At 43.4% G+C, this 144179-nt stretch overlaps 2 protein-coding genes across 5 annotated transcripts in view; both read right to left on the reverse strand.

The window, feature by feature from the left end:
* Window positions 1-4583: 4583 nt before the first annotated feature.
* On the reverse strand, window positions 4584-85689 carry LOC121545580 (guanine nucleotide-binding protein G(I)/G(S)/G(T) subunit beta-1). Of its 3 annotated transcripts, none has more exons than XM_041856228.2 (11): window positions 85304-85689; window positions 40157-40263; window positions 37439-37477; window positions 36855-36961; window positions 27017-27080; window positions 24324-24486; window positions 19002-19068; window positions 18591-18792; window positions 17799-18015; window positions 16689-16804; window positions 4584-6507 (listed from the first exon to the last, which is right to left on the reverse strand). In XM_041856228.2, the coding sequence occupies exons 2-10, from the start codon at window positions 40211-40213 to the stop codon at window positions 16698-16700; spliced, it is 1023 nt and encodes a 340-aa protein (XP_041712162.1). In that variant the 5' UTR covers window positions 40214-40263; window positions 85304-85689; the 3' UTR covers window positions 4584-6507; window positions 16689-16697. The 3 variants fall into 3 exon arrangements, with proteins under 3 accessions (XP_041712162.1, XP_041712163.1, XP_041712164.1); XM_041856229.1 differs by lacking the exon at window positions 85304-85689 and adding an exon at window positions 42185-42281; XM_041856230.1 differs by lacking the exon at window positions 85304-85689 and adding an exon at window positions 41164-41300.
* A 12777-nt stretch (window positions 85690-98466) lies between these two features.
* cfap74 (cilia and flagella associated protein 74) overlaps window positions 98467-144179 on the reverse strand; it is a 50887-nt gene continuing 5174 nt past the window's right edge. The window contains exons 11-39 of one of the 2 annotated variants that reach the window (XM_041856233.2): window positions 144062-144179; window positions 143771-143953; window positions 139218-139382; window positions 138972-139090; window positions 135054-135120; window positions 134872-134961; window positions 134418-134609; window positions 127528-127663; window positions 127102-127256; window positions 125949-126071; window positions 125499-125620; window positions 119718-119846; window positions 113099-113186; window positions 111128-111301; window positions 110561-110694; window positions 109992-110268; window positions 109597-109758; window positions 109042-109202; window positions 107784-107918; window positions 107461-107570; window positions 107113-107168; window positions 103129-103248; window positions 102838-102993; window positions 102491-102632; window positions 102099-102253; window positions 101843-101975; window positions 100454-100581; window positions 99546-99680; window positions 98467-98652 (exon numbers count right to left, since the gene is read on the reverse strand). The exon at window positions 144062-144179 is cut by the window's right edge and continues 105 nt beyond it. In XM_041856233.2, the coding sequence (XP_041712167.2) occupies window positions 98533-98652; window positions 99546-99680; window positions 100454-100581; window positions 101843-101975; window positions 102099-102253; window positions 102491-102632; window positions 102838-102993; window positions 103129-103248; window positions 107113-107168; window positions 107461-107570; window positions 107784-107918; window positions 109042-109202; window positions 109597-109758; window positions 109992-110268; window positions 110561-110694; window positions 111128-111301; window positions 113099-113186; window positions 119718-119846; window positions 125499-125620; window positions 125949-126071; window positions 127102-127256; window positions 127528-127663; window positions 134418-134609; window positions 134872-134961; window positions 135054-135120; window positions 138972-139090; window positions 139218-139382; window positions 143771-143953; window positions 144062-144179 (3985 nt within the window). In that variant the 3' untranslated portion in view covers window positions 98467-98532. Of the gene's footprint in view, window positions 98653-99545; window positions 99681-100453; window positions 100585-101842; window positions 101976-102098; window positions 102254-102490; window positions 102633-102837; window positions 102994-103128; window positions 103249-107112; window positions 107169-107460; window positions 107571-107783; window positions 107919-109041; window positions 109203-109596; window positions 109759-109991; window positions 110269-110560; window positions 110695-111127; window positions 111302-113098; window positions 113187-119717; window positions 119847-125498; window positions 125621-125948; window positions 126072-127101; window positions 127257-127527; window positions 127664-134417; window positions 134610-134871; window positions 134962-135053; window positions 135121-138971; window positions 139091-139217; window positions 139383-143770; window positions 143954-144061 lie in introns of both variants that reach the window. The other variant, XM_041856232.2, reaches the window with a different exon arrangement.

Genomic DNA, 144179 nt, shown 5'->3' on the forward strand with positions numbered 1-144179 from the left:
ACCTTGTCCGAGAGAGATTTATATGCTTATCAAAACGTCACGCCAGGGTAAATATACATGAAACACAGCCCTTATTTTAAGTGTTTCTAATATCCCCTATGGGAAAAATAAATGGTGGAAAAACAATTGGAACCATTTCCCTGTTTTGACCGCTAGGTTATGGGTATTATGACTCGTACTGTGGTACCCTGTCATCATTTGTATATACACTGACTAGACTGACAGGGGGCGCTGTTTTGAATCCACCGTACCATCTTGCACGATGAGGACTGCTTTTTTGGGGGAGTGCCAATATGGGCAACTGGTGGCATCTCATTGGCCAATACATAACATCAGCAATCCAGGGTTTATATACATCGGTTAATCCTTACCACATACATGAATAGAGGGGTTGGTTGTTTAGCAACAAAACAGATGTGTGCGCAACTATGGGGCAAAACAGACAGGGTTGGCATAGAGTACTTGTCTCTCAAATACATTGCTCAAAAAAATAAATGGAACACTAAAATAACACATCCTAGATCTGAATGAATGAAATAATCTTTTTAAATACTTTTTTCTTTACATAGTTGAATGTGCTGACAACAAAATCACACAAAAATGATCAATGGAAATCAAATTGATCAACCCATGGAGGTCTGGATTTGGAGTCACCCTCAAAATTAAAGTGGAAAACCACACTACAGGCTGATCCAACTTTGATGTAATGTCCTTAAAACATGTCAAAAATGAGGCTCGGTAGTGTGTGTGGCCTCCATGTGCCTGTATGACCTCCCTACAACGCCTGGGCATGCTCCTGATGAGGTGGCGGATGGTCTCCTGAGGGATCTCCTCCCAGACCTGGACTAAAGCATCCGCCAACTCCTGGACAGTCTGTGGTGCAACGTGGCGTTGGTGGATGGAGCGAGACATGATGTCCCAGATGTGCTCAATTGGATTCAGGTCTGGGGAACGGGCGGGCCAGTCCATAGCATCAATGCCTTCCTCTTGCAGGAACTGCTGACACACTCCAGCCACATGAGGTCTAGCATTGTCTTGCATTAGGAGGAACCAGAGCATATGAGCGGAGTGGAGCGGGAGCGAGCGTGGAGCGTGAGCGGACGGATTTTGAACAGAGCGCAGAGCGGCATTTTTAAAAGGACGGAGCGTCGCCCTATGTCCCGCTCCAATTTCGCTCGCTCACACCACGAGTCTGAAGCATGCTCAAGCCTGACCCAGAATCCATCTGTTTAATTTAATTTGTGTCGTCCATGAATTTGTATTTTATAGAGCGAGAGGAGCAGCAGCAGCAACAAGAGAAAAGGGTTGAGGAATTCAAAAGTTTATTCACTGCACGCAAAGGCCCAACCATAACAAGGGAGAGAAAAAGAGAGCTGGATGTAGCATTTTTTGAAATGATTTTCATGGACTATGAACCGTTGAGTAAAGGAGAACGCGAAGGGATGCAACACTTCGCCAGCGCAGCTCAACCGGGCTACACCCCCCCCAAGAAACTATGATAAATCAGTACTTTACTTTGTCAAATTTACATCTGAGATGCCCCATTCACATGCTTCAGCTGGCGATCAAAAACGTTGTTAACGAGCACGACAACATGAATAGGCTGTTAGTGAAAGTCGGGCACCTGGTGAAAAGTGTACGCAAGGGCACAGAGGAAACCGACCAATTAGGTGTCCGCCCCACAAATGCCTGCGCCATTCGATGGAGCAGCCAGCTGCGGATGATTCAGTCATTCATCCGGTTGTTCCAAAAAGACCCGTTATGGCAAAACAAACTCAAGTCTAATGTTGCTAACATCACCCTGAATCAAGTACGGTAGCTGACGCACCTTGTCAGTGTGTTGACACCACTAGCAGACCTCACAGACAAAATGCAGAAGGAGCTGGGGAAACTGGGGATGATCCTCCCTGCTGTCACAGAAATCAAATCCCTGCTCACCGATTACACTCACGCTGCACTTCCAATGGGCATCGCTGCTTTTGCAGAAACATTGGCAAACAACGTGTCAATTCGCTATGGAATATACTATACTGATTAACATCTCATTTTAGCGTCAGTTTTAGATCCCCGTTTCAAGACAGAATGGATAATCCGAGATGAGTCTGTATGCAAAAAATCGGGGAGATAAAGTAAGGCTGTGGTTTAAGCTAAAAGTGAAATACATGCAGATTTTGTTCCTTTTTTGGAGTGAGTGGGGGGCGATTTGAGTGGAGCGCGATGCAAACTGCGTTGAGCGCTGAGCGATAATGAGTGGACTGGCCTGATGTGGCTTTGAGCGGGGGAGCGGAGGGGTGAACAGCTCCGTGAGCGAGGAGCTGAGATTCTCACCGCTCCACTCCGCTCATATGCTCTGGGAGGAACCCAGGGCCAACCGCACCAGCATATGGTCTCACAAGGGGTCTGAGGATCTCATCTCGGTACCTAATGGCAGTCAGGCTACCTCTGGCGAGCACATGGAGGGCTGTGCGGCCCCCCAAAGAAATGCCACCCCACACCATGACTGACCCACCTCCAAACCGGTCATGCTGGAGGATGTTGCAGGCAGCAGAACGTTCTCCACGGCGTCTTCAGACTCTGTCACGTCTGTCACATGTGCTCAGTGTGAACCTGCTTTCATCTGTGAGGAGCACAGGGCGCCAGTGGCGAATTTGCCAATCTTGGTGTTCTCTGGCAAATGCCAAACGTCCTGCACGGTGTTGGGCTGTAAGCACAACCCCCACCTGTGGACGTCGGGCCCTCATACCACCCTCATGGAGTCTGTTTCTGACCGTTTGAGCAGACACATGCACATTTGTGGCCTGCTGGAGGTCATTTTGCAGGGCTCTGGCAGTGCTCCTCCTGCTCCTCCTTGCACAAAGGCGGAGGTAGCAGTCCTGCTGCTGGGTTGTTGCCCTCCCTACGGCCTCCTCCACGTCTCCTGATGTACTGGCCTGTCTCCTGGTAGCGCCTCCATGCTCTGGACACTACGCTGACAGACACAGCAAACCTTCTTGCCACAGCTCGCATTGATGTGCCATCCTGGATGAGCTGCACTACCTGAGCCACTTGTGTGGGTTGTAGACTCCGTCTCATGCTACCACTAGAGTGAAAGCACCGCCAGCATTCAAAAGTGACCAAAACATCAGCCAGGAAGCATAGGAACTGAGAAGTGGTCTGTGGTCACCACCTGCAAAACCAGTCCTTTATTGTGGGTGTCTTGCTAATTGCCTATAATTTCCACCTGTAGTCTATTCCATTTGCACAACAGCATGTGAAATGTATTGTCAATCAGTGTTGCTTCCTAAGTGGACAGTTTGATTTCACAGAAGTGTGATTGACTTGGAGTTACATTGTGTTGTTTAAGTGTTCCCTTTATTTTTTTGAGCAGTGTACATTGATACAGTTGTTGGTTAGCTAGCTAGTGAATTTTAGCTATATTGACATGAAATCAGTCAAAACACCTCAAAACAAAGCATGGTATCAACTACAAGATGAAACTAGCTGAAACAAGCCACTTAAGATTGCCCACATGACAGTTTCTTGTCATTGTTGCTAGCTATCTGGCCATCCAGAATCACAACACACGGACTTCTGCCACATATAAACGTGCACTTTGTTTTCGTGATGTTGTCAGCTAACCCATCTATATGGAGGACTGCTTCTTCTGGGGAGTGCCAATATGGCTGGCTGGTGGCTTCAAAGCCTCTCATTGGCCCATACATAGCATCAGCAAGCCAGGGTTTATATACACCATTGGTTAATCCCTACCACATCCAGTGCCTTCTGAAAGTAATCACATCCCTTGACTTTTTCCACGTTGTTACAGCCTGAATTTAAATTGGATTAATTTGAGATTGTGATCTACACACAATTCCCAATAATGTCAAAGTGGTGTTATGTTTTTAGAAATGCTTACAAATTAATAAAAAACAAAAAGCAGACATTTATTCAATATTCAACCCTTTTGTTATGGCAAGCCTAAATAAGTTATAGGAATAAAACTATGCTTAACAAGTCACATACATTGCATGGACTCACTGTGTGCACTGTGTTTAACATGATTTTTAAATGACTACCCCATCACTATACGCCACACAGTCAAGCAGTGAATTTCAAGCACAGATTTAACCACAAAGACCAGAGGTTTTCCATGGTTCCCAAAGAGCACCTATTGGTAGATGGGTGAAAAGAAAGTTGACATTGAATATCCCTTTGAGCATGGTGTAGTTATGAATTACTCTTTGGAAGGTGTATCAATGCAGCCAGCCAATAGAAAGATACAGGCGCCCTTCCTAACTCAGTTGCCATGTTCGAATATTTGAAATGCATGCCATCTTCATTACACCATCTCCTGTGTTGAGATGGTAGTTAGCGGTATGTGGTTCAACAAAATCTTCCTTAGTTTAATGCACTTACTATAAATAATTCTGCATATGTGTTTGCTATAGTAAATCGCTATAATACCAATGTATTGTAAATGTAGAAATTACAAGACTGATTTAAGTGTATAATAAATATTTCAGTGACTTCAATGTAATTACAATAACTAACATTTTTACTTGCATAATCACACATTTGAGGAATTAAACTCTGAACACAACAGATAATCTCAAACTGCTTTTTATTACATCTTAAATAACAGTACATTTTAATATAGTTTCTATCTTGCATCCAGCTTTCGGTTGTACACTGACTGACTTTAAAATTAAATACAAAAGGTGAGAAGGGAACAGTGGGGTGCAGAGATCTACAGTTATTTCATGGCAAGAAAAGTAATTTAACGTAATATTTTTTTATTATTGATTTTTTTTTGCCAACTCCAGGCCTAACGCACAATTACAGCACATTTTTGTACAGAATGTTGCAGAGAAAAAACAGAATGGGGAAAAAAATGCCACTACTGCCAAAGAAAAAGCATCTGTTTACAAGGAGAGGGGAACAACAGTAAATTCTGCCATTCAGATGCTGCAAGTTTATTTTCTATTTTCTTATTAAAGGACAGAAAAAACCTGTTTGTTACAAAATGTTTATTTTCTTTGTCACTGGAATTTGTTTGCTACAGAAGGAATGAAAATGTATTTGTTTCATTTGTGTTTGTGTGTGCATATGTTTTAAATGTTTACATTACTTTTATCAAGGAATCCTTCCCAAGAATGGATATCGTAAGACCAGGTAACCGTTTATGTTGTGGCGTTTGCTTCTCTCAAATGCATAGGTTTGACATTTTCATTGAATTATGTATGCACAGAGTAGCCAAAAACAAGATAAATACCATTGTAATGATTTATTTAACAGGTTATTTTCTTAAAGAAAAACATCAAAAGGACTTAGTTCTATAGGCACCTCTTTTTAAGCAATTCTACAGCATGCGATTCTAAGAGTTAACCCACCCATGGCAGACAGCCAAAATATTTATTTATTTACTTAAAAAGCTTCAATATCATTATTTTCAAACATTGATTTATACAACATGTCATTCACAGAGTAGTCGCTGCATTTCCAAGCACAGAATGGGCACCTCTGTTGAAACAAACTCCGGAATGAAACCGGGGTAATAAGTGGAGGCCTCCCTACCCAATGAAATCACATCTCCGGTCGCAACCATGGTCATCAAAAGGGAAACAAAACAGAAATAAAACGAAGAAAGTGTACCGATGGGTTTATCTTCATTTAATTATTCTACATTGTCGGCCAACAAAAAGGTGAAGAGAATGGTTAAAATGTTTTGTTTGTTTTCGTTTTGAAAATGAGCATTCATTATCATAAACAGCATGTGCTTGGTTAGTTAACTTTTCTTTAAACATTATTCTATATATGCAAAGTTTAATTTTGTGCAAACAAAGATTTGTGACTAGACAGAAAAAAATAAAGAAAGAGTAAAGTATCTTGGGACTAAATATACAGAATGGCCAGAACCTCCTGTCGTGGCTCATGGACTGGACTCTCTGTTGAAGCTCAATTCTCTTGCCTTTTTTTCTGATGTGATAAAGCTGGATTAAAATGACCATCATTCGTCATTTTTATTTCCAACCAACAAAACTTGATTCTAAACTATATCATGACTAAGTGATAAAACACAGCTTTCGATCCTCATTTTACCAACGGGTCACTGATCTTGTTCTCTGAACCAAAAATAAAGGGAAAAAATGAAAATAAACATGGCCAAAAAGCTATCAAGAGTTAAATCACTGTTGTGTAAATTACCTTTACTCAAACCTGTGTATTGAAGATGGATTACACATTTGCATGGGGGTGAATGTATTTTCTTTCAACACAATATCAGAAAATGGTCCCAGGAGGAATGCACAATTTTCTCTCCCATTCCATACCACTGAAATTCCTCATCTTTTTAGCTCAGTGATAAACAATTGTGCTCTTCTTTTAAATGAGAAGGAGAGAGAATTTTTGCCCTTGGTCGTTTTTTGGGGTGTTGGAGTCAGTATCGTGGTGTTTTGAGAAGATTGGATATGCAATAAAATTGAACATTTTGGATTGGTCTTCCACTCAACTTTGGAGTCCGGATGCCATCTGAAAAAAGGCGGGACACAAAGAGAAACAGAATTTGCATTATTGTTATTTGCAACAAAAGTAACTCCTAAAAGTGCGTAGTCATTGTAGACAATTAACCTCCAAACAAAACTGAGTGGTCAAATGGTGAGCTAAAATTTGTGGTTGGTCGATCTCCCATGTTCACCCACAGAATGCAGCAGAAACATTAAAACTAAAGAACATAATATCCAGTGCTATTACACAACATCTACACTCCACTCCACTCCACTCTGAAATACATTTGGAAAGGGTGATGAGGTCAATCTTCATCCTAGCTGAGGAACGATCAACTCTGTTTCTTATATCGAGGCAGAGTTGAGTTTTGATAACTGGTCGTGGGATTTGCTAGCAATAACATCGAGTCACCATCAGTCGATTCTTGTAAAAATGTCAATTCTGGAAATACTTACAGTGCCTTCAGAAAGTATTCATACCCCTTGACTTAGTCCACATTTTGTTGTGTTACAACCTAAATTCAAAATGGATTTATAGATTTTTTCTCTCACCCATCTAGTCGTGGTCAAAAGTTTTGAGAATGACACAAATACTAATTTTCAAAGTCTGCTGCCTATTTGCCATGAAAATTAACTTAATCCCAAAAAAACATTTCCACTGCATTTGAGCCCTGCCACAAAAGGACCAACTGCCATCATGTCAGTGATTCTCTCGTTAACACAGGTGAGTGTGTTGACGAGGACAAGGCTGGAGATCACTCTGTCATGCTGATTGAGTTAGAATAACAGACTGGAAGCTTTAAAAGGAGGGTGGTACTTGAAATCATTGCTCTTCCTCTGTTAACCATGGTTACCTGCAAGGAAACACGTGCCGTCATCATTGCTTTGCACAAAAGGGGTTTCACAGGCAAAGATATTGCTGCTAGTAAGATTGCACCTAAATCAACCATTTATCGGATCAAGGAGAGAGGTTCAATTGTTGTGAAGGCGGCGTCAGGGCGCCCAAGAAAGTCCAGCAAGCGCCAGGACCATCTCCTAAAGTTGATTCAGCTGCGGGATCAGGGCACCACCAGTGCAGAGCTTGCTCAGGAATGGCAGTAGGCAGGTGTGAGTGCATCTGCACACACAGTGAGGCAAAGACTTTTGGAGGATGGCCTGGTGTCAAGAAGGGCAGCAAAGCAGCCACTTCTCTCCAGGAAAAACATCAGGGACAGACTGATATTCTGCAAAAGGTACAGGGATTGGACTGCTGAGGCCTGGGGTAAAGTCATTTTTTCTGATGAATCCCCTTTCCGATTGTTTGGGGCATCCGGAAAACACCTTGTCCGGAGAAGACAAGGTGAGCGCTACCATCAGTCCTGTGTCATGCAAACAGTAAAGCATCCTGAGACCATTCATGTGTGGGGTTGCTTCTCAGCCAAGGGAGTGGGCTCACTCACAATTTTGCCTAAGAACACAGCCATGAATAAAGAACGGTACCAACACATCTTCAGAGAGCAACTTCTCCCAACCATCCAAGAACAGTTTGGTGACGACCAATGCCTTTTCCAGCATGATGGAGCACCTTGCCATAAGGCAAAAGTGATAACTAAGTGGCTCGGGGAACAAAACATCGAAATCTTGGGTCCATGGCCAAAAAACTCCCCAGACCTTAATCCCATTGAGAACTTGTGGTCGATCCTCAAAGGCGGGTGGACAAACAAAAACCCACAAATTCTGCCAAACTCCAAGCATTGATTATGCAAGAATTGGCTGCCATCAGTCAGGATGTGGCCCATAAGTTAATTGACAGCATGCCAGGGCAGATTGCAGAGGTCTTGAAAAAGAAGGGTCAACACTGCAAATATTGACTCTTTGCATAAACTTAATGTAATTATCAATAAGCCGTTGAAACTTTTGGAATGCTTGTTTTTATACTTCAGTATACCATCTGACAAAAATCTCATTACACTGAAGCAGCGAACTTTGTGAAGACCAATACTTGTGTCATTCTCAAAACTTTTGACCACGACTGTAGACACAATACACTATAATGACAGTGAAAATAAGTTTAGATATTTTAGCAAATGTATTGAAAATGTAATAAAGAAATCTCAAGTATTGATATCCCTTTGCTATGACACTCCAAATTGAGCTCAGGTGCATCCAATTTCCTTTTATCATCCTTGAGACATCACTACAACTTGATTGGAGTCCACCTGTGGCCAATTCAATTGTTTGGACATGATTTAGAAAGAAACACACCCGTCTTTATAAGGTCCCACAGTTGACAGTTTGTCAGAGCAGAAACCATACCATGAAGTCCAAGGAACTGTCCGTAGATCTCCGAGATAGAATTGTGATGAGGCATATACAGTGCCTTTGGAAATTATTAAGACCCCTTAACCTTTTCCACATATTTGGGGAGTTTCTCCCATTCTTCTATGCAGATCCTCTCAAGCTCTGTCAGGTTGGATGGGGAGCGTCGCTGCACAGCTATTTTCAGGTCTCTCTAGAGATGTTAGATCAGGTTTAAGTCTGGGCTCTGGCTGGGCCACTCAAGGACATTCGTAGACTTGTCCCGAAGCCACTCCTGCGTTGTCTTGGCTGTGTGCTTAGGGTCGTTGTCCTGTTGGAAGGTGAACCTTCACCCCAGTCTGAGGTCCTGAGAGCTCTGGAGCAGGTTATCATCGAGGATCTCTGTACTTTGCTCCGTTAATCGTAGCCTTGATCCTGACTAGTCTCCCAGTCCCTGCAGCTGAAAAACATCCCCACAGCATGATTCTTCCACCACCATGCTTCACTGTAGGGATGGTGCCAGGTTTCCTCCAGACATGACGCTTGGCATTCAGGCCAAAGAGTTCAATCTTGGTTTCATCAGACCAGAGAATCTTGTTTCTCATGGTCTGAGAGTCTTTAGGTGCCTTTTGGTAAACTCCAAGCGGGCTGTCAAGTGCCTTTTACTGAGGAGTGGCTTCCGTCTGGCCACTCTACTATAAAGGCCTAATTGGTGGAGGGCTGCAGAGATGGTTGTCCTTTTGGAAGGTTCTCCCATCTCCACAGAGGAACTCTGGAGCTCTGTCAGAGTGACCATCGGGTTCTTGGTCATCTCCCTGACCAAGGCCCTTCTTCCCCGATTGCTCAGTTTTGCTGGGCGGCCAGCTCTAGGAAGAGTCTTGGTGGTTCTAAACTTCTTCCATTTAAGAATGATGGAGGCCACTTTGTTCTTGGGGACCTTCAATGCTGCAGAAATGTTTTGCTACCCTTCCCCAGATCTGTGCCTTGGCACAATCCTGTCTCGGAGATCTACGGACAATTCCTTCGACCTCATGGCTTGGTTTTTGCTCTGACATGCACTGTCAACTGTGGGACCTTATATAGACAGGTGTGTGCCTTTCCAAATCATGTCCAATCAATTGAATTTACCACATGTGGACTCCAATCAAGTTGTAGAAACATCTCAAGGGTGTTCAATTGAAACAGGATGCACCTGAGCTCAATTTCGAGTCTCATAGCAAAGGGTCGGAATACTTACATAAATAAGGTATTTCTGTTTTAAATGTTTTATAAATTTGCAAACATTTCTAAAAATCTGTTTTCGCTTTGTCATTATTGGGTATTGTGTGTAGATTGCTGAGGATTTTTATTTATTTTATCCATTTTAGAATAAGGCTGTAACATAACAAAATGCGGAAAAAGTCAACGGGTCTGAATACTTTCTGAATGCACTGTATCTGGGGAAGGGTATAAAACAATTTCTAGAGTGTTTAAAGTTTCCAAGAGCACATTTGTGTCTATCATTTGGAACTGGAAAAAATATGGAACTACCCAGACTCTGGCTACAGCTGGCCATCTGACCAAACTGAGCAACCGAGCAAGAACGACCTTGGTCAGCGAGGTAACCAAGAACCCAATGACCACACTGACAGAACAACATAGTTCCTTGGCTGAGATGGGAGAACCTGCCAGAAGGACAACAGTCTCTACAGCACTTCACCAATCCGGGCTTTATGGGAGAGTGGCCAGACGGAAGCCACTCCAGAGAAAAAGGCACATGACAGCACTCTGAGTTTGCAAAAAGGCATGTGAAAGACTCAGAGCATAAGGCAAAAGATTATGTGGGCTGATGAGACAAATATGTAACTCTTTGGCCTGAATGCAAAGCACTATGTCTAGAGAAAACCAGGCACAGCGCATCACCCATCTAACACCATCCCTACCGTGAAGCATGGTGGTGGCAGCATCATGCTGTGGGGATGCTTTTCAGCAGCAGGGCCTGGGAGACTGGTAAGGATAGAGGGAACAATGAATGGAGCCAGATACAGGCAAGTCCTTGATGAGAACCTGTAAAGGACCTTAGACCGGGGCAAAGATTTACGTTCCAATAGGACAATGACCCCAAGCATACAGCTAAAGCAACGCTGGAATGGCTTCAGAACAAGAATGTGAAAGTCCTTGACTTGAATTCCATTGAAGACTTGAAGATTGCTTCCTTGCAGATTTGATCAAACTCTGTTAAGTTAGATGGGGAGCGGCGGTGAACAGCAAAGCTGATACACAGACATACCCAAGATGACTCAAAGCTGTAATTGCCGCCAAAGTTGCTTTTACAAGGTATTGACTCTGGGGTGTGAATACTTATGTAAATGAGATGTTTCTGTATTTCATTTTCAATACATTAGCAAACATTTCTAAAAACATGTTTTCACTTTGTTATTATGGGGCATTGTGTGTAGATTTGTGAGAGAAAAAAAATCTATCCATTTTGAATTCAGGTAGTAACAACAAAATGTGGACTAAGTCAAGGGGTATGAATACTTTCTGAAAGTACTGTACCTGTTTGTCCTGTTCAACTGCGGTCGCTGAAATTCATACTTTTAATTAAAACTTTTAGCGAATACAACCAATTTTTTCTTCATTTGTGTTGCTCAACTCAGCGAATGTGCGAGCCGAATTGAATCGGTCAGTACTATCCGGGATCCTTGTGACGTCCCTACCTTAAACCTTGACCATTTTAAATGTAAAACTTCAATGGAGTAGGGACATCCCAAGGATCCCGGATGGCACGGACCCAATTAAATCTCAGCATATGTAGTACGAGCAACCCAAATGAGGAAAAAGTTGGTGAATGTATTCGCTAAAAGCTTTTATTAAAAGTATGAAGGACCACAGTTGTACAGGACAAACAGGTACAGTAAACGTTTTCAGAGTTGACATTTTTACAAGAATTGACTGATGGTGACTAGGGCTGTGGCGGTCACAAAATTTTGTCAGCCGGTGATTGTCAATGAAATAACTGTCGGTCTCATGGTAATTGACCGTCAATGAACAAACATTTAGCATCTCCTGGCTTCCACACATAGCCTACAAGCCACTGATGCAGACCTTGGGAACATCTACATTTTAAAAAGTCTAATAAATCCATGTAATATAGCCCACACCTTCACAATAAATCCATTATTTATTTTAGACAGGTCTAAAGAAGCATGATATGAACAAAATGTAGTCTATTTCAGAAGAAAATAATAGCATACTCTGTTGTCCTTAGGTCCTGATGTGGCTATGCCAAATGGCTGTGGGCTACACTAGTTCATTTAGCAGACAAGATTTGCTTAGAATTCCGTGGCATATTTTTTATATTATTTTATTGTATGAAGAATACAATTGAACAAAGCTGAATAAAATATAAATACCTTCTCCAAACGATTTGAGGGTAGTGCGCACATGTGGCTATTCTGTGTTGAGCAGTTAAAGAAATAGGTACTCCTATATGCTTAATTTAGAGTTATTAATATAACTTTAGTTGTTCTGCAAACGTCGGGCTATATGTTTTGATTTTTAATAAATTGTAAGGCTGCATGATGAGACTAATGATGATTTGAAAAAAGTTGCTTGAAAGGCATGAGCTCTGCTTTGTTTTTTTGTGCAGGCTGTACACACTCCAATAGTCTCTCATTCACAATTTGACAAGCACTTGATAATGCCGTAATGCACCCTAAAAAAATCCATGCCTTTTGCAGCCCAGAGTTGTGCCCTTCTCCTTGAGTGCTGCGCAATCTGAAGCGCATGGCTCTAAATCACATGATTGGGTCTTTCTCTCAGGCTACAAGTGAAGACAGACACATCGGGGATGCAACTACGTGCGTCCATCTCCAATTCCAAGGTGCATATTGAAGATATTGGAAGAACTGTCCACATTTACTTTTCGTCAGCCAACAAGATGAGTAGGCCTAATGAACAGCAAAAGCACTAGCCTATGTCTACTATCCCCCATAGTACAAAAGTCGACCTATTCTATTCTGTGCAATAAATAAATATTCCAAACATAGTCTGGGACAGTTGTGGGGTGCAATAGATCCCAAATTAATACAACCACTAGCATCAAAAAAACATTTTCAGAACGTTTAGCTTAAAATATTTATAAACTATTAGGCTATTTCTTCACATTATAAGCGCAGCAATGCACACATGGCAGTAGGCTATAAGCACAAATGTTCCATTAGCGGGAAAACACCATTATCAAAAGTGACCGCAAATACGATTTTGCATATAATGCTTTTATTATAAAGGTGCATTTTTATGGTGAAAATTACCTTCCCCAAACTTTAAACTCACGCGCTGTTTATGTATGCCAGTTAGGCTCGAAACTCCTTGTAAAGTGGATTCATGTGCTTAATTTTAAGAAGTTATTTGGCGACTTTATTTGTGATACAAACCTTATCAAAACATATAGGCCTATGGGCTACGCTACATGAGGTGTGCAACTATGATTAGAAAAAGTCGTAAAAAAAAAAGAGGCAGTTTCTTATGCTGGGCATCATTCACAAGTGATAATATATCTTTCACAGGTGATAGGCTAATATTGTTACCCATCAGACTATTCTTGATTTAATCTTTACATATACTAAATAACATGTGTGAAATTTGTTTTGATTTAGAATGGACCATTATCATGCACCTGTCTTGAAATAGGGGCAGCGGGAAAAAATACATGTAATCTATGCACTTAAATAGCGAATGGAGGACGCTTTTCCTGTGGTTCATTTTCATGCCAGCCAGGTAGGCTATACTCCTGTTGTAAAGATAAACAATGTGCTTATTAGAAAAGTTGAGAAATAAATATAGTAGGCCTAGTCTATAAAAAGATGGGATCCCCCTCTTTTTAGTTGAGGCCATCACTCGGTTTTCTTGCGCAAGTGCATAGCCTATAGAAATGTTGCGCAACATGAGCTCATGGGCTCTCATGAAGTGTTGAATTAGATTTTCGATATCATTTGCATTGATGTAAGAGTGATTACAGGGACAATAGTGCTGAGTACCAGGCAGATTGCAAGTTTGGTAGGCTACTAATGACCAGCAGCAGCATCAGAGTTTGGAGAAGCCTAATTACCATGACTAAACGGTAACATGGAATTTGACTGCCTTCATGACTCGTGACCGCCGGTGTGGCGGTAATACAGTCACCGCAACAGCCCTAATATTGACTCAATGTGTTGCTAGCAAATCCCGCGATCAGTTATCAAAACTCAACTCCGCCTTGATATAAGAGAACGGAGTTGACCGTTCCTCAGCTATCTTCATCCAAGCTCGGGCGGCAGGTAGCCTAGCGGTTAAGAGTGTTGGGCCAGTAACCAAAAGTTTGCTGGTTCGAATACCCGAGCTGACTAGGTGAAAAATCTGTCGATGTGCCCTTGAGCAAGGCACTTAACCCTAATTGCTCCTGTAAGTCACTCTGGATAAGAGCGTCTGCTAAATGACTCAAATGTAAAATGTAAGTTAAACTGGTACATGTTTCCCTCATGAGAAACCCATTTTATCCATCAACTGACACAGACTGCATTCTCATGGCAGCGCAACCCAAATGGGAAAAATGCAGTCCCACTTTATGAAGTTGCACAGATACCATGCAACTACATGGCATCTTTACTTTTTGGTGTTACATGTCAATACACAGTAACTCATTTGAAACCATAGGCTACTTATCCAGTTTCCATTCAGTATAATTATAGTTTCATATAGTGTATCTGCATATTATTCAGCTGAGTAATAATCTCATTCTGGTCACTGACATAGCTGTAGAGGAACTAGATGGCATTTCATAGAGGAACTATATGGCATAATGCCCGGGGCGGCAGGTAGCTTAGTGGTTAAGAGCGTTGTGCCAGTAACCGAAAGGTCGCTGGTTCTAATCCCCGAGCAGACTAGGTGAAAAATCTGTCGATGTGCCCTTGAGCAAGGCACTTAACCTTAATTGCTCCTGTAAATCGCTCTGGATAAGAGCGTCTGCTAAATTACTAATTATTTTATTATTATTATTATTATTATAATATAATCAGGATAAATAAATGTCACCCACGACATAGAGCAAGTACAAATACATTCCTATTAAATTCAACCATGCATTCAATGTCTTACTTTACGGTGTCTATGTTACTGTAAATCATATTGACATGTTTATATGCACTTAAGTTAAAGTCCCCCTCCAGATATTTTGGAACTTTTCCAAAAACGATATCCAGAGTAGAACCACTGTAATATACACATATGACATTTAAAGGGATACTTCAGGATTTTGGCAATGAAGCCCTTTATTTACTTCACCAGAGTCAGATGAACTAGTGGATACAGTTTTTGTCTTTGCGTGCAGATTGAAGGAAGTTGCTAACTAGGACTAGCTCAATTGCTAACTAGCGTTAGTGCAATGACTGGAAGTCTATCGGTATCTGCTAGCACATACCCACTGACTTCCAGTCATTGCGCTAACGCTAGTTAACATTGGCTAGCAAAACGACCTCTAACTTCCTTCATACTGGACACAGAGACATACACTACATGACAAAGTATGTGGACACCTGCTCGAGGAGTTGGTCCCCCCTTTGATACAATAACAGCCTCCACTCTTCTGGGAAGGCTTTCCACTAGATGTTGAAACATTGCTGCGGGGACTTGCTTCCATTTCAGCCACAAGAGCATTAGTGAGGTCGGCGATTAGTCCTGGCTCGCAGTCGGTGTTCCAATTCATCCCAAAGGTGTTCAATGGGGTTGAGGTCAGGGCTCTGTGCAGGCCAGTCAAGTTCTTCCACACCGATCTCGACAAACCATCTCTCTTTGGACCTCGCTTTGTGCACGGGGGCATTGTCATGCTGAAACAGGAAAGGGCCTTTCCAAAACTGTTGCCACAAAGTTGGAAGCACAGAATCGTCTAGAATGTCGTTGTATGCTGTAGCGTTAAGATTTTCCTTCACTGGAATTAAGGGGCCTAGCCCGAACCACAAAAAACAGCCCCAGACCATTATTCCTCCTCCACCAAACTTTACAGTTGGCACTATGCAGTCGGACAGGTAGCGTTCTCCTGGCATCCGCCAAACCCAGATTCGTCCGTCGGACTGCCAGATGGTGAAGCGTGATTCATCACTCCAGAGAACGCGTTTCCACTGCTCCAGAGTCCAATGGCGGCGAGCTTTACACCACTCCAGCCGACGCTTGGCATTGCACATGGTGATATTAGCCTTGTGTGCGGCTGCTCGGCCATGGAAACCCATTTCATGAAGTTCCCGAACAACAGCTCTTGAGCTGACTTTGCTTCCAGAGGCAGTTTGTAACTCGGTAGTGAGTGTTACAACCGAGGACAGACTATTTTTACGCACTACAGCAATCGGCAGTCCCGTTCTGTGAGCTTGTGTGGCCTACCACTTTGCTGCTGAGCCTTTGTTACACCTTGACGTTTCCACTTCACAATAACAGCACTTATAGTTGACCGGGAAAGCTCTAGCAGGGCAGTTTGACGAGCTGACTTGTTGGCAAGGTGGCATCCTACGACGGTGCCATTTTGAAAGTCACTGAGCTCTTCAGTACAGGCCATTCTACTGCCAATGTTTGTCTATGGAGATTGCATGGCTGGGTGCTCGATTTTCTTCACCTGTCAACAACGGGTGTGGCTGAAATAGCTGAATCCACCAATTTGAAGGGGTATCCACATACTTTTGTATATATAGTGTATATGCCAAAATACCGAAGTATCCCTTTAAGCATCAATAAATAAATGTGGAGCAAAATAGCGATATTTCTTATAAAGTGCCATGGCATGTCCGGCATACTTATAATAATAATAATAATAATATGCCATTTAGCAGACGCTTTTATCCAAAGCGACTTACAGTCATGCGTGCATACATGTTGTTTTCTTTGTGTACTTGTGGTGGGAGGGCGGCTGGGCTGTGCATTTACCTTCAGACTCTAGTTCCAGATCTTGAGGAAGCTGTCCCAGGACCCTGTTGCCACGGCCATGCCGTCGTCAGTCACACCCAAGCAGCTGACACGGTTGTCATGTCCAGCCAGGACACCTAGCGACAGAGCAGGGTCAGCGGTTAGAAGTCAGACCATGACATCATTTCACAACACGCTTAGTCAACGCCACACACTCTATTCACTCAGTTTGACCCTTAATAAATGATTCCATTAAAGACCTGGCTGTGTACTAGTTCTATTTTATTGTACACTGGAAAACTCAGTTACTAGAAAATGTTGCTAGTACAAGTGTGTGTTTGTGTGTGGCAGACCCAGCCCATACCTTGCTTCTCTGATCCAGACCACGTATGTAATCAATAGCACTGAACTATTCATGCCTCTGTGGGAGCAGATCAACTGCTGGAGCAGGCTAAACAGCAGGGGCTGCATCCACAAACCCTGCGGCTGTACAAACTAGTCTTCACTTGTACAATCGCTGTCATGGATTTAACAGTGAAAACTCCCTCTAGCCAATGCTTACACCAGTCCTATGCTTTTGAATCAACGACAGGAAGTCTAAGTGCACAATTCTGGAAATGGGTGGATAATTGGGAATCCTCCTGTTCAATCTGCTCTATAGCCTCTATCCAGTAATGCTGCATGTCTGAAGTATCCCTGCTGTGCTTGAGGAACTAGCCTGGCTACAAAAATGACCCATGAGTGGCCGCAGACGGTACCACCGATGTGCTCAACTCAAGTAACCCTGCTGTCATCTGATACCTACTGGACCCCAGTCATTTCTGTACCACGGAGACCACTAGGCGCTCTAAATCAATGTCCCTTGGGGACTCCTCACACATCACTACTACCGTAGAATCACACCTAGTAGATGATCTAGTCCATTTCAACCCCCTCCCCCCCTCCATTGTACCCCCGACTTTTGTCATCACAGTCGCCTCAAAGTTTGACGACGTTGCCCATAGATTTTAGGGTCAGTTTAGCGTCCCCCCCCCCTAACCATTAAGGTTAGGATTTGGGAGTACTGTGCCCTGATCCTAGACATGTGGTTTGGGCATTTTTTTTAACCCCTCACACCCGCCTGCCGGTCACCTGCACGGTCGGCCTTGAGGCTGTCCCACACGTTGCAGTTGAAGTCGTCGTAGCCGGCGAGCAGCAGGCGGCCGCTCTTGGAGAACGCCACTGAGGTGATGCCACAGATGATGTTGTCATGGGAGTAGACCATCAGCTCCTGGTCGGCGCGCAGGTCAAACAGCCTGCAGGTGGCGTCGTCCGAGCCTGTGGCAAAGGCGTTGCCATTGGGGAAGAACTGGGAGGGAGGTAAAGAGGAGAGAGGGAGAGAGAAAGAGAGAGGGGGAGATAAAGTGTGAGGTTTGGTCTGATAATACCTTCCTCATCGGTCTACGTGTGGTGTGTGTAATGAGCTAGTTCATAATGGCTGCCATGGCATTATCAAGGTGGGTGCTATACATTGGTAGTGACTTCACCCTTTCATAATGCCAGGTCGCAGTTGTAAATGAGAACTTGTTCTCAACTGGCTTACCTGGTTAAATAAAGGTGAAATAAATAAAATACATAAAAAAATGTAAAGGGCTTGGTATTGACGAAGTGACCATGCATACTAAATATGCAATGGACAATAGATATGGATGTATCGGGTCCAGATTCACGCTTCTACACGTATCACATAAACCACCCTTAAGCATGCTAGTGTGTATACAATGTCCATACTAAAGTCTCTGTATGTCTGAATGCAAAAGAAAGCCCGCTGCCGAAACGCTAGTGACAAAAGATACTGACATCGCCGGTTAGTGTGTGGCTCCGTTTAGAATCGAAGTGTAGCTACACAGGTTGACCGGCAGTCGGATCGTGTGATTGGCTTACACAGATGGCATTAATGTCCGACTCGTGCCCGGTGAAGGTCTGTCGGCACATTCCTTCTCTGATGTCCCAGAGCTTGGCGGAGGCATCGCATGCCCCGGACACAAACAGCCGCGTGTCGGGCGCAAGCGACAGGCTCATGACGTCGCCGGTGTGGCCGGCGAACGTGGTCGTCTGCTGGCCCGTCTCAATGTCCCAGAGAGCACTGGGGGAAGGAGAGGGGCAGGGAGAGAGAAGAGGACAAAAAAACGTTTGAGTGGAGTTTGGAGTGACTTTTCTGTCATACTCTTGGGTTGCATTCAGATTCCCGCCTTTGCGTTTAACCTCAATTTTATCAAACAACAGTGTAGAACTGGCATATCCACTCAGTGAACATGGGATGGGGAGGCAGGCAGGCACAGTTCCCCCACTCACCATGTGGTATCTCCAGAGCTGGTGACGATCTGGCTGTCATCAACGAAGCGACAGCAGGACAGGTAACCTGGAGGCCACAGCAGAATAAACAGTCAGTCAGTCATCCAGACAGTCAGCACTTAGAAGCAGTCACAAAACACAGGGGAAATGGTCTAAAGACAAAAGGAGGAACTACATTACAGGCCTTGACCCAGTATGTACATTATAGGCCTTACCACCGAAAGGGTACAATACAAATGAAGACTGTCTAGGAAATGAATGTGTGCAAGTACAACAGAACCCACTCAATAACACAAACATGCCTTTTCACAGTGAGCTGACAGACACGGTCCTGTCATGTCCTGACACTGAAATCAGTGGTATTGAAAGCATCCAATACTTCCAAGGTACTGGTTAAAAATTGTAAATCTAGTGCATAAACAATACCCCTTTTGCAAACTGATTGTTGACCATGGTCATTCCTGTGTTACAGGTGAGCTTGCCGTGTGTGTTTGTATGTACAGTGCCTTTAAAAAAATACTCACACCCCTTGACTTTTTCCACATTATGTTGTGTTACAGACTAAATTCAAAATGGATTACATTTAGATTTTTTGTCCCTGGCCTACCCCATAATGTCAAAGTGGAATTCATTTTTTCAGCATTTTTACAAAATAATTAAAAATGAAAACGCTGAAATGTTTTGACTCAATACGTTTCAACCCCTTTGTTCTGGCAAGCCTAAATACAGTGCATTCGGAACGTATTCAGACCCCTTCCCCTTTTCCACATTTTGTTACGTTACAGCCTTATTCTAAAATGGATTAAATAAATGTTTTTCCTGATCAATCTACACACAATACCCCATAATGACAAAGCAAAAACATGTTTAGACAATTCTATTTACATAAGTATTCAGACCCTTTGCTATGAGACTTGAAATTGAGCGCAGGTGCATCCTATTTCCATTGATCATCCTTGAGATGTTTCTACAACTTGATTGGAGTCCACCTGTGGTAAATTAAATTGATTGGACATGATTTGGAAGGGGCACACGTCTACAGTGGGGGAAAAAAGTATTTAGTCAGCCACCAATTGTGCAAGTTCTCCCACTTAAAAAGATGAGAGAGGCCTGTAATTTTCATCATAGGTACACGTCAACTATGACAGACAAATTGAGAAGAAAAAATCCAGAAAATCACATTGTAGGATTTTTAATGAATTTATTTGCAAATTGTGGTGGAAAATAAGTATTTGGTCACCTACAAACAAGCAAGATTTCTGGCTCTCACAGACCTGTAACTTCTTCTTTAAGAGGCTCCTCTGTCCTCCACTTGTTACCTGTATTAATGGCACCTGTTTGAACTTGTTATCAGTATAAAAGACACCTGTCCACAACCTCAAACAGTCACACTCCAAACTCCACTATGGCCAAGACCAAAGAGCTGTCAAAGGACACCAGAAACAAAATTGTAGACCTACACCAGGCTGGGAAGACTGAATCTGCAATAGGTAAGCAGCTTGGTTTGAAGAAATCAACTGTGGGAGCAATTATTAGGAAATGGAAGACATACAAGACCACTGATAATCTCCCTCGATCTGGGGGCTCCACGCAAGATCTCACCCCGTGGGGTCAAAATGATCACAAGAACGGTGAGCAAAAATCCCAGAACCACACCTAGTGAATGACCTGCAGAGAGCTGGGACCAAAGTAACAAAGCCTACCATCAGTAACACACTACGCCGCCAGGGACTCAAATCCTGCAGTGCCAGACGTGTCCCCCTGCTTAAGCCAGTACATGTCCAGGCCCGTCTGAAGTTTGCTAGAGTGCATTTTGATGATCCAGAAGAGGATTGGGAGAATGTCATATGGTCAGATGAAACCAAAATATAACTTTTTGGTAAAAAATCAACTCGTCGTGTTTGGAGGACAAAGAATGCTGAGTTGCATCCAAAGAACACCATACCTACTGTGAAGCATGGGGGTGGAAACATCATGCTTTGGGGCTGTTTTTCTGCAAAGGAACCAGGACGACTGATCCGTGTAAAGGAAAGAATGAATGGGGCCATGTATCGTGAGATTTTGAGTGAAAACCTCCTTCCATCAGCAAGGGCATTGAAGATAATAATAATAAAATAATATGCCATTTAGCAGACGCTTTTATCCAAAGCGACTTACAGTCATGCGTGCATACATTTTTTTTTTTTGTGTATGGGTGGTCCCGGGGATCGAACCCACTACCTTGGCGTTACAAGCGCCGTGCTCTACCAGCTGAGCTACAGAGGACCACAAGATGAAACGTGGCTGGGTCTTTCAGCATGACAATGATCCCAAACACACCGCCCGGGCAACGAAGGAGTGGCTTCGTAAGAAGCATTTCAAGGTCCTGGAGTGGCCTAGCCAGTCTCCAGATCTCAACCCCATAGAAAATCTTTGGAGGGAGTTGAAAGTCCGTGTTGCCCAGCGACAGCCCCAAAACATCACTGCTCTAGAGGAGATCTGCATGGAGGAATGGGCCAAAATACCAGCAACAGTGTGTGAAAACCTTGTGAAGACTTACAGAAAACATTTGACCTGTGTCATTGCCAACAAAGGGTATATAACAAAGTATTGAGAAACTTTTGTTATTGACCAAATACTTATTTTCCACCATAATTTGCAAATAAATTCATAAAAAATCCTACAATGTGATTTTCTGGAATTTTTTTTCTCATTTTGTCTGTCATAGTTGACGTGTACCTATGATGAAAATTACAGGCCTCTCTCATCTTTTTAAGTGGGAGAACTTACACAATTGGTGGCTGACTAAATACTTTTCCCCACTGTATATAAAAAGTCCCACAGTTGACAGTGCATGTCAGAGCAAAAACCAAGCCATGAGGTCAAAGGAATTGTCCTTAGAGCTCCGAGACAGGATTGTGTCAAGGCACAGATCTGGGGAAGGGTACCAAAACATTTCTGCAGCATTGAAGGTCCTCAAGAACACAGTGACCTCCATCATTCTTAAATGGAAGAAGTTTGGAACCACCAAGACTATTCCTAGAGCTGGCCGCCCGGACAAACGGAGCAATCGGGGGAGAAGGGCATTGGACAGGGAGGTGACCAAGAACCCAATGGTCACTCTGACAGAACTCCATAGTTCCTCTGTGGAGATGGGAGAACCTTCCAGAAGGACAACCATCTCTGCAGCAATCCACCAATCAGGGCTTTATGGTAGTGGCAAGACGGAAGCCACTCCTCAGTAAAAGGCACGACAGCCCGCTTGGAGTCTGTCGAAAGGCACCTAAAGGACTCAGACCACGAGAAACAAGATTCTCTGGTCTGATGAAACCAAGATTGAACTCTTTGGCCTGAATGCAAAGCGTCACGTCTGGAGGAAATCTGGCACCATCCCTACTGTGAAGCACGGCGGTGGCAGCATCATGCTGTGGGGATGTTTTTCAGCGGCAGGGAGACTAGGCAGGATCGAGGGAAAGATGAACGGGGCAAAGTACAGAGATTTCCTTGATGATAACCTGCTCCAGAGCGCTCAGGACCTCAGACTGGGGTGAAGGTTCACCTTCCAACAGGACAACTACCCTAAGCACACAGCTAACACAACACAGGAGTGGCTTCGGGACAAGTCTACGAATGTCCTTGAGTGGCCCAGCCAGAGCCCGGACTTGAACTCGATCGATCATCTCTGGACAGACCTGAAAATAGCTGTGCAGCGATTCTCCCCATCCAACCTGACAGAGCTTGAGAGGATCTGAAGAGAAGAATGGGAGAAACTCCCCAAATACAGGTGTGCTAAGCTCGTAGCATCATACCCAAGAAAACTTGAGGCTGTAATCACTGCCAAAGGTGCTTCAACAAAGTACTGAGTAAAGGGACTGAATACTTATATAAATATGATATTTCAGTTTTTGCTAAAATTTCTAAAAACCTGTTTTTACTTTGTCATTATGGGGTATTGTGTGTAGAATGATGAGGGGAGAAAAAACCGATTTAATCCATTTTAGCATAAGGTTGTAAAGTAACAAAATGTGGAATAAGTGAAGTGGTCTGAATACTCACCGAATGCACTAGGTTCAGGAGTAGAAATGTGCTTAACAAGTCACATAATAAGTTGCATGGACTCACTATGTGTGCACTAATTGTGTTTAACATGATTTTTGAATGACTACCTTTTCTCAGTCGAGCAATGAATTTCAAAACTCAGATTCAACCACAAAGACCAGGGAGGTTTTCCAATGCCTCGCAAAGAAGGACATCTATTGGTAGATAGGTAAAAAAATGAAAACGACATTGAATTTCCCTTTGAGCATGGTGTATCAATACACCCAGTCACTACAAAAATACAGACATACTTCCTAACTCAGCTGCCAGCGAGGAAGAAAACCGCTCAGGGATTTCAACAAGAGGCCAATGGTGACTTTAAAACAGTTACAGAGTTTAATGGCTGTGATAGGAGAAAACTGAGGACGGATGAACAACATTGTAGTTACTCCACAATAATAACCTAATTGACAGTGAAAATAAGGACATCCTGTTTGCAACAAGGCAGTAAAGTAATACTGCAAAAACTGTGGCAAAGCAATTCACTTTTTGTCCTGAATACAAAGTGTTATGTTTGGGGCAAACCCAACACAACACATTAATGAGTACCACTCTCCATATTTTCAAGCATAGTGGTGGCGGCTGCATCCTGTTATGGGTATGCTTTGAATCGTTAAGGACTGGGTAGTTTTTCAGGATAAAAAAGAAACCGAAAGGAGCTAAGCACAGACATAATCTTAGAGGAAAACCTAGTTCAGTCTGCTTTCCACCAGACACTGGTAGATTAATTCAACTTTCAGTAGGACAATAACCTAAAACACAAGGCCAAATCTACACCGGAGTTGCTTACTAAGAAGACAGTGAATGTTCCTGAGTGGCCGAGTTACAATTTTGACTTAAATCTACTTGGAAATCTATAGCAAGACCTGAAAATGGTTGTCTAGCAATGATCAACAACCAATTTGAGAGAGCTCGAAGAATTGTATAAAGAATAAATGGGCAAATGCTGCACAATCCAGGTGTGGAAAGCTCTTAATCGCTACCAAAGGTGCTTCTACAAAGTGTGAATACTTGTGTAAATTAGATATATTTATTTCATTTTCACTAAATTAGCAGAACATTTCTAAAAACATGTTTTCACTTTGTCATTATAGGGTATTGCGTGTAGATGGGTGAGGGGGGAAAAAACAATTTGATCCATTTTGAATACAGGCTGTATCAACAATGTGGAATAAATCAAGGGGTATGAATACTTTCTGAAGGCATTGTATATATACTGTGGTAGCGCTGTGGTGACTACCGTACCTGTGTGTCCAGCCAGCTCACGGCTGACACGCACGTTCCCCTCGCGTGTCTTGAGGTTGTAGATGGAGCAGATGTTGTCCAGGCCTCCACAGGCCACGTAGTTCCCAGATGGTGCATAAGCGCACGTCATAACCCAGGAGGAGCGCAGTGGGATGGCGTGGACCTGAGGGAAACCAGGTGGACGAGGGAGCATGGAGTTAGAGAGGGAGCATGGCTCCGGGTCTGATTGATTCCCGCATGGACAACATTTACTGGGTAGCCAAGCTTATATCATGCACTATATGACCAAAAGTATGTGGACACCTGCTCGAACATCTCATTCCAAAATCATTGGCATTAATATGGAGTTGGTCCCCCCTTTGCTGCTATAATAGCCGTCACTTTTTTATTCTTTATTTCATTTCACCTTTATTTAACCAGGTAAGCCAGTTGAGAACAAGTTCTCATTTACAACTGCGACCTGGCCAAGATAAAGCAAGGCAGTGCGATAAAAACAACAGAGTTACATATGGAATAAACAAAAAGTACAGTCAATAACACAATAGAAAATCTATATACAGTGTGTGCAAATGTAGTAAGTTATGGAGGTAAGGCAATAAATAGGCCATAATGCAAAATAATTACAATTTAGTATTAACACTGGAGTGATAGATGTGCAGAAGATGATGTGCAAATAGAGATACTGGGGTGCAAATGAGCAAAATAAATAATGTAAATAACAATATGGGGATGAGGTAGTTGGGTGGGCTAATTACAGATGGGCTGTGTTCGGTGCAGTGATCGGTAAGCTGCTCTAACAACTGATGCTTAAAGTTAGTGAAGGAGATAAGTGTCTCCAGCTTCAGAGATTTTTGCAGTTCGTTCCAGTCATTTGCAGCAGAGAACTGGAAGGAATGGCGGCCAAAGGAGGTGTTGGCTTTGGGGATGACCAGTGAAATATACCTGCTGGAACGCATACTACAGGTGGGTGTTGCTATGGTGACCAATGAGCTAAGATAAGGCAGGGATTTGCCTTTGACAAAACGGATGGCACTGTGATAGACTACATCCAATTTGCTGAGTAGTGTTGGAAGCTATTTTGTAAATGACATCCCCGAAGTCAAGGATCGGTAGGATAGTCAGTTTTACGAGGGCATGTTTAGCAGCATGAGTGAAGGAGGCTTTGTTGCGAAATAGGAAGCCGATTCTAGATTTAACTTTGGATTGGAGATGCTTAATGCGAGTCTGGAAGGAGAGTTTACCGTCTAACCAGACACCTAGGTATTTGTAGTTGTCCACATATTCTAAGTCAGACCCGCCGAGAGTAGTGATTCTAGTCGGGCGTGCGGGTGCAAGCAGCGTTCGATTGAAGAGCATGCATTTAGTTTTACTAGCGTTTAAGAGCAGTTGGAGGCCACGGAAGGAGTGTTGTATGGCATTGAAGCTCGTTTGGAGGTTTGTTAACACAGTATCCAATGAAGGGCCAAATGTATACAAAATGGTGTCGTCTGCATAGAGGTGGATCTGAGAGTCACCAGCAGCAAGAGCGACATCATTGATATACACAGAGAATAGAGTCGGCCCGAGAATTGAACCTTGTGGCACCCCCATAGAGACTGCCAGAGGTCTAGACAACAGGCCCTCCGATTTGACACATTGAACTCTATCTGAGAAGTAGTTGGTGAACCAGGCGAGGCAGTCGTTGGTGAACCAGGCGAGGCAGTCATTTGAGAAACCAAGGCTATTTAGTCTGCCAATAAGAATGCGGTGATTGACAGAGTCAAAAGCCTTGGCCAGGTCGATGAAGACGGCTGCACAGTACTGTCTTTTATCGATCGCGGTAATTATATCGTTTAGGACCTTGAGCGTGGCTGAGGTGCACCCATGACCAGCTCGGAAACCAGATTGCATAGCGGAGAAGGTACGGTGGGATTCGAAATGGTCAGTGATCTGTTTGTTAACTTGGCTTTCAAATACTTTCAAATGGCAGGGCAGGATGGTTATAGGTCTGTAACAGCTTGGATCTAGAGTGTCACCCCCTTTGAAGAGGGGGATGACCGCGGCAGCTTTCCAATCTCTGGGGATCTCAGACGATACGAAAGAGAGGTTGAACAGACTAGTAATAGGGGTTGCGACAATTTCGGCGGCTAATTTTAGAAAGGGTCCAGATTGTCTAGCCAAGCTGATTTGTAGGGGTCCAGATTTGGGGAAGGCCCTTTCCTGTTTCAGCACGACAATGCCCCCATGCACAAAGCGAGGTCCATACAGAAATGGTTTGTCGAGATCGGTGTAGAAGAACCTGACTGGCCTGCACAGAGCCCTGACCTTAACCCCATCGAACACCTTTGGGATGAACTGGGAAGGCGTTCCACTAGATGTTGGAACATTGCTGCAGGGACTGATGTTGGGCAATTAGACCTGGCTCGCAGTTGCCGTACCAATTATAAAAAAAAAAAAATTATACACCTGTCAGCCATGGGTGTAGCTGAAATAGCCGAATTCACTAATTTGAAGGGGTGTCCACATACTTTTGTATATATAGTGTATGTCACATATACTGGATATCCTATGTCACAGTCATGAAACAACAAATGGTGGAGAATATTTGTAGTCTATTCTTTTGTCTTTAGGTTAAAAAGAAACTGTGTACAAAAATTATTTCAAATGTGAAAGCTTCCTTTTGATTATTTGATAAAAGATGTGGCCAGGCTTACCTTGTTTGTGGTGTAGCTATCCCAAATAATGAGTTTACCATCCTGGGAGGCACTGACTAAAAGCCTATGGGGCAAAAGGAGAGCAATGATTAAACCAGTGACAAAGGAAATCTTAAGAGCACTCATATTATAGGGCACCTGAATGACAGATATCCACACTCCACAAATCCAAACAAAACATGTTAAGTTTGGAACTGTTAATAATAACAGTCATGTCAAGCAGAACACACGCACACACACACATACACACAAATGACTGGTTCCCCTATGAACATATGGTGGAACAATGTTTTGCATTTTAGGGGCGGTGTGGTTTCTAGGGGCCTTTATGGCCGGGGAGCATCTTGCCGCTATCTGGGCGAATCAAATCAGCCCCCGATGCACAGAGGTGGCTGGTTGGGGCACATTGGCTCCCTCTGGACCTGCTCAGCTTTTGCAAATCCTACCTACCCAAGACACACGCTAATTAACACATGCTAAAACACACACACGCCAATACACACACACAACCGTTCAAAAGTTGGGGGTCACTTAGAAATGTCCTTGTTTTCGAAAGAAAAGAAAAAAATGTGTCCATTAAAATAACATCAAATTGATTAGAAATACAGTGTAGACATTGTTAATGTTGTAAATGGCTATTGTAGCTGGAAACGGCTGATTTTTAATGGAATATCTACCTAGGTGTACAGAGGCCCATTATCAGCAACCATCAGTCCTGTGTTCCAATGGCACGTTGTGTTTGCTAATCCAAGTTTTTCATTTTAAAAGGCTAATTGATCATTAGAAAACCCTTTTGCAATTATGTTAGCACAGCTGAAAACTGTTGTGCTGATTAAAGAAGCAATAAAACTGGCCTTCTTGAGACTAGTTGAGTATCTGGAGCATCAGCAATTGTGGGTTCGATTACAGAATCAAAATGGCCAGAAACAATTAACTTTCTTCTGAAACGCGTCAGTCTATTCTTTTTCTGAGAAATGAAGGCTATTCCATGCAAGAAATTGCCAAGAAACTGAAGCTCTCGTACAACGCTGTGTACTACTACCTTCACAGAACCGTGCAAACTGGCTCTAACCAGAATAGAAAGAGGAGTGTGAGGCCCCGGTGCACAACTGAGCAAGAGGACAAATACATTAGAGTGTCTAGTTTGAGAAACAGACGCCCCACAGGTCCTCAACTGGCAGCTTCATTAAATAGTACCCGCAAAACACCAGTCTCAACGTCAACAGTGAAGAGGTGACTCCGGGATGCTGACCTTCTAGGCAGAGTTGCAAAGAAAAAGCCATATCTCAGACTGGCCAATAAAAATAAAATATTAAGATGGCCAAAAGAACACAGACACTGGACAGAAGAAGATTGGAGAAAAAAAAGTGTTATGGACAGACAAATCGAAGTTTGAGGTGTTCGGATCACAAAGAAGAACATTTGTGACGCAGACCAAATGAAAATTTGGTGGAGGCAATGTGATGGTCTGGGGGTGCTTTGGTGGTGGTAAAGTGGGAGATTTGTACAGGGTAAAAGGGATCTTAAGAGATCTTGAAGAAGGAAGGCTATCACGCCATTTTGCAACACCATGCCATACACTGTGGACGGCGCTTGATTGGAGCCAATTTCCTCCTACAACAGGACAATGACCCAAAGCACAGCTCCAAACTATGCAATAACTATTTAGGGAAGAAGCAGTCAGCTGGTAGTCTGTCTATAATGGAGTGGCCAGCACGGTCACCGGATCTCAACCCTATTGAGCTGTTGTGGGAGCAGCTTGACCGTATGGTATGTAAGAAGTGCCCATCAAGCCAACCCAACTTGTGGGAGGTGCTTCAGGAAGCATGGGGTGAAATCTATTCAGATTACCTCATCAAATTGACAACTAGAATGCCAAAGGTCTGCAAGGCTGTAATTGCTGCAAATGGAGGATTCTTTAACGAAAGCAAAGTTTGAAGGACACAATTATTATTTATATTAAACATAATTATTTCTAACCTTATCAATGACTACATTTCCTATGCATTTTGCTATATTTCCTAGTCAAACTCATTTCATGTATGTTTTCATGAAAAACAAGGACATTTCTAAGTGACCCCAAACTTTTGAATGGTAGTGCATACACACACACACACACACACACCACTGTACTCTACAACATCCCCATCATCCCTATCATAATAGCAATTCATGGTAACTTTGTAAACAATTCATTTAGACCCAGCGTTTATTTGAAACCAGCATTTATTTACTGAAATCTGAGCTGTTGCCTGGCTATTAAATAAATGGACAGGCAGCTATTTGAGACTCTGCATTTAATTGAAGTTATACGGTGTATAAATGTATTAACATCTATATTGTGGGTGTGGTGGGTGTCAAACTGCAAGATGCTTAAAAAACGGGAAAGCTGCTAGCTTTAGTTCTGACAGTGATTAGACTCACACACTTCCTGTCTCTGTGGTTTGAAATCATGTGCTGTTGGTTGAGGCTGATGAATGATGAAACACAGAGGGATTTCTCTGAGGCAAACACCTTAGGTAACAGTAACACAGCTTTGTGAGCCTCAGGTACACTTGCCTTACAACTCCTGCACACTAAACTGTTGACTGCTTGAAATGGAGTGTCAAAGTAGCACGTTTGGAGAAAAAAAAACTATGGAAATGTCTAAAATAATTAAACCAGGCTCGTGTGGATTTATTTTCGCTTTTGGGAGGGTTGGGAAAAATACACTTTAGTAGAACGTTGACTTTGAACCAAGGTGAGTATGTCACTGTCCACTCTGTTTCACCAGAGAGTGAGTAAGATGCTTAACAGAGGTTGCAGCGCATTATCTGACTTTTCAAACACGCCTGCAATAAAGCAGGAGTGGAATTAATTAACTATCCCTCTTCTGCTAGCTTAGCTCCACTCCATTCACTTGTATTTACTGATTACACATTGGCATTTGGATTATTTCTGCTTTTCCATTAGGCTACCGCACCTCAACGTGAATGGAGGCTTTCCAAGTGACTGTTGAGGCCTTGTTGTGAATGAAAAACAACCGGAGATGGAATCAGAGATGTACCTTGTTGACGGCGTTCGACAAACACTAAATATTGTCTGCTGCGTTGCACAACCCGAAAGGCAGCAGTTAAAACTCACGCTGTCCAAGATAATACTGGTAGTAAGTAACTGGAAATGATGTGGCAGAGATGGATTGGATTGTGGATCTAGTTGAGGGTCATCATTGAGTGGGGTGGGTGAGAGACTGGGACACTCTCTTTAGAAGGCGTTCCTCTTGACTAAGTCTATGGTCTACAAACCTGGGCTCGTATTCATAAACCGTACAGAGTAGGAGTGCTGATTTTGGATCGGTTTAGCCTTTTTAGACATTTACATTTACATTTTAGTCATTTAGCAGACGCTTTTATCCAGAGCGACTTACAGTTATTGAGTGCATACATATTTATTTTTTCATACTGGTCCTCCGTGGGAAATGAACCCACAACCCTGGCGTTGTAAACGCCATGCTCTACCGACTGAGCTACAAGGGACTACCAATGAAAATGATTACATACAGTGGCTTGCGAAAGTATTCACCCCCTTGGCATTTTTCCTATTTTGTTTCATTTACATTTTACATTTACATTTTAGTCATTTAGCAGACGCTCTTATCCAGAGCGACTTACAGGAGCAATTAGGGTTAAGTGCCTTGCTCAAGGGCACAGACAGATTTTTCACCTAGTCGGCTTGGGGATTAGAACCAGCGACCTTTCGGTTACTGGCACAATGCTCTTAACCACTAAGCTACCTGCCGCCTTACAACCTGGAATTAAAATGGATTTTTTGGGTGTTTGTATCATTTGATTTACACAACAGGCCTACCACTTTGAAGATGCAAAACATTTATTGTGAAACCAACAAGAAATAAGACCAAAAAAATGAAAACTTGAGCGTGCATAACTATTCACCCCCCCAAAGTCAATACTTTGTAGAGCCACCTTATGCAGCAATTACAGCTGCGAGTCTCTTGGGGTATGTCTCTATAAGCTTGGCACATCTAGCCACTGGGATTTTTGCCCATTCTTCAAGGCAAAAATGCTCTAGCTCCTTCAAGTTGGATAGGCTCCGCTGGTGTACAGCAATCGTTAAGTCATACCACAGATCCTCAATTGGATTGAGGTCTGGGCTTTGACTAAGCCATTCCAATACATTTAAATGTTTCCCCTTAAACCACTCGTGTTGCTTTAGCAGTATGCTTAGGGTCATTGTCCTGCTGGAAGGTGAACCTCCGTCCCAGTTTCAAATCTCTGGAAGACAAACAGGTTTCCCTCAAGAATTTCCCTGTATTTAGCGCCATCCATCATTCCTTCAATTCTGACCAGTTTCCCAGTCCCTGCCGATGGAAAAACATCCCACAGCATGATGCTGCCACCACCATGCTTCACTGTGGGGGATGGTGTTCTCAGGGTGATGAGAGGTGTTGGGTTTGCGCCAGACATAGCATTTTCCTTGATGGCCAGAAAGCTCAATTTTAGTCTCATCTGACCAGAGTACCTTCTTCCATATGTTTGGGGAGTCTCCCACATGCCTTTAGGCGAACACCAAACGTGTTTGCTTATTTTTTTCTTTAAGCAATGGCTTTTTTCTGGCCACTCTTCCGTAAAGCCCAGCTCTGTGGAGTGTACAGCTTAAAGTGGTCCTGTGGACAGACACTCCAATCTCCGCTGTGGAGCTTTGCAGCTTCTTCAGGGTTATCTTTGGTCTCTTTGTTGCCTCTCTAATTAATGCCCTCCTTGCCTGGTCCGTGAGTTTTGGTGGGCGGCCCTCTCTTGGCAGGTTTGTTGTGGTACCATATTCTTTCAATTTTTTCATAATGGATTTAATGGTGCTCCGTGGGATGTTCAAATTTGGGATATTTTCTTATAACCCAACCCTGATCTGAACTTCTCCACAACTTTGTCCCTGACCTGTTTGGAGAGCTCCTTGGTCTTCATGGTGCCGCTTGCTTGGTGGTGCCCCTTGCTTAGTGGTGTTGCAGACTCTGGGGCCTTTCAGAACAGGTGTATATATACTGAGATTATGTGACACTTAGATTGCACACAGGTGGACTTTATTTAACTAATTATGTGACTTCTGAAGGTAATTGGTTGCACCAGATCTTATTTAGGGGCTTTATAGCAAAGGGGGTGAATACATATGCACGCAGAACCTTTCTGTTATTTATTTTTCTAGAATTTCTTTTAACAAGTTATTTCTTTAATTTCACTTCACCAATTTGTACTATTTTGTGTATGTCCATTACATGAAATCCAAATAAAAATCAAGTTAAATTACTGGTTGTAATGCAACAAAATAGGAAAAACGCCAAGGGGGATGAATGCTTTTGCAAGGCACTGTACAAAGAAAACGATTACATAGACAAGGGGGACCTGATCAGCACTCCCACTGACAAACACATTGGGCACGAATAAGACAGGAAATGTACGCCTTTCCTATGCACTTCTCAGTAGTTGGTATTCAGACTTACCTTTTGCAGGTGCGTAACAGGCTTTGCAGGTGTGGTTACCTTGCGCATGCTGAATAAATGTAATTAAACCTCTGAAAACCCTCCCACTTGCTGGCCAACAACATTTCACTTGGAGTTTGCATTCAATAGGGTTTTCAGTACATGTATCTTAAAGGAAAACTCCACCCAAAAACTATATTTTGGTATTTGTTTCATTAGTCCATTGTTGACATTGTCCAAAATGTTTTTGCTTGTCAGCACTCAAGTTTTCAAGATACTACAGTTGAAGTCGGAAGTTTACATACACTTAGGTTGGAGTCATTAAAACTCGTTTTTCAACCACTCCACACATTTCTTGTTAACAAACTATAGTTTTGGCAAGTCAGTTAGGGCATCTACTTTGTGCATGACACAAGTGATTTTTCCAACAATTGTTTACAGACAGATTATTTCACTTATAATTCACTGTATCACAATTCCAGTGGGTCAGAAGTTTACTTACACTAAGTTGACTGTGCCTTTAAACAGCTTGGAAAATTCCAGAAAATGTCATGGCTTTAGAAGCTTCTGATAGGCTAATTGACATAATTTCAGTCAATTGGAGGTGTACCCGTGGATGTAATTCAAGGACAACCTTCAAACTCCGTGCCTCTTTGCTTGACATCATGGGAAAATGAAAAGAAATCAGCCAAAAATTGTAGACCTCCACAAGTCTGGTTCATCCTTGGGAGCAATTTCCAAACGCCTGAAGGTACCACGTTCATCTGGACAAACAATAGTACGCAAGTATAAACACCATGGGACCACGCAGCCATCATACAGCTCAGGAAGGAGACGCGTTCTGTCTCCTAGAGATGAATGTACTTTGGTGCAATCCCAGAACAACAGCAAAAGGACCTTGTGAAGATGCTGGAGGAAACCGGTAGAAAAGTATCTATATCCACAGTAAAACGAGTCCTATATTGACAACCTGAAAGGCCGCTCAGCAAGGAAGAAGCCACTACTCCAAAACCGCCATAAAAAAGCCAGACTACGGTTTGCGTCTGCACATGGGGACAAAGATCGTACTTTTTAGAGAAATGTCCTCTGGTCTGATTAAACAAAAATAGAACTGTTTGGCCATAATGACTATCGTTATGTTTGGAGGAAAAAGGGGGAGCTTGCAAGCTGAAGAACACCATCCCAACCGTGAAGGACGGGGTTGGCAGCATCATGCTGTGGGGGTGCTTTGCTGCAGGAGGGACTGGTGCACTTCACAAAAGAGATGGCATCATGAGGAAGGAAAATTATGTGGATATATTGAAGCAACATCTCAAGACATCAGTCAGGAAGTTAAAGCTTGGTCGCAAATGGGTCTTCCAAATGGACAATGACCCCAAGCATACTTCCAAAGTTGTGGCAAATTGGCTTAAGGACAACAAAGTCAAGGTATTGGAGTGGCCATCACAAAGCCCTGACCTCAATCCTATAGAAAATGTGTGGGCAGAACTGAAAAAGCGTGTGTGAGCAAGGAGGCCTACAAACCTGACTCAGTTACACCAGCTCTGTCAGGAGGAATGGGCCAAAATTCACCCAACTTATTGTGGGAAGCTTGTGGAAGGCTACCGAAACATTTGACCCAAGTTAAACAATTTAAAGGCAATGCTACCAAATACTAATTGAGTGTATGTAAACTTCTGACACACTGGGAATGTGATGAAATAAATAAAAGCTGAAATAAATCAATCACTCTACTATTATTCTGACATTTCACATTCTTAAAATAAAGTGGTGATCCTAACTGACCTAAAACAGGGACATTTTACTAGGATTAAATGTCAAGAATTGTGAAAAACTGAGTTGAAATGTATTTGGCTAAGGTGTATGTAAACTTCCGACTTCAACTGTATATCGTGATATTTAACTTCCAAAATACAGAAATCATCCATGTATGATGCAAAATGCATAATACGGGGATGATTTCTGTATTTTGAAAGTTACATATTACTTCTTACTAGTAATACATTTATTGTTTTAGAAACATTACAAAGCATGCTCATCCATGTTTTTTTTGTGTTTTGTTGGTATCATTTTAGAGGGGGAAAATATTTTGCCTGGCAAATTATTATTATGATTTTTTTATCTACCTGCCACTGTGGCTGGTGGACCAAAAAGTACATTTTATGCCCTGCCTAATATGATCCACTATTGTTAGCGACCCTCAGGAACAACTACACGGACGTCACAGAGGAAAGAAAGGTAAACGGAATGGAGACTACAAATTGAAGGAAACTAACACTAAAGTGACAGTTATAAATGTATGTGGGTATTACTGACGGTGGCTCCCGATAGGCCTATTAGTCATGTTGATATGATTTTCAGTTTGCTTCCATATGACTGGTTTCACATTCATCTACAGGGACCATAAGGTAAAATCATCTAAAACAATTGCTATGTGTACTTACAATGCTCTTCTAACAGACTACTTACTTAGCTAGCTCTTATCAATTTATAAATTACAGTGCATGGAGATTCTATCGGAAAAACGAAAGTAGATGTTTTAAATTTGGAACCGCAGGTTCACGCAACCTTATTCATGGTTTTCTCACGCGTAAAGGTGGTAGAACTATTAGGGCATTAAGTCATGGTCAGATTACGGCGTATCTGTAGACACCTCCACCCACAACGAATAGCAGGTGAATAAGCATGCTATTCTCATGCTTAAGTTCAAGGTCAGAATACGCTTAGAGAGAAAAGTGCATAAAAAGGGAATTACACTCCATTCACGCTTAACTCAGGTCCGAATTCCCCCCTTTATGAACTGGGTCAATTAAAGGAGAGCCACCGGGCAGGGGCTATAAATAGCAGAGGGAGGGGGACACACAGACCCTGTGCAGAAATAACACCCAACGCCGGGTCAATACTTCTCTTCATTATGCCGTCTCTTTGGAAAGCTGCACTTCGCTACAGGTAGACGAATTAGATTCTTTAACCCCCCAAAGCAAAGACAATAAACATTAGGGCTGGCACAATTACGTATAACCGACGGTCTGAAAATAAACTAAGTCATAACCGTAAATAAATTATATATATTTTTGTTGTTGTGTGGAACGAACAGCCGACTGAATATGGGACGGCTGGGCATTTGTGCGATTGAGTCAGTTTCGGCCATAAGAAGGACTCTTAACGTGAAGAAACTTTGCTTTGTTGCTCCTTGCTGAAACAAGCAAACAAGTCTTCGGTTGCCTAGGCAATGCCCCTCACAATGCAGCAGCAGCACACAAAACTAGAATGAATAGAACTGGCTTGGAACCTCTAACCCAGGCAATTTGACTGGTAAACTCATGGGTACACTAGCAATGGCTGCATGGTATTGTGATGCAATAAGTTTCATGGTAAAGTAGAATGTTCATTTCAATGATGTTAACTGATGTGGATCATGCAGTGGAATGTATTTTATGTAATGTCAGTTGAGTTGAATCAACAAATCACAGCACATATTTTACTTCTTGCTTTGCTCCTATGGGTACACTCGCAATGGCCGCCAGTCCAACCATTATGCCACCATTGACTTGAATGAGGATGCCCATTCTATTCATTCTATTTCTATGGCAGCACATGCAGTCAGGAGCGGAGGAGAGGAGAAAATGTGCGTACATTTGTATTCGTTTGCTATTCAAACTGTTATTACGGTGAATTACCGTCCTCCTAATACACATGAAATGGAGGGGGTGACGGTGGGGGACTAATTATTCAAATAATTATTCTGTTGCATCATTGTGAACTCACTGGTTAAGAACGGTCTATTCTTTTAATTGGGGTGGAGCGATAAAAATGAATCGGCGCAACAAAGCGAGATGACAAAGCAGTTTGGTTTGGTGAGTGTGGGGTGTGGCGTCTCTGTGGAGTGAAGCGGCACACCTGCGGTAGTGTAATTAGTTGGCTGGTTACCGAGTTGAGAGCTGCTGGACTGGGGGCTCCTGGGATGCCCCCCTATGCTCAGGAACACGGGAGTCACCAGCACTGACTGACACTCAGGGAAGAGCAGCCAGCAACACCACTAACAAAGGACGACTCCATTTTGAATGTTTTCCCTACCCGCATATCCCACCCCTTACACACACAAACAACGATACCGGCACACACACAGTACATACACATGCGACACAAACACATAAGCGTGCCTGTACAGTACGCACACAAAAACACTTGAGTTAACTATTTTCCACAAACACACACCATAACAAAGGTTCTACTCGGGAGATGTTTGTTTTTTGGTGAGGGAGCCATCTTGGAATCTCTTTATACAGGAAAACTGCACAAGACAACTGGGGGGAGGGGGATATTTAATTATTTAGTTAATGACAGAAAGTGGCTAAATAAGATTACCTTGAGTCAGTGCCCCAGTGCATGGCATAGATTTTAGCCAGATGCCCCCTCAGTGTTCGTCTAGTGCGCATCTGAATTCGGCCAATGGGGTCGATGTTTGCTGTGATCTGAAAGGAAGGGGGGGGAACGATCAATGACCATGACACAATAGGCTGTGTATCTGCATTAGAAATGGGGATGCCCTTTACTTGGTTCTCTTCTGTGAAACCATTGTCTTTCCTTATCAGCTCCCATGATGTTGCATTTATAGAAGTACAGAGAGTGGGTGCTGCTGCTTCCAGGATTTGTTGGCTGGGTGACACAGAGCCTAGCGAGAGCAGCCTCCATTCTAGTGAGCCATCTCTGCTGCTAGTTAAGCACAGCCTTTGAGCTGTGGACTCATTGAACCCCAGTGCATCTCTCTCACCTATTACAGTTTAACCATTACTAAGCTTTGACAACACGTTTAACATGACCTGTCAACTGTATCCTGAATAACGAGGGAGACTTTAATAGTGGTTCCCCATCCCTCCCATCCTCGTGTCTGAACTGCACTCTATGGGATCTGTTTGTGTTTCAACTGAGAGTGGTGTAAGGGGTCTTACCTGAGACAGGGTAGCATCCGCACACGCTTTCCTGGCATCCTGGAGGTAACAAACAAAAAAAAAAGGTTAATTTCATTTTCACATAAGCTTTTGATAACGTGACAATATCTCAGAATTCCACCTCAATTAATTGAAGCGTTGAGCCAATAGTTTCAGCCATCACAGTGATAATTACCATTCCCACTGACCTGATAAAGACTACCACTTACTTACACTACATTACCATTATTCCTCCTCCACCAAACTTTACAGTTGGCACTATGCATTGGGGCAGGTAGCGTTCTCCTGGCATCTGCCAAACCCAGATTTGTCCGTCAGACTGCCAGATGGTGAAGCGTGATTCATCACGCCAGAGAACGTGTTTCCCCTGCTCCAGAGTCCAATGGCGGCGAGCTTTACACCACTCCAGCCGACGCTTGGCATTGCGCATGGTGATTTCAGGCTTGTGTGCGGCTGCTCGGCCATGGAAACTCATTTTATGAAGCTCCCGACAAACAGTTATTGTGCTGACGTTGCTTCCAAAGGCAGTTTGGAACTCGGTAGTGAGTGTTGCAACCGAGGACAGATGATTTTTAGGTGCTACGCGCTTCAGCACTCGGCAGTCCCGTTCTGTGAGCTTGTGTGGCCTACCACTTTGCGGTTGAGCCGTTGTTGCTCCTAGACTTTAACTTCACAATAACAAAACTTACAGTTGACCGGGGCAGCTCTAGCAGGGCAGAAATGTCATTGCCCTTATGCTTAAAACAAATGCAATATAGACAACAACAATTAAATTAAATACCCATATAAATAGCTATTCATGTTTATTTTCCCCCATTAAAAACACTCTTACATATCTGTCTAGGTTGGAACTGTTGCTGTTAAAATACAAGAACTCATTTTTCATTCTGAACTGAAATAAACTGATTGATCACGTCACACAGATGTAAACCAGAAAACACACACACACATACAGTCCTAATGAGAGGTGTGTGGCTGGTTGAAGATTCAACAAGCATGTCTATTCTGGGCTCAGTTTTTGACAGTGCAACCCTGAGTCTGTTTCTGTACTTGTTTTTTAAGTACGCCAGAGTTGAGAACCCTGACTGTGGTGCCAAACTGGATCAGAACATCTACTGCTTTCTCAGCCAGGCAGGAGACCGCTTCCTGCTGTAGATGAGCAAACCAGAACTGTGTGAGTGAATGGGTTTGCCTCAAAAAGCATCTTGCTTCAAATCAGTTTATTCCAGTTCAGAATAAAAATGATTACTTGTATTTTAACAGCAACAGTTCCAACCTAGACTTCACCAATCATTTCTACAGTAAAATGTACAATAGGCCTGATCATTTTACATCTTCATATTTAGTTACTTAGGGTTGCACTCAGTAGCTAGCTAGTTTGCTTTGGCTAACGTTAGCTATCTAGCTATTATAGCTGTGTACAAGCAAATTGTTTGAAAGATAAACTCACATCTACTATGAGAGATAGTACTCCCTTATTTCTGCTCATCATCACCTGTTATAAAATGACAACAATGCCTTGCTAGCTGATTTACTTTTCCACTGTCGAAGCACTGTTTCCTGAAGCATTCTGCCCTGTTCTGAAAGAACTCCCTGGCTTTACCGTCATGCTGTGGATGTTTGGTCACAAAACACATTGTGGGCGCTCCTCTTTATTTCTCTAAGTTTGTATGAAACCAAGAGAGAGAAACTCGTCACTGTATTTGCATTTCATGACGATTGAGCTCAGTCAGAAGTAGTGGCTAGCTCAACTCCATTTGATGACAGCGGTGAGTGATGACGAGTAGGAATGACAAGTAATTGGCTGACAGCGCATCATCTGCTGCTGAACGACAGCGCTTCAGCGTGTGGGTCGCGGAGTGATCTTCAAGAAAACTGCAGAAAAAATATCTGGTAAACCGCAAAGCACACGGGCATCTGCCAAACTGGCACCGCTGCTGAACAGAGAGAGCAGTTGCACTTGGCCAAATCAATTCCAGTAATTCATGAAATAATTATACATTTACTATAACACATCGTGACCCACCATTAACAGGTCCGTGACCCATACTTTAAGGCTGATCTAGACCACAAGCCAAGGGGTCCAAATGTGTAATTATTGGTGTTTCAATGTTTTATCACAACAAATACTATTGTACCTGCACCAAAACTCCAGTATTCTTCCTTCATAGGTTTTTCTCCATCTTCATTTTAAATAGGAAGCCAATTTGTTTTCAGCACTTTTATTTCCATGAATGATCAAAACTCATCTTCTCATGGCTCTCTTGTCCCTTTGCAGCAGACATAGTGAGCAATATGTTTTGACCATGGAATCACAAAATCACAGTATTGAATCGCAATACATATAGAATCGTAAGAGTCGCAATATATATATATATATATATATATATATATATAAAATCATAATTCCCAGCTCTAATCACAACTGACAACGTTTTTATCACAAATGAAACATTTCTAGTATCTTGCAGAGAGATTTCACAGCAGATAGCGAGTTACGAGAGAATTGACTGTGACTAAAATAGGTGCAGGAGTACGTTATAGTTTGAAGCATTTTAAAGTGCTAAAATGTAAAACGCAATGTTCAACTGAGAACAATGTTTTTATTAAGACTTTCGGTACAGCTTCGTGAATTGTAGTTCCCTCTAGTGGCGCCATGTAAAATCCCAATGCATTTATGAGAAGAAAGCAGGGAGAGGACGATTGTGGAGGACTTACTCTGATCTGGTTCTTGAGCTGCTCGGCCTCCTGGCGTAGCTGGTCCAGTTCGCTCATTTTCTTCTGCTAATGGTGTGCCTCGCTCCGCCGCCGGGACTCGTGCTGATCTGAGGGATGAGAAAGAGGAGGGACAAGCTCAACACCCTGGTCACACACAGTTTCTCAAATTAGCAATTAGCGGTACTCACCAGACCAGGGTTCAAACTGTATTTGAAATCTGATGAAGTCCTAAAAAGTACAAACCCAGCCCAATTGCCAATCTGGCACGACAGGCAAACTCAAGCAAACGCTCGCTGAACCCAGGTCTGGTACACACAGGCATCTCAATAAACAGCTGTTACAGGGGCCCTAACAAGGCCATCAGCTCAAAGTGATGGTCTAAATCCCTGAGACAGGCTCAATATGCTTGAGACAAATTATTGAAACAGCAAGGACAAGCTCAGGGCAACTAGGGTTGAATGTTTCAGAGACCGAGACCATGTTATGGTAAGCTGCTATTTCAAAATGGTAGCCTTTAGATTTTCAAGCTAATACCTTTGTGCCGTGAAAGATAGGAGAAACTGAAGCGGTGTTGTATCACATTTATGTAACATCCAAAAAAGTAACTGCTGAGAAGAAATTATTCACCATTTTGGCTTTTGGACTCAGCATACACTCGCTTCAGTAAAATACACAGCAAAGCAAATTCCCTCTCAGAATCACACAACATCCCTCCGAAAGATCCATAAGGCACACACAAGTCACAGAATCCCAACCCTTTCTAGAGAAACCAAGATGTGTCCTTGCCAGCCTGAAACGGTTACCTAGCAACATGATTCTGCAGCTAGTTTGTGCAACAGATCTTTTTTATTTTGCAGAATCTATCTCCCCCCCATCTCTCTATACACTGGCCAACCCAAGGCAAACATCTGGCACTTGGCGGCCGGTAGCCATTCCTGGACAACTGAGGCTAAATTAAAATCCATTGGCGGAAATCCATTCAGTCTGCGAAACCCTTGAGAACATACCCCTCCTTGGCTTGCCGAACGGAGAGAGGGCTGGAGCGTGAAACGAGAGGAGCCGGGTTGGTTCTGTGAGTTACTTCTAGCCCAGAGGTGCTCAGGTGAGAAGGGCAGGCACTAGTGCTGTTCTCAGATGCTCTGGCCCTGGTCAGTGGGCTCAGAACTCTCCTCCCAATGTCATCCCTGTAATCCTGGGACACAGTTGATTCAGCTCCTCCATCCAAATCCGGTTAAGACAAAACCTGCTGATGATCCTAAAAGCAGTGGCTATCCCGCTGACCCCAATCCTTTGGTCAACGGGCTTATTCCTGACACATTCTCTGGAGAAAGAACAGGAAATACAAACAAACACAAAAGTATAGGCTACTTAGTGTAGTGATAAATGCTACAGTACAAGTTGAAAGTTCTGCATATTGACTATCTGGGTTGAAGATCATTATTGGCTGATGGAGACTGCTAAGCGCTACCACTGAGCAACAATGCTCATCTTACATTTCTACCAACCGGTTCACAAAAATAAAGAGCCCATTGTCATCATCAACCAGTTGCCATTGGTTTTTACAAGACAAATGGCTTTATTTTGTGTTAGTACATTAACAGGCTTCCAGCTTTACGATTCATAGGATTGACTAAGATATGTGTAAAGGAATTCAGCCAATGAGGAAATTGCTGACCATCTTCAATTTACGTAGGTAATACAAATAAAGCAGAGCATTTCTTAGAACTTTGGTGCCAACCATTACATCCACCTTTGTCATTACCAACACACAGTTAAAGAAACACTAATATCCACATTTCTGAATTGTATGTAGACCAGGGGTACTCAAATACTATTTGAGAAGGTCCAGTCACAAACTTCCTAGGTGGCCAAGGTCCAGATAGATATTTTAATTCATCTGCGTAATAACAAACCCTCACCATGCAACACCAAACTGTATTGACCCCATTCTAGGTCCACATCTGGCTGATGTAGACGATCACAGTTTTGCAAAAAATAAATAAACCATCCTGTCTGGATTTTCCTTACCTCCCTATCGCCCTCTGTCTTTTCTGTATGGGTCGTCCTTAGAGCTTGGAGACCTTCTGAATGACAAGACCTTATCCTTCAAACACCTGACCCATCTCAGCAGCTACATGCCACCTGATTGGCCCGTGGGGCTAACTAGGTCTGATTCTAAGCAATGCGACTTACCCCCCATAATCTTGTTGATAAAAATGTGTCACGGTAATATCTCTAATTCTCCTAGTCTTTTCCCTGACGAGAGCCCTGGTGTCAGAGCCAGTTAGCAGGACCTGCGCGTGGCCTTTTCACAGAACCAAAGCTGTACAGACACGGGCCTCCATCCTCTCCATAAAAACCTGTCGCTATTTTAACTAAATACACTTACAAGAAAAAGGTGGAAGTGAGTAGTAGGGTCTACTGTGAGTATTCGAAACTACAGGACGCCTTGAATAGGCTTAGGGATGTCTAGGCTGTATTAATTGGACCATATTGGATGCTGGTGGTCGAAATAGGTTTGTAAATCCCGTTACAATAGTCTGTTACATGCAAACAAAGGGGCACTAATATTCAAATTGAGATGGAATAAGTACCAACCAAATTGGTCAAACAGATGGAAATTAATCCAACTATGGTGGCAGAAATATGAGTGGGGGGGGCTCTGTAAATGTTAGCAGAAGTGGGATTTGGGGAGCGGCTGGGTGAGTATACCTTGGTGATGTAAGTGTGATATTTCTTTGTGGGGGAGCTCTATGATGGTGGCCGAAGTGTGATTCAGAGTAGGGTTGGGCGGTATCCAGATTTTCATACAGTCATACCGTTTCTGTACCATACAGTATCACCAAATTATTTTTATTTTTACGCACAAAACAATTTAGGCAACAGGGATATTGATCCGTTAGGAGATTGAATGTCTCTGCTGTAACCAATAATCTTGACATCTAGCCACTTAAGCTAGCAAACGAAATGCATAGCTGGAGCCCTGAGCTATACACACTTTATTTGACATCTCAGATTTCTTATAGTTATACTTAACTTATAGTTAGTTATAAGCAGTGGCATAGCACGGACCACCTCAGCCCCCACGAGGCGGGTGTGCCCCCAACCCCAAAATAATACATTATTATATTCGGTATTAAAAATCATACCATAGGTATTTCAAAATACCCTGGTATATGGTATAATTGGTATATCGCCCAAGCGTAATTCAGAGGGCCATTTTCTGTTCTGGTGGTGGGAGTGTGTTGAAACCGCTGGCAGCCCCACTGATAGTGCGTCTCTACACTGCTGCCTTCTCTCTCAGCCGGCTATTTTTAGAGAGGTGGAGGACGAGGGAAGCAGACTTCACATTTTCCAGCCAGTCCTATCGGTTCCATCATCTCAAGCACAACGCAGTGACAAGGGGAGAGGGAAGTGAAATTAGACTCGGCACCAGAGCTTTAAAGGCATTTCTTCTTCCTATAAAGCAAAATCAGCATTTAGTACTGTATCAAGCCCTGACTTCACATTGTACAGCCATTTGACATAGGGAAGCCTAAAAACCTCAGAAACCGCTGAGGAATGTCTTCATTTTCAGAAGCATCAAGTGGCAATTAATTACTTCCCATAGTATAAATAACAGCTATAGATTTGATCAGAGTAAAAGTGGATAAGATCGACATTACTAGGCCACCTTTTCAATAACATTATTGGTTCAGAGACAAAGCAGTCAAATGAATTGCTTCTTTCAGAACCCAATTCCTCCTACCCCCGATGTACGTAAACGTTATTCATATCAACAATACCATTAAAACAGACCTGATTTATTCAAAAAAGGCAACTAACGAATCAGAATTTGTACACATGAACAGTTGGAAGGTAACAGGGCAGCAGGTACCATTGGGCCAGTAAACAAAAGGTCGCTGGTTCGAATCCCCCGAGCTGACTAGGTAAAAAATCTGTCGATGTGCCCTTGAGCAAGGCACATAACCCTTAATGCTCCTGTAAGTCACTCTGGATAAGAGTGTCTGCTAAAATTACGTAAATGTAAAAACAGGTAGGCGGGACTCAACATGAATTCACGTGGGAGGTTGGTGGGCTATTGTGGTGTATACCGTAGAGGGAAGCTCCTCCCACGGCATGAGGTAGAGGACAGAGGCAGGCTGGGCGGGTAGGCAGGGAGATGTTCTAGTGCACAGGAGGATACAGGAAAGGGAGGCAAAGGACAGAGACAGATTAGCCTAATTAGAGTGAACAAGCAGAGGACGATTGGGAGGAGAACTGCTAATTAACCCCTTGGTGAAGGGGAACAGGGTGTGGTAACCTTTACGGCATTAAGAGCCCAGTGGAGCAGACGCACACACCCAGTCACCTTGCTGCTGCTGGGAGCCTCTTAAGTTAGCAGCCTGAGAGATCGGTGCTACTACACACTAGCCACACACTGTGGCTATTCACATAACCCAAAACCAACCATGAAATACTCAGTTTGCCTTGTGGTCATTGACTCCAAAGTTTATCTTGGCATCTATCATTTATTACAGACTACAGACCGAGAGTCAACCAAGTGCTCATAAAAAAGTTGAGCGGACTTGGCCAATGATTTCTATGGGCTGATGATCATTTCAGTGAATTTCAATTTCAGGTTTTGAAAGCTTTGTGTCCACCTGATATGGATCAATTCAAGAAGGGGCTGTCGAAATATAACTTTTTTGTTGAGTTAATCGCATGGTTCTCTAATTAATTACGATGAATTGCAATTTTATAAATTGGGTTGTAGTTAATGTATTTTTATAGTAGGGGAATGAAAAACAAAAACTGTATTCTAAGAAAATAACCAAATTAGCCAGGTCTGATATAAAATGTCTGATGTCAAATATCATAGCTACAACTATTAGATCTAGCCTAGGCTACTTCTTATGCATGTTTTTCAACATAAACTAATCACAAGCTGCTACTGTACTAGAATTGGTTCTGTTCTGATTAAAATCATTGTAGGAAATGTTTGCTGAATCTAGACATTCTGCCATAGCACTGTAAAACATTCTTGTTTGGTTAGCTAGCTAACATTAGCATACCTGGCTAGCTAATTCTGTGCAAATTGTATTACTGTTATCTAAAGAAAAGCCTGAGAAAGTGTTTGATTGAACTTTCTATAGGTTTCCCTTCAAAGTTGTTGCTAATAACTGTGCGCATAGTGGATGGTTTCAACACCAATAGAGACAGACCGCTCTACAGCTGCTGCAGCTGGTGAGACCACAGAGCGTGCCTGGTGTGTTGCGCTCATAAGGGTCCGTGCGGACGCACAGACATTTGGGTGAAAAATATGTAGGTTAAAAAACACGTTAACCTCGACAGCCCTAATTCCAGAGTAACCTGTTGTAATCCAGATCAGAAAACCAAGGTTTGTTCTCTAAATACAGGAAACATCTCTGAAAACAACATGAACGGTGGCCTGCGCATGTTTCGCCACCGGTACGCCTGAAACCATAGACACTTCGCATGAGACCAACCAACCATTGATTTTATTGACTTGCATATTTCAGCCATGATGACAATATAATGATGACTTCCCTGACTCTGCGGTTAAAGAGAATTTCAAAAATCCCATGACTGAAATTTAAGTCAATCTCAGATCAATTATCACGGGCCAAGTTAACCTCCCCTTTCATGTAAGAAAGTCATGACCATCATGCTTTTAGGGAAAGATTATAAGTTTGACCAATTCCAGTCCCCTTGCCGAGGTCCTCCCCAGGATAATTTTTATGTAGAAGGACTGAGAAGCTCAGGTCTGGTGACTTAAAAAAAAAAAGGAGATTCTACTAAAAAATGAATTTAAATAAAATTATGCTGATACCATCTAAAATATAATTTCCGGAAATGAGCCAAATAACATGTTGGCAATTCTTTAAATTATTTTTTAACATATTGGACCATGCAGTGCTCTAGACTTTTCCACTGGTGGCACAAACTTTTTCAGTTGATGGCACCAGCACGATTTGGTCGCACACATTTTGCGCCTCTGCATGGCGATAAGATAATGACCTGACCCGTGTCCCATTATTTACCTGCATTCCATACAGAACTAGGCTAATTATGATTAGCCATCTTTTAAATTAGCATGCCCAAGCAGGGCTTGACATTCAGGTAAATTTGCCAGTGGCACACCGGGCCCGAATGAAAAGAATACTGGCCAGGGAAAGCGGATGAGTAGTGCATCATTTAAATGTTATCTTTAATTTGCGGGCTGAGCAAGTAGCCTTTAGACTATAATAGCGCTGGGAGATATGGACAAAATATCTTATCACAGTATTTAAAAACAAATTGATGGTATGATGGTATTTTATGTTTTGAAATTACAAAAGTTCTAAATGTGCTTTATGAGTAGTGCGTGACCCTAGGGTGGCAACACATACATTCTAAGTGATTTCAATGGGTCTTTCTGATTGTTTTATACTGTTCAATTAAACCAAAAATACTTTTCAGCATTTATCAATTTCTGCATTTCCTGCACTCATTTAGAGATTTCCACACTGCCACGTAGGGCAGCACGATATGAGAAAACAATCTAGGCCTTATTGTTAACCAAATGTTGCAATTGCGATTTGACTTGCAATTTAGAGCAAAACACTCTGGTGAACTGTTGGAATCATGGAAATAGAATGATTATTCTAATTCTATCGTTAGAATATAATTGTGGGCACTTTGAAAACAGTGTTGTTTGACATGACAACTAATAAAAATGTTATTGTCACTGGGTAGGAACCAAAGTGTGGATAAGTCTTTCCTAGGGGACCCTATAATCTTTGGCTACATTGAATGTTCTCTCAGCTGCTTCATGTAGCTAACATATTCATGCATCGCATATTCCTCTATGATTTAGAAGATACTGTTGCACAAACATGCTGATTTAGGTCTACACCATCACTGGTATTATCAGGCTGTATAGCTAATTACGTTTGCTTTGAATCAGTACATTTATTAGCTAGCTAGCCAGCTAACTAGTGATTAGCGGCTAACAAGATTTAGGCCCAACTTGCTAAGAAAAGACAAACTAGCTCCCGAGTGGCGCAGTGGTCTAAGGCACTGCATCACAGTGCTAGCTGTGCCACTAGAGATCCTGGTTCGAATCCAGGCTCTGTCGTAGCCGGCCGCGACCGGGAGACCCATGGGGCGGCGCACAATTTGCCCAGCGTCGTCCAGGGTAGGGAGGGTTTGGCCGGCAGGGATGTCCTTGTCCCATCGCGCACTAGCGACCCCTGTGGCGGGCCGGGCGCAGTGCATGCTGACTCGGTCGCCAGGTGTACGGTGTTTCCTCCGACACATTGGTTAAGCGGGCACTGTGTCAAGAAGCAGTGCGGCTCGGTTGGGTTGTGTTTTGGAGGACGCATGACTCTCGACCTTCGCCTCTCCCGTGTCCGTACGGGGGTTGCAGCAATGGGACAAAGACTAACTACCAATTGGATACCACGAAAATGGGGAGTAAAAAGAACAACAAAAAAACTTTAAAGTACTTTTTTAGGAAAGAGTGGACTGCGCGCAGCAGCTCAAGATTATTTGATTGACATTTCTGGTTGCCTAGTGATGGACTTTAGTTTCAAGGGGCCACATTCCATTATGTCTGAAAAGAGAAATCGATACAGGCTACCTGTAGCCTACTGTAATTTCATATGAGGCAAAAACTAAGAGTAGGCTACCCCATGCTCGCAAGACTGGCCCAAAGACATCAGTGCCATGAATAGCTAGGATATTCTACAAGCAACAGACCAAAGACTGAACACACACTTGCATCATTAGCAAAGAGACTGAGCAGGCAGGCCGGTGTGAGGGAGAGAGGGGCAGAAGGCAGCTCATATGTTTTGGTAATCTGCATCTCGCAATGTCTTGTCTTGCATGCCTTGCAAATTCACCAAGTAGCCTAAAGTTCACCTCTTACTTTCTGGTTTTATTTGAACTACACAACATCCCCAGGCCTTTATAGCCTATCGGCTATAACACAGAAAATAATATGTTTTGTGATAACTGAACTGTGATTTTAATTAAGGTTTTTCGGTTAGTGGTTTTCTTAATGTTAAGGATCATAACTTTATTTAAATGTTCACCCACCTACTTCCTAATATTGAGTTGCACCCCCTTTTGCCCTCAGAACAGCCTCAATTCATCGGGGCATGGACTCTACAAGGTGTCGAAAGCGTTCCACAGGGATGCTGGCCCATGTTGACTCCAACGCTTCCCACAGCTGTCAAGTTGGCTGGATGTCCTTTGGGTGGTGGACCATTCTTGATACACAAGGGAAATGGTTGAGCGTGAAAAATCCAGCAGCGTTGCAGTTCTTGACACAAACCGGTGCGCCTGGCACCTACTACCATATCCCGTTTAAAGGCACTTAAATAATTTGTGTTGCCCATTCACCCTCTGAATGGCACACATACACAATCCATGTCTCAATTGTCTCAAGGCTTAAAAATCATTCTTTAACCCGTCGCCTCCCCTTCATCTACACTGATCGAAGTGGATTAACAAGTGACATCAATAAGGGATCATAGCTTTCATCTGGATTCACCTGGTCAGTCTGTCATGTAATGTTTCGTACACTCAGTGTATAGCACAACTTCGGATTTCACCTCAATCTCAAAAATCTAATCAAATTTTATTTGCCACATGCGCCGAATACAACAGGTGTAGACATTACAGTGAAATGCTTACTTACAAGCCCATAACCAACAATGCAGTTTAAGAAAATAATAATATGAAAATAGCAAATAATTAAAGAGCAGCAGTAAGATAAAATAACAGTAGGGAAGTTATATACAGAGGGGTACTGGTACAGAGTCAATGTGCGGGGGCACCGGTGAGTCGAGGTAATATGTACATGTGGGTAGAGTTAAAGTGACTATGTATAAATAATAAACAGAGTAGCAGCAGCATAAAAGAGAGGGGTGGGGGAGCAATGCAAATAGTCCGGGTAGCCATGATTAGCTGTTCAGGAGTCTTATGGCTTGGGGGTAGAAGCTGTTAAGAAGCCTTTTGGACCTAGACTTGGCGCTCCGGTACGGCTCGTGACGTTTTTTTTTTTCTTTCCCCTGTAGTCCACAATCATCTCTGTCTTGAGCACGTTGAGGGAGAGGTTGTTATCCTGGCACCACACGGCCAGGTCTCTGACCTCCTCCCTATAGGCTGTCTCATCATTGTTGGTGATCAGGCCTACCACTGTTGTGTCGTCGGCAAACTTAATGATGGTGTTGGAGTCGAGCGTCTGCTAAATGACTAAAATGTCAAATGTAAATGTGCCTGAATGTAATATGAGAACATTTTTGTGAATCGGCAAATCGTAACATTTAAATTGTTTTTCTGACCGAAGCATGGTACATTTGAATTGGTTTGGGGTCCACAGACTGATGCAGTCATATCTTAAACATATGAATCGGGGACCAATGCGTATCGGTGAATGGTTATATCCCTATTATGCCTGGTCTTTATTATCAGATGCACTATTAGCAATAAGCATTAACACCTGTAGCCCAACTGATGCAGCATAGTGTCTATAAATACACAGGCTGAAGCATAGGGTTTGTCCATCTGTATTTACACATCCTGATTGTTAGTATTTTATTAGAAATATAAATATTTATTAATTCAGAAATGTTATTTCAAAAAATGTTTTACTACAAAGTATGTTATTGCCCTTTTAAGATGCCATTGCCCCTTTAAGCGCTCTGTTGCGCTGCTGCACCTAAACCATGCTTGAATCTCTGGTTGTAACTGCATTTGTAAAACGATGCCATGCACAATTGTAGGAGTAAAGAAATAAACGTGGTAGCAATGGAAAACTGGGACACCCTCTTAACAAAGGCCAAAACTGCTTTCAAAAGTGTTTTCCCATGTTTGCATAAGAATTGTTGTGCATTGACTGCTTGTCAGAATACATGCTTCTGTCCTGATGCTTGTCAGAATACATGCTTCTGTCCTGATGGCTCTCGCAACTTGAATGCGCCTCGAGAGGAATATTTATCTCGCATAGAACACACAAGCTGACTAGGTAAACTATTCTACTATGGGGTTGTCTGATTTTGTTTTAATAACATTACATGGCAAAAATAGTAGCACTGGAAAGTTGCATCCTGAGTGATGAAGTACAGGCTTTGAATGACTTTGCCGGCAGCTACAGTAGGCTACACACCACTGTTTGAGTTGCGCGGTGGGGCGCATTATATTTAATTAATTATTATTCTAAACATCGGAGTGTCAGCAACAATCATGCATGTCAGTTCAGTACACACAGCGTAACAGAGAAAATAAAATATTTGAGAATACATTTGGGAATATATTTTGTGGAACAAACATTCTGTATTAGGTAGCCATCTCCAAACTGCCTCTCCCCACACTGTGCCATATATTAACCAGTTGAAGCAGGGGTGGGGGGGTGGGGGGGGGGTTGGTCTTAACAATTAAAGATCCCCTCCCTCCCAGCTGCCCAAACTCTCCCCTGCATGATACGGCTTTACCCCTCCCTGTCTGGCTGATCTTACCGCGTTCACACTGTTGCATCACTATTCCCTGGGCGCCATTTACCTCGTGCCCAGATTTGCTCCTTTTAAAATGTTTTTTTTTATTTTACCTTTATTTAACTAGGCAAGTCAGTTAAGAACAAATTCTTATTTACAATGACGGCCTACACCGGCCAAACCCGGACGATGCTGGGCCAATTGTGCGCCGCCCTATGGGACTCCCAATCATGGCCGGTTGTGACACAGCCTGGAATCGAACCAGGGGGTCTGTAGTGACGCCTCAAGCACTGAGATGCAGTGCCTTAGACCGCTGCGCCACTCGGGAGCCCAAAGTTGCTAGAGAAAAAAAGCGAGAGAAGTGGACAGATATTCCTTCCATGGTGTTTCACAGCCAGATAGTCAGTGATTCTACATGTCAGTGCTTCAGCCACTGATTCGTTGCATGTCAGTGCACTGCCTCTACCCCAGGAAGTGCAGGGTTGAGCCTCTAAACGCGCGTTTCCCCTCAAAGGGTGTTTCCTTTGCTGCTCTTGGCTCTCTCTGACAAAACATCCAGCGGAAGTGGCGACAGCGCATCCTCCCAAAACAGTCTCTCCCTCTCAATCGCCCTCATCCTTTGAGTAATACACCACACAGATGACTAGACTACTATCTGACCCGTCTGCAAGCAAAAGCAAAACTCCACACACTGTTTGACCATGGCTGGCTTGTGCGGGATGCGCTGTCCCTGTTCTCTGTTATATGTGACACTCCCTGGCCACCGAGACCACTGTTTGCCTGAAAAGCAGGAAGTGCTGTGGGTGGTGAGCTCAGCTAAAATAGTTCTTAATCTACACTGAACCAAAATAAACGCAACATGTAAAGTGTTGGTCTCATGTTTCATGTGCTGAAATAAAAGATCCCAGAAATATTCCCAAATTTGTTTACATCCCTGTTACTGAGCTTTTCTCCTTTCCCAAGATAATCCATCCACCTGACAGGTGTGGCATATCAAGAAGCTGATTAAACAGCATGATCATTACACAGGTGCACCTTGTGCTGGGGACAATAAAAGGGCACTCTAAAATGTGCAGTTTTGTCACACAACAATGTCACAGATGCCTCAAGTTTTGAGGGAGAGAATGTAATGTTAATTTGCCAGAGAATGTAATGTTAATTTCTCTACCATAAGCCGCCGCCGTCATTTTAGATAATTTGGCAGTGCGTCTAACCGGCCTCACAACCGCAGACCACGTGTATGGCGTTGTGTGGGTGAGCTGTTTGCTGATGTCAACGTTGTTAACAGAGTGCCCTATGGTGGCGGTGGGGTTAGGGTATGGGCAGGCATAAGCTACGGACAACGAACACACATTTTATCAATGGCAATTTGAATGCACAGAGATACCGTGACGAGATCCTGAGGCCCATTGTCGTGCCATTGATCCGCCGCCATCCCCTCATGTTTCAGCATGATAATGCACGGCCCCATGTCGCAAGGATATGTACACAATTCCTGGAAGCTGAAAATGTCCCAGTTCTTCCATGGCCTGCATACTCACCAGACAATGTCACCCACTGAGCACGTTTGGGATGCTCTGGATCGACATGTACAACATTGTGTTCCAGTTCCCACCCATATCCAGCAACTTTGCACAGCCATTGAAGAGGAGTGGGACAACATTCCACAGGCCACAATCAACAGCCTGATCAACTCTATGCGAAGGAGATGTGTCGCGCTGCATGAGGCAAATGGTGGTCACACCAGATACTGACTGGTTTTCTGATCCACGCCCCTACCTTTTCTTTAAGGTATCTGTGACCAACAGATGCATATCTGTATTCCCAGTCATGTGAAATCCATAGATTATCCAGAGCGACTTACAGGAGCAATTAGGGTTAAGTGCACATCCACAGATTTTTCACCTGTATGCACGCATGACTGTAAGTCGCTTTGGATAAAAGCGTCTGCTAAATGGCATATTATTATAATCACCCACGTGGGTATATGCTCCTAAAAACCAATGAGGAGATGGGAGAGGCGGGACTTGCAGCTCGTTGAGCTTCACACATAGAACCAAGTTCTATTTTAGCGCCTGGCCACGCAGACGCTCTTTGACGCACGTGAGCAGTGTGGGTGCAATGATTGCATAACATGTGTACATTTATTTTTGCAGCGCATGTGATGCGAGTGGTGTGGTCAGCATGTAACGAAAATACACACGCGTCCATTTAATTCTACAAAGTTATGCAAAATTCCCTATAGACCGATAAGCATGACCGGTCAAATGCATTTTCGGTGGCTAACGTCCCTAAAGTATACCCAAACTTCGATACTTGTTCGATACTAGAACATGAAAATGTAATTGTTACTTTCGGTAATTCTGTCACCGTGCCTGCTCCACTTCATTGCTAGCTCTAGCCTGCCATAAGGAAACACTCAACTCAATAAGAGTCTGGGCTGCATCACCACTTTTGCTGCACAGAAGTGAACACACTTGAATAATGCAACACGGCATGTAGAAATGTTGAAACTGCTAATTACTGTTCCCAAAACAATGTCCAGTACACGCTAGAACACTACAATGCAAGAACATACCGGTAGCTTCCAGTTTTGTAGGTTAACTTTCCTTGGTAGCCTACAGCTGAAGCCAACATCAATTCACTACCCTAGTACCATGTTTGTGATAATATGCGAAGCATAACGCAAAATATTGCTGACTACAAAGCTGATTGTCACCAAAAACTTGAGGGAACGGACTTTATGTGTGAATGAGACAGCGCACACATTTATATGCAAATGTTGTTTATCAGTACAATAAAATAATTCCCAAGTACAAGGTAAACAGATTGTTTTTCCATCTGTAGCCTCATGAAATCAGCCAAAACAAGCTCAATAACTAAATGCATTCACACACTCCTATTGAATATGCATTCACCTGTATCAGTGGTGTAGTGGTGCCAGGAGAAGTGGGTATACTCAAATTTTACAAAGAAATCCCTACCCACCCGCGTAGGAAAGACACCCTGTGTGAAAAATTCTATGAGAAACAGTGACATACACTCTGAATGACCTAAAATGATAAATCACATATTGGTCTTTCACAGTCAGGCCAACCCAAGCTGTACTGTGCAAGTAGACCAATAGTAGGCTTACTAATGAAACAGATAAATGAGTGTCAGACTTTTGCTCTCAAAGTCTCACTTTTTTAATAGAAAATCAACAAAATGGGATGTTCATAACAATGCTTAAACCACATCAGGAGAGTCTGGGAAAATTCTAAGAAATTTAGATTTGAGTGTAGTTACCCCTTAATTCAAATGCACAGGCACCAAGCACTGTTGTTTGGTTAGTGGTGGTTCTGTAGCACATTAGATGGAGTTCGCAAAACAAAATGGCCACTGGATTGATGCAAATAATCATGATATCATTCTGCCAGGTAGGCATAGGCTACTTTGTAGCTAGTTAACATTTACAATTAATCTTCTCCTTTCCCCCTTCTGATAACCAGGTGGCGAATCGTTATCTGTGGGACGATCGATCCCAAATTCATACAACCGGTAGGCCTAGGCTACATCCCAAAAAACGTTAAAAAGCAATGAGGCTCATGCAATAGATCAGAACGTTTAGCATAAAATGTTGATAAACTATTTCTTCACATTATATGCGCAGCAATACGCACAAGGCAGTAGACTATGTGCGAATGTTCATCCATAATGCAATTAGTGGAAAAGCACCCTTGTGAGGAGTTTCATGCGACCAAGATGAAAACATCAGGTACACATTTTTCAATTGCTAATATGACTAAGATTGTGCCTTTGGCTACTGGACAATGAAAGAAAGTTGATTTGAAAACCAATAGAACATGAGAGAGAAAGGCTACTGGTTTCAATGGCATATGGAAGTCTTTATAAAATAACTGCCTGCACGTTTGGTTGGATTTTGGCTAGGCTACTCTGAATGAAGATATCCCAAGACATGCCTCATAATGTAGTAAAACATTCAAAGTTTCAAACAATTAAGTATATGTTCTAAAAATGCATACTGCCTCCAGCTCATTGCAAAGTGGTGTGTGACGAGCTGAAGCCTGCCTAGTTGCCTATGCACTTGAATGGCAATTGGGAAGCGCACTTCAATTACCAGTTGAAAAATAAAAATAGTAGCTCTTTTTAAATCATGGCCATTGTTGTTGTTGTTTTTTTTACACACGATTGCCTTTAGAGTTGTCGCACAATGATAGGGCTTATTAAAGCACATTTCACTACAGCAGCAACAAACAGCTGTTCGAGCTGTATCAGCAGCTCTCGTGCTACAGCGACTGGTATTTCAATCAATGAATTGGCTAAAATGCATTATTTTGCAATATATTTATATATATATATATATATATATATATATATATATATATATATTTTTTTAAATCGGCTTTTCATTTATTAATTTTTGCCAAAAGTCTGCTATTACCGGCTAACGGAAACCCTGGTGTGTGTGTGTATACGGTGATGGCCTGGGGTTGAGCTACACCACTGGGTGCAAAGTGGACGGGTGGCTGGACAGTGTGCGTGCGTGTGGCCAGTATCTTAACAGGGACCTAAGTGCTGCGAAGAAGTCATGCATGTGAAGGGAGCATAAACACAAGGTCACAAAGAGGGCCGGGACAAGGGGGCTGATGGTGGGGAAAGGCAGGAATCGCTCCCAGTCATTTCTTAAAAGCCCGGCCACACTCACTCGAGCACAGCACACACTAACTCCGGTTCTCAGGCCCTCTCTTTGCCAAATGAAGTCCGGCAGTAGCATTGCGGGATTGAGAGAGGAGGATGGGAGAGAGAGTCCTTAGCCTCACTGTGTGGTTATGGTAACACACAAATTAAAATCAGACAGGCAGACACTGCATGGGAGGGGCCACTGTCCGCTATTCACCATGATCCCAGATGGTGCCGTACACAACCCGGAATATGGTACACGCACTACCGCCTTGACCTAAACTACATATAGGCATTGGCATGCTTTCAACCCGGAATATGGTACACGCACTACCGCCTTGACCTAAACTACATATAGGCATTGGCATGCTTTCAACCCGGAATATGGTACACGCACTACCGCCTTGACCTAAACTACATATAGGCATTGGCATGCTTTCAACCCGGAATATGGTACACGCACTACCGCCTTGACCTAAACTACATATAGGCATTGGCATGCTTTCAACCCGGAATATGGTACACGCACTACCGCCTTGACCTAAACTACATATAGGCATTGGCATGCTTTCAACCCGGAATATGGTACACGCACTACCGCCTTGACCTAAACTACATATAGGCATTGGCATGCTTTCAACCCGGAATATGGTACACGCACTACCGCCTTGACCTAAACTACATATAGGCATTGGCATGCTTTCAACCCGGAATATGGTACACGCACTACCGCCTTGACCTAAACTACATATAGGCATTGGCATGCTTTCACGTGAGGCAGCCCATTTCACAATTTTGCACTGTGGGACTGGACTTGGGTATAGAGACCAATTGACTACAACAGGCCTATGTCAGAGAAAGGGGTGAACTCCAAATCCTATAGGGAAGAAATCACTATACTGAAATGAGTAACCACTATCCTATTCCCCCACCAGCCCCTATCGAAACTAGAGCAAGGCAGACTTGGATCCAAAATCCTGGGGCTAAAATACATAACACGCTTTTGATCAAGGACCTCGCGATACGTTATCATCACGATACTTAGGTGTCAATAAGATATGTATTGCGATTCTCATGATTCTATATGTATTGCGATTCTAATCGATACTGAGATTTTTTTGCCATTTGATGTTCCAAACATATTGCTCACTATATGTCTGCTGCAGAGAGACAAGAGAGAGCATGAGAAAATGGGTTTTGATCTGTGATGGAAATAAGTGCTGAAAACATCTTGGCTCACTATTTAAAAAGATGGAGAACAAGCTATAGGATGAAAAATACTGGTGTTTTTCCGCAGGTACAGCCGACTAAAGCTAACTAGGGATGTAACGATTCACAGCTATGCATCGGTCCCCGATTCAAATGTTTAAGATATGACTGCATCGGTTGCGGACCCCAAACCGATCCAAATGTAGCATGAAATCGGTCAGAGAAATCAATTCAAACGTTACGAATCAGCGATTCACAACTTTTTTGTTGCTCATTTTACTTTCTTTCTACCTTCCGAAAATACCTATTTTGTGACAACTGATGCGTCCTCTCCTTCAGCGTCAAACTACACATGTAACTGTTGACAGTCTTCGATCTTCAAGTCATTCTGCATGCGAAACAACCCCAGGGAATATCAATAGCACAGTCAACTTGCACACTGTGCCCATCTTCGGCGCTGGCCAATGCAAGGTAGGCTGCCTGTTCCTGATCTTGCACAGCTATATATTCATTGGCTGTGTCATAGATAGTTTGTATATTATGAATATTGATACATTACTAGCTCAAACACAATCTGCAAAAATGACAAGTTAATTAGTGGGTGATGATTTCAGAACCAAAGAGGGGGGACAAATAACAGCCTACATTGCCCCTCCCCCCAATCTGATAGCGGTAGTCAAATCCAAAATGTTATTTGTCACATGCTTTGTAAACAGGCGTAGACTAACAGTGAAATGCTTACTTACGGGCCATTCCCAACAATGCAGAGAAAGAAAAAAAAGAAATAGAAAAATAATAACAAAGAATAAATACAAGAGTAACGATAACTAGTGGGGTGGTAGATAGGGCTGCACGATTCATCAAATTCAGATCGAAATTACGATATTGACATGTGCAATATCCATATCGCAAGAGGCCGCGATTTTCTCCTTTCTTGGACACTCTAGTCTACGGTACCTCCTCCAATGAGATGCTCTAGACTCCATTCATTCGCTCTATACATGCACAGAGGATGCTGACCAATCACAAGCGGGCTCTCTCACTCTCTGCATGGCATGCTGGGCAACAGGAAAACCGATGTCAACCAAATGCAAGGGTTGTGCAAAATGTCCCTCAGAGTTGTGGTGACAACACAACACATTTATTCAATAACTTGAAGAACCATCCTCTACTTTAAGACGATTGCATGGTGAAAAAAGACAGCAGCAAAGACCCTCCGCCATAGCCGTCAGCCACCTACGTTAAAGGAAAGATCCACCCAAAATCATTAATTCCTTTAAATTGACAGTGTAAAATAACACTAATATGTGAGAACAATATTTTTTGTGCACACATTTTTAAATTTGGAGTTATAATAAGGTTGGTAGCAACTCGGAAAATCGTTGTGGAAATCTGTTGCAGCTCAAGTCGACTACGAAATCCACAATGCAATGCTCTCTCTATAGGCTGGCTAACTAGCAAACGTAGCTACACACAAGTCTAACATTCACAACGGCAGATATACTTTTGAGGAGATGGGAAACATTGCCCATGCTACGTCAATGGGCCGCACAGTGTATTCTGGGTGCTCTCCTTCAAGGAGTGAATGGGAGTCTATTGGGCGCTAGTTCAAAAACCCAATATATGCACAACTTTTGTCAACAAGAAGTACAACAGAAATCTTTTCAGAGATGTGAGATAATTAACTTGATATCTGTACTATCGTATAGCTTTGGAATCGTGATTGGAATATACACTACGGTCAAAAGTTTTAGAACACCTACTCATTCAAGGGTTTTTCTTTATTTTTACTATTTTCTACATTGTAGAATAATAGTAAAGACATCAAAACTATGAAATAGCACATATGGAATCATGTAGTAACCCAAAAAGTGTTAAACAAATCAAAATATATTTTATATTTGAGATTCTTCAAATAGCCACCCTTTGCCTTGATGACAGCTTTGCACACTCTTGGCATTCTCTCAACCAGCTTCAACTGGAATGCTTTTCCAACAGTCTTGAAGGAGTTCCCACATATGCTGAGCACTTGTTGGCTGCTTTTCCTTCACTCTGCAGTCCGAGGTCGGGGGATTGTGGAGGCCAGGTCATCTGATGCAGCAATCCATCACTCTCCTTCTTGGTAAAATCGCCCTTACACAGCCTGGAGATGTGTTGGGTCATTGTCCTGTTGAAAAACAAATGATAGTCCCACTAAGCCCAAACCAGAGGGGATGGCGTATTGCTGCAGAATGCTGTGGTAGCCATGCTGGTTAAGTGTGCCTTGAATTCTAAATAAATCACAGACAGTGTCACCAGCAAAGCACCCCCACACATTAACACCTCCTCCTCCATGCTTTACGGTGGGAAATACACATGCGGAGATCATCCGTTCACCCACACCGCTTCTCACAAAGACACGGCGGTTGTAACCAAAAATCTCACATTTGGACTCCAGACCAAAGGACACATTTCCACCGGTCTAATGTCAATTGCTCGTCTTTCTTGGGCCAAGCAAGTCTCTTCTTATTATTGGTGTTCTTTAGTAGTGGTTTCTTTGCAGCAATTCGACCATGAAGGCCTGATTCACACAGTCACCTCTGAACAGTTAAGATGCAGAACTTATAGTTAGCATGCCAATAGAACAAACTCAACCACTGAATAAAGTTGGCTTGCCCTAGCTGGCTAGCTAGCACTACCTGGTTACTGGCTGTAGTCATGCTATCTAGTAGTAGCTATTGGAAGTAAGTTAGTCCCTCAACCTGCTCCAAGATTATATCTATATCTGCCGTTTCCATTAAACATGTCACAATGACATTGCGACGTTGCTTTTGTCTAATAAACCTTGGTCAATGGAAACCTGACTATTGAAAACCAGTTGCTAATGACATTACTCTGAATCCTTTAAAGGGGAGCTGTGGTATGATATCAAGACGAGTAGTGACAAGAGGAATTATTTACCCAGTCAGATATAGTGTAGTGACAAGAGGAATTATTTACCCAGTCAGATATAGTGTAGTGACAAGAGGAATTATTTACCCAGTCAGATATAGTGTAGTGACAAGAGGAATTATTTACCCAGTCAGATATAGTGTAGTGACAAGAGGAATTATTTACCCAGTTAGAGGCAAGAGACAGAACTAGTCTGTTTGGTAACATCGCTAATAGACCAGACACTAACTAGAGGCAAGAGACAGAACTAGTCTGTTTGGTAACATCGCTAACAGACCAGACACTAACTAAAGTCTATTAATCTAAAGTGGAAGTTGGGAGAGTTATGTTTGAGTGTTTCAGTGAAACGTGAGGGAGGCCCCGCTCTCTCGCTTTCCCAGATGCTTAGTTAATTTCCGATCTCCTTTGCATTATTGTAGCCTTTTCTGTAGCCTGTCAACTATGTGTCTGTCTATCCCGGTTCTCTCCTCTCCACACAGGCCATACAAACGCTTCACACGGCGTGGCTGCTGCCACTCTTATCTGGTGGTCCCTGCGCGCACGACCCACGTGGAGTTCCAGGTCTCCGGTAGCCTCTGGAACTGCCGTTCTGCGGCCAACAAGGCAGAGTTCATCTCAGCCTATGCCACCCTCCAGTCCCTCGACTTCTTGGCGCTGACGGAAACATGGATTACCACAGAAAACACTGCTACTCCTACTGCTCTTTCCTCGTCTGATCATGTGTTCTCGCATACCCCGAGAGCATCTGGTCAGCGCGGCGGTGGCACAGGAATCCTCATCTCTCCCAAGTGGACATTCTCTCTTTTCCCCCTGACCCATCTGTCTATCTCCTCATTTGAATTACATGCTGTCACAGTCACTAGCCCATTCAAGCTTAACATTCTTGTCATTTATCGCCCTCCAGGTTCCCTTGGAGAGTTCATCAATGAGCTTGACAAGTTCCTTTCCTAAGGATGGCTCACCCCTCACAGTTCTGGGTGACTTTAACCTCCCTACGTCTGCCTTTGACTCATTTCTCTCTGCCTCCTTTCCACTCCTTTCCTCTTTTGACCTCACCCTCACACCGCCCCCCCCCCTACTCACAAGGCAGGCAATACGCTTGACCTCATCTTTACTAGATGCTGTTCTTCTACTAATCTCACTGCAACTCCCCTCTAAGTCTCCGACCACTACTTCGTATCCTTTTCTCTCTCGCTCTCCTCCAACACTACTCACTCTGCCCCTACTCAGATGGTAATGTGCCGTCGCAACCTTCGCTCTCTCTCTCCCGCTACTCTCTCCTCTTCCATCCTATCATCTCTTCCCTCTGCTAAATCCTTCTACCTCCGATCTCCTGATTCTGCCTCCTCAACCCTCCTCTCCTCCCTCTCTGAATCTTTTGACTCTCTATGTCCCCTATCCTCCCCTCCTGCTCCGTGGCTTGACGATTCATTGCGAGCGCACAGAACAGGGCTCCGGGCAGCCGAGAGGAAATGGAGGAAAACTAGACTCCCTGCGGACCTGTCATCTTTCCACTCCCTCCTCTCTACATTCTCTTCCTCTGTTTCTGCTGCTAAAGCCACTTTCTACCACTCTAAATTTCAAGCCTCTGCCTCTAACCCTAGGAAGCTCTTTGCCACCTTCTCCTCCCTGCTGAATCCTCCTCCTCCCCCTCCCTCCTCCCTCTGTGGATGACTTCGTCAACCATTTTGAAAAGAAGGTTGACGACATCCGATCCTCATTTATTAAGTCAGATGACACCGCTGGTCCTGCTCACACTTCCCTACCCTATGCTTTGACTTCTTTCTCCTCTCTCTCCAGATGAAATCTTGCGACTTGTGATGGCCTCTCTTCTCCAGACCATTTTCCGTAGACCTTCTGCCTTAACTCACCTCGCTCATCAACTCATCCTTGTCCGCTGGCTATGTCCCTTCCATCTTCAAGAAAGCGAGAGTTGCACCCCTCCTCAAAAAACCTACACTCGATTCCGGCCGATGTCAACAACTACAGACCAGTATCCCTTCTTTCTTTTCTCTCCAAAACTCTTGAGCGTGCCGTCTATAGCCAACTCTCCTGCTATCTCTCTCAGAATGACCTTCTTGATCCAAACCAGTCAGGTTTCAAGACTGGTCATTCAACTGAGACTGCTCTTCTCTGTGTCACGGAGGCTCTCCACACTGCTAAAGCTAACTCTCTCTCCTCTGCTCTTATCCTTCTAGACCTATCCGCTGCCTTTGATACTGTGAACCATCAGATCCTCCTCTCCACCCTCTCCGAGTTGGGCATCTCCGACGCGGCTCACTCTTGGATTGCGTCCTACCTGACAGGTCGCTCCTACCAGGTGGCGTGGCGAGAATCTGTCTCTGCACCACGTGCTCTCACCACTGGTGTCCCCCAGGGCTCAGTTCTAGGCCCTCTCCTATTCTCTCTATACATCAAGTCACTTGGCTCGGTCATATCCTCACATGGTCTCTCCTATCATTGCTACGCAGACGACACACAATTAATTGTCTCCTTTCCTCCTTCTGATAACAAGGTGGCGAATCGCATCTCTGCATGTCTGGCAGACATATCAGTGTGGATGTCGGATCACCACCTCAAGCTGAACCTCGGCAAGACGGAGCTGCTCTTCCTCCCGGAGAAGGACTGCCCGCTCCATGATCTCGCCATCACGGTTGACAACTCCGTTGTGTCCTCCTCCCAGAGTGCAAAGAACCTTGGCGTGACCCTGGACAACACCCTGTCGTTCTCCACTAACATCAAAGCGGTGACCCGATCCTGTAGGTTCATGCTCTACAACATTCGCAGAGTACGATCGTACCTTACACAGGAAGCGGCACAGGTCCTAATCCAGGCACTTGTCATCTCCCGTCCGGATTACTGCAACTCGCTGTTGGCTGGGCTCCCTGCCTGTGCCATTAAACCCCTACAACTCATCCAGAACGCTGCAGCCCGTCTGGTGTTCAACCTTCCCAAGTTCTCTCACGTCACCCGCTCCTCCGCACACACCACTGGCTTCCAGTTGAAGCTTGCATCTGCTACAAGACCATGGTGCTTGCCTACGGAGCTGTGAGGGGAACGGCACCTCCTTACCTTCAGGCTCTGATCAGTCCCTACACCCAAACGAGGACATTGCGTTCTTCCACCTCTGGCCTGCTGGTCCCCATACCTCTGCGGAAGCACAGTTCCCGCTCAGCCCAGTCAAAACTGTTCGCTGCTCTGGCACCCCAATGGTGGAACAAGCTCTCTCACGACGCCAGGAGAGCGGAGACACTTGAAACCCTACCTCTTTAAGGAATACCTGGGATAGTATAAAAGTAATCCTTCTATCCCCCCCCCACAAAATATATAACACAATTATAATAATAATAAAAAATAAAAATAATTGTAAAGTGGTTATCCCACTGGCTATTATAAGGTGAATGCACCAATTTGTAAGTCGCTCTGGATAAGAGCGTCTGCTAAATGATGTAAATGTAAACAGTTGATGTTGAGATGTGTGTGACTTGAACTACGTGAAGCATTTATTTGGGCTGCAATTTCTGAGGCTCGTAACTCTAATGAACATATCCTCTGCAGCAGAGGTAACTCTGGGTCTTCCATTCCTGTGGCAGTCCTCATGAGAGACAGTTTCATTATAGCGCTTGATGGTTTTTGCGACTGCACTTGAAGAAAATTTCAAAGTTCTTGAAATGTTCCGGATTGACTGACCTTCATGTCTTAAAGTAATGATGGACTGCTGTTTCGCTTTGCTTTTTTGAGCTGTTCTTGCCATAATACGGACTTGGTCTTTTACCAAATAGGGCTATCTTCTGTATACCACCCCTACCTTGTCACAACACAAGTGATTGGCTCAAACACATTAACGAAAGAAATTCCACAAATTAACTTTTAACAAGGCACACCTGTTAATTGAAATGCATTCCAGGTGACTACCTCATGAAGCTGGTTGAGAGAATGCCAAGCGTGTGCAAAGCTGTCATCAAGGCAAAGGATGGCTATTTGAAGAATCTGAAATATAAAATATTTTGATTTGTTTAACACTTTATTGGTTACTACATGATTCCATGTGTTATTTCATAGTTTGATGTCTTCACTATTATTCTACAATGTAGAAAATAGTAAAAATAAAGAAAAACCCTTGAATGAGTAGGTGTGTCCAAACTTTTGACTAGTAGGGTATGTATGTATGCATGCGCGCATATACAGTGGGGAGAACAAGTATTTGATACACTGCCGATTTTGCAGGTTTTCCTACTTACAAAGCATGTAGAGGTCTGTAATTTTTATCATAGGTACACTTCAACTGTGAGAGACAGAATCTAAAACAAAAATCCAGAAAATCACATTGTATGATTTTTAAGTAATTCATTTGCATTTTATTGCATGACATAAGTATTTGATCACCTACCAACCAGTAAGAATTCCGGCTCTCACAGACCTGTTAGTTTTTCTTTAAGAAGCCCTCCTGTTCTCCACTCATTACCTGTATTAACTGCACCTGTTTGAACTCGTTACCTGTATAAAAGACACCTGTCCACACACTCAATCAAACAGACTCCAACCTCTACACAATGGCCAAGACCAGAGAGCTGTGTAAGTACATCAGGGATAACATTGTAGACCTGCACAAGGCTGGGATGGGCTACAGGACAATAGGCAAGCAGCTTGGTGAGAAGGCAACAACTGTTGGCGCAATTATTAGAAAATGGAAGAAGTTCAAGATGACGGTCAATCACCCTCGGGGTCTGGGGCTCCATGCAAGATCTCACCTCGTGGGGCATCAATGATCATGAGGAAGGTGAGGGATCAGCCCAGAACTACACGGCAGGACCTGGTCAATGACCTGAAGAGAGCTGGGACCACAGTCTCAAAGAAAACCATTAGTAACACACTACGCCGTCATGGATTAAAATCCTGCAGCGCACGCAAGGTCCCCCTGCTCAAGCCAGCGCATGTCCAGGCCCATCTGAAGTTTGCCAATGACCATCTGGATGATCCAGAGGAGGAATGGGAGAAGGTCATGTGGTCTGATGAGACAAAAATAGAGCTTTTTGGTCTAAACTCCACTCGCCGTGTTTGGAGGAAGAAGAAGGATGAGTACAACCCCAAGAACACCATACCAACCGTGAAGCATGGAGGTGGAAACATCATTCTTTGGGGATGCTTTTCTGTAAAGGGGACAGGACGACTGCACCGTATTGAGGGGAGGATGGATGGGGCCATGTATCGCGAGATCTTGGCCAACAACCTCCTTCCCTCAGTAAGAGCATTGAAGATGGGTCGTGGCTGGGTCTTCCAGCATGACAACGACCCGAAACACACAGCCAGGGCAACTAAGGAGTGGCTCCGTAAGAAGCATCTCAAGGTCCTGGAGTGGCCTAGCCAGTCTCCAGACCTGAACCCAATAGAAAATCTTGGAGGGAGCTGAAAGTCCGTATTGCCCAGCGACAGCCCCGAAACCTGAAGGATCTGGAGAAGGTCTGTATGGAGGAGTGGGCCAAAATCCCTGCTGCAGTGTGTGCAAACTTGGTCAAGACCTACAGGAAACGTATGATCTCTGTAATTGCAAACAAAGGTTTCTGTACCAAATATTAAGTTCTACTTTTCTGATGTATCAAATACTTATGTCATGCAATAAAATGCAAATTAATTACTTAAAAATAATACAATGTGATTTTCCGTCTCTCACAGTTGAAGTGTACCTATGATAAAAATTACAGACCTCTATATGCTTTGTAAGTAGGAAAACCTGCAAAATCGGCAGTGTATCAAATACTTGTTCTCCCCACTGTATGTATGTATGTATACACACGTGTGTGTATGTATGTATGTATGTATGTATGTATGTATGTATGTATGTATGTATGTATGTATGTATGTATGTATGTATATATATATATATATATATACATACATAAATACACACACACATATATATATATATACACACACACACACGTATATACTCATACATTATGTATACATACAGTGGGGAAGAAACGTATTTAGTCAGCCACCAATTGTGCAAGTTCTCCCACTTAAAAAGATGAGAGAGGCCTGTAACTTTCATCATAGGTACACGTCAACTATGTCAGACAAATTGAGGAAAAAAAATCCAGAAAATCACATTGTAGGATGTTTTATGAATTTATTTGCAAATTATGGTGGAAAATAAGTATTTGGTCACCTACAAACAAGCAAGATTTCTGGCTCTCACAGACCTGTAACTTCTTCTTTAAGAGGCTCCTCTGTCCTCCACTCGTTACCTGTATTAATGGCACCTGTTTGAACTTGTTATCAGTATAAAAGACACCTGTCCACAACCTCAAACAGTCACACTCCAAACTCCACTATGGCCAAGACCAAAGAGTTGTCAAAGGACACCAGAAACAAAATTGTAGACCTGCACCAGGCTGGGAAGACTAAATCTGCAATAGGTAAGCAGCTTGGTTTGAAGAAATCAACTGTGGGAGCAATTATTAGGAAATGGAAGACATACAAGACCACTGATAATCTCCCTCGATCTGGGGCTCCACGCAAGATCTCACCCCGTGGGGTCAAAATGATCACAAGAACGGTGAGCAAAAATCCCAGAACCACACGGGGGGACCTAGTGAATGACCTGCAGAGAGCTGGGACCAAAGTAACAAAGCCTACCATCAGTAACACACTACGCCACCAGGGACTCAAATCCTGCAGTGCCAGACATGTCCCCCTGCTTAAGCCAGTACATGTCCAGGCCCGTCTGAAGTTTGCTAGAGTGCATTTGGATGATCCAGAAGAGGATTGGGAGAATGTCATATGGTCAGATGAAACCAAAATAGAACTTTTTGGTAAAAACTCAACTCGGTCGTGTTTGGAGGACAAAGAATGCTGAGTTGCATCCAAAGAACACCATACCTACTGTGAAGCATGGGGGTGGAAACATCATGCTTTGGGGCTGTTTTTCTGCAAAGGGACCAGGACGACTGATCCGTGTAAAGGAAAGAATGAATGGGGCCATGTATCGTGAGATTGAGTGAAAACCTCCTTCCATCAGCAAGGGCATTGAAGATGAAATGTGGCTGGGTCTTTCAGCATGACAATGATCCCAAACACACCGCCCGGGCAACGAAGGAGTGGCTTCGTAAGAAGCATTTCAAGGTCCTGGAGTGGCCTAGCCAGTCTCCAGATCTCAACCCCATAGAAAATCTTTGGAGGGAGTTGAAAGTCTGTGTTGCCCAGCGACAGCCCCAAAACATCACTGCTCTAGAGGAGATCTGCATGGAGGAATGGGCCAAAATACCAGCAACAGTGTGCAAAAACCTTGTGAAGACTTACAGAAAACGTTTGACCTGTGTCATTGCCAACAAAGGGTATATAACAAAGTATTGAGAAACTTTTGTTATTGACCAAATACTTATTTTCCACCATAATTTGCAAATAAATTCATAAAAAATCCTACAATGTGATTTTCTGGATTTTTTTCTCATTTTGTCTGTCATAGTTGACGTGTACCTATGATGAAAATTACAGGCCTCTCATCTTTTTAAGTGGGTGAACTTGCACAATTGGTGGCTGACTAAATACTTTTTTTCCCCCACTGTATATATGCTACCGTTCAAAAGTTTGGGGTCACTTAGAAATGTCCTTGTTATCGAAAGAAAAGTAATTTTGTTGTCCATTAAAATAACATCAAATTGATCAGAAATACAGTGTAGACATTGTTAATGTTGTAAATGGCTATTGTAGCTGGAAACGGCTGATTTTTTATGGAATATCTACATAGGCCCATTATCAGCAACCATCAGTCCTGTGTTCCAATGGCATGTTGTGTTTGCTAATCCAAGTTTATCTTTTTAAAAGGCGACTCCGGGACGCTGACCTTCTAGGCAGGGTTGCAAAGAAAAAGCCATATCTCAGACTGGCCAATAAAAATAAAAGATTAAGATGGGCAGTCTGAGATATGGCTTTTTCTTTGCAACTCTGCCTAGAAGGTCAGCATCCCGGAGTCGCCTCTTCACTGTTGACGTTGAGACTGGTGTTTTGTGGGTACTATTTAATGACCCTGCCAGTTGAGGACCTGTGAGGCGCCTGTTTCTCAAACTAGACACTCGAATGTATTTGTCCTCTTGCTCAGTTGTGCACCGGGGCCTCCCAATCCTCTTTTTATTCTGGTTAGAGCCAGTTTGCGCTGTTCTGTGAAGGGAGTAGTACACAGCGTTGTACGAGATCTTCAGTTTCTTGGCAATTTCTCGCATGGAATTGCCTTCATTTCTCAGAACAAGAACAGACTGATGAGTTTCAGAAGAAAGTTCTTTGTTTCTGGCCATTTTGATCCTGTAATCGAACCCACAATTGCTGATGCTCCAGATACTCAACTAGTCTCAAGAAGGCCAGTTTTATTGCTTCTTTAATCAGCACAACAGTTTTCAGCGGTGCCAACATAATTGCAAAAGGGTTTTCTAATGATCAATTAGCCTTTTAAAATGATATTCCATAAAAAATTAGCAGTTTCCAGCTACAATAGCCATTTACAACATTAACAATGTCTACACTGTATTTCTGATCAATTTGTTTTTTTTTAAATGGACCAAAAAAATTGCTTCTAAGTGACCCCAAACTTTTGAACGGTAGTGAATGAATGAACAAACGTACGTACACATACACACACACACACACATTCATACAGCTGTGGAAAAAATTAAGAGACCACTGCACATTTTTCTTAAATCAGCATCTCTACACAGCCATTCCATTCCAGTGTCTGTTGAATTCCAACACAGGCACACCTCATTCTACTGAATTAGGTACTGATTAGGTGATCACATGAACCAAATCTTATTTAACGAGGAAAAGTATAAAAACCACTGCTGTGGTCATCACTATCCTCTTGCAATAGGACCAGAGGGATGGCAAAAACAGTGCTAATAGTACCTCAAAAGTAATATTAATCAAAAATAACTATTGACCATGCCAAAAGAGTTGAAAAGGAAAGTTGAGTGAGGAAAAGAAGGGGTCAATTCTGGCTTTACTGGCAGAGGGATACAGTGAGCGTCAGGTTGCTTCAATCCTTAAAATTTCAAAGATGGCGGTTCATATGAACAAGGTCAAGCAGCAGACATTGGGGACAACAAAGCTACAGACCGGCAGAGGGCAAAAACGACTCTACTGACCGGGATGACCGCCAATTCATTTGAATGTCACTCAACAACCGTAGGATGACATCAAGTGACCTACAAAAAGAATGTCAAAACGGCAGCTGGGGTGAAGTGCACGGCGAGGACGGTTCGAAACAGGCTCCTAGGATCAGGCCTGAACTCGTGCAAAGCTAGAAAAAAGCCCTTCATCAATGAGAAGCAAAGAAGAGCCAGGCTGAAGTTTGCAAAAGACCATAAGGATTGGACCGTAGAGGACTGGAGTAAGGTCATCTTCTCTGATGAGTCCAATTTTCAGCTTTGCACCTGGTCGCCTAATGGTTAGGCGGAGACCTGGAGAGGCCTACAAGCCACAGTGTCTCGCACCCACTGTGAAATTTGGTGGAGGATCGGTGATGATCTGGGGGGTGCTTCAGCAAGGCTGGAATTGGGCAGATTTGTCTTTGTGAAGGACGCATGAATCAAGCCACGTACAAGGTTGTCCTGGAAGAAAACTTGCTTCCTTTTGCTCTGACATTGTTCCCCAACTCTGAGGATTGGTTTTTCCAGCAGGACAATGCGCCATGCCACAGCCAGGTCAATAAAGGTGTGGATGGAGGACCACCAGATCAAGACCCTGTCATGGCCAGACCAATCTCCAGACCTGAACCCCATTGAAAACTTCTGGAATGTGATCAAGAGGAAGATGGATGGTCACAAGCCATCAAACAAAGCGGAGCTGCTTGAATTTTTGCGCCAGGAGTGGCATAAAGGCACCCAACATCAATGTGAAAGACTGGTGGAGAGCATGCCAAGACGCATGAAAGCTGTGATTGAAAATCAGGGTTATTCCACCAAATATTGATTTCTGAACTCTTCCTAAGTTAAAACATTACTATTGTGTTGTTTAAAAATGAACATGAACTTATTTTCTTTGCATTATTCGAGGTCTGACAACACTGCATCTTTTTTGTTATTTTGACCAGTTGTCATTTTCTGCAAATAAATGCTCTAAATGACAATATTTTTTTATTTGGGAGAAATGTTGTCAGTAGATTAAAGAATAAAACAAATGTTATTTTTACCCAAACACATACCTATAAATAGTAAAACCAGAGAAACTGATAATTTTGCATTGGTCTCTTAATTTTTTCCGCAGCTGTATATATGTATATTTTTTTACAAACCAATACTTGGGACTCAAAATATCGATATATATCGTCCAAAATAATATTGCTTTATCTAAATATATACATTTTTGGGATAGGCTTCCTCTTATTCCTCTTACAGTCTAAATCCAAGATGGCGTAGCAGTGCGGTCGTGGTTTTATTCTGTGTCCTAGTGTAAATATCCAGTTTCTTGTTTTTTTTGGTCTATTTTGTATATATTTCTCAATTTTACTTTTCATTCTTTAACTAAATATACTTTCCTGCAACACGCCTCACCCAACGTGGAAAGGATTCTATTATTTCTTTATAACTTTCATCAAGAACCTTAAGCTGAAACTAGTCTAGCTGCAACTGAATGGCTACTTGCTATTAGTCACCGTTAGCGTCTTCACCATTGTCCGTGGCCGACACTATCCACCAGCCAGCTCTAGCCTGGACAATTCGTCGGCCAGTCTGCACAGCGTGCTATCGACCCAGAGCATATCGGACTTTCTGCCGGAATCACTGGACCCTAGCGCCGGATCACCGCAACCAGCTAGCTGCAACCTGTTGTTGGCTAATTACCATTGCCCCATAACAAGCACCAGTTAGCCTTGAGCTAGCCGCAGGCCCATCTCCCGGCTATCTACCTCTCTGTCAACCGGACGGGACCTCCTAGTGTTGACACTGAGCCCCGCCGATCCAACACGACTGGTTTGCCGACTAAATCGTCTGATGTGGTTTCAACAGGCTTCCCGTTGCGACGACTACGAAGATCCATCTGCTAGCCCCGGCCCGCTAGCACATGCAAACTACAACTGTGCTTCCTAATAGCTGTGCTGAAGCACCAATTTGAACTGCTCTCGGACTCACATATTGCTGTTCACTGGACCTTATGATCACTCAGCTGCACAGCTGATGCCTGCTGGACTGTTCCTTTACACGGTACCCTGTCCTGTTTATTCTGTTTAGCCTCAGCCCAAACTTTATCGCCATTACCAGTTGTTGTCTTAGCTCTCTCTAATAACACCTGTGATTGCTTTATGCCTCTCTCCCATGTCAATATGCCTTGCCTATTGCTGTTTGGGTTAGTTCTTATTATACAATTTCACTGTAGAACCCCAAGTCCCTCTCAAACTGCCTCAAATAGTTCCTTTGTTTCACCCCCCATACACGCCGAGACCGGCTCCATCGGTGCCTCCAGTGATGCTATCTCTTTCATTGTTACCCAACGCTTAGGTTTACCTCAACTGTACTCATATCCTTCCATATCCTTTTCTGTACATAATGCCCTGAATCTTTTCTACAACGCCCGGAAATCTGTCCCCTTTATTCTCTGTACCCAACGCACTAGAAGACCAGTTCTTAAAGCCTTTAGTCGTATCCTTATTCTACTCCTCCTCTGTTCCTCTGGTGATGTAGAGGCTAACCCAGGCCCTGCAGCCCCCAGTATCACTCCTACTCCCCAGGAGCTATCATTTGTTGACTTCTGTAACCGTAAAAGCCTTGGTTTTCTGCACGTAAATATCAGAAGCCTCCTTCCTAAGTTTGAGTTATTCACTGCGTTAGCACACTCCGCCAACCCTGATGTTCTAGCAGTGTCTGAATCCTGGCTTAGGAAGGCCACCAAAAATTCTGAAATTTCCATCCCCAACTATAACATTTTCCGTCTAGATAGAACTGCCAAAGGGGGTGGAGTTGCAATCTACTGTAGAGATAGCCTGCAGAGCTCTATCATACCATCCAGGTCTGTGCCCAAACAGTTTGAGCTTCTATTTCTAAAAATCCACCTTTCCAGAAATAAGTCTCTCACTGTTGCCGCTTGCTACAGACCCCCTTCAGCCCCCAGCTGTGCCCTGGACACCATATGTGAATTGATTGCCCCCCATCTATCCTCAGAGTTCGTACTGCTTGGTGACCTACATTGGGATATGCTTAACAAGCACGGCCATCCTACAATCTAAACTAGATGCCCTCAATCTCACACAAATTATCAACGAACCTACCAGGTACAACCCTAAATCCGTAAACATGGGTACCTTCATAGATATCATCCTGACTAACTTACCCTCTAAATACACCTCCGCTGTCTTCAACCAGGATCTCAGCGATCACTGCCTTATTGCCTGCGTCCGTAACGGGTCCGCGGTCAAACGACCACCCTTCATCACTGTCAAACGCTCCCTAAAACACTTCAGCGAGCAGGCCTTCCTAATTGACCTGGCCCAGGTATCCTGGATGGATATAGATCTCATTCCGTCAGTAGAGGATGCCTGGTTGTTCTTTAAAAGTAATTTCCTCTCAATCTTAAATAAACATGCCCCATTCAAAAAATACAGAACTAAGAACAGATATAGCCCCTGGTTCTCCTCAGACTTGACCAGCACAAAAACATCCTGTGGCGTACTGCATTAGCATCAAATAGCCCCCCGCGATATGCAACTTTTCAGGGAAGTTAGGAACCAATATACACAAGCAGTTAGGAAAGCAAAGGCTAACTTTTTCAAACAGAAATTTGCATCCTGTAGCACTAAGTCCAAAAAGTTTTGGGACACTAAAGTCCATGGAGAATAAGAGCACCTCCTCCCAGCTGCCCACTGCACTGAGGCTAGGAAACACTATCACCACCGATAAATCTACAATAATCGAGAATTTCAACAAGCATTTTGCTACGGCTGGCCATGCTTTCCACCTGGCTACCACTACCCAGGCCACCAGCTCTGCACCCTCCGCTGCATCTTGCCCATGCCCCCCCGCTTCTCCTTCACACAAATCCAGACAGCTGATGTTCTGAAAGAGCTGCAAAATCTGGACCCCTACAAATCATCTGGGCTAGACAACAGGTCCTTTTACTGTTAACCTATAAAGCGTTACATGGGCTTGCTCCTACCTATCTTTCCGAGTTGGTCCTGCCGTACATACCAATACGTACGCTACGGTCACAAGACGCAGGCCTCCTAATTGTCCCTAGAATTTCTAAGCAAACAGCGGGAGGCAGGGCTTTCTCCTATAGATCTCCATTTTTATGGAACAGTTTGCCTACCCATGTGAGAGACGCAGACTCGGTCTCAACCTTTAAGTCTTTACTGAAGACTTATCTCTTCAGTAGGTCATATGATTGAGTGTAGTCTGGCCCAGGAGTGTGAAGGTGAACGGAAAGGCTCTGGAGCAACGACCAGCCCTTGCTGTCTCTGCCAGGCCGGTTCCCCTCTCTCCACTGGGGTTCTCTGCCTCTAACCCTGTTACAGGGGCTGAGTCACTGGCTTGCTGGTGCTCTTTCATGCCGTCCCTAGGAGGGGTGCGTCACTTGAGTGGGTTGAGTTACTGACGTGATCTTCCTGTCTGGGTTGGCGCCCCCCCTTGGTTTGTGCTGTGGTGGAGACCTCTGTGGGCTATACTCGGCCTTGTCTCAGGATTGTAAGTTGGTGGTTGAGGATATCCCTCTGGTGGTGCGGGGGCTGTGCTTTGGTAGAGTGGGTGGGGTTATATCCTTCCTGTTTGGCCCTGTCCGGGGTTTCTTCGGATGGGGCCACAGTGTCTCCGGACCGCTCCTGTCTCAGCCTCCAGTATTTATGCTGCAGTAGTTTATGTGTCGGGGGGCTGGGGTTAGTTGGTTATACCTGGAGTACTTCTCCTGTCTTATCCAGTGTCCTGTGTGAATTTAAGTATGCTCTCTCTAATTCTCTCGTTCTCTCTTTCTCTCTGAGAACCTGAGCCCTAGGACCATACGTCAGGACTACCGGGCATGCTGACACCTTGCTGTCCCCAGTCCGCCTGGCCTTGCTGCTATTCCAGTTTCAACTGTTCTGCCTGCGGTTACGAAACCCCTACCTGTCCCAGACCTGCTGTTTTCAACTCTTAATGATCGGCTATGAAAAGCCAACTGAGAGACCTGAGCCCTAGGACCATACGTCGGGACTACCGGCCGTGGTGACTCCTTGCTGTCCCCAGTCCGCCTGGCCTTGCTGCTATTCCAGTTTCAACTGTTCTGCCTGCGGTTATGGAACCCCTACCTGTCCCAGACCTGCTGTTTTCAACTCTTAATGATCGGCTATGAAAAGCCAACTGAGATTTATTCCTGATTATTATTTGACCATGCTTGTCACTTATGAACATTTTTGAACATCTTGGCATGGTTCTGTTATAATCTCCACCCGGCACAGCCAGAAGAGGACTGGCCACCCCTCATAGCCTGGTTCCTCTCTAGGTTTCTTCCTAGGTTTTGGCCTTTCTAGGGAGTTTTTCCTAGCCACCGTGCTTCTACACCTGCATTACTAGCTGTTTGGGGTTTTAGGCTGGGTTTCTGTACAGCACTTCGAGATATTAGCTGATGTAAGAAGGGCTATATAAAATAAAATTGATTGATTGATTGATTGGACCCTTTCTTTCTAAAACTAGCCGCCGAAATTGTCGCAACCCCTATTACTAGCCTGTTCAACCTCTCTTTCGTAACGTCTGAGATCCCCAGAGATTGGAAAGCTGCCGCGGTCATCCCCCTCTTCAAAGGGGGTGACACTCTAGATCCAAACTGTTACTGACCCATATCCATCCTGCCCTGCCTTTCGAAAGTTTTTGAAAGCCAAGTTAACAAACAGATCACCGACCATTTCGAATCCCACCGTACCTTCTCCGCTATGCAATCCGGTTTCCGAGCTGGTCATGGGTGCACTTCAGCCACGCTCAAGGTCCTAAACGATATTATAACCGCGATCGATAATAGACAGTACTGTGCAGCCGTCTTCATCGACCTGGCCAAGGCTTTCGACTCTGTCAACCACCACATTCTTATTGACAGACTAAATAGCCTTGGTTTCTCAAATGACTGCCTCGCCTGGTTCACCAACTACTTCTCAGATTGAACTCTGTGTGTCAAATCGGAGGGCCTGTTGTCTGGACCTATGGCAGTCTATGGGGGTGCCACAGGGTTAAATTATTGGGCCGACTCTTTTCTCTGTGTATATCAATGATGTCACTCTTGCTGCTGGTGACTCTCAGATCCACCTCTACGCAGACGACACCATTCTGTATACATCTGGCCCTTCATTGGACACTGTGTTAACAAACCTCCAAACGAGCTTCAATGCCATACAACACTCCTTCAGTAGCCTCCAACTGCTCTTAAACACTAGTAAAACTAAATGCATGCTCTTCAACCGAACGCTGCTTGCACCCACCCACCCGACTAGAATCACTACTCTACGCGGGTCTGACCTAGAGTATGTGGACAACTACAAATACCTAGGTGTCTGGTTAGACTGTAAACTCTCCTTCCAGACTCACATTAAGAATATCCAATCCAAAGTTAAATCTAGAATCGGTTTCCTATTTCACAACAAAGCCTCCTTCACTCATGCTGCCAAACATGCCCTCGTAAAACTGACTATCCTACCGATCCTTGACTTCGTCAATGTCATTTACAAAATAGCATCCAACACTCTACTCAGCAAATTGGATGTAGTCTATCACAGTGCCATCCGTTTTGTCTCCAAAGCCCCATATACTACCCACCACTGTGACCTGTACGCTCTTGTTGGCTGGTCCTCACTACATATTCGTCGCCAAACACACTGGCTCCAGGCCATCTATAAATCACTGCTAGGCAAATCCCCGCCTTATCTTAGCTCATTTGTCACCATAGCAACACCCACCCGTAGTATGCGCTCCAGCAGGTATATCTCACTGGTCATCCCCAAAGCCAACACCTCCTTTGGCCGCCATTCCTTCCAGTTCTCTGCTGCCAATGACTGGAACAAATTGCAAAAATCTCTTAAGCTGGAGACTCTTATCTCCCTCACTAACTTTAAGCATCAGTTGTCAGAGCACCTTACCGATCACTGCACCTGTACACAGCCCATCTGAAATTAGCCCACCCAACTACCTCATCCCTATATTGTTATTTATTTTGCTCATTTGCACCCCAGTATCTCTATTTGCACATCATCTCTTGCACAGCTATCATTCCAGTGTTAATACTAATTGTAATTATTTTGCACTATAGCCTATTTATTGCCTTACCTCCATAACTTGCTACATTTGCACACACTGTATATATATTTTCTGTGGTATTTTTGACTTTATGTTTTGTTTGACCCCATATGTAACTCTGTGTTGTTGTTTTTATCGCACTGCTTTGCTTTATCTTGGCCAGGTCGCAGTTGTAAATGAGAACTTGTTCTCAACTGGCTTACCTGGTTAAATAAAGGTGAAATAAAAATAAATAAAATAAAATATTTGGGAGTTGCCTGTATAAATCTATATATTCAGAGTTGCCTCTGCAATATATACTAGGCCTAGACTACAGTATCAGCACTTCTACCAATGCTGGTAGCCTCACTAACGGTGAATCAGATTTCTTTGTGACTGCTTGCCCCAAATATAACTTTACTCATTCACTTAATAATTAATTGACTGAGAGTCTTGATGCTGTTCCGTCAGAGCTGACTAGACAGATACAATTGAGAACATAACATTAAAGATGGTCACAATGCTTGAACTTGTGTACACGTTGACACAAGGGACCAACACAAGTATCCTTTCAATGTATTATTATTATTACTAGTGACGTGAATGACATTGAAGTCATTAAGTCAGGACCTCAGGGCTGATTGATTGTTGGGGATAGAGGAGGGGATAGGTTGGCCATCATAAAAGGTCCCACTCTGAGGACACTAGCATCAGGACACCATATATTCTGTCTACACAAAAGCATTTCCACCTCAGCAGCTACATGCATATGGCAACTAATGCCCTTGTAAATTCCTTGACAACTGGGTCGACGACCCCCACTACGGTTAGAAATTTGGCTTCGGTAAACAAGCATTCTCTGCTGTCGAACCGTGGGGCTGACTTCAGAACGGATCTGGGGAGGTTAACGCACTGGTGCAATTCAATTAAAGGATTAATTAAACAGAGCACTACACTTAAATCTATGTCCAAGCAAGTCCAACATACGACAGCACACATACTGCATATTTAGGCACACGTTTGTTATATGATGCACATGCATAGAAAAGCTGTCCATCCTCAGTCAGTTACTAGAAGGTTGGCGTTATTTCTATTAGGCCTAACTTTGAAAATACTGATGGCTTTTGAAATTGCCTAAATGCACAAAAGCAATGGCATACAATTATGTTTTTAGTTATCAATGCAACCTCTGCTTTCTGTGGGGAATGCCTGAAGATAGACACCACATTGATGGGAGTGGCAGTAAAGTTTAATTGATTGATTCGTGAAACATACCATGATGCCACAAGTTCAATGAAAACACCCAACTAGCTCCCACAAGCGTGGCATAACCGGAGAGGAGTATATTTCCTTTTTTTACAAATTTCTCTCAGGTGGCCATACTTGTATACAACCACAATACGGAGATGAATACACTGATAACTATGACCATGTCACCATCAGGCCTTCCCGTCATTGTAAAGTGGAGTTTTGGGAGCTTTACCACCCAAAACTGAGTCATTAAAGTAAAGATGAATTCATTTTGAATGTTATATGGTTTTTGTGCATCTCTGAGCAATGTTCTATCAATTCTCAGGGTTATTTCATGTTTTATTGTGTATTTGAGCTATTGCCATTCAAGCAGGCAGAAATCCACTACATGACCAAAAGTATGTGGACACCTGCCCCCAAAATCATGGGCATTAATATGGAGTTGGTCCCCCCTTTACTGCTATAACAGCCTCCACTCTTCTGGGAAGGCTTTCCACTAGATGTCGGAACATTGCTGCGGGGACTTGCTTCCATTCAGCCACAAGAGCATTAGTGAGGTCGGGCACTGATGTTGAGCGATTAGGCCTGGCTTGCAGTCGGTGTTAGAATTGTTCGATGGGGTCAGGGCTCTGTGAAGGCCAGTCAGGTTCTTCCACACCGATCTCAACAAACCATTTCTGTATTGACCTCGCTTTGACCAAACTGTTGCCACAAAGTTGGAAGCACAGAATCGACTAGAATGTCATTGTATGCTGTAGTGTTAAGATTTCCCTTCACTGGAACTAAGGGGCCTAGCACGAACCATGAAAAATGATTTCTCCTCCACCAAACTTTACAGTTGGCACTATGCATTGGGGCAGGTAGCGTTCCCCTGGCATTCCGCCAAACCCAGATTCGTCCATCGGACTGCCAGATGGTAAAGCGTGATTCATCACTCCAGAGAACGCGTTTCCACTGCTCCAGAGTCCAATGGAAATTCATTTCATGAAGCTCCCGACAAGCAGTTATTGTGCTGACGTTGCTTCCAGAGGCAGTTTGGAACTCGGTAGTGAGTGTTGCAACCGAGGACAGATGATTTTTAGGTGCTACGCGCTTCAGCACTCGGCGGCCCCGTTCTGTGAGCTTGTGTGGCCTACCACTTCGCGGCTGAGCCGTTGTTGCTCCTAGATATTTCACCTTCACAATAACAGCACTTACAGTTGACCGGGGCAGCTCTAGCAGGGCAGAAATTTGACAAACATACTTGTTGGAAAGGTGGCATCCTATGACGATGCCACGTTGAAAGTCACTGAGCTCTTCAGTAAGGCCATTCTACTGCCAATGTTTGTCTATGGAGATTGCGTGGCTGTGTGCTCAATTTTATACACCCGTCAGCATACTTTTGTATGTATAGTGTACATCTGGTATGACGAGTTTCATACCGGTTGTATTTCTGCCTGCTTGAACTACAAATAGTTAAAATACACAAGAAAACATTAAATAACTCTGGGAATCAATATAACGTCGCTCAGAGAAGCACAAAAACTACATAATATTCTAAATAAATTAATCTTTCCTTTAAAAGAAACAGAGCTGTGGGAGTGTCCGTAACCCTTCACCTGCCCTCTAGGACCTAAATTCTCAGGCATCCCTCCGCTCAGCAGCCTGGTAGGCCCACCCTTGGCCTCCCCCGCCTTGCAGCAGCATCCCGGAGCATGAGTTGAGTCAAACAGGTTCCACAGGATAGCGCCCGTGCTGGCAGATTTACTCCAAATGCCACGGCGTGAAGACAGTCATTAAGAGAGGATTAGGGGAAAACAGTCAAAGCTCATGGTAACAGCCAGACCTGTCTGACATAGACAGACAACACAACTCAACCCCCTTTTACATCCAAATATACATCAACAAAGGTATAGTTTGTGCTTGTGACATTTGCCCAAATAGCTTTCCCATATAAGAAAAAATAAGGGAACAAAAAAAAAAACGGGTCAAGCTTGCCCAAAGCCAAAAGCATGACTTTGTTTAAAAAGCAAAATACACTCCTTTGATTGCATTAATATATTTACCCCTACCCCGCTCTCTCGCCCTGATTCCAAAAAGAGAGGAACATGTGTGTGAAGAGTCACATGACAGCCAGTCAGTCCTTTTTACTCCAGCGACTTACTGTGTCTCTTTGTCTGTCATATAAAAACTCACTCCCTGCCTGCCTTCCTGTCAGAGACTCTGAATTCTGGTTTGGTCACATTTCCCTCCGGGCAGTCAAATCTATCAGGCAGAATGTAAATAGAAAGCAAGGGGCCTTTATTCTAAGAAGCAGAGCCCTGAGGTTCCCCATGCAAAGTGCTGTTTTAGGTTGACAGGACTCCATAGCATAGCAGTGGAACGACTGACGACATAGGAGTAGAGGGGTCACTAACAGTCCTGTCGCCACTCACTTTGACTATTCAAAACATAGTGGCCCACAGCCGTGCAGTCATCCCTGATAAGCCGCGGCCATACAGCATGGACCTTCATTCAAACTAGCTGGTGAGCGGGACAGTTAACACAACAGCCTGGTGTATGGCTAAACGAAACTACGTGGCTTAGATTTACCTGGGGTTATCCCACACATTGGGAGCACTAGCAATTCAAATGGAATAGGAAACGTATTGACAAAGGACATGTTTGTCTTCAGGCAAAACACAGGACAGAAATGCAGATTACGTAGCCGACAGTTAACATGATATAACACAAGGTAGTAGTCACACTAGTCAATCTAGTAAATCTGTCAGCTTTCAGTCACTGGACATTCCATAAATCAGCTGTAAGAACAACCACAGACACCTAGGATGCCCAGTATAACCAGGGTGTGCTTCTTTCAGGGCACACCCCACAGAACTGGCCTTGTCATACAGCAGAGAGAAAGAAAAAAAGAGGAGAAAGAGAGCGAAAACGAGCGAGCGATTGGTTGAAGAGTGAAGAACCTCCCGACAGTTTTTTCTTTCTTTCTCTAGTCAGGAACAGAAAGAAAAAATAACTCCGCGCAGGTGTTTCTTTCACGCCTGCTACGTTAGGTTGGCCGTGTTGTGACCCTTCTGAGAATAGCAGGAGGGAGGAGAGGGATTGAGGGAGTGAGTGCAAAAGAGTGGGTGGTACTTGAGAGAGATACTCGACTGCATAGAATCTCAGAATCATTAGCACCGGTGGAAACTGATCAGATTTGTCTACAGGACAGACGGCTAACCTTTGAACCCTAAAGTAAAGACGGGCAGTCAACCTGCACTGCAGGTGGGGTTGAGGAGGGGGTAGGGCCACAAGCAAGGAAAAGGATTTGTCTGGGAAATCTATTGGGATGACATGGTTCCGGCTGTATGGCCGATGAAGCAAGTGAGACCAATATTAGCAGTCAAACAGCTGCTGCCTGTCCTGGGTGATCTTGTACGACTGTGCTAAAATGATGGAGTGAGGAACATGGAGGACAGAAAGACACAGCAGGAGAGAATAGTCTAGTTTGACAGGAAACGTCTGCTCATGAGCGGCGTTCCGCCTACCGAGGGATGTTAATGTCTGTTAAGGGTTTCTCAACCCCAAGTACTGGGATGCTAAGTTAAAGGTCCAATACAGACATTTTTATCTTCAAATCAAAATATTTCTGGGTAACAATTAAGTACTTTGTGATTGTTTTCAATTCAAATGGTCAAAAAGAAACAAAAATAGCTTCTTAGCAAAGAGCAATTTCTCAAGCAAGATTTTTGCTAGGACTGTCTGGGAGTGGTCTGAGTGGGGTGGGGAAAACAGAAAACTGGCTGTTATTGACAGAGGTTTGGAACGCTCTTTCTTATTGGTCTATTAACTAATTTATGTCACCAGGCAGGCCAAAACTCCATCCCACTACAACAGGCTGAAATTGAAGGCCGTCTTTTCAAACACAGCTTACACTAAAAGGGCATTATCATTTTCACAATATTATTCCAACCTCAGTGTGGAAATATATATAAAACACAGGAGGGAAAAAAAACTGCACTGCACTGGGCCCTTAAATATTGCCCCAGTAAGAACATATTCTTAAAGGTAGACTCAGCTAAATGACATTGCCACGAGCAGCACAGCAGATATTGAGACGAGCGAGATGCAAGACTTTACTCTCACATAGTCACAGAGTATCTGAACATGTGCACGGGTTCGCTTCACACTGTTACAGCATGGGAACCACGGGACCAAAACAGTGGAGAAGTTGAGCATCACGCGTCAATGCTCTTAGTTGTTGCGGAAATTGACCCACTATGCTGTTTACTTTCTGCATATACAGCAAATTATACCAATATTTGTATGTTTTTTCTTTTAATTTGATCAGTGTCATTGTTATTAAACGTAAAGAACACAAATGCTATGACAACTCGCAATATAGCTATATATCCTAATTCAACACCTCTATGGTAAAATGAAGGGTGTAGGTAAGTAAGAAACCAACAATTCACTGACAGATGATCCCATCTAGTCTGGCTGTGGCAGCCACAGTCATAACAACAGGGCAGGCATGTTATTGTAATAGTAAGAAATTCCATATGGCTAAAAGCAGGATCATAGGAAAATCAGCACTATCACTGACCAAACCCCATAATCCTAAAAGCTGAAATCCAAAAACTCTAAGATGTTAATCCCATTCATACCCTGCGCTCACAGAGAAATCCAGTGGGATGAAAATCTGTATAAAACAAAACAAATATCCCCCCTGGTTCACAAAGGAAAGATAATTCAGCTCATCCCCTGATAGTGATGCTCATCCCAGTGTAATCTCTCAGGTGCACAAGTTAGGCCAGGGGGCCAAATGCCGCTCAGACACATTCTGATTTTGCTTCTGGGACTTGATTGTCAAGGCGAACAGTGTGTATGACAGTCATCTGAAGTGTCAACTCTGCTAGTCTGAGAGACACTGACTGAAGTCTCCATGTAAGGCACTATATGTATAAATGTGCTCCCTGTTCACCCTCCTGGACACTGTGAGAAATGTGTTACAGAGTGGCCCAGTTCCTGCCAGACGTCAACACAAGGCAGCAGATCGTGTAAGGTTACAGCAGGGTCGCAGTCGCATAAAATGAAGTGCACATTGACATGAGTGAAAGTATTTTTTGGCAACAACTTACTTGAGACTGACACTGAATAGGGGGTCGTAGTGTGTAAATGTGTGCAAAGCACCTTCTCATGTTCTACTGCCGGTGTGTGGGGTTGTGAGTGGTGTGGTGTTCTGACCTGTAAGCAAGTAATGGAATGAGAGCTATGACATGAGAGAGCCTGGAGGCCTGAATACTGTAGTCACTGATTAGACTCAATCACACTTGCATGATGAGAGAAACCCCAGTGGAGCTCAGATTCCTGTGAGTAAGACTGAGAAATTAGGTGACGACTATTCCAGGACTGCAGGAAAGTCACTCACTCTCATGGCACAGCCATAAAAGTGAATACATACTTCAATCTGCTCGATGGCCAGTACTGTGTAGAGGTGTAGACAGGTTGGGAGGATTCACAAATATATGTTCAAGTGCATCAAAACAAATGAAAACCGTATCCACGTTCAGCAAATAATATCCTACAACTTTGAGAGACAGGCACTCCTAACTGCTAAAAATAGGTTTAGTTATGGAGTGGGCCAATGCCTCTATTGAAAGTAATAGGATATTTTACAAATCAGTGTCCACAAATCCTTACAATGCCCTTTTCATCCATGATGAGTGCCAACACTACTTGTTTTGCTCCAAGTCACATGAAGTTCTTTAAGTCAAAAAATACATGAAGGGTAGCCTATAATCAAAATGTGACAAGTACACAGAAACAGCAAGTATTATCGTTTCATTTGGATTACATTTTTATCAAATGCAAGATAAAATATTGTTCCTGAACAACAAGTTGGCTAATCAGTACAAAAACCTATTAATCTTTATATCTTAAATTGTTACCTTGATACATACCCTCGAATGTGAGCTGCCATATACTCGTACTACGTTAATACTGTACATCAAAATGAAACATACAGTTGTATTGGAATAATACGGATTTAAAAACAATGTTCAAACTTGAAATAAATCTCATTCATATGAAGAACTACCAAATCGCCAGTGCTTTTGTGTACTAAGCAAAATAACATTTTAATACATATTTGTACATGTAGACAGAAGATTCCTGAATTTAGCTGCTCACTTGCTAATATCCACCAATGTTGTCCCACACCCGTCCACCAATGTTGTCTCATATCTCACTCTATAAACACCGGTTTCAATTTTATATAATTTTAATCATTTATACATAATTCAGAAACTCGTATATTTAATATTTACTAACAAGTCTATTTATTAACTAAAATGATCGATATCTATTATGGTACCCCTGAATCCAGTCGATGCTGGGCTGCTGTCTTTCAGTCCGAAAAAAGGCTTTGAACGCCATCTTGTACATTGCAGCTGCTTGGGCCCTGAATACAGGAACCCATTCATTCAAGGAGGGACGCGGACTAGCAAGATAAATTCATCTTTGTGAACCAGCAATTACAAATAGCCCTTTTGAAAGACGGAACATGTTTAACGTGACAAAGATATTACGGAACATCAAATAACTATATGGGAAAACCGAACCTACAGACTCCATATATTGTCTCCTGTTGTAACAAATCTGCTAGTTATTTCAACCCGCGTTCGACAATGGCAACATTGTTGCTACTCGTACTCAACATTCTGTGACAGAATGTCTGGTTCGATAGAACTGAAAGCACCGTTCGCGCGTTTAAATTGTTTGCCGCTTGTAATGTTGACATACAAATTCCCCTCCCGTCACTTTCTTTTCAGTTCTAGCTAGAAACTAACAGGATTAGCTGCTTCCTCGTTACCCATTTCCTCAAATCTACTCCATGAAAGACCATTCACACTGGAGCGGCCAGAGAGGTATGGCTATTAGGTGTAACCACTTGTACAGTAAAACCTATGGCCAGGTTGAACAGATTGTAGAAATCCAATTAACGTTAATTTACTTTCTCTGTATATCATTACATTCAGAGGTTCAAATTAAGGCCAATCAAATGCTGCCGGCCCGTACACTAATAAAGTAGCAAGCTGGCTAAACATACTACTTACTAGTTAGCAATATAGGTGGCTGGTTTATGCAATAGCTCTTCATACATTATACATTTACGTCATTTAGCAGACGCTCTTATCTAGAGCGACTTACACTTAGTGAGTGCACACATTTTTCATACTATAGACACGGGATTGTTGCTGCTTTTAGTTGTATATTAAGGCCATAATCCAGTACCACCATAGTTGTCATGCCAGATATGATTTAGCTAGCTAACTGTAACGCGAGCTAATTTAGTGGTTGGCTGACATAATGGCTTTTCAGCGAATGACAACCTAAACAGATTGCTAGCAAACTAGGCGATAATGTTAGGCTGGACACATTCGAAACCGAATGTCCTAACAGCAGCTAGCTCCATCTTGGTTGGCAACTGTTGGCAGGCTCACACGCCCAATCGGAAACATGTCCAAGCGTCTTGCTAACTGCAAACGTAGGCTGTAGAATGGCTTTCTATACCATCTCCGTCTGTGGTATGGACTACGAAATAGTGGGGGGTGGTGCACTGGTAGCTAATTAGCTAGCTGTTGGCTCCAGTGATGTTGAAGTAGTCTCCCTCTATTACCACCTAACGTTACTTGTTACAGTTGTATTATAAACAAATCCTCTATGGATTATATTACCACTTAATCCTTGGTAAAATACAAAATTAGATGCATTAAGACGTTATGCATCACCATCTATGACATTTGGTAGAATTTAGTTAACTAAATTAGTATTTTAGATGGTTGGCTGTAGCTAATTTGATAACTACCTAGCTAGTCATCTAGGAATGTCAACCAACGTCGAACACATTCATCTTTATTTACAAAATCCAATTAGACTGAATCTGTTAGATGCGTGACATACAGTGTAACTCAAATTCAGACGTTGACAGTTTTAACTAGCTTTAGCTTGTGATCTTACGAATACAAGCTAACTTCCACTAGCTTTGAGGTTTACATTTAGCTGCCAGCTAGCCCACTCACTGGTATTGCAAAACCTAAGCCACGGCAAATCGCACAAACCGCACCAGATAAAACAAAAACTTTGCATAAAAGTTATATACTGTGACTACCTACGACCACAACTCAAATGAGTACAACATCTAATAATTTAAAGTGAATGTATTGTGTATTACCAACTAGCTACCTACCCCCACCTAGTTAGCTTCAACCAGCGAGTCACTCAACCCAATTTAACCCCTTCCGCCTGTCTTCCTAGCTAGCCATCTCAGACAATGTTAGTTACAGAAGTACAGTAGTAAGCTACGTCTTTAGATAAATACGTTGCCATTAATGCGTCCCAATTCATAACTAACTTACCTGTTTTCAGTCGAGGGTATCCGTTGTTTATATCGCATTGACCATAAACAGCGAAGATCTACTCCTCTCCACCTAGCTAGCACACAGACTAGAGCTAGCAAGCTATCGAGGAGTGGCACTCCCCGAACAGAGAATTTCGATCCGCCAAGAGGATACACACCGGCACAAAGATGAGGAAATGTTCACCCTACTAAACCAACGCGTTGTGGAAAAACAATGCGTTTGAGAGTCTAGGGATGCTCTTCTAATTCACAACAGTCTCGTTCCAATCTTCTAACTATCCTTCTTGCCTTTCCCACCGTCGTTCCCCAATCACCAGTATCTCAAACGCTTTCCCCGGCCATCAAACAGCAGAGATGGGCGCGGTAACCCTGCTCTCAGCTCTGGGAAACCCCACGTTACGGCTGCGTCATAACGCACGGCAAAGGGTCGTTGTCGATTAAAAAAAATTAAAAAATTGGTGGATTTGCTACAGAATTCATGTAGCCTAATACTAGAAAACTAGCCCGCTTCAAAATATTGTATTTTCATATTTTTGTTTGTACTCCCTTGAAAATCCATTCCTGAACCTTATAGCATTTTTGTGATAAAACAAACATACAAGATAGGCTTCTACTAGACAACCACCAGTATACTCTAGTGTAAAGTAATAGGGTACTGCTAGGCAATTTGGATAATTTAGGGAACTAGTCAATAAATGCTCTGGCTGGACAACAAATTGTGTTGTAATGATTTGGTTGTATTCTGATTTCAGCTATATAGTTGTTGTGCATACAGAGCTCTCCCTTGCCCTCCATTTGGCAAATCTGACCATAACTCTATTCTCCTGATTCCTACTTACACGCAAAAACGAAAACAGGAAGTACCAGTGACACGCTCAATACAGAAGTGGTCCGATGAAGCGGATGCTAAGATACAGGACTGTTTCGCTAGCACAGACTGGAATATGTTCCGTGATTCATCTGATGACATTGAGGAATTTACCACATCAGTCACCAGCTTCATTACCAAGTGCATCGACAACATCATCCCCACAGTGACCGTACGTACATATCCCAACCAGAAGCCATGGATTACAGGCAACATCCGCACTGAGCTAAAGCTGGCGCTTTCAAGGAGCGGGACATCAATCCAGACGCTTATAAGAAATCCTGCTACGCCCCCCGACAAACCATCAAACAGGCAAAGCGTCAATACAGGACCAAGAACGAATCCTACTACACCAACTCAGGCACTCCTCTGATGTGGCACGGCTTGAAAACTATCATGGATTACAAAGGGAAACACAGGCGCGAGCTGTCCAGTGATGCAAGCCTACCAGACGAGCTAAATACCTTCTATGCTCGCTTCGAGGCAAGCAACACTGAACCATGCACGAGAGCACCAGCTGTTCCAGACGACTATGTGATCTCGCTCTCCATAGCCGATGTGAGTATGACCTTTAAACAGGTTAACATTCACAAGGCCGCAGGGTCAGACGGATTACCAGGACGCGTACTCAGAGCATGCGCTGACCAGCTGGCAAGTGTCTTCACTGACATTTTCAACCTCTCCCTGACCCAGTCTGTAATAATTACATGTTTCAAGCAGACCACCATAGTCCCTGTGTCCAAGAATGCCAAGGTAACCTGTCTAAATGACTATCGCCCGTAGCACTCACATCTGTAGCCATGAAATGCTTGGAAAGGCTGGTCATGGCTCACATCAACACCATCATTCCAGCACCCTGGACCCACTCCAATTCGCATAACACCCCAACTGATTCACAGATGACATAATCTCTATTTCTCCCCACACTGCAATTTTCCACCTGGACAAAAGGAACACCTACGTGAGAATGCTGTTCATTGACTACAGCTCAGCGTTCAACACCGCCACGTTGAGTGAGAAAGTTATAGAGGCATAAATATCATACCCCTCAAAAAATGCTAACCTTGCCTGTAATGGTGAGAGGTTGTGGTCCTCTGTAGCTCAGCTGGTAGAGCACGGTGCTTGTAACGCCAAGGTAGTGGGTTCAATCCTCGGGACCACCCATACACAAAAATGTATGCACGCATGACTGTAAGTCGCTTTGGATAAAAGCGTCTGCTAAATGGCATATTATTATTATTATTATTATTATTATTATTATTATTATTATTATTAGGTTAGCATGTCTTGGGGGTATGATATTTGTGCCTCTAACTTTCTCACTCGTCATTCACAATTCATTCAGGATTATCCGTAATCATGGCAGCATCCACATTAATGTAGAAGTGTTTAGAAACATTCTTATTTACAATAAAAGTGAATCCAAAATGACAATACATTATTTACCATTCATTTCTAGTGGACACAAAATAATCTGAAACACAACCAAAACAAACAGCTGGATGTAGTCATTGCGTGCTACTTTAATACACATATACGTGAATTTGTCCCAATACTTTTGGTCCCCTAATGGGGAGACTATGTACAAGAAGTGCTGTAATTTCTTAACGGTTCACCCTATATGGATGAGAATACCCTAAAATTAAAGCTGACAGTCTGCACTTTAACCACATAGTCATTGTATCATCCAAAGTGCTGGAGTACTGGGCCAAAACAACAAAAAATGTGTCACTGTCCCAATACTTTTGGAGCTCATTGTATTACCTCAACTACCTCGTACCCCTGCACATTGACTCGGTACCGGTACTGCTTGTATATAGCCTCGTTATTGTTATTTTATTGTGTTACTATTTCCTTTAGTTTTGTTCTCATTTGCTAATAGTTATTTATTTTCTTACTTTTTAACTCTGCATTGTTGGTAAAGGGCTCGTAAGTAAGCATTTCACGGTAGAGTCTACACCTGGCGCATGTGACAAATACAATTTTATTTGTGTTGGGTCAGACTCGGATAGCTGTTATTTGATAGGGCATAGATTAGTGGAGGCTCACCACCTCCACATTTGTTATCCAAAGTAGGTCTACAGGTGATGGTCATCATAACCTAGGCAAATTCATATGTTCACGGTTCACGATAAACACACAAAAGTCGTCTAAAATTACCTTGTCAACTTTAATAGAGAAAACAGAAGTACCAGTGAAAACAAAAATTGTCAGGGGACCTAGCTATCCCAGCTCTGTCTGTAGGGGAAAATATCAGTCTACACAGAGACAGCAGATCATTATCACCAGCAGGCAGCAGCTAGTGTTTGTGTGATAGCGCTCAGAGGAAGGGCTGATGCTCAGTGGGTTAAGATGTTACTTAGAGACCTGGAACACAATATCCCCTCGTCCATTACCCAGGGGAGAGAGAGCCTCTGCCCTCCCACAGTGTGACCCTCTGGCGGGGAGACAGGAGCATCAACAAATCCATCTCCAGGAGCTCAAGTTCATTAAGATCAACAATACTTCTGTATAACCAGGTGTCGTCTACTACCCTACCCAGTCTCTGGGGTTGGTCTGCTGTGCATTGCAGACAGGAGAATTTAATTAGCAAATGCTTCATTCTAGTAAATCATAAAATAACATTTAGCTAGTAGCTCGAGACAGAGCAATGCTAATCATGTAAAGCTATACTAATTATGTTGAGAATATAAAATGCATCCTACCCATGCATCAGAATTCTCTAGAGTCCTGTTACAGGTGAGGATTGTGTGTGTGCGCATGTGTGTGTGTGTTACATTGGCAGGCACAGACAGTCCTTCTACCAGGTCAAATCAAACGTTATTTGTCACATGCGCCGAATACATCAGGTGTAGACTTTACTGTGAAATGCTTACTTATGAGCCCTTTCCCAACAATGCAGAGCTGAAAAGTAATAAAAATTAGCACAAAATAAAAAAGTAAATAGTAACACAATAAAATAACAATAATGTGCAGGGGTACGAGGTAGGGGTACGAGGTAGTTGAGGTAATTGAGGTAATATGGACATGTAGGTAGGGGGAAAAGTGAATAGGCAATAAGAATAGATAATATACAGAGTAGCAGCAGTGTATGTGAAAGTGTGTCTATGTGTGAGTGAATATGCATGTGTGTTTTGTGTGTGTACGTGTGTGTTGCAGTGTGACTGTAGTATGTGTGAGTGTGTGGGTAGAGCCCAGTGAGTGTGCATAAAGCCTGTGCAAGAAAGTCAGTAAAATAAAAAATTGTGGGGGCCAATGCAAATAGTCAGGGTAGCTATTTGATTAACTGTTCAGCAGTCTTATGGCTTGGGGGTAGAAGCTGTTCAGGAGCCTTTTGGTCCCAGACTTGGCGCTCCGGTGCCGCTTGCCGTGCGATAGGAGGGGACTAAGCACGCATCCCTGAGGGGCCCCCGTGCTGAGGGTCAGCGTGGCGGATGTGTTGTTGCCTACCCTCGCCAGCTGGGGGCTGCCCATCAGGAAGTCCAGGATCCAGTTACAGAGGGAGGTGTTCAGTCCCAGGGTTCTTAGCTTAGTGATGAGCTTGGAGGGCACTATAGGCTGAACGTTTAGCGCTGTAGTCAATGAACAGCATTCTCATATAAGTGTTCCTTATGTCCAGGTGGGGCAGTGTGGATTGTGTCATCTGTGGATCTGTTGGGGCGATATGCGAATTGGAGGGGGTCCTGGGTGTCTGGGATGATGGTGTTAATGTGAGCCATGACCATTATTTCAAAGAATTTCATGGCTACAGATGTGAGTGCTACGGGATAGTCATTTAGACAGGTTACCTTGGCGTTCTTGGGCACAGGGACTATGGTGGTCTGCTTGAAACATGTAGGTATTACAGACTGGGTCAGGGAGAGATTGAAAATGTCAGTGAAGACACTTGCCAGCTGGTCAGCGCATGCTCTGAGTATGCATCCTGGTAATCCGTCTGAATATTAACCTGTTTAAAGGTCTTACTCACATCGGCTACGTAGAGTGTGATTACAAAGCCGTCCGGAACAGCTAGTACTCTCATGCATGGTTCTGTGTTGATAGCCTCGAAGCGAGAATAGAAAGCATTTAGCTCGTCTGGTAGGCTCGCGTCACTGGGCAGCTCGAGGCTGGGTTTCTGTTTGTAATCCGTGATAATTTGCAAGCCCTGCCACATCCGACGAGGGTCAGAGCCGGTGTAGTAGGATTCAATCTTAGTCCTCTATTGACGCTTTGCCTGTTTGATGGTTCGTCGGAGGGCATAGCGGGATTTCTTATAAGCGTCCGGATTAGTGTCCTGCTCCTTGAAAGTGGCAGCTCTAGCCTTTAGCTCAGTGCGGATGTTGCCTGTAATCCATGGCTTCTGGTTGGGATATGTACGCATGATTACTGTGGGGATGATGTTTTCGATGCACTTATTAATTAAGACGGTGACTGATGTGGTAAACTCCTCAATGCCATCAGATGAATCCTGGAACATATTCCAGTCTGTGCTAGCGAAACCGTCGTGTAGCTTAGCATCACCTTCATCAGACCACTTCCGTACTGTGCATCACTGGTACTTCTTGTTTGAGTGTTTGCTTGTAAGCAGGAATCAGGAGGATAGAGTTAAGGTCAGATTTGCCAAATGGAGGGTGAGTAGGAGCTTTGTGTGTGGAGTAAAGGTAATCAAGAGTTTTTTCGCCTAGTTTCACAGGTGACATACTGCTAGAAATTAGGTAAGACAGATTTAAGTTTTCCTGCATTAAACTCCCCAGCCACTAGGAGCGCCGACTCTGGGTAAATATTTTCTTGTTTGCTTATGGCCCTATACAGATTGTTGAGTGTGGTCTTAGCGCCAGCATCGGTTTGTGGTGGTAAATAGACAGCTACGAGTAATATAGATGAAAACTCTCTTGGTAAATAATATGGTCTACAGCTCATGAGGTATTCTAACTCTTAATATGAGAGATCGCACACCAGCTGTTGTTCTGTTGTCTAGAAGCTCTTTTCGGTGATAGGAAACAACGGCGGAAACATTATGTACAAAAAAGTTACAATCCGCACAAAAAAACACACAAAATTCCCTATCTATCTATCACCTGACTTTACACATCTTTGCAATTTCCTCACTTTTGAGGCCTGAAAGCACAATGACAATACACAGCTCTGTGCTCCCAGAGATGACATCTGCACACTGATCTCTCTACTATCATAGGGGCCACTAGTGGTATTTACGGACATTTTCAATCTCTCCCTATACCAGTCTGTTGTCCCCATTTGCTTCAAAATGTCCACCATTGTTCCTGTACCCAAGAAAGCGAAGGTAACTGAACTAAATGAGTATCGACCCGTAGCATGCTCTTCTGTCATCATTAAGTGGTTTGAGAGGCTAGTTAAGGATCATATCACCTCCACCTTACCCAACACCCTAGATCCACTACAATTTGCATACCGCCCCAACAGATCCACGGACCACGCAATCGCCATTGCATTGCACACTGTCCTATCCCACCTGGAGAAGAGAAATACCTATGTTAGAATGCTGTTCATCGAATACAGCTCAACCTTCAACACCATAGTGCCCTCCAAGCTCATCACTAAGCTCAGGGCCCTGGGTCGGAACCCATCCCTGTGCAACTGGGTCCTAGACTTCCTGACCCCAAGTGATGGAGGTAGGCAACAACACCTCCACCACGCTGATCCTCAACACGGGGGCCCCACAGGGGTGTGTGCTCAGCCCCCTCCTGTACTCCCTGTTTACCCATGACTGCATGGCCACGCACGTCTCCAACTCAATCAAGTTTTCTGACGACAACAGTGGTAGGCCTGATTACCAACAACGACAAGACAGCCTACAGAGAGGAAGTGAGAGCCCTGGCGGAGTGGTGCCAGAAAAATTACCTCTCCCTTAACGTCAACAAAACTAAGCTGATCATGGCCTATAGGAGACAGCAGAGAGAGCACGCCCCCATCTACAGACAGGACCGCAATGGAGAAGGTCAAAAGCTTCAAGTTCGTCAGCGTGCACATCACTGAGGACCTGAAATGGTCCCATCACACCGAAAGCGTGGTGAACAAGGCACAACAGTGCCAGGAGGCTGAAGAAATTTGGCTTGGCCCCTAAGACCCTCATGAACTTCTACAGATGCACCATCGAGAGCATCCTGTCGAGCTGTATTACCGTATGGTATGGCAATTGCACCGCCCGCAACCGCAGCGCTCTCCAGAGTGAGGTGCGGTCAGCTCAACGTATCATCGGGGGCACACTGCCTGCCCTCCAGGACATCTACAGCACCCGGTGTCACAGGAAGGCCAATAAGATCATGAAGGACCTTAGCCACCCGAGCCACGGCCTGTTCTCTCCGCTACCATCTACAAGGCAGAGACAGTACAAGTGCATCAAAGCTGGGACCGAGAGACTGAATAACAGCTTCTATCTCCAGGCCATCAGACTGTTAAACAATCACGACTAGCCAGCCTCCACCCAGTACCCTGCCCTAAAGCTCAGACACTGTCAATAGCTGGCTACCTCCCGGTACTCTACCCTGCACCTTAGAGACTGCTGCCACATGTACATAGAGTCACTGGACAAGGGTCACTTTTATAATGTTTACATACTGTTTTACCCCACTTTATAATTTATGTATGTATATACTGTATTCTAGTCATGGCCTATACTATATAACTAATGCTATACACACCTTTTCTATTCACATACTGTCCATATACACCATTCACATACATATATATTTATGTACTGTGTATTTAAAGACTGTATTCTCAACATAGCTCATGCTAATATTTCTACTACTGTACATTGCATTTTAGTTACACTGTTTATACACACTGCATATGTATTTATATACAGGATTTTTGACATAGCTCACTGTAATATACTGCTGTACATATCATTCTTAGTATATCTTGTGTAAATTCATCTGGTGTATATACATGTAGATTGCATTTGGAATACTGTTACAGTGCTATTTGGGTTGTTAATTGGATTCGTTCCAACATTTCTTGATTGTTGTTGATTATTTATTGGTTATTTTTTGGGGGGTACTTGTTTGACATTAAATTGCATTGTTAGGAGCAAATAACATAAGCATTTCGCTGCACCAACCCTGTTCCTGGAGAGCTACCTTCCTGTAGGTTTTTCACTCCAACCCTACTCCACCTCATACTAGTAATTAGTTGGTTGATAAGCTGAACTAGGTTAGTTACAACTGGGGTTGGAGTGAAAACCTACAGGAGCGTAGCTCTCCAGGAACAGGGTTGGAGAGCCCTGTGCTATAAAATCTGCTAGTAAACTGTGTACTCGACCTAGAAACTTAGATTTGAACAGGATGCATACCCCAGTCAGCCTGGACCATTTCTATGTCATTATTGCAGTTATGAGGGTTATTGGGTCAGTGACGTGTTTATTCTATTACAATAGTATGTGTATATCTTTGGATTGACAAAAAACTGTGTGTGTGTGTATGTATTGCAGACATTTGAGTGGATACTTCTGTAAAATATACACCTTGTGGAGTGTGTAGAGCAGAGGTAGGCAACCCTGTTCTTGGAGTCCTGTACTGCAGGATTTTGTTCCAACTAGTCATCCACCACACCCGACCAACTGAGCTAAATGATCAGTTCAGTGATTGCCTAAATTCTACACACCTGGTCTTCCAGGTCGGTTTAATCAAAAACATGAAGTGCCTGCGGCACTCCAGGACCAAGGTTGCCTACCCATGGTGTAGAGACTGTTATCTATAAAGCCAACACCTCGGAGTTAAGTTGGTGGCTGGTTCCAGAGGGACCCATCTGCACAGCCCAACCCCATTTCAGCTAGACCTGAGAGCTGGTGAGATTTAGTTGCCCTGGATACACTGTGTCTGCATTCATGTGTTGTGAAGCTAATGCCATGTGCCCCAGGGAACCTTTTCCAAGATTGTCTGACTTGCATCTGCCTTTGACAATAGGCTGTAAGAGAAAGCCTCAGTGTACTATCTATCCATTAGGAAACATGTTTATAGAAAGATGTATCAAAGATTGTTTTCTAATCACAAGAAAGTAATGTATCATGCCGATATCTTTATTTTTTAGCTGCACATAGACTCTTTACAACCAGAAACGTCAGTTTAGAAATTCCCTTTATTAAGTCACTAATCTCATCTGTGTCATGTTTATAATAGGCATACTGTAAAATGTTAGTGGACTCTACACTTGGAAATTGTTTCCACCCAGTGGCGCAAGACAGTAACTGCTTCTATTCATTGTCAGTCTTGGTATCCTGGCCCTTCACATCTTCAATGTACGTTTCAGAAAAATGCATGGCAATTCCCTTTCCCTTACACTTACACACACACACCACCATACAAATACACTAACGCTCACAACTCCACTGATTAGAGAAAACAAGTAGTAGCAGTATCATATGGTATTAGTGGAGATCAGACAACAAATCAGATTAGAAAAGGGCAAAATGGCAACAAAAATATGATCTCATACGTTTAATAAAACGGGTGACATTACATTAAACTAAGCTCATAATGACCTTTCTTTTTATAGCCACGTTGGGATGCACTAATCTGATCTAGTGTAATCTGCTTCAATCTCTGATAAATGCTTACCACATGTATCTATCTGAACGGATGGTTCCTATTGGCCCATCCATAGCATCTGCTGTTCCTATAAAAGAGCCTTGCCACATGTTTATACTCTTTCTAGTATGTGTTGTAGCTGCGCTGTCCAGTATGTAATGACAGACATGCATGTTCAATTGTGAATTCATGAATAGGAATATATCCTGCTCATTACGTTGTCAAAGCCTTGTTATAAGTAACTTGGCAAATTCTTATATTACAAGTGACAAATTCTTATTACAGAGATACACTGAGTATACAAAACATTAAGAACACATGCTCTTTCCATGACATAGACTGACCAGGTGAAAGCTATGTTCCCATATTGATGTCACTTGTTAAATCCACTTCAATCAGTGTAGATGAAGTGGAGGAGACAGGTTAAATAATTTCTATGCCTTGAGACAATTGAGACATGGATTGTGTATGTGTGCCATTCAGAGGGTGAATGGGCAAGAAAAAATATTTAAGTGCCTTTGAACGGGGTATGGTAGCAACGTTGCTGGGTTTTTCACGCTCAACAGTTTCCCGTGTGTATCAAGAATGGTCCACCACCCAAAGAACATTCAGCCAACTTGACACAACTGTGGGAAGCATTGGAGTCAACATCGGACAGCATTCCTGTGGAACGCTTTCGACACCTTGTAGAGTCCATGCCCTGACGAATTGAGGCTGTTCTGAGGGCAAAAGGGGGTGCAACTCAATATTAGGTGTTCCTAATGTTTGGTATACTCAGCGTATACACTATTCTAATTGAGTACATATACTGGATCTTGCAACAGTGGTAGAACTGATCAGAGAGTAGGCTACATATATTGACTACACTACAGTATGAGGCAGGCAGGGAGGGATGTGTACTTGCAGTGGTCTGGACTTATTCTCCAAATAAGTTATACCCCATTCACTCTTTGACAACCTAGCTTACTGCATACATTTTTACTACATCGAATGCTCTATGTACTGTTGCTATATAGTTAACACTAACACATACTGTAGGTCAGGGTTCTTCAATTCCGGTCCTGGAGAGCCGAAACACCTCTGTTTATCATCCTCTCCTTCTAATCAGGGGCTAATTCAGACCTGGGACACCAGGTGAGTGCAATTAACTACCAGGTAGAAATAAAAAACAGAAGTGTTTCGGCCCTCCAGGACCGGAATTGAAGAACCCTGCTGTAGGTGGTAAGTACACATACAGTGAGGGAAAAAAGTATTTGATCCCCTGCTGATTTTGTACATTTGCCCACTGACAAAGAAATGATCAGTCTATAATTTTAATGGTAGGTTTATTGGAACAGTGAGAGACAGAATAACAACAAAAAAATCCAGAGAAACGCATGTCAAAAATTTTATAAATTGATTTGCATTTTAATGAGGGAAATAAGTATTTGACCCCCTCTCAATCAGAAAGATTTCTGTCTCTCAGGTGTCTTTTATACAGGTAACGAGCTGAGATTAGAAGCACACTGGTCATCCCCAAAGCCAACACCTCCTTTGGCCGCCATTCCTTCCAGTTCTCTGCTGCCAATGACTGAAACGAACTGCAAAAATCTCTGAAGCTGGAGACTCTTATCTCCCTCACTAACTGTAAGCATCAGTTGTCAGAGCACCTTACCGATCACTGCACCTGTACACAGCCCTTCTGAAATTAGCCCACTCAACTACCTCATCCCCATATTGTTATTTACTCTGCTCATTTGCACCCCAGTATCTCTATCATCTCTTGCACATCTATCATTCCAGTGTTAATACTAATTGTAATTATTTTGCACTATGGCCTATTTATTGCCTTCCCTCCATAACTTGCTACATTTGCACACACTGTATATATATTTTCTGTGGTATTTTTGACTTTATGTTTTGTTTTACCCCATATGTAACTCTGTGTTTTTATCGCACTGCTTTGCTTTATCTTGGCCAGGTCGCAGTTGTAAATGAGAACTTGTTCTCAACTGGCTTACCTGGTTAAATAAAGGTGAAATAAAAATAAACACTCTTAAAGGGAGTGCTCCTAATCTCAGCTTGTTACCTGTATAAAAGACACCTGTCCACAGAAGCAATCAATCAATCAGATTCCAAACTCTCCACCATGGCCAAGACCAAAGAGCTCTCCAAGGATGTCAGGGACAAGATTGTAGACCTACACAAGGCTGGAATGGGCTACAAGACCATCGCCAAGCAGCTTGGTGAGAAGGTGACAACAGTTGGTGTGATTATTCGCAAATGGAAGAAACACAAAATAACTGTCAATCTCTCTCGGCCTGGGGCTCCATGCAAGATCTCACCTCGTGGAGTTGCAATGATCATGAGAACGGTGAGGAATCAGCCCAGAACTACACGGGAGGATCTTGTCAATGATCTCAAGGCAGCTGGGACCATAGTCACAAAGAAAACAATTGGTAACACACTACGCCGTGAAGGACTGAAATCCTGCAGCGCCCGCAAGGTCCCCCTGCTCAAGAAAGCACATATACATGCCCGTCTGAAGTTTGCCAATGAACATCTGAATGATTCAGAGGAGAACTGGGTGAAAGTGTTGTGGTCAGATGAGACCAAAATGGAGCTCTTCGGCATCAACTCGCCGTGTTTGGAGGAGGAGGAATGCTGCCTATGACCCCAAGAACACCATCCCCACCGTCAAACATGGAGGTAGAAACATTATGCTTTGGGGGTGTTTTTCTGCTAAGGGGACAAGACAACTTCACTGCATCAAAGGGACGATGGACGGGGCCATGTACCGTCAAATCTTGGGTGAGAACCTCCTTCCCTCAGCCAGGGCATTGAAAATGGGTTGTGGATAGGTATTCCAGCATGACAATGACCCAAAACACACGGCCAAGCAACAAAAGAGTGGCTCAAGAAGAAGAACATTAAGTTCCTGGAGTGGCCTAGCCAGTCTCCAGACCTTAATCCCATAGAAAATCTGTGGAGGGAGCTGAAGGTTCGAGTTGCCAAACGTCAGGCTCGAAACCTTAATGACTTGGAGAAGATCTGCAAAGAGGAGTGGGACAAAATCCCTCCTGAGATGTGTGCAAACCTGGTGGCCAACTACAAGAAACGTCTGACCTCTGTGATTGCCAACAAGGGTTTTGCCACCAAGTACTAAGTCATGTTTTGCAGAGGAGTCAAATACTTATTTCCCTCATTAAAATGCAAATCAATTTATAACATTTTTGACATGCGTTTTTCCGGATTGTTCAAATAAACGTACCATTAAAATGATAGACAGATCATGTCTTTGTCAGTGGGCAAATACTTTTTTCCCTCACTGTACTGTATCTCAGTATATTGTTGTATTCTGCCCCCTGGTGGTGAAACCAACCTAGAACGGGGCTATCATCTAATTCTAACTTGAGTTTGAGACAGTCCCCCAATAATGATCAAAGGCTTATTGACAGTTTTTTTGCTGATAAAATAACCCATATCCATATAACTTGTTCACAAAGTGCCTTAAAAATTATGATTTTAAACATTTCATATTATTTCCAATTAATCCCATTTCAACAAAGGGACATTTTGTCCACACTCATATATTACTCTAAAGTATTTAAACAATATTTAAACATCTAACAATTAGTTCATTTTGTCTTCCTGCAGTCCCACCTGAAGTGTTCTTTGTCTTTGGTTAGTGTGTGTGTGAAGTGTTTTAAATGTTTGCATATTGGTTAGTGTGTGTGTGAAGTGTTCTATATGTTTGCATATTGGTTAGTGTGTGTGTGTGTGTGTGTGTGTGTGTGTGTGAGTGAAGTGTTCTATGTGTTTACATATTGGTTACTATGTTTGTGAAGGCTCTTGACTGGCTCTGGATGCCAAGGCCAGCAGGGTGACACTGTATACCTCTGTCTCGTCTCCTCTCAGGGTGAGGGGCGCACACACCTGCACCACCTCATTCGGCTGAAATCACACATACAGACGCACACAATCAGATTTAAATCAACAATCAGTGGAGGATATACAGTGCATGTGCAAATACAATAAGAGGAAAATATACATTTAGTAATGTAGAAAGCCACATGAAGGAACAGGAAGTGTAGTTTGTACGTTCTCTTCACACTGAGACTTTGTAATACATATGGACTCTTTTTGTATGCAGTTATGGCTTCACTTGATTTGCAAATTTTCTTTGGTGACTGAAGTATGTCAAAACAAAAAACGACCATCCTATGCATATCTAAGGGAGTGAAATAACTAAAACTCTATTATACAGAATACCTTGACAGCTTGCGGTGTCTAGTACAGGGCTCTCCACTCTGGATGTGGAAAGCTACCGTACTGTAGGTTGTCACTCCAACCCTAACCTAGCACATCTGATTCTAATAATTAGCTGGTTGTTAAACTGTATCAGGTTAGTTACCCTGATTGATAATATATCTGAATGGGTGGCGAACATTACACTATACTGCACAACAGAGCAGTGTTTCTCAATCCATTCCCAGGGGACCACTAGAGTGTGCACATTTTTGTTATAACCCAGAGCTAACACACCTGATTCAACTAATCAAGGGCTTGGTGATGAGTTCATAAATTGAATCCGGTGTGGAATTGCTGCTGGGCTAGAACAAAAATGTGGCCACCTTGAGAAACACTGTCCTAAAGTACAGGTAATGGTATGGATAAACACCATTCTAGATCTGTCCATTCAGGAGATTAATGCCAATTCAATTCATGAATTGAAAAACTTTCAGCCACATTTTCCTCATGAGATTATTTTCAATGGATGAATTGAACTAAACCCAACCCCACGTATACGGTGCATTCATGATGAGGCTTTGAGACGGCTGTCGCACCTTAAGGCCACTAGGAGGAGTCCAGATCACAGTGATGGTGCGTCTGTGGCCGGCGTCCACCATGCCCCTGGTCGGCTCCACACTGAAGCCCCTCTGTTGCAGCGCCTGAAGCCCCTCCCAGCTGAACTCCACGTTCTGGACATGGACGGGGGAGGGCAAATTTCACAACATAGGTAAGGTCAACACAGAAGTAGAGAGGAGAGGGAGGAGAAGTCGTGTTGTGGTCATGCGGTCCGATTGTATACTCTTCTCCCCTAAATGTTCAGTTGCTCACTCCATCTCATGGAATTAAAAGCATGGGATCTTTGTCAGAAATATGGTGGAAACTAACTCCCTAGCCCACGCTTACACGAATCCACTGCTTTTGAATCCATGAGAGGGAGTGAATGAGGGGAGTGGTACACACTTTGGGAAGACAGGGAGAAAATCGGGCCGCAGCCAATGTTAGGATCTCCAAATGAATCTGAACTCATCCTAATGACGTTATTTCAACTAGATTTCAATCTGTTTTAATTATGTTATTTAAATAAGATTTCAAGCTGTTTGTAACTACATTATTTTAACCAGATTTCAACCTGTTTGTAATGACGTTATTTAATCCAGATTTCAACCTGTTTCGTAATGATGTAATTTCAACAAGATTCCAACCTGTTTATAATGACATAATTTCAACCACATTTTTACCTGTTTGTAATGATGTTATTTAAAACAGATTTCACCCTGCTTGTAAGGCTGCTGCTGCTGCAACCAGTGAGCTAGCTGTGACCCTGGTCGTGTGCATGTGTGTGTGTTTACTTTATTTAAAGTGAGGATGTTGTAGCCAAAAGTCTCCAGAAGAAGTCTACCCCCTTGTCTTTGAATTGTAATGAACAGCATTAGTATAAGTATTAGCGTTAGCATTAGCCTACCTTCTTGGCCACAGGCTGTGTGGAGCAGATGCAGCCCACCTCCAGCTCTCTGACCGCTGGGCTCATGGCCCCCTCTCTGTAGACCCCTCTGAGGGTGAGCAGCACAGGCAGAGGGGGCTTCTCACAGTCTACTACAGGGAGAAGAGAACAAATCAAAAATCTAATACAATTATATTTGTCACATGCTTCGTAAACAACAGACAGTAGACTAACAGCGAAATGCTTACTTAGGGGTCCTTTTGCAACAATGCAGAGTTAAAGATTAACTCATTAAAACAAAATATATAGTGACATGAGGAATAAATACCAGTGAATAACAAATAACAATAACAAGTAAAAATAACATGGCTATATACAGGGAGTACCAGTACTGAGTCGATGTGCAGGGGTATGAGGTACTTGAGGTAGCTATGTACATATAGGTAGGGGTAAAGTGACTAGGCAACAGGATAGATAATAGACAGGTAGCAGCAGCATGTGAAAGTGTGTGTGTGTGTGTGTGTGTGAGAAAGTGTGTGTGCACATGTTATGTGTGTGTGGGCGTATGTTGTGTGTGTGTGTGTGTGAGAAAGTGTGTGCACATGTTGTGTGTGTGTGGGCGTATGTTGTGTGTGTGTGTTGGGGTGTCAGTATAAGTATGTGGGAGTGTGTGGGTAGAGTCCAGTGTGTGTGCATAGTCAGTGCAAGAGAGTTAGTGCAAAAAAGGGTCAATGCAGGTAGTCCGGGTAGCCAATTTATTAGCTATTTAGCAGTCTTGTTTAGCTTGGGGGTAGAAGATGTTCAGGGTCCTGTTCGTTCCAGACCTTGTGGTAGCATTTCATGGCTATAGATGTGAGTTTTACAGGGAGACAGTCATTTAGACAGGTTACCTTGGCGTTCTTGGGCACAGGGACTATGGTGGTCTGCTTGAAACATGTAGGTATTACAGACTGGGTCAGGGAGAGATTGAAATTGTCAGTGAAGACACTTGCCAGCTGGTCAGCGCATGCTCTGTATGCATCCTGGTAATCCGTCTGAATATTAACCTGTTTAAAGGTCTTACTCACATCGGCTACGGAGAGCGTGATTACACAGCTGTCCGGAACAGCTAGTACTCATGCATGGTTTAGTGTTGCTTGCCTAGAAGCAAGCATAGAAGGCATTTAGCTCGTCTGTAGGCTTGCATTGCTGGGCAACCCGCGGATGGGTTTCCCTTTGTAATCTGTGATAGTTTGTAAGCCCTGCCACATCCGTCGAGCGTCAGAGCCGGCATAGTAGCATTCGATCAGCTCTTGCCTGTAATCCATGGCTTCTGGTTGGGGTATGTATGTAGGGTCACTGTGGGGACGACGTCATTGATGAAGCCGATGACTGATGTAGTGAGTGAGTGAGTAAGAGAGAGAGAGAGACCTGTGAGCTCAGAGTCCCCGGAGGCTGGCAGAGGGTGGACGGCATCAGTGGGCACTGCCAGCGGGTCTCCTCCACATAGGTACATGATGTGAGAGCGAGCTGCACCCTTCAGCACCATGACACACACTGTGCTCTAAGACAAGGAGTGGCAGGGTGTTAGAGCAAAAGTAGTGCACTATATATGGAATATATAGGGAGAAGGGTGCCATTTAAGATGCAGCCACTATGTCATGAAAGCTGGATGATTCTGTGGTACCTTGTTCATGAGCTCCACCTTCAGTCTGTCCGAGTAGTGGAGGCTCTCGTGGTCTGGCAGGAAGGTCACAGTGATGTCCTGGCTCTTTCCTGGGGCGATGGTGCCCTCTATGGGCGTCACACTGAACACACTCCGACCACTGTAGTTCTGGGTCCCTGGCCACGGGGAGGTGGGAGAGAAAGAAACCAAGATTATTAATTCATTTAACAACGTAAGCTTCAGAAATAATTAAACATAATTAGATTTAATATAATGCTGCATCAGAAAACGCTAGATTTTTTTTCTCCAACAAATGATAGCTAACACTAACTACAGAGACTGCAACAGCTCATGGCATTAGCCCCTAGTTCTGAGTGAGAGATGTGGACCTAGGTCGGACGGACAGGTCTTACCCACAGTGGGGTGTGTCTGTTCCTCTGGGCCTGGGCTGAGGAGGGCAGGGAGGCAGTCTGCTCCACTCTGGGCTTTACACCCCAGCGACAGGCTATCCAGCAGCACAGAGAAGCGCACCGCCAGAGACGACGTGTTCTGCAGCTGAAGACAGAGAACACAGCTTTCAATATCACAACTTCATTGACATGGCATCAGGTGCAGTACAGGCTAAGTAACCTGCTGCTGTATAAGTACACAAAGTAAGGCTAGTCCGAACTAGCCTCTCTCCTGTTTCTGTAGCTTGAGGCAGCTTGATCTACAAGTACACCCCCCTGGACAAGGTGCTAGTTGCTGCTGGCTAACTGACCTTAAAGACCTGGGAGGCTCTCTCCTTCTCCAACAAGTAGCCAAAGTCCATGAGGCCACCCTGGTGGGAGGAGGTGACGAGGGGATCCACTCCCACCCCGCACAGCGTGACCTCCAGGGTCATGTTTGGGCTGTGGATCTCCACAGTCTCACGGTACTGTGAAAGGAGCCACAGCATCAGTCATAGGGAACACAGCATGTGTGTGTGTGTGCGTGCGCATGTGGCGTGTGAGGGAGAGTGTCTGTGTGTGTGTGTGTTTGTTTTCAGGTCCATTAAGTGCAATTGACCCACCCTTTTCCCCAGTACGGGTGTGAAGGCCAGTAACAATGTGTGTGTGGCTCCAGGACCCAGCCGTCGCAGAGCGTTGAGGAGGGAGAATGGACCACTCAGGTCCAGCACTGAGGACCTCAGCTTGGCAAAGGGTTAAAGAAGAGTAGTCAGGTAACAGCAATATTTGAATCCTACCTTCTAAGGGACCTGTTCAGGACGGTGCAATGGGTGAAATGTATTGTGTACAGATACTCTTGTGTCACTGTTCTGCAAGTGTTTTCTCAGATCAAGTGTAAAACTTGTTTTATTGCATCATCCCCAAAGCCAATTTAAAAAAAAGTAATAGTAAAATCAAACTTTCAACTATGCAATCTTTCAACCAGTGGATCTGTGGAACAGATATGATTGTCCGCATGTAAAACAGGGAATCATGTCAGTTCTATTCAAAATCTGTTTCACCTCACTGAATACTGTATAACCTCTGGTTTCTAGGTCTGATGTGTCTACAGTTGTGGTCAAAAGTTTTGAGAATGACACAAATATTAATTTTCACAAAGTCTGCTGCCTCAGTTTTTATGATGGCAATTTGCATCTACTCCAGAATGTTATGAAGAGTGATCAGATGCATTTATGCAAGTACAAGATAGAGGGGGGCTTTGGCCTTCCTCACTTCAAACTGTATTATTGGGCTGCTAATCTGAACATTGTGTCTTTCTGGAGGGAAAGTTTACCTGAGATGAGACGGAAGGATATGCCTTCATGGCTTTTGATTGAGCAGGCCTCCTGTCAACGTTCCTCACTCCCTGCACTTGTTAATAGCCCATCATATGTGAAAAAAGCCACTTATGACTCCAATCCAGTCATTTGTCATACTCTTAGGATCTGGAAACAGATTAGGGGATTTTCTTAACATACCCACTGTGTACATAGACAGCCCGATTAGCCGGAATCATGCTTTCCACCCTGCAATGGATGATGTGGTGTTTTCACAGTGGAGGGAGAAGGGGCTCACAACAATTGGTAATCTATACATAGATGGTCAGTTAGCTTCATTTCAACAACTACAGGCAAAGTTCAACATGCCAACAACACATTTTTTCAGATACCTCCAAATCAGGAATTTCTTAAGGACACACATCCCACAGTATGGCATGAAGCCAAATAGTCCTACATTAGATAGCTTGATCCTTGTCAAACCCCATTCAAAAGGGTCGGTCTCCAGACTGTATGATGTGCTACAGGCCCACATAGAGGTATCCACAGACACCATTAAAAGGGCTTGGGAACAAGAACTTGGTTCAGAAATCTCAAATGAGGACTGGATAGAAGCTCTCAGGAATATAAACCACAGTTCAGTGAATGCCAGACACAACCTTGTACAGTTTAAGGTGATACACAGGTTACACTACTCAAAAGTAAAACTGCATAAAATATTCCCGGACACCTCACCACTGTGTGAGAGGTGCAAGCAGGAGGAGGGGACGTTGTCCCACTTATTCTGGACATGCCCTAAATTACAGGCTTACTGGGCTCTCATTTTTGATTACTTATCTAAGGCCTTTGATAGAGTTCTAGCCCCAGACCCATTGATCGCTCTGTTTGGTACAGTTGATGGGAATAACCAGGAGGGGAAAGCTGTCTCTCTTTGTACTCTATTAGCCAAAAGGCTCATATTGCAATTTTGGAAATTGGAGACTGTACCTACCTTTGAAATGTGGTTACGGGATTTAGGGAATGTAATCCATATGGAAAAGATTCGATACAACACCTCCAATAGAAGTCCATTGTTTTACAAAATATGGCAGCCGATACTGGATAAATGGTCTAGTCCCGCTTCATAACTGGGCTGACGATCTGCTGCTACTCTGTGCTGTACTCCACTCAATATTCATTTTTGGCTGAACTACACTGCTTGTAATGACTATATGCTGTCTTCTTATACACGTACCACCTAATATGATTTTGTTTTATTTTGTGTATGTGTGAGTTAACTTTTGTTTTGTCCTCTAAACTGGCCATCCCATCCAACAGTACAATGAATGTCATTGTTTGTATTGCTGTCTCTTTTACTTTATTTTTATTGGAAAATAATAAACATATTATAAAAAAAAATAAAAAAAAGAGTGATCAGATGAATTGCAATTAATTGCAAAGTCCCTATTTGCCATGAAAATTAACTTAAACCCCCAAAAACATTTCCACTGCATTTCAGCCCTTACACAAAAGGACCAGCTGACATCATGTCAGTGATTCTCTCGTTAACACAGGTGAGAGTGTTGACGAGGACAAGGCTGGAGATCACTCTGTCATGCTGATTGAGTTAGAATAACAGACTGGAAGCTTTAAAAGGAGGGTGGTGCTTGAAATCATTGTTCTTCCTCTGTTAACCATGGTTACCTGCAAGGAAACACGTGTCGTCATCATTGCTTTGCACAAAAAGGCCTTCACAGGCAAGGATATTGCTGCTAGTAAGATTGCACCTAAATCAACCATTTATCGGATCAAGGAGAGAGGTTCAATTGTTGAGAAGAAGGCTTCAGGGCGCCCAAGAAAGTCCAGCAAGCGCCATGACCGTCTCCTAAAGTTGATTCAGTTGTGGGATCGGGGCACCAACAGTGCAGAGCTTGCTCAGGAATGGCAGCAGGCAGGTGTGAGTGCATCTGCACGCACAGTGAGGCGAAGACTTTTGGAGGATGGCCTGGTGTCAAGGGCAGCGAGCAAGACACTTCTCTCCAGGAAAAACATCAGGGACAGACTGATATTCTGCAAAAGGTACAGGGATTGGACTGCTGAGGACTGGGGTAAAGACATTTTCTCTGATGAATCCCCTTTCCGATTGTTTGGGGCATCCGGAAAAAAGCTTGTCCGGAGAAGACAAGGTGAGCGCTACCATCAGTCCTGTGTCATGCCAACAGTAAAGCATCCTGAGACCATTCATGTGTGGGGTTGCTTCTCAGCCAAGGGAGTGGGCTCACTCACAATTATGCCTAAGAACACAGCCATGAATAAAGAATGGTACCAACACATCCTCTGAGAGTAACTTCTCCCAACCATCCAAGAACAGTTTGGTGACGAACAATGCCTTTTCCAGCATGATGGAGCACCTTCCCATAAGGCAAAAGTGATAACTAAGTGGCTCGGGGAACAAAACATCAACATTTTTGGTCCATGGCCAGGAAACTCCCCAGACCTTAATCCCATTGAGAACTTGTGGTCAATCCTCAAGAGGCGGGTGGACAAACAAAAACCCACAAATTCTGACAAACTCCAAGCATTGATTATGCAAGAATGGGCTGCCATCAGTCAGGATGTGGCCCAGAAGTTAATTGACAGCATGCCAGGGCAGATTGCAGAGGTCTTGAAAAAGAAGGGTCAACACTGCAAATATTGACTCTTTGCATAAACTTAATGTAATTGTCAATAAAAGCCTTTGACACTTATGGAATGCTTGTAATTATACTTCAGTATACCATAGTAACATCTGACAAAAATATCTAAAAACACTGAAGCAGCGAACTTTGTGTAGACCAATACTAGTGTCCTTCTCAAATCTTTTGACCACGACTGTAGATTAGCCTTAAAGCTATATCATACTATACTAGCTATATACACTAGGTGTATCAATGACACAATGGGCCATGTGATGTTATATCGTTTTTTTATACAGGCTATATCAGCACCTTTCAACCAGTACATAGAGAAAGACTGAGGCTTATTCATAACAGCTTTTTATAAATCTACCACTTTATCGTTGAAAACCAATTAAATAATAAATCAAGTGGATTGATGCATGCATCATACTCAGAATGTCAACATGTTATTAGAACGGAAATAGTTTTTCATTCTTAGCACCATGCAGTTTTTGTCTTAGAAAAACTGGTGGTAGAAATTCTGCGGTGGTAAAGATTAATGAGTAAACGCTACTGACTTTTCTCACATAACCACAGATAATCACACTCTGGCGATCTAGGTCGTTTGTGCATGTTGTGACCCAGAAAAGGATACCTCCAAGGCTTCCTGAGAAATATTCTGAACAGTGAGCTTTTTGACCACTTTCTGACCTAAGTGAACAAAAGAAACACAGAGTTGACATAAGTAGCGATATAGTCACAGGCAAGGGCAAATAGGGAAAAAACTTCCAATGTCAGAATCAGACCTGGGTTCAAATACTACTTATTATCTGTCCTTGATTGAACTCAAAATATTAATGAACCAATACAATTGTCCCAAAACCACAAACTCTGTCCATCTGGCACTCCATGCAGGCTTAAGCAAACACTCAAAGTATTCGAAAGATTTCAAATAGTATTTGAACCCAGCTCTGGTCAGAAGAATACATTTGAATGGACTGACCCACAGCCACCTGGTTGTAGTTGATGGTGGTCTGGCCGTTACTGGACGTGACAACTAGAGGGGGCCTGACAGCTGGGCAATGCAGCTCCAAGTACAGCGTGTTGAGGGGGCTGCTGGGACAGAGGATGGCTCGTCAGCATTACAACAACAGAGGCAGTGGGAAAACACTTCAACCTGTTCTCTCCACATTATCCCCACTAAATGAATGTGTGTAATTGATTCATGTAATTAATAATTGGGGGGGCTGCAGCACATAAAAATGAAAATAAGGTTGATATTGTATATAGGATCTGCATGGAGTTGTAGTCTGTACAGTATCCTACCTGTAGGATGGCTGGGCCTGGGGGTCACTCTGGGGTGGGTCTCTGTCAGACACGAAGCAAGGGATGACATAGCGACTGTAGTGCTTAGGGAAGGAGTGCAGGAGGGAGTTCCTGCCTGCAGCGTACTCCTCTGACCTGGGAATAAACAACACTAACTATGGACACAATCCTAACCCTAAACATATCTTGATTACATTTTTCCTGACAAATCCCATTGACATAAATGGATGATTTGGGCAAAAATCAGTTGTGTCTTCGAATGTGTGTTGCTTAGGATTATGCCCAATGCCTTTAACAGTCATTATTTCATAGAGAAGACAAAATACATGACTCAATAAACGCTAAAAAGTAAATGCACTAAACGCAGTGCAAGGTGTGAAGCAGATGGTTAAATGTAATGATGTCATATATATTTCAGTAGAGTGTGTTGCTTGCAATTAACCTCTGCCTAAGTTTCGTACTCTTTAACATAGAAAGCTTTTAGGAGGAAGTTTACCTCAGCATTAAGTAAACATTTATGGTACATTTTTGATTTGTCACTGAAATATGTGATAATCAATGAGGGGCTCTATGCGTTCTAAGGAAAATAATCAACGACGTGGAAGGTGTGTTCCACGACGCGCTAGCTGACCTTCCACGCAGTTGCATTATTTTCCAGAGAACGCATAGAGCCCCGAGTTGATTATCAATTCTATACCATGGCTATAATTAAACACATTTGCCACTAGAGATGTGTTAATTTGAAAGTAGAAATGTGTTCAACATCCACTGAAGTAGCTAGCAAGTTTACTAGATAGCTACAGTAGTTGCCTTGGTAACCAAACAAACATACTAGTTTAGCTAACCCAACCATTAGTCCTAGCTTGCTATTATGAAAATCTAATTCAACAATGCCAATAATGTTTTCAATTCGACTTTTGCTTTAAAAAGCAGCTCATAGAACATGTAAGAATTAACTATATGATGGGAGTGTCTGCTGGATGACAATGCAATGTAATGTTGAGCGGCTTCACTGCAGGTAGATTGTATGTTTTAAAATTCAATAAAATTCAATAGAAATAATAAAAAATAATAAGAAGAATGAACTATAGCCATTGAATACCATGCTGATATACTGTGTGTTATAGGGAAACAATGCACGCTCTAGAATGCCCTTCAAGCCAATCAGAAACAAGTATTCAACAATGATGCCATGGTATAAGAATTAATGTATGCATGGTATCTAAGTGATAGTTGTGGTGGTGTAGATGAGCTGTACCCTGACTGTATGTCAGCTGGGTTGGGGGCTCTGAAGGGGCTGTCTGTTTTAGGGCTGATGGACACTTTGCTGATCTTCTCCTTCAGGGCTTGCTTCGCCTGGGGCCGGGTAGGGGGCGGCTTCTTGCCTTTCTGGGGGGCTGAAGGGGCCTCCCTTTTACACTGAGTCAGCACACACATACAGTACACATTAACAATAATGTGCACACACAAGTGCGCGAATGTGCGCGCACATACGAACACACACACGGTCAAAGTCAAACACATGGCGGCAAGATAACATTAAAAGGATAGTTCGGGATGTTTTGGTAATGAGGTCTTTTATCTACTTCCCCAGAGTCAGATGAAGTCGTGGACACCATTTCTATGTCTCTGCGTGCAGTTTTAAGGAAGTTGCTATCTAGCGTTAGCACAATTGCTAACTAGCGTTAGCACAATTGCTAACTAGCGTTAGCACAATGACTTCCAGTCTTTGTGCTAAGCATACAATATTGACCAGGCAGACTCATCCAACTTTTATGAGGAGGATGGAGTGACTCCAGTGATTGAGGCTTACCGGCCCCTCCTGCTCCCCTCCCTTCCTGTTGCCCTCGGCCTTGGTAACCCTCTCCAGCTCGTGGAGGCGCAGCTCCTCGGAGCGACACAGCAGCCGCACCGCCTCCTCCCTGATGACCTGGTCACACAGCCTGGGCCTGAATGTCACCTGCACCAGGCACCTCTGGGAACAGAGTAACGAACCAGTCAATTACCTAATGATATGACCAGTCAGGTTATTATTGCAAAATAAAATGTGTTCTCAATGGTTAAATAAAGGTAACATAAATAAACAATGCAGTCATCAGGACAGAGTATACACTGGAATGGAATAGAATAGAGAAACTACATAATATGCTAGGCCTCATGACAAAGTGTTCAAGTAAAGTGGAAGCACACTGCTTGTTGGTAGATTACCTGTCCAGGTAAGACCCGGCCTGTCCTGGGGGTGAGGCTAATCTCTGTGTTTTCAGGGGGAGTGAAGGCGAACAGCCGGGGGCCCACTGGGACAACGGGGTCCCGGCCTATGCGGGGCACAGGGTGTGTGAACTCGTTGCGGCTGGTGTGTGCGTTGACCACGTGCAGCACGGCTGTGGAACAGTCACCGACCGCCGTGCCGCCGAACTGGACCAGAGAGTGAGACAGCTCTAGCGGAGGGTGTACCCCGACCGCATGACATGACAGGGGGAAGTCTCTATAGCAACCATGGGGGAAAACACAAATAAAACACATTAAAAGTAATGCAGTGAAATATACTTGATAGCGCTCAATTTCGTGACAGGACAAGGTGTATTACATTTACATTTTACATTTTAGTCATTTAGCAGACGCTCTTATCCAGAGCGACTTACAGGAGCAATTAGGGTTAAGTGCCTTGCTTAAGGGCACATCGACAGATTTTTCACCTAGGAGGCTCGGGGATTAGAACCAGCGACCTTTCGGTTACTGGCACAACGCTCTTACCCAAGGTACAAAACCTTGATTACCTGTTAATTCCGGATTTGCAGTTGAGCTGAAAGCTGTACTCTCCTGCCTTCTTGGCACTAAAGATCAGATCCACCTCCAAGGTTTCCAATGGGAGGAGAGTGCCAAAGCCGTCGTTGGGCTGGACCTCCACAAACTAGGAGGAGAAAAACACTGCTCAACTGCTCAGGCCATCCAAACACGGTTTTGTCCTTAGTCCTGACTGACTGAAACCAGAAAACCTCCATAGGGCCGGATGAGCTATTCAGGATAGGTTTAGGTGAGATCATAAAGGTCTAAAGCCACAAATATAACAGCAGACACAGAGTCAAATACATCGAAATATAATTAATTATAATTCAATTGTCAGATATCCCTTGCTGGAGAGTACAGCATAGGCCAAACTGGCACATCAGAACAAAACCAGTAGAGTCCAAATGAATAAACAGAAGTGTCTCCTATTGATGTTTTATGATGATGACTTGATTTAGCCAAGGTGGAATAGTGGACTATAGAGATGCAAACAGTAGGAAATTAGGTCAAAGGTCAGTCCATAGGGATGCTGTCCATCAGGTAGATGGAGGCCGTACCTGAGGTATGCCCAGAAAGCCAAAGTCCTGGGGCAGGAGGGCGAGGTTCGTGAGGCGCACGCTGGTCTTCACTGATTCGTAGATGGAGCAGTGGCCAAAGTCCACCTCTGTCCGGTCAAAGCACAGGTCGGAGGAGGTGATGACTGCATGGACCGTGAAGGGAACAGGCCGGACCTGAAAGCCCAGTGAAAGGAAAAAATTCTTAGAGTATTTCTGCCTTATTTCTGTTCTGTTTTGTAATATCCTATGCGGTCAATGTCTTTTATTTGCAAAACAACCGTGCCGTGCGCAAAAAGACTCTGCATAACTCACATTTGGAACTTCAACTTGTATCTAGAGGCTTTTTATGATGCTTATTCATTTAAGCAGTCATGGGACCTATAAATAGAATTCTATGGGCAAATATGTATGTGTTTCAATCCCAATAGGTGCACTTGATTTAGCTCGCCTGGCACAATTAAAACAACAAAATAGTCAGAAAAGTGAAAACCCTGCCCACAAAGCCCACCGGGAAAGCTAAATCAAGTGCACCTAAAGTAATAGAATAAAAGCAAATCCATTAGTGACCCAGGTGGAACAAGTAGTTTAGTTTCATAACAAACACAATCTGTTGTCCTGAGAGCAGCGTTCCTGTTCATGTATTAATGTCCTCAGCCGTATCTGGGTGCGGCAGATTTCCTTGTTTACCCGGTCACGCTTTCCGCACGGGCCCTCTCCTGGCCAGAAAGGGCCTGGTGGCCAGAGAGGGAGGCCTGGAGGGGAGCCAGGGTTAAGGGTTCAAGGCTGGGGGCACAGCTTTGGGGCTCTGCAGGAACATCCTGCTGGCCTGCTTTTGGCTCTGTGAGAACTTACTGCCTCCAAATCCTCTACGCTCCTCCCCAGTATAGGGGTGTGGGTTTGAGAGAAGGGCGAGGGGGCATGCGGGGCAGGGTGGGTAAGGTGATGATTTGGCTGAAAGAGTGTGACTGCTGGCCAGTTTGGGGGATTTGATGACTGGGTAACACAGCACAAATGTGGCACGAGTGTTGGGTCGGAGCCTGTTTTGTGTGTTGGATTTGAGTCTGCTGTTACCCCTGCTGTTGAGTCTGTGTGTGTGTGTGTGTGTGTGTGTGTGTGTGTGTGTGCGCGTGTAGAAAGGAATTTAACAATCCCTGATGTACTTACTTAATACTTCACTTGGATAACTATAAATTCATAAAACTTTTGACTTTACTATTTTCATATGGGATATCCAGACTAATCCCTGGAGCATCACAAATCAGTGCTTGAAAATAATCCCTTTATGATTTCCAGTTGTATTATCTGATCAGCAGTTTACGTGCCAAACACCCTGAATGTAACCGTTTCACAACTGAAAGCTGAATAGAAATAATATCATTTTATTCTGTGATAAAATTTCATATATTTTGAATCTATTTAAAAAAAGAGCTCAAATTGAGTGGAAACAACAGGGAAAACAAAGAATCCAAAGTATATTATGGAGACCTTTTCAGTAAAACAACATGGAATAACCTTTATGCTTGGCTCATTAGCACTCATGGAACAGTGCAGGCCTTGGGGTGGTAGATAATTTTAGCTTGCTACCATTAAAATGGGTTAATTTAAAACCTTCTGTGCTTCTGCCCTTCATGGGGACCTGCAGGAGGTTTGCTACTCAACGCTTCCCTGTGGATTGAGAGGGGCTGTTGTACTGTATGATACCTCGTACTGTAGACTGCGGCCAGAATTCAATCATCGCATATTGAACATTTCCACAATGGGATCTTTCGAAGGCTGTTTTTGCAGTATTTGAGGCAAACTCATCTCCCAAATTGCTTCCCTCTGCATCCCTGGCTGTGTCCCTTTTGTCGACATTTTCAACTGATAATATCAGTGGTAGCTGACTGATACAGATTGTTGACTTTTTGTGCACTTTGAAATAACACAATTCAATTCTTGCCTGTAAGTTTAGAGCTTATCAGTGCAACAAACCTGATCGGCCACTTCCACTGTCAAGGGGACTTCCAGCACTCCTGTTTCGCCGTCAAAAAACATCTTTGCATCCTCGAACAAGGAACGTCTAGGGGGGAAGAACAGGGTAGTGGGTATAAGAATACAGGAAATCATTATACTGTACGTTAACTCAGCAATATGACACCATCATGAATAGTGGGGCAACTTCCTGCTCATGAACAACAACAATATGTCAAGGCTGCCACTAATGGGAAGAGCCAATGGTAGCAATCTTGTTAGATTATAATTTTGTTGTTGACTTCCTTCTGTAAGTCACCCCGCTGTGTATGATGTCATATTTCAGAGTTTACCTTTAAACATTACATCAGTACATATGTCCCAGCCCCCAACAACTGGGAAAATGCACAGTGCAAGGGATAGAGAGAGCCCATGGTGGAAAACCTTCACCGTTTCACTGTAAACCAACACGACTATCCCCCGTTTAGATCTGTAGAACCACCAGGGAAGGCAAGAGGGCGCAACTCCACACTACTGTGGGCTGTAGCCATGGTGATGTTGGGCATAAGTACGCCTCAAAGAGGGCTCGCAGTCATACACAGAGCTTATGTAAAGCACTAGCTCCATCAATACCCCAGGTGGAGAGCTGCTCTCGGGAGAACCGCCATCGCTCTACTACTACGCAGCCAATACTCGATTAGCATGAAAACAACAGTCGGATGCCAATCCACAGTGGATCCCCAGTGAGCAGCACAAACCCTGCCCACTCCTGACTCCTGACTCTCTCTCTCTCTCCCTGCTTGGTAATGCTGGCTCTATGAAGGCATGAGAGCTAATGCTGCCAGTGTCAGAGGGTTTAAAGCAATTTAAGAGGGGTTTCCAGATGTCAGAGGTTTTCCAAATGACAACAAAGCTCTGGAAGTGACGCCCAATGCTTCCAACAAATCTGTCAGAGCCTAGGGAAAAGGCGTGTTTCGTAATTACGATCTTACAGCAAATCAGTGTTGCATTTCAACCAGCTCGGATGTACAGATGTTGGATCTTAAATGTACCCGTTTCTCACAGCAGGAAAATAATCCTGCAGCAACAGGAAATGTGAATTATTGTGTGAATTCTAATTCATGTACATTTTTGTAGGGGTTAAAACAGATTTTTTGTTAGGGGAAATCAAGTCAAATTTTAAAGTGGAAATTACAAACTTTAGAAGCCTTTTTAAACCTTGAATACACTACAACTTTGCATTTCCTGCCGTGCAAGACATTTCCTGCAACAAAAGGGTGATCAAATTAAGATCCATCATCTGTACAGTATTGCATTTCCGACAAAACAGAAAAGCGAACATGTCTAAATTGTATCTCAATCCCACAATGACAGAAGGGGGAATGATTATTGAGAGTTGTTTGGAAGCCCTTGTGTTCTCTGCAAATAGAATCTCTGCTGGAGAGTCACTCTTGAACTAGCTTGGCAGGGTAGAGTGGAAAAGCCTGGCGGGATGTCGCCAGACCCATATGCTGCTGAGGGGAAATGTGCGGTTGGATGAGGTTTTCAAGTTTTTGGCATCCCACAATTTTACCTCATGCCGCACTCGGCAACCAGTTTATCCACTATTTATCTCCTCCAAATCTTACCCAAATAACACTACGCATGTCTTCAACAAGATAATGAATTATAAGAGAACTTAAAGGTAACTTCCAAAATAAAGGAAACACCAACATAAAGTGTCTTAATATGGCGTTGGGCCACCGCGAGCCACACTTAAAACCCCTATGCTCCTTTGAGACCCCTCTTTCAAAGTCACTGAGATCTCTTCCTCTAGCCATGGTAGCCAAAATAATGGGCAACTGGGCATTTTTATACATGACCCTAAGCATGATAGGATGTTAATTGCTTAATTAACTCAGGAACCACACCTGTGTGGAAGCACCTGCTTTCAATATACAGTGGGGTAAAAAAGTATTTAGTCAGCGACCAATTGTGCAAGTTCTCCCACTTAAAAAGATGAGAGAGGCCTGTAATTTTCATCATAGATACACGTCAACTATGACAGACAAATTGAGAAAAAAAAATCCAGAAAATCACATTGTAGGATTTTTTATGAATTTATTTGCAAATTATGGTGGAAAATAAGTATTTGGTCACCTACAAACAAGCAAGATTTCTGGCTCTCACAGACCTGTAACTTATTCTTTAAGAGGCTCCTCTGTCCTCCACTCGTTACCTGTATTAATGGCACCTGTTTGAACTTGTTATCAGTATAAAAGACACCTGTCCACAACCTCAAACAGTCACACTCCAAACTCCACTATGGCCAAGACCAAAGAGCTGTCAAAGGACACCAGAAACAAAATTGTAGACCTGCACCAGGCTGGGAAGACTGAATCTGCAATAGGTAAGCAGCTTGGTTTGAAGAAATCAACTGTGGGAGCAATTATTAGGAAATGGAAGACATACAAGACCACTGATAATCTCCCTCGATCTGGGGCTCCACGCAAGATCTCACCCCGTGGGGTCAAAATGATCACAAGAACGGTGAGCAAAAATCCCAGAACCACACGGGGGGACCTAGTGAATGACCTGCAGAGAGCTGGGACCAAAGTAACAAAGCCTACCATCAGTAACACACTACGCCGCCAGGGACTCAAATCCTGCAGTGCCAGCCGTGTCCCCCTGCTTAAGCCAGTACATGTCCAGGCCCGTTTGAAGTTTGCTAGAGTGCATTTGGATGATCCAGAAGAGGATTGGGAGAATGTCATATGGTCAGATGAAACCAAAATAGAACTTTTTGGTAAAAACTCAACTCGTCGTGTTTGGAGGACAAGGAATGCTGAGTTGCATCCAAAGAACACCATGCCTACTGTGAAGCATCGGGGTGGAAACATCATGCTTTGGGGCTGTTTTTCTGCAAAGGGACCAGGACGACTGATCTGTGTAAAGGAAAGAATGAATGGGGCCATGTATCGTGAGATATTGAGTGAAAACCTCCTTCCATCAGCAAGGGCATTGAAGATGAAACGTGGCTGGGTCTTTCAGCATGACAATGATCCCAAACACACCGCCCGGGCAACGAAGGAGTGGCTTCGTAAGAAGCATTTCAAGGTCCTGGAGTGGCCTAGCCAGTCTCCAGATCTCAACCCCATAGAAAATCTTTGGAGGGAGTTGAAAGTCCGTGTTGCCCAGTGACAGCCCCAAAACATCACTGCTCTAGAGGAGATCTGCATGGAGGAATGGGCCAAAATACCAGCAACAGTGTGTGAAAACCTTGTGAAGACTTACAGAAAATGTTTGACCTGTGTCATTGCCAACAAAGGGTATATAACAAAGTATTGAGAAACTTTTGTTATTGACCAAATACTTATTTTCCACCATAATTTGCAAATAAATTCATAAAAAATCCTACAATTTGATTTTCTGGATTTTTTCCCCTCAATTTGTCTGTCATAGTTGACGTGTACCTATGATGAAAATTACAGGCCTCTCTCATCTTTTTAAGTGGGAGAACTTGCACAATTGGTGGCTGACTAAATACTTTTTTTCCCCACTGTACTTTGTATCCCTCATTTACTCAAGTGTTTCCTGTATTTAGGCAGTTACCTGTAATTCTACAATGAATAGTTGTATATGTGGTGCTTAGAAAGCAATGATTGTGTATAAAGCAATGACAGTATTCATTATATTATCCTCACATAAGCAGTCAAAGATCAGGGTGGCATTTCAGCGAACATTTCATCGGCATCTGCCTGAGTCACAACACAAGTGGCAGAAAGATCCTTTTGGAGTCATTTCGTGTCACTGAATAAAACTTGGAAAGTCTAAAATGCAATAATCTGTGGACCACCTATAATCCTGACAGTGGAAGGCTCAGCAGACTGACAGATAGTGTCAGCGAGAGAGAGAGCGAGAGCGAGAGAGAGTCAGAGATCCATCAGTCAGCGGAACACAAACCACTGTCTAACTTTGGGACAACGTTCGTTCTATACAGTGGTTTAAACTGTAGGCTACCAGCACAGTATATTTGAACAAATATATCCCTAGTCAATATGGGCTCCTGCTTGGCTTTCACTTCCACATTAAAACAGTGATTATGAACAAGGATTACAAAACGGATTAAAGAGGATTAGGGAATTTCTCATCATCACATTTGGGAAAAGGAGGAAAAACACCCTTGACAACTCACATCCCCCCAAAAAATATTATTGAAAATACATATTTTTCCTTCCCTGTAACTCACGTACAGTAACATTTATCTTAGTGTTGTAGACCAGTAAATGATGCACTGCTTGGAGAAGGCAGGAGCTCTGTTAGATGTAATCTGATTCAATCTGGGTAAATCAAGAGTAATCTCCCTTTTACCAGCCTGAGCTGACTAGTTGACCGGAAGAGCTGGGCAACATCTCCCAGAGATTAGACCTAAACCATTTATGATCCAGAACAAGTCCCTGTTCAATCAAATCCACTGACCAGGGCCCGTACTCACAAAGCTCCTCAGAGTAGTTGTGCCGATCTAGGATCAGGTCCTCCCTGTTAATATGATAATATTCATTATGATCTAGCTAAAAGGCAAAACCGATCGTAGTATATTGAGTATATTAAAAAAACTGGATGAAGCAATCAATATCTGCCCTAATACTATAAAAAGAAACTAGGCTATTTACCCCACAATGAACTGCTATAAGAGATGATCTCCTACTACGTATATTCTGGCCTGGATATGTACTGTAAAGAGAAAGAGAGATGATAGAGAGAGAGAGACAAAGAAATAGAGAGAGAGCGAGACAGACAGAAAGAGAGCAAGAGAAAGTTCTAGAACTGTGGACGATTCCAAACCCTCTGTAGCCTGAGGGCGATCCAGCCGTGGTTCAGGAGTGTACACTACATTTACACTCACAGTCAGAACCTATGGAGAAGAGGCAGAGGAATAAATAAATGGCCATCTGAAGAATATATAACAAATGACTCATCTAGCAGTAAGATGAAACAGCCCTCCCTGCCTTCCTGCCTGTGTGTGTGTGTGTGTGTGGTGAGGCCAACCTACGGCATCTTCTCACATGGATCTTACTGCCACGGATCTAGCAGTACCAGAGCTGCCAGTTTGGATGTCCATTGTCACGTACGGCTTAAGAAAAAAGAAACACACACACATACACACACACACACACACACACACACAGACAGATGGAATCTAGAAATACTACCACGAATCAAAATCGGAGCTGATCATACAACCCCCACCCACCAGTTGCAGACCGTTACTGTGCTAGTCGTGACAGCCTAGCTAGTGTATGTGCTTGACAGAAGGTTTGCTTTTGTTAACATCAGAGATCATGTGATATTTGTCACACTTTTTGTTTCCGGCTGGATTTCCTGTCTGCTGAGGCTCTCTTTAGGAGCTTAGAGCATGTTAAGGATAGCAGTGTTCTTCAAGAGAGCTCAGAATGGGGCTGTGTGCGTCGGCCCGGATCGTTATGTAACTGTACTGGATACATAATCAGGTCTTCTACTGCTGGATGGGTGGATGGAGGGATGAGGACAGAGAGAGAGAAAGTGAGAGAGATCAGAGAGAGAGAGAAAAAGAGAGCTGTTGAGAGACAGAAGGAGAGGGAGAAAGAGCGAGAGAGTGAGAGGAGGGGCATGCCTCCCACCGCAGCAGTAATGCTCTCTCCCCTTAATCCTTGTTTTAAACCTCTCTCTGATTCACTAAGGCAGATTATTGTCATTTCCCACTTCCCCTCCAGCCCTCCAGAGTCTAGTCATCCGATGTGCCATTAACTTTTGTCATGTAAAACCTCCCTCATCTTCCACTGCCATCAGCAGACCTAAAATCTTCTTAGCTATCAATATGCCAAACTCTGGAGGATGAGAAAAAAAGAAGGTAGGCGTCAACGGGAACTTTCGCCCCCTCTCCGCAGCATGCTGTATCCCTCTCATCCGCACACTGAAGGTCATCTTCCCTGTTCCCCTGGTGTGCAAACTGCAGCTCAACTCAGCCTCACCGTCCTAAAAATAGCCCACCCATCCTTCCAGAAATTACCATGTCCTTCAAAGTAATTAAAAAACATTATCAGAAGCCTTCACGGCACTCCATTTCTGTGTTTGGAACGATGTGCAGTGCGCTGTTTAATTGGTGAAGATGATGGAGGACATGTTTCATAATTGTAACTGCTGGCAGTGGCAGGATTTTTTTGTTGCCATTATTGTTTCCATTGAACTGAAGTTCAATTCCATTACGTAAAGAAACTGGTCCACCACTTAAAATTCCCAGGTAAACTGCCTCCAGTTTCAGAATAAGAGATGAACGGGCAGTAAAACAAAGATCAGGCAGGCTAAAATGTATCTGGTCTGAAATATTCACACCACGATTTTAGAGTAAAGCATTCTGAACATACAGTATGTGAAGGGTTTATAGATGTATAACACACTTTCAGCATGCAGTATGACAATTAACTACCCTTGATCTAAATCCATTATCAATGTATTCACTAGGCACCAAACGGAAGAAAACAGACTGAAACAGGGAGGGACTACCGGAAGTTGTCCAGTAAGAAATGCTTGTTTTCTGTTTTTCGTTGCAAAACGTTTTGCTAGATTTTGCTACTGTGTGTACTAATGAATATGACCCAGGTGTTAGTATCTGTGTGGTTACCTGGGCAGGAACTTAAGCTGAGCGTTGAAGCTGGACCTGGCCTGGATGTAGCCGGTCTTAGGCAGGATCTCCATGTGGTTCCTCAGCTCTGGACACACCTCGAACGTCAGCCGAAGAGCTGTGCTCGCTCTGCAATACAAAAGACAACAGCGCTGTTTAGTTAGGCCCTGTACTAGTTAGTTAGGGCTGCTAACTCAACGGAGAGCCTATTTAGTAAGTTAGGGTGGTGTTATGTCTATGACACAACACGTTTCACCAAGCTACTGCTCAAGATGGCATCCATCAGTTTATGTGATTTGTTGTATACATTTTACACGATTCGATACTAAATTAAGAGGACCCTCACGAAGCAAATGTAAAGGTGAGTGTACTTTACACAACAGACTCCCAGGATGTCCCCTTGTTACAGTGTAGATATTCGACGAGGACGTCAGACATGAAATCGTGAGTGTGTGAGTGACATGAACACAAATTGTCTGGTAGGTACTGCTGCAATGTACCCATGTCCTCATTTTCTCCCACCCGATAATTTAGGTGACCCAATTTCAGAGGGATCCAACAGATGGTTGTGCCGGTGGTGAGAAGTCTCCCTCTGTAGCTGTGGTGATATAAATGGATCACTACCCAGGGAATTCTCCACGCACGGCCAACGACACACACACACACACACACACACACACACACAGACAGACACGAGCTCCCCTCTCAACAGCTACACTCAATGACTCATGCTCGGTGGAAGTGCTGTGCAGTCAGTTTTGCAAATAGTCCGGGTAGCCATGATTAGCTGTTCAGGAGTCTTATGGCTTAGTGGTAGAAGCTATTAAGAAGCCTTTTGGACCTAGACTTGGCGCTCCAGTACCGCTTGCTGTGCGGTAGCAGAGAGAACAGTCTATGACTAGGGTGGCTGGAGTCTTTGATCATTTTAGGGCCTTCCTCTGACACCGCCTGGTATAGAGATCCTGGATGGCAGGAAGCTTGGCCCCAGTGATGTACTGGGCCGTACGCACTACCCTCTGTAGTGCCTTGCGGTCGGAGGCTGAGCAGTTGCCATACCAGTCAGTGATGCAACCAGTCAGGATGCTCTCGATGGTGCAGCTGTAAAACATTTTGAGGATCTGAGGACCCATGTCAAATCTATTCAGTCTTCTGAGGGGGAATAGGCTTTGTCGTGCCCTCTTCACGACTGTCTTGGTGTGTTTGGACCATGATAGTTTGTTAGTGATGTGGACACCAAGGAACTTGAAGCTCTCAACCTGTTCCACTACAGCCCCGTCGATGAGAATGGGGGTGTGCTCAGTCCTCTTTTTTTTCCTGTAGTCCACAATCATCTCCTTTGTCTTGATCACGTTGAGGGAGAGGTTGTAATCCTGGCACCACATGGCCAGGTCTCTGACCTCCTCCCTATAGGCTGTCTCATCGTTGTCGGTGATCAGGCCTACCACTGTTGTGTCGTCGGCAAACATAACGATGGTGTTGGAGTAGTGCCTGGCCATACAGTCATGGGTGAACAGGGAGTACAGGAGGGGACTGAGCACACACCCCTGAGGGGCCACCGTGTTAAGGATCAGCGTGGCAGATGTGTTGTTACATACCCTTCCTAAGTCCTTCCTAACTCAGTTGCCGGAGAGGATGGAAACCGCTCAGGGATTTCACCATGAGGCCAATGGTGTCTTTAAAAAAGTTACAGAGTTTAATGGCTGTGATAGGAGAAAACTGAGGATGGATCAACAACATTGTAGTTACTCCACAATACTAACCTAAATGACAAAGTGAAAAGAAGGAAGCCTGTACAGAATAAAAATATTCCAAAACATGTTTGCAATAAGGCATTCAAGTAAAACTGCAAAAAATCCAAAACAACACATAACTGAGTACCACTCTTTATATTTTAAGCATGGTGGTGGCTGCATCATATTATGGGTATGCTTGTCATCGGCATGGACTAAGGAGTTTTTTTTAACGATAAAAATAAACAGAATAGAGCTAAGCACAGGAAAAATCCCGGAGGAAAACCTGGTTCAGTCTGCTTTTCAACAGACACTGGGAAACAAATTCACCTAACAGCAGGACAGTAACCTAAAACACAAGGCCAAATATACACTGGAGTTTCTTACCAACACAACACTGAATGTTCCTGAGTGGCTTAGTTACGGTTTTGACATAAATCGGCTAGGAAATCTATGGCAAGACATGAAAATGGCTGTCTAGCAATGATCAACAACCAACTTGACAGAGCTTGAAGAATAAATAAATAAAAAAAGTGCAAATGTTGTACAATCGCTGCCAAAGGTGCTTCTACAAAGTATTGACTCAGGGGTGTGAATACTTAAGTAAATGAGATATTTCTGTATTTCATTTTCAATACATTTGCAACAATTTCTAAAAACCCTTTGTCATAATGGGGTATTGTGTGTAGATGGGTGAGAACAAAAATCTATTCTGAATTCAGGCTGTAACACAACAAAATTTGGAATAAGTCAAGGGGTATGAATACTTTCTGAAGGCACTGAACTAAAATATAAACGCAACATGCAACAATTTCAACGATTTTACTGCGTTACAGTTCATATAAGGAAATCAGTCAATTGAAATAAATTCATTAGGCCCTAATCTTTCGTATTTCACATGACTGGGCAGGGGTGCAGCCATGGGTGGGCCTGGGAAGGCATAGGCCCACCCACTATAGGCCCACCCACTTGGGAGCCAGGCCCACCCACTGGGGAGCCAGGCCCAGCCAATCAGAATTTGTTTTTCCCCACAAAAGGGCTTTATTACAGACAGAAATACTCCTCAGCTGTCGGGGTGGCTGGTCTCAGACGATCCCGCAGGTGAAGAAGCCGGATGTGGAGGTCCTGGGCTGACGTAGTTACACGTGTGAGGCCGGTTGGACGTACTGCCAAATGATCTAAAACAATGTTGGAGGCGGCTTATGGTAGAGAAATGAACATTCAATTCTCTGGCAACAGTTCTAGTGGACATTCCTGCAGTCTGCAGGCCAATTGCACACTCCCTCATAACTTGAGACATCTGTGGCATTGTGTTGTGTGGCCTTTTATTGTCCCCAGCACAAGGTGCACCTGTGTAATGATCATGCTGTTTATTCAGCTTCTTGATATGCCACAACTGTCAGGTGGATGGATTATCTTGGCAAAGGAAACATTTTCACTAACAGGGATATAAACAAATTTGTGCACAAAATTTGAGAGAAATAAGCTTTTTATGCGTATGGAAGAATTCTGGGACATTTTATTTCAGCTCATGAAACATGGGAGCAACACTTTACATGTTGTGTTTATATTTTTGTTCAGTACTATGACTCTGGGTAAAAGGATGACCGGTTACTGTATGTTCTCTGATTATGATGCAAGACTCTCCATATAACTACTGTTATATCTCTCTAACGTTAATTCTGAGTCATACTTCATGATTATATGTTCTCCTGAAGTGCCAATGCTTTCCACAGGTTATGTTTTTTAACTGACACCCATCGTTCATGACTGGATAAGACAGTGATCTAATGATTATCAAAAGTGTATTACAAGGGTATTAGATTATAATACGCTCAACCAGTTAAGGTTTAGTGATAAGGCCCATGGCTGGTGGAGGTTTAATGCTTACAGTTATACTAGTTAAAGTCTTAAGCCCCATATATCCATGAGACTTATTGCTGGGGAGCTGATAGACTTCCTTACACTGTCGTCTGGTTTAGGTAAAGCTGATTGACTAGAGCGCTCACACCCATTTCATGCTAGTGCCCATGACTGGGGAAGGTTTAGTCAAAGACAGTACTAAAACTGCTTCTCCAATAGAAATCCCTGATCACACTTGTAGGTGATTTCATGGCGATGTTGGCTAGCTAAGCGCATGCGCAGAACAAGTAATTGATGTAAATGTCGTCTTGCGCCGAACTGTGTATGTGCAGGCTGTCAAATCAAAGCCACTCCTTCAATATAAAGTAGTTTTTGACGAAAATGAAAACGTCTCACTTTGTCACTTTCACAAGGTTGGAGTAATTGCATGTTCAACTACTTAAGACATTGGCTCCAAATTATGTTGTGCCTTTAGATTTCAATAAAATTAACAACTAAGGAATCATTTTTCACTTCTCTCATTGACTTCTCAAACCCCAAACCCAAGCCTGGTCTTCTTGGTCTGTTTCGCAAGCGTTCCTAGAAGTCTTGAGATGTTGCGCTTCTGGGTTTAGAAACTCTGTGGTTTAGTGCTAGAGTTGCCCATGGATAGACTGGGTATCAGTCTGTTTATGCCATTATGCCACTCCTTTTCATGCCAAACGGATAGCCTGGGACCAGACTAGCCCATAACAATAATAATTCTTAACATTCATGACTTGTTAAGGATAAGGCCTCTACTAACATCCGTCACTAGTCAAGGTGCCCATGGCTATACTGTCACGGTGCCACTTTCCATCCCCTGCACGTCCAGATGGCACACTTGGTGAAACCCCACGTGGCCCAAGACCTGATGGGATACTCAACACCTCAGAGGGAGACTGAGTAATTACCCCCACCACCCCAGCGATGTCTCCCCTCTCCTGGCAACATCAAAAGATAAACCCAAAATCAACCAACTCAGAAGAGGACCACTGGAAAAATGCCTAGGCACTCGTTCCTTAATGCTCTATTTTTAGGAATCTTCCATTCAAAAGCGAGGCGACGGAGAGAACAACTATTGTTTCTGGAGGAAGGCATCAGAAACAAAATACATTAATCAACTCAGCCTCATTCCTCGGGGTGAGAGGAGGACGGTTGTGCGTACAGGAGGTATTGTTATAAATAAGTGAGGGAAGAAAGAGGGCAGGAGGTGGCTTTAGGAAAAGCAGGTCGATTATTTTCAGTATGTCATCTACTTTGTCATCTTCTTTGACTCCCCAGCAGGTGTCAGTGGAAATGGTTTAAAATGTTTGGCTTTGATTTGATTTGGTGTTTGCGATGAAACATGCTGTCCCCTGAAATATGCCAAAAGTGGCATATTGTGTGATGCTGGTTGGTGTTTCTCACGCTGTTCCCTGGAATCTGTCAACGACTGTTACTCTAGGCTATATTTAAATAATTGACTCAAAAGTTAAGTTTACATTTTGTGTGATGCTGGTTGGTGTTGCTCTCGCTGTTCCCCCAAAATATGTCAACTGCTTTACACAACCATAGATATAAAGCAGTTCTATGTACACCACAGTATATTATTTTATACCATTGGTTCAAAAGCAAACGTAACATATTGTATGATGCTAGTTGGTGTCTATTTTTGGGGACTTTTGGGGGGGGGTGTAAAAAGCTGCCGTTCTCGGCGTCACTGTCGCTGTCATCGTCACATGCATTTGTGTGCTCCAGCTTCCAGATGGCAGCTGCCACAAATCCCCCCTCGCACTGTGACGTGTGACACAAAGACGTGCGGGTGGAGAGACATGCCTGTAAATGTTATGGCCTGCAGCGCTTTCATAATGTATAACATTCATAATCAAAAATAATTTGCTATTGCTCAATGCCATATCTAAAGCAGACGGGATTGAGATCTTAAACGGCATCTTATCCGGGGTCCTTTGACCCCATCCGATACAGGGTTTATGTGAAGCCTAATACATTTCTAGAGGGGAGAAAGGTATGGAGGGAGACAGGTATGGAGGGAGACAGAGAGGAAGGGCAGAGGCAGGATTTGTAACCCAATTGGCAGCACTACCACTAGACCAGACTCCAGCCCAGGCCAAGGTCTACTGTACATAATGTAAATGAATGACCGTCTCTAACCAATTGACAGACTCACCTGCTTTGGACCACAATACTGTCTTGATAGAGGCGATCGAACATGCAGATCTTCAGGACAATGCTTGGCTGGGCCACCCACACAGGCACGCACACAGCCATCCCTTGGACCCCAATGGATATCTGTGAATAGACGAGGCCCCCGTCAATCAAAACTAGTGCCTGGATGTTTCCGGGATAAGCCAGAAGGACATTCATCTCATTAGCCTTCACACATTATATATTATATTATTTACAGTATATTGTAAATATTGAGTAAATATAATTGTATTGACTACATCATTCCTATCACACATTCTCATGAGAGGAAAGCTGTTTTTGTCATACATAGGTTAAAGCCTGGCTATTGGCTTTGGCTGAATAGACTTTTGGTCTTACTGTAAGTATCACAGTGTAGGCCTAGTGTCAGTTCACTCAGGTAATGATGATGACATCATGAGGAAAATCTTACCGGTTCACAGGTTGGGTCGGAGAACTTGATGTGGAAGTCCAACTTAGCCTCCCCTGGTATGGTGGGTGTGAACACAATCTCCAACTTGACACTTTCAAACGGGCCCACCTCCCCCTCTCTGACCTAGGCATGGGAGGAAGTCTTGAGGGAACATGTCACAACAACAGTCACATCATCATGTGCAGGATAAGGGGGGTATTATTAGCGCACAGTGTCGCAAAACATTCTGCAATGAAAACTAGTTTCATATTGGACAAATTCAGGTAGGTCCTTCCCTATTTCGGCCCATTCGCTTCTGTTTGGTTCCTAGTGAATACACTGAAGGTGAAATCTTTTTAGAGCTGTTTTTAATATAGTCATTCAGATGTGAAACTTCAAAGTCATATAAAATCTAACTACAGTCAATGCTGGGTGTCATCATCTGCACCATAACACAGGGATTTCAATAATAACTCAATCAAAAGTTGTGGAAAGAAGAACACAGTGTGGCACCTCACTCCAGGAAAGTTTCAATACTCTGGGAGCACAATGTGTGTGAACGCGTAAAATGGTGAAAACCCACAAACACACACACACACACACACACACACACACACACACACACACAAAAGGCAGCGGGAGAAGCAATGCACCATTACCCCGAAGAGAGGAGTAATGAGCCCAGAACAAGCCAGCAACTACACAGGGAGAGACCGCAGGACACATGACATTAGTGAACAAATCCACCATGGAGGGAGACAGAGAGAGATGACAGACTTCTATCACTACAGAACTAGTGGGGATGTGTGTGTGCTGGCATGAAGACAGTTGCTGCGTTGCTTTAATTTTTGTATTTTCATATCTGATAATTCACTATTTTACGCATTCACACACAAAGACCAAGGCAGACATCTATCAATACAGAACTAAACAGACAAGTGAGGATGAAGAAAAGCTGTATCACAATAACACCAAAGGGCCAGATTTACACAGCACCTGTTATTTGCAGCTACTTGCGTTCTTAACATGTGTTTCCCCTAAAGAATTTTGGGACTCAACCTTTGTTCTTCACTTTCTTCTACAAAGAACTGGTGTTGTACCATCGTAATTATTTTCCAGTGTTGATCTAGTAGTCTGTACATATTCCTATAGCAGTTACTCAAAGGTGCTGTACCTTTCCGATGGTGATGTCACTGCTGCTGTCCGAGGGCTCCTCCGTGTTGGCCTTGAGGGCCAGGCCTCCCTCCTGCTGCTCTGAGGCCAGGCTGCGTCTTCCTGAGGCAGCCTCCACACCCCCCAGGGTCTCTGGCACAGCAGGTGTCTGGGCCCCTAATACCACACACACACACACACACACACACAGGGACACACACATGCAAGCATGCATCCACACACAGCCACACTCTCCAATATTTGCAAGGGCAACCTTCCTTCCTCCTTTCCCGGAGGTGATCACTGATCCGAAAAACTTTACTGACGACTGATAACATGAACTTTGATATTATCAAAGCATCTATTAATCAGGTTTAAAAAACATGCTGAGTAGAGAGATTAACTGTTTCAGTTTTACACATCAAAGAGGCATGTGTGCTTTATTTACTTGACTGTTTGGAGTCTGAGCCTAGCGAGGGTTTCTGACTCTTCCTCTCTGATTTGAGTTCTCCTGAGTCCCGTGACGCAGGGCTCTCCTGGCTGTCAGAGGCTGCTGCTATTGAAGTGCTCCTCTCCTGTGAAAGCTACACACACAAGCACACGCACATGCACACAGACACTTACAAAACCATTCCACCACTGTCCAGTACTGGCCAGAGCAGCGTCTATTGGATATATTCAAATTACAGTGCATGCCGCTAACAAGACAGCCAGACATAGGAATCAACTGCTCATGGTAAAAAAGTATATATTGCTGTAATGTATATATATATATATATATATATATATATATATATATATATATACACATATACATACATACAGTGGGGAGAACAAGTATTTGATACACTGCCGACTTACAAAGCATGTAGAGGTCTGTAATTTTTATCATAGGTACACTTCAACTGTGAGAGACGGAATCTAAAACAAAAATCCAATCACATTGTATGATTTTTAAGTAATTAATTTGCATTTTATTGCATGACATAAGTATTTGATCACCTACCAACCAGTAAGAATTCTGTCTCTCACAGACCTGTTAGTTTTTCTTTAAGAAGCCCTCCTGTTCTCCACTCATTACCTGTATTAACTGCACCTGTTTGAACTCGTTACCTGTATAAAAGACACCTGTCCACACACTCAATCAAACAGACTCCAACCTCTCCACAATGGCCAAGACCAGAGAGCTGTGTAAGGACATCAGGGATAAAATTGTAGACCCGCACAAGGCTGGGATGGGCTACAGGACAATAGGAAAGCAGCTTGGTGAGAAGGCAACAACTGTTGGCGCAATTATTAGAAAATGAAAGAAGTTCAAGATGACGGTCAATCACCCTCGGTCTGGGGCTCCATGCAAGATCTCACCTCGTGGGGCATCAATGCTCATGAGGAAGGTGAGGGATCAGCCCAGAACTACACGGCAGGACCTGGTCAATGACCTGAAGAGAGCTGGGACCACAGTCTCAAAGAAAACCATTAGTAACACACTACCCCGTCATTAATTAAAATCCTGCAGCGCACGCAAGGTCCCCCTGCTCAAGCCAGCGCATGTCCAGGCCCGTCTGAAGTTTGCCAATGACCATCTGGATGATCCAGAAGAGGAATGGGAGAAGGTCATGTGGTCTGATGAGACAAAAATAGAGCTTTTTGGTCTAAACTCCACTCGCTGTGTTTGGAGGAAGAAGAAGAAGGATGAGTACAACCCCAAGAACACCATCCCAACCGTGAAGCATGGAGGTGGAAACATCATTCTTTGGGGATGCTTTTCTGCAAAGGGGACAGGACGACTGCACCGTATTGAGGGGAGGATGGATGGGGCCATGTATCGCGAGATCTTGGCCAACAACCTCCTTCCCTCAGTAAGAGCATTGAAGATGGGTCGTGGCTGGGTCTTCCAGCATGACAACGACCCGAAACACACAGCCAGGGCAACTAAGGAGTGGCTCCGTAAGAAGCATCTCAAGGTCCTGGAGTGGCCTAGCCAGTCTCCAGACCTGAACCCAATAGAAAATCTTTGGAGGGAGCTGAAAGTCCGTATTGCCCAGCGACAGCCCCGAAACCTGAAGGATCTGGAGAAGGTCTGTATGGAGGAGTGGGCCAAAATCCCTGCTGTAGTGTGTGCAAACCTGGTCAAGATCTACAGGAAACGTTTGATCTCTGTAATTGCAAACAAAGGTTTCTGTACCAAATATTAAGTTCTGCTTTTCTGATGTATCAAATACTTATGTCATGCAATAAAATGCAAATTAATTACTTAAAAATCATACAATGTGATTTTCTGGATTCTTGTTTTAGATTCCGTCTCTGACAGTTGAAGTGTACCTATGATAAAAATTACAGACCTCTACATGCTTTGTAAGTCGGCAGTGTATCAAATACTTGTTCTCCCCACTGTATATAAATATATATACAGTGGGGGAAAAAAGTATTTAGTCAGCCACCAATTGTGCAAGTTCTCCCTCTTAAAAAGATGAGAGAGGCCTGTAATTTTCATCATAGGTACACGTCAACTATGACAGACAAAATGAGAAAACAAAATCCAGAAAATCACATTGTAGGATTTTTAATGAATTTATTTGCAAATTATGGTGGAAAATAAGTATTTGGTCAATAACAAAAGTTTCTCAATACTATGTTATATACCCTTTGTTGGCAATGACACAGGTCAAACATTTTCTGTAAGTCTTCACAAGGTTTTCACACACTGTTGCTGGTATTTTGGCCCATTCCTCCATGCAGATCTCCTCTAGAGCAGTGATGTTTTGGGGCTGTCGCTGGGCAACACGGACTTTCAACTCCCTCCAAAGATTTTCTATGGGGTTGAGATCTGGAGACTGGCTAGACCACTCCAGGACCTTGAAATGCTTCTTACGAAGCCACTCCTTCGTTGCCCGGGCGGTGTGTTTGGGATCATTGTCATGCTGAAAGACCCAGCCACGTTTCATCTTCAATGCCCTTGCTGATGGAAGGAGGTTTTCACTCAAAATCTCACGATACATGGCCCCATTCATTTTTTCCTTTACACGGATCAGTCGTCCTGGTCCCTTTGCAGAAAAACAGCCCCAAAGCATGATGTTTCCACCCCCATGCTTCACAGTAGGTATGGTGTTCTTTGGATGCAACTCAGCATTCTTTGTCCTCCAAACACGACGAGTTGAGTTTTTACCAAAAAGTTCTATTTTGGTTTCATCTGACCATATGACATTCTCCCAATCCTCTTCTGGATCATCCAAATGCACTCTAGCAAACTTCAGACGGGCCTGGACATGTATTGGCTTAAGCAGGGGGACACGTCTTGCACTGCAGGATTTGAGTCCCTGGCGGCGTAGTGTGTTACTGATGGTAGGCTTTGTTACTTTGGTCCCAGCTCTCTGCAGGTCATTCACTAGGTCCCCCCGTGTGGTTCTGGGATTTTTGCTCACCATTCTTGTGATCATTTTGACCCCACGGGGTGAAATCTTGTGTGGAGCCCCAGATCGAGGGAGATTATCAGTGGTCTTGTATGTCTTCCATTTCCTAATAATTGCTCCCACAGTTGAGTTCTTCAAACCAAGCAGCTTACCTATTGCAGATTCAGTCTTCCCAGCCTGGTGCAGGTCTACAATTTTGTTTCTGGTGTCCTTTGACAGCTCTTTGGTCTTGGCCATAGTGGAGTTTGGAGTGTGACTGTTTGAGGTTGTGGACAGGTGTATTTTATACTGATAACAAGTTCAAACAGGTGCCATTAATACAGGTAACGAGTGGAGGACAGAGGAGCCTCTTAAAGAAGAAATTACAGGTCTGTGAGAGCCAAAAATCTTGCTTGTTTGTAGGTGACCAAATACTTATTTTCCACCATAATTTGCAAATAAATTCATAAAAAATCCTACAATGTGAATTTCTGGATTTTTTTTCCTCAATTTGTCTGTCATAGTTGACGTGTACCTATGATGAAAATTACAGGCCTCTCTCATCTTTTTAAGTGGGAGAACTTGCACAATTGGTGGCTGACTAAATACTTTTCCCCCCCACTGTGTATATATATATATATATATATATATATATATATATATATATATATATACACACATACAGTGCCTTGCAAGTATTCATCCCCCTTGGCGTTTTTCCTATTTTGTTGCATTACAACCTGTAATTTAAATGGATTTTTATTTGAATTTCATATAATGGACATACACAAAATAGTCCAAAGTTGTGAAGTGAAATAAAATATAAAAACGGAAAAGTGGTGCGTGCATATGTATTCACCCCCTTTGCTATGAAGCCCCTAAATACGATCTGGTGCAACCAATTACCTTCAGAAGTCACATAATTAGTTAAATAAAGTCCACCTGTGTGCAATCTAAGTGTCACATGATCTGTCACATGATCTCAGTATATACAGCTGCGGAAAAAATTAAGAGACCACTGCAAAATTATCAGTTTCTCTGGTTTTACTATTTATAGGTATGTGTTTGGGTAAAAATAACATTTTTGTTTTATTGTACAAACTACTGACAACATTTCTCAAAAATTCCAAATAAAAATATTGTAATTTAGAGCATTTATTTGCAGAAAATGACAACTGGTCAAAATAACAAAAAAGATGCAGTGTTGTCAGACCTCGAATAATGCAAAGAAAATAAGTTCATGTTCATTTTTAAACAACACAATACTAATGTTTTAACTTAGGAAGAGTTCAGAAATCAATATTTGGTGGAATAACCCTGATTTTCAATCACAGCTTTCATGCGCCTTGGCATTCTGTCCACAAGTCTTTCACATTGAGGTTGGGTGACTTTATGCCACTCCTGGCGCAAAAATTCAAGCAACTCGGCTTTGTTTGATGGCTTGTGACCATCCATCTTCCTCTTGATCACATTCCAGAAGTTTTCAATGGGGTTCAGGTCTGGAGATTGGGCTGGCCATGACAGGGTCTTGATCTGGTGGTCCTCCATCCACACCTTGATTGACCTGGCTGTGTGGCATGGCGCATTGTCCTGCTGGAAAAACCAATCCTCAGAGTTGGGGAACAATGTCAGAGCAAAAGGAAGCAAGTTTTCTTCCAGGACAACCTTGTACGTGGCTTGATTAATGTGTCCTTCACAAAGACAAATCTGCCCAATTCCAGCCTTGCTGAAGCACCCCCAGATCATCACCGATCCTCTACCAAATTTCACAGTGGGTGCGAGACACTGTGGCTTGTAGGCCTCTCCAGGTCTCCGTCTAACCATTAGACGACCAGGTGTTGGGCAAAGCTGAAAATTGGACTGATCAGAGAAGATGACCTTACTCCAGTCCTCTACGGTCCAATCCTTATGGTCTTTTGAAAACTTCAGCCTGGCTCTTTTTTGCTTCTCATTGATGAAGGGCTTTTTTCTAGCTTTGCACGACTTCAGCCCTGCCCCTAGAAGCCTGTTTCGAACCGTCCTCACCGTGCACTTCACCCCAGCTGCCGTTTTGACATTCTTTTTGTAGGTCACTTGATGTCATCCTACGGTTGTTGAGTGACATTCAAATGAGTTGGCGGTCATCCCGGTCAGTAGAGAGTCGTTTTCGCCCTCTGCCGGTCTGTAGCTTTGTTGTCCCCAATGTCTGCTGCTTGACCTTGTTCTTATGAACCACCGTCTTTGAAATTTTAAGGATGGAAGCAACCTGACGCTCACTGTATCCCTCTGCCAGTAAAGCCAGAATTGACCCCTTTCCTTTTCAACTCTTTTGGCATGGTCAATAGTTATTTTTTAAATTAATATAACTTTTTAGGTACTATTAGCACTGTTTTTGCCATCCAGCTGGTCCTATTGCAAGAGGATAGTGATGACCACAGCAGTGGTTTTTATACTTTTCCTCGTTAAATAAGATTTGGTTAATGTGATCACCTAATCAGTACCTAATTCAGTAGAATGAGGTGTGCCTGTGTTGGAATTCAACAGACACTGGAATGGAATGGCTGTCATACATGTAGAGATGCTGATTTAAGAAAAATTTGCAGTGGTCTCTTTTTTCCACACCTGTTCTGAAAGGCCCCAGAGTCTGCAACACCACTAAGCAAGGGGCACCACCAAGCAAGCGGCACCATGAAGACCAAGGAGCTCTCCAAACAGGTCAGGGACAAAGTTGTAGAGAAGTACAGATCAGGGTTGGGTTATAAAACAATATCAGAAACTTTGAACATCCCACGGAGCACCATTAAATCCATTATAAAAAAATTGAAAGAATATGGCACCACAACAAACCTGCCAAGAGAGGGCCGCCCACCAAAACTCACGGACCAGGCAAGGAGGGCATTAATCAGAGAGGCAACAAAAAGACCAAAGATAACCCTGAAGGAGCTGTAAAGCTCCACAGCGGAGATTGGAGTATCTGTCCATAGGACCACTTTAAGCCGTACACTCCACAGAGCTGGGCTTTACAGAAGAGTGGCCAGAAAAAAGCCATTGCTTAAAGAAAAAAATAGGCAAACACGTTTGGTGTTTGCCAAAAGGCATGTGGGAGACTCCCCAAACATATGGAAGAAGGTACTCTGGTCAGATGAGACTAAAATTGAGCTTTTTGGCCATCAAGGAAAACGCTATGTCTGGCGCAAACCCAACACCTCTCATCACCCCGAGAACACCATCCCCACAGTGAAGCATGGTGGTGGCAGCATCATGCTGTGGGGATGTTTTTCATCGGCAGGGACTGGGAAACTGGTCAGAATTGAAGGAATGATGGATGGCGCTAAATACAGGGAAATTCTTGAGGGAAACCTGTTTCAGTCTTCCAGAGATTTCAGACTGGGACGGAGGTTCACCTTCCAGCAGGACAATGACCCTAAGCATACTGCTAAAGCAACACTTGAGTGGTTTAAAGGGAAACATTTAAATGTATTTTTAATGGCCTAGTCAAAGCACAGACCTCAATCCAATTGAGAATCTGTGGTATGACTTAAAGATTGCTGTACACCAGCGGAACCCATCCAACTTGAAGGAGCTGGATCAGTTTTGCCTTGAAGAATGGGCAAAAATCTCAGTGGCTACATGTGCCAAGCTTATAGAGACATACCCCAAGAGACTTGCAGCTGTAATTGCTGCAAAAGTGGCTCTACAAAGTATTGACTTTGGGGGGGTGAATAGTTATGCACGCTCAGGTTTTCCGTTTTTTGGTCTTATTTCACGAGAAAAAATATTTTGCGTCTTCAAAGTGGTAGGCATGTTGTGTTAATCAAATGATATAAACCCCCAAAAAATCAATTTTAATTCCAGGTTGTAAGGCAACAAAATGCCAAGGGGGGTGAATAGTTTCGCAAGCCACTGTATATATAAACCTGATATGACACAGAGACACCCTTGTAACAGGGATCAAGGGTCAGGGTCTCACCTGGGTGCTGGCGGAGGAGGCCTCGGACAAGGCCTGAGCCTGGTGCTGGGACTGCGCTAGGCTAGGGCAAGGGGAGGGTACCAGGGTGAAGCGTGTCCCCAGGGCCCCCCTGTTGGTCAGGGTGATAGCCCGGGAAATGGTCTGGCCCACCACGTGGGTGCCAAAAACAATGAGGTCGATGTCCACAGACAGCTAGGAGATGTATGACATGAGACACAATGAAAATGTGCATAAGTACTGAGAAAGCACATGGATGAAGTATACAGTATTGAGAGGGTACATTCATAGATGAACATCACAACATTGTAAATGCAATACTATACATAAGGAATAGAAGAATTGAGGGCCGTGTGCAGCCATTTCAGGAAATATTCAGATGACAGCAGGCTAAGCTGCTGAGTAGGATACTAAGATAAATGGGCACTCTTCAGACGAGGTCCTTCTTAGTACTCACATCACATTTCTTAATGGTGCATCTGATGGGCACAGAGAAGGGGCCAGCTGCTGACACAAACTGGACCTCTCCCTTCAAATCCTTATTTATCTAAAAGGACAGCAATGGTGATAATTTGTTAGGGGGGTAAATAACTCTTGGAGACAGATGGGTATGCTCGTCTGTCTGTCTGACTGACTCACCATTGGTTGAAAAATGACCTGCATGTCACAGGCCATCCCAGCAGATATTGGACCAGGAGGCTCAAAGCTGAAACAGAGGAGGGTGCGTTCCTATAACAAAAGCCTTCACACAACAACCCAATTCAAAGGAATGCATCTCACACACAGTGGGATATAAAAGAGCAGTTTACATCAAAACATTTTATGACCTGCACCAGCCATTCATACTCCAGTCAGACAGAGCCATTGAGACAACACAGCATGATATTCTCCATACTCAGTGGAATTATATTGCAGATCCATTTACACCACGGTTGTGAAGATTTGGCCAGGTCAGGTTATACATTATGGATGCAATTGAGGCCGATTTAAATGGCAACATAGTGTGTGTGTGTGTGTGCATGTTTGTGTGTAATTGCTAAGTTCCATGTGTAAAAAGCAAACAAGTTCAAAATGAATATAACAGCAACATTCTACAAAAAAAGCTAAAGGATGTTGTGTCTGCAGGGAAAAGAAAATGAACATAATTTAAACAGAGGAATCAAAAGTTGACATTAAGCTGGTATTCAGAGATCTGATCGGCACAACATACCAGGAGCAAAGGTTAGCATTCAATTCTTAAAGCTACTGATGTAAGAAACAGTGTTCAGAAATTCCTAATCAATTAGGAAACATCACATATGTCTGATATTGTATAGCCTACTAGCGCCTACTGATGACCATGTTTTAATAAATTATCTAGAGGCAAAAGCCAGTAGCCCAGAGATTGCCCTGGAGCACTCCAAATGTTCCAGCCTCCAAAATATATAAAAGGCTACCCAACCGATACAGTGGAGCGAAAAGGCCACAGGAGAATTTCTCAAAATTCAATAGATAAACAATGAGTTGGAAAAAACAACCATAAGCACGACAGTAAGGATGAATATATAGAGCACAAGCTAAGAATCAGTATCAAACTATTGTGTGATTATGGCTTAATGATTTAAATGATTATACAGTATATTGCTCTCATGTCACATAGACTTGAACTGAAACCCATTTTGTGTCTAATACAACCAGGCTCAACCAATTTGACTAGACTAGTTTTGGAGTGACCTCTTTCTCCAATGACAAGGGAGGGTTTTTGATCTGGGACAGTCAATGGACAGTACTCTGGTGGAGAGGCTAGGAGAGGAGGGCTGAAATGCTCCCTGGATCCCATTCCTCACCCCTCTCCAATAGGACATACCTTAGATCAGGGTTCCCCAATAGGTGGCCCGTGGGTAATTTTATTTGGCCCCCCAAGTTTTCGGAGCAATATATTTATATTATTATTTATTTTGTTGTTGTTGTTGTTGTTGGACATAAAAGACTAACATCACCAGGAAATCAACTCAAAGTGATATTAATTTAGGAAGTCTGTTCTGATTTTGGGCATGTATAGAAGCCCGTCAATCACAGTATATTATTTTGCGATATCATACACCTATACATACCCTATACTCTACATCTTTATTGACATATATTTAGATACAAATCCGTTAAAATACTAGTGAGAGAAATCATATGTCATATCATGCTATTTCAAATAGAAATCAGATTGGAACTGCTGAAAGTCAAAGACCGTCGACAGTAGCCTGCTGTGCCCTGGAAATGAATGAAAGAGGCCAAAATGGGCATGCTCACAGGCAGCATCACAGAACACAACCAACATCTGTTGTCTCAATAAGAGGAGTCACACTTTAACAAAGTATGTACTATCTACTGTATCTACCTATACCAGGGTTCCCCAATTGGAGGCCCGCGGGCCAAATTCGGCCGGCAGTGATTTTATTTTGGGGGAACTAAAAATTATTTTTCGATGTTGGACATAAAAGACTGTAAAATCACTAGGAAATCAGCTCAAAGCGATAATTTAGGAAATCTGTTCCCAAGTATTCCCACGTGTAAATAGAGAGGCATATGTGATCGTATCCCAATGTAATCAAGGTTTGAAATGATTCTGTTTTTGTCAAATACTATATCTGTTTGGGATTATTGCTGTCAAATTGTTCCGGCCCCCGACCATCCGGTCAAGGAAAAATCGGTCCACGGCTGAATGTAATTGGGGAACCCTGACCTACACTCTCTGACAGTCTGCTTTCAAAATGCTTTCTAAATGCCATATGAATGCATGGAGGGAGGCATTATTTTCTAAGTAAAAAATAAAAACAAATGTTTTCAAAGAAAAAAGACAACAGTTCACTAGGGATTGAGTGTTGAGTGAGACCATGTTGAAGATGTGTGGTGAACAGTACAGTAAATCAGGCCATATTTACAGTTAGACTAAAAATATCTGGCAGGAGCCCATATGTGCAGTATGACTGCCTGGCATATACATTATCCAACCCTCCTGGGTGACACTGATCCCATAACAAATCAAATCAGCACTAGTTAGTTCATCAACACTGTTAACACCCAAACATGCCTGATGGCTACATACGGTGCTGTGCCAAAACATGAGTCCTGTCACATTAACTAGAAGAGAGGAGCCATATGACAGATTCTGAGTCAGGTGTCCATTTTGGAACCATCTCAGGCTCTGGTCAGTCTTAGGCAGTAGCATTAAAAACACTGAATAATGTATGTAAGCCAAATTGTTTATAAAAAAATAGTTTTAAGCAGTAAAAGTGCTGTGTTTTCATGTGTATAACACCTTAGTAACGTTTGGCAGAGCCTGAGCAGTCCACCTAGCAGAGTCCCAGCAGTAAGGCTAAGACATGGCAGAGAGAGAATCAGCCCTGGCACACACACAGCTACGCTGGGAGGAAGAGAGATGGAGAGCCATTTTTAGAATTTCAGGGGGCGTCGAAAGAACGATGGATGGGCGGCATGTAAAAACCAGAGCATGTTCTTGGTTAACGTTTGTCTACCGCTGAGCAAATTATACTTAAGCCCTGAACATAGTGGTCATTTAAGACATTTTAAATAACATTTAAAAAGAAAAATCCTCCAAAACAAAATACTAAAATCCACATTACGGATTACATAACAGTCCCCAATTTCTTTTTATCAATCACGACAACCATATTGCTTGCATTATAGTACATTATAGCAATCCACCCCCATTTTCACCAGAAAATCTATCGGGTACAGATCTTTTGGGTACTTAAAACAACATCCCATTAAGGCATTCAAATCTACCTTTTCAAAAGTGACACTACTGCGTACTATAGCCCCAATAAAGGATCCTCCTCCTTCTCTGGGTCACGGTACTGGTGGATGATAGGCTGTGGCACTGGCACCCCAGAGTAATGGGTGAGCTGAGCTGAACGGCTCACTGAGAAGTGGAGTGTGTGTGTGTTTGTATGTGTGTGGAATGTGGAGGCGATGTGTGCAGACAGGCCCTGCCGAGGCTCCAACCAACCCAACCACGAGACACTTTGACTGGGCTCTATTTGAGCCAGCAGCAGCCTGGGAGGACGAGGACTTAGTTCACTCACTCGGGCAGAAAGAGCAGAGGCCCACGTAACCGCATCAAGTCAGAGTTATCTTACTATCTCTCTGGAAAGGGATAGAGTGAGTGGTGTGTGACCCACATGTAACACTCATCCCTCCTTTGTTTGTGGGTGGGAGGGATGGAGGCTCGGGACTGAGAGAAATGCATTAATGAGACTGAGCTAGTGTGTAAGCTTTGTGAGGGGGTGGATGCTCAAGGGAGAAGTTGCGCGGACCCAACCAAAGATCTAGGATCAGATTACCCGACCTTAAAACAATCTGACCCTAGACCAGGGGTTATGGGCAATTTTAACCAATCAGTGGTGGACATTCCTCTTCCGTCCATGTGACGTTAGACCCCATTAACTATTACCTGTTTTTCTGAGCCTACGAGAAATTAGTAACAGGTTTTGATCGCAAGAAAGTCGTTTTCCACTTCTGTTCCAATTCAACCTACCATGGAACTTAAGCTATAAGGCTCACCTTATTGAAATGAAATCCATCAGATCCATGGTGACACCAAGTAACTTGCAATAATTGGTTGTGTAGCTGACATTAGTCAGGTTGACCTTCTTCTTATACGTCTGTCCCACCTCAAAGTCCTGCAACAGTATGTGGATGTGTGAAATACCTGCATGTCATTTTGTCTGAAATTACTGCACAGTATGACATGCCTGCATCTTCTGCAATACAATACAATGCATAGTTATACAACGCAGAGCAATGTACCTTGAAGAGGACGATTTCTGGCTTGCTGATGAAAGGTGAGCCTTTGAATTCCTTCCCCTGTATAACTCTTTTACCAGCCACTGGAGGTTTCCCCACCGGCAGCAAAGACAGATTCTGTCTCTCTGCTTGCGACTGTAATGATTTAGTCTCTTCATTTGGAGTGCTCTGGAAAATCAGGGGGGAAATGAACACCAATTCAGGTCATATTTCAAAGTTGAAAAATATCCATATATTGATATACTACAGCTTGTGAATTTTAGACAAACAAACAGATATAAAACTTTGGCTTATGTTTCTTTCAAAGCCATATTGACACAAAAGGGCATGGCCAATGCAACCAACACCATACCATGGAACAAATGAAATAAACAATATGTTAACAATTATTTAAATTCACAAGTACACTACAGTAGATCAACTCTACAAACAAAACATAAATAGTGTATGATTGTAAACAGTAGTTGCATAATATGTAGCGTACTGGCCTGTAGTTATTGTCTACCAGTGGAAACCGTTCTGAATTCTCATAGACAGGCCATTCATGTCCCGCTCAGTTAATCAAGGCAGACAAGGCAGCATCCAGACACAAACAAGACAAGACATCAGCCTTTGAGGAAGAGCGCTAATGTGATATGCATTTAGGAAAATGTTAATGTTGATAAAATTGCAGTGATTTCTGTCTCGCCCTCAAGAGTTAAGGAGCTGAGTAATTTTGGCCTATGGTCCTTTACTTTTGTGTAAACTAAACTCATAACAACTCGGCTCACAACCCAATCCTCATGTGACGTGATGTCATGAGGACATCATTTGCAGAAGTGCCTGTGAAAAGTAAAAACCTTTCCACATGACTTCTCGCACACAGGACTATCTGGCCTGAATGACTGTCATGTTCCGTTGGAGGCTTCCAAGGCACCAGCAAATGAGAAGTGATGTCTGTCGCCATGGATCTCAAGAGTGGGAGAGAGGCAGTAGAGGCAACCCACTGCTGCTGGCTGGGGAGTAGTAGCACAGTTCTAAAGCTACCCTTTCTCCTGTTCTATACAATATGACCTAGTGGTACCAGTCCCAGTTTACCATTTATTTCTCACTTAGTACAGTGAGGGAAAAAAGTATTTGATCCCCTGCTGATTTTGTATGTTTGCCCACTGACAAAGAAATGATCAGTCTATAATTTTAATGGTAGGTTTATTTGAACAGTGAGAGAGAATAAGAACAAAAAAATCCAGAAAAACGCATGTAAAAAATGTTATAAATTGATTTGCATTTTAATGAGGGAAATAAGTATTTGACCCCCTCTCAATCAGAAAGATTTCCGGCTCCCAGGTGTCTTTTATACAGGTAACGAGCTGAGATTAGGAGCACACTCTTAAAGGGAGTGCTCCTAATCTCAGTTTGTTACCTGTATAAAAGACACCTGTCCACAGAAGCAATAAATCAATCAGATTCCAAACTCTCCACCATGGCCAACACCAAAGAGCTCTCCAAGGATGTCAGGGACAAGATTGTAGACCTACACAAGGCTGGAATGGGCTACAAGACCATCGCCAAGCAGCTTGGTGATAAGGTGACAACAGTTGGTGCGATTATTCGCAAATGGAAGAAACACAAAATAACTGTCAACCTCCCTCGGCCTGGGGCTCCATGCAAGATCTCACCTCGTGGAGTTGCAATGATCATGAGAACGGTGAGGAATCAGCCCAGAACTACACAGGAGGATCTTGTCAATGATTTCAAGGCAGCTGGGACCATAGTCACCAAGAAAACAATTGGTAACACACTACGCCGTGAAGGACTGAAATCCTGCAGCGCCCGCAAGGTCCCCATGCTCAAGAAAGCACATATACAGGCCCGTCTGAAGTTTGCCAATGAACATCTGAATGATTCAGAGGAGAACTGGGTGAAAGTGTTGTGGTCAGATGAGACCAAAATCGAGCTCTTTGGCATCAACTCAACTCGCCGTGTTTGGAGGAGGAGGAATGCTGCCTATGACCCCAAGAACACCATCCCCACCGTCAAACATGGAGGTGGAAACATTATGCTTTGGGGGTGTTTTTCTGCTAAGGGGACAGGACAACTTCACCGCATCAAAGGGACGATGGACGGGGCCATGTACCATCAAATCTTGGGTGAGAACCTCCTTCCCTCAGCCAGGGCATTGAAAATGGGTCGTGGATGGGTATTCCAGCATGACAATGACCAAAAACACATGGCCAAGGCAACAAAGGAGTGGCTCAAGAAGAGGCAAATTAAGGTCCTGGAGTGTCCTAGCCAGTCTCCAGACCTTAATCCCATAGAAAATCTGTGGAGGGAGCTGAAGGTTCGAGTTGCCAAACGTCAGCCTCGAAACCTTAATGACTTGGAGAAAATCTGCAAAGAGGAGTGGGACAAAATCCCTCCTGAGATGTGTGCAAACCTGGTGGCCAACTACAAGAAACGTCTGACCTCTGTGATTGCCAACAAGGGTTTTGCCATCAAGTACTAAGTCATGTTTTTCAGAGGGGTCAAATACTTATTTCCCTCATTAAAATGCAAATCAATTTATAACATTTTTGACATGCGTTTTTCTGGATTTTTTTGTTGTTATTCTGTCTCTCACTGTTCAAATAAACCTACCATTAAAATTATAGACTGATCATGTCTTTGTCAGTGGGAAAACGTACAAAATCAGCAGGGGATCAAATACTTTTTTCCCTCACTGTATTTCATAGTTCTCAATGGTCAATTGTGTTTTCAGATTTACCATAAGCCAATAAGGCTTGTTTGACTACACTATAGAACAAATTACTTATGTTTATTACACTTATGGATATACATTTACAGTGGCTTGCGAAATTATTTACCCCCCTTGGCATTTTTCCTATTTTGTTGCCTTTCAACATGGAATTAAAATTGATTTTTTGGGGGTTTGTATCATTTGATTTACACAACATGCCTACCACTTTGAAGATGCAACATTTCTTTTTTTGTGAAACAAACAAGAAATAAGACAAACAAACTGAAAACTTGAGCGTGCATAACTATTCAACCCCCCAAAATCAATACTTTGTAGAGCCTTCTTTTGCAGCAATTACAGCTGCAAGTCTCTTGGGGCATGTCTCTATAAGCTTGGCACATCTAGCCACTGGGATTTTTGCCCATTCTTCAAGGCATAACTGCTCCAGCTCCTTCAAGTTGGATGGGTTCCGCTTGTGTACAGCAATCTTTAAGTCATACCACAGATCCTCAATTGGATTGAGGTCTGTGCTTTGACTAGGCCATTCCAAGACATTTAAATGTTTCCTCTTAAACCACTCGAGTGTTGTTTTAGCAGTATTCTTAGGGTCATTGTCCTGCTGGAAGGTGAACCTCCATCCCAGTCTCAAATGTCTGGAAGACTGAAACAGGTTTCCCTCAAGAATATCCCTGTATTTAGCGCTGTCCTTCATTCCTTCAATTCTAACCAGTTTCCCGGTCCCTGCCGATGAAAAACATCCCCACAGCATGATGCTGCCACCACCATGCTTCACTGTGGGGATGGTGTTCTCGGGGTGATGAGAGGTGTTGGGTTTGCGCCAGACATAGCGTTTTCCTTGATGGCCAAAAAGCTCAATTTTAGTCTAATCAGACCAGTGTACCTTCTTCCATATGTTTCGGGAGTATCCCACATGCCTTTTGGCGAACACCAAATGTGTTTGCTTATTTTTTTCTTTAAGCAATGGCTTTTTTCTGGCCACTCTTCCGTAAAGCCCAGCTCTGTGGAGTGTACAGCTTAAAGTGGTCCTATGTACAGATACTCCAATCTCCGCTGTGGAGCTTTGCAGCTCCTTCAGGGTTATCTTTGGTCTCTTTGTTGCCTCTCTGATTAATGCCCTCCTTGCCTGGTCCGTGAGTTTTGGTGGGCGGCCCTCTCTTGGCAGGTTTGTTGTGGTGCCATATTCTTTCCATTTTTTTATAATGGATTTAATGGTGCTCCGTGTGATGTTCAAAGTTTTGGATATTGTTTTATAACCCAACCCTGATCTGTACTTCTCCACAACATGGTCCCTGACCTGTTTGGAGAGCTCCTTGGTCTTCATGGTGCCGCTTGCTTGGTGGTGCCCCTTGCTTAGTGGTGTTGCAGACTCTGGGGCCTTTCAGAACAGGTGTATATATACTGAGATCATGTGACAGATAATGTGACACTTAGATTGCACACAGGTGGACTTTATTTAACTAATTATGTGACTTCTGAAGGTAATTGGTTGCACCAGATCTTATTTAGGGGCTTCATAGCAAAGGTGGGTTAATACAAATGCACGCACCTATTTTTTAAATTTCACTTCACCAATTTGGACTATTTTGTGGATGTCCATTACATGAAATCCAAATAAAAATCCATTTAAATTACAGGTTGTAATGCAACAAAATAGGAAAAACGCCAAGGGGGATGAATACTTTTGCAAGGCACTGTATTTTGAGATGGAACACAAAAAGGGAATGGAGTTGAGCATTGTGTCTAATCTGAATATGATTGTATTTGTGAGTTGATACAATGATAAGTGTGTTGATGATGATGTGTGTTATTAAAATGGTACCTGGTGAACTTGACGTTTCTGGTCCCACAGGCCAGTGAACTCAGGCTGCGCCAGGCTGTCCGTGAGGCCCTGCTCCTCCTCCAGGTCCCTGCTCTCCTCCTGGTCAGACAGCTCTGATGAAGAGCTGCTGTCACTAAACACTGTGTCCTGCTGGGAAGGCCGTGAGGAGGTGGTTGGATGCTCCTTTAATCATGGGGAAAACACACACCAACCAGAGTTTTCATGTCATGTGTACCATTTTCTTTATTAGACTCTTGTTTCAGCAGTCTGATTTTTTAAATTTCCGCTCACTCGTTTTCTTTTCTCTGCCTTTGTTTCTGCCGGCTGTGGATCAAGGCTCTGAAGGACCTTCTCTGGAGATCTCCCCCGCCCTGCCAACCTCTCTACAAGGCTCACTTGGGTGGGAGGG

Source organism: Coregonus clupeaformis, chromosome 30 (genome assembly GCF_020615455.1).
Source record: "Coregonus clupeaformis isolate EN_2021a chromosome 30, ASM2061545v1, whole genome shotgun sequence".
Taxonomy (NCBI): Eukaryota; Metazoa; Chordata; class Actinopteri; order Salmoniformes; family Salmonidae; genus Coregonus; species Coregonus clupeaformis.

Bases quoted from the DNA above. Each gene is read 5' to 3' on its own strand.
- LOC121545580 (XM_041856228.2), bottom strand. From the start codon at position 40,213: ATGAGCGAACTGGACCAGCTACGCCAGGAGGCCGAGCAGCTCAAGAAC. The intron at 18,016-18,590 runs GTAAGCCAATCA...CCTCCCTCCCAG, and splicing joins CGGACATTAATGCCATCTGT to TTCTTCCCCAATGGCAACGC. The intron at 16,805-17,798 runs GTGACCGGCAGG...CTCTGTCGCTAG, and splicing joins CCTCAAGGCCGACCGTGCAG to GTGTCCTGGCTGGACATGAC.